General features: G+C 43.7%; 2 protein-coding genes and 1 long non-coding RNA gene across 6 annotated transcripts; 2 read left to right on the top strand and 1 right to left on the bottom strand.

The window, feature by feature from the left end:
- Positions 1-15,703: 15,703 nt before the first annotated feature.
- On the top strand, positions 15,704-58,524 carry LOC139555114 (juxtaposed with another zinc finger protein 1-like). The gene is made up of 5 exons (XM_071368604.1): positions 15,704-15,955; positions 48,659-48,731; positions 52,380-52,576; positions 55,819-55,988; positions 56,402-58,524. The coding sequence occupies exons 1-5, from the start codon at positions 15,841-15,843 to the stop codon at positions 56,576-56,578; spliced, it is 732 nt and encodes a 243-aa protein (XP_071224705.1). The 5' UTR covers positions 15,704-15,840; the 3' UTR covers positions 56,579-58,524.
- A 1,914-nt stretch (positions 58,525-60,438) lies between these two features.
- LOC139555113 (tax1-binding protein 1 homolog A-like) lies at positions 60,439-100,590 on the bottom strand. Of its 4 annotated transcripts, none has more exons than XM_071368600.1 (17): positions 100,432-100,590; positions 99,460-99,679; positions 91,597-91,699; positions 89,781-89,971; positions 89,493-89,651; positions 86,099-86,247; positions 84,675-84,765; positions 82,449-82,634; positions 75,466-75,717; positions 75,126-75,302; positions 74,402-74,474; positions 73,839-74,311; positions 70,862-70,948; positions 67,841-68,027; positions 67,333-67,535; positions 62,119-62,204; positions 60,439-61,873 (listed from the first exon to the last, which is right to left on the bottom strand). In XM_071368600.1, the coding sequence occupies exons 2-17, from the start codon at positions 99,649-99,651 to the stop codon at positions 61,663-61,665; spliced, it is 2,820 nt and encodes a 939-aa protein (XP_071224701.1). In that variant the 5' UTR covers positions 99,652-99,679; positions 100,432-100,590; the 3' UTR covers positions 60,439-61,662. The 4 variants fall into 4 exon arrangements, with proteins under 4 accessions (XP_071224701.1, XP_071224702.1, XP_071224703.1 ...); XM_071368601.1 differs by having other exon boundaries at positions 60,439-61,870; XM_071368602.1 differs by having other exon boundaries at positions 89,493-89,648.
- Positions 100,591-101,866: 1,276 nt separating this feature from the next.
- LOC139555112 (uncharacterized) lies at positions 101,867-102,931 on the top strand. The gene is made up of 2 exons (XR_011670948.1): positions 101,867-102,215; positions 102,393-102,931. It is a non-coding gene; the product is annotated as an uncharacterized lncRNA (long non-coding RNA).
- Positions 102,932-107,813: the final 4,882 nt, after the last annotated feature.

Genomic DNA, 107,813 nt, shown 5'->3' with positions numbered 1-107,813 from the left:
ATCAGGGGAGAAGGGGGAGGAAGATGGGAGGGGAGGTCTATCTGTCACTAGCCTTTGCGCAGAGCCGTACAGGACGTCCCAGCGGGATCTACCTCTATACAGAATGTGTTGATTTGCTGTAGGCTATGTGAATGAGTAAGATATTGTATTTCGAGTTACTTTCGTGGTTCCATAATGGCTTTTTATGTCAATAAACACATCAAACAGACAGGAAGTCAAGTCCACATTGATTCCGGAGCCCAGTGGTAAAGTAGAGGACCCCATGTCTCTAAAACAAAATAAACAAAATAGAGAGAGTTTCAGACCAGGTTTCGAGCCACTCAGGGCAGCCGGGACAGTTACACCAGGACTCCATTAGGTGTAATGACAGCGACCTCAGATTGCCTATATACAGTGTATTGAGATAAAAGTATTGAGACAATGACAAAAGTTTTGTTGTTTTGGCTCTGTACACCAGCAGACTGTCAGCTTTAATGTGTGGGTTTTGTACATAATCCCCCCATTACAGGGGACCAAAAGTATTGGGACAAATTCACTTACATTACCAGTCAAAAGTTTGGACACACCTACAGTACTCATTCCAGGGTTTTCTTAATTTTTACTATTTTCTACATTGTAGAATAATAGTGAAGACATCAAAACTATGAAATAACACATATGGAATCAATGAGTAGGTGTGTCCAACCTTTTGACTGGTACAGTATATGTGTATTAAAGTAGTAAAAAATTAAGTAGTTGGTCCCATATTCGTAGCATGCAATGACTACATCAAGCTTGTGACTCTACACATTTGGAAATCATGTGTTTGATGTGTTTGATATCATTCCATATATTCAGTTCCAGCCATTATTATGAGCCCGTCCTCCCCAATGAAGGTGCCACCAGCAGCTCGTGACTGGCACCAACTGCAACATGCCCTTACCGACAATAAAAAAACATAACGATTTCACCAATCAAAGACTCTTGTCTGGAAATTAGCCGTGGTGGATAAATTACCCAATTGTCATACTTGAGTAAAAGTAAAGATATCTTAATAGAAAATGACTCAAGTAAAAGTGAAAGTCACCCAGTAAAATATTACTTCAGTAAAAGTCTAAAAGTATTTCGATTTAAATATACTTCAGTATCAATAGTAAATGTAATTGCCAAAATATACTCAAGTATCAAAGTAAATAATTTCAAATTCCTTATATTAAGCAAACCAGACCGCAAGATTTTCTTGTTTTTTAAATTTACGGATAGCCAGGGGCACACTCCAACACTCAGACATAATTTACAAACTAAGCATGTGTGTTTAGTGAGTCCGCCAGATCAGAGTCATTAGGGATGTTCGCTTGATAAGTGAATGAATTGGACCATTTTCCTGTCCTGCTCAGCATTCGAAATGTAAAGAGTACTTTTGGGTGTCAGGGAAAATGTATGTAGTAAAAAGTACATTATTTTCTTTAGGAATGTAGTGGAGTAAAAGTAAAAGTAGTCAAACATGTAAAATGTAAAGTACAGATACCCCCAGAAAACGACTTAAGTAGTACTTTAAAGTATTTTTACTTAAGTACTTTACACCACTGGAAATTAGCTATTTATTTATTTTTGTTGAACCCTAACTTTGAATTGGATTAATTTGCCATATTTGGTCAGGCCTTCCTGCTTGTCCTGCAGCGGCTGTAGAGACAGAGAGTGACTTGGGCCTGTATTCATAATGTGTCTCGTATGAGTGCTGATCTAGGATCAGTTCACCCCAGTCCATGCAATAGTATTCACTGTGATTGAAAAGGCATAACCTATCCCAGAACAGCACTCCTACTCTAGGAGGCTTTATTACTATGGGCCCAGGTTGTGTTGTTGATGTGGCTGAAGTGTGAAACCAAACTGAACCCTCTGACTCTGTGACTCACCTCAAAGCAAAATCAAATATGCTAATTGTCCTAGTGGTGACTGTGGCAACCATGAAAACAGGAAGTAGGGATGACGACACAGGGCTGCATACTGGAGCTGCTATTCCTCATATGGAACTTTGTGGGCCGGTCAAGAAGACACTCTGTGTGTGTTTGTGTGTGTGGGGGGATGACTCAGAGTGAGATAGACCAAGACAAAGAATGAGAGCTGGAGAGAGAAAGAAAGGGAAAGACAGAAACAGAGTCAAGAGACACCAAGAGGAAATAAAAAGTTATCTTGCTGTAATAACTGTATTCAGGCAGACAGTGAGACTCCTGCGGATCAGACACTGGTTACATCACAAATGGCACCCTATTCCCTTTATAGTGCACTACTTTTGACCAGGGTTGTAAGGCTCTGGTCAAAAGTAGTGCAGGGTTCCATTTGGGACACTGCCACTTTCATTAGAACCACTGCCATAACTCAGACATTACTATCAGTCGTTACTATCTGCCATCTTCAGCCAGCCTGGGCTTTTAACAGACACAAGGGTGTCTTTTTATTGCCCCTAGACGCCTGCTGTGGGCCCTGCATCACCCTGCCTGTAGATGTGTGAGAGAGACGGGACAAACAGAGACAGGTCACTGAACCCAATTCACCTGGGTCAGAGCTCAGGCCTCACGTACAGAACAGATGAACTGAGTGTGTATTTGTGTGTGTGTCTTCCCACATTAAAAAATACTATAGTATACCATGGTATAAATAAAGCATTTACATTAGTGTTTTTGCGGACTATACTGTAGTATTTATTTATTTATTTAACCTTTATTTAACTAGGCAAGTCAGTTAAGAACAAATTCTTATTTACAATGACGGCCTACCAAAAGGCAAAAGGCCTCCTGCGGGGACGGGCGCCTGGGATAAAAAATAAATAAAAACACAATATAAAAATAGGACAAACCACACATCACAACAAGAGAGACAACACAACACTACATAAAGAGAGACCTAAGACAACAACATACCAAGGCAGGAACGCATAACAGCACAGCATGGTAGCAACACAACATAACAACAACATGGTAGCAACACAACATGGTAGCAGCACAAAACATGGTACAAACATTATTGGGCACAGACAATAGCACAAAGGGCAAGAAGATAGCGACAACAATACATCACACAAAGCAGCCACAACTGTCAGTAAGAGTATCCATGATTGAGTCTTTGAATTAAGAGATTTGAGATAAAACTGTCCAGTTTGAGTATTTGTTGCAGCTCGTTCCAGTCGCTAGCTGCAGCGAACTGAAAAGAGGGGTGACCCACGGATGTGTGTGCTTTGGGGACCTTTAACAGAACGTGACTGGCAGAATGGGTGTTGTATGTGGAGGATGAGGGCTGCAGTAGATATCTCAGATAGGGGGGTGAGGCCTAAGAGGGTTTTATAAATAAGCATCAACCAGTGGGTCTTCCAACGGGTATACAGAGATGACCAGTTTACAGAGGAGTATAGAGTGCAGTGATGTTTCCAAATCTGATGGCCTAATGGTGAAGAACATCTAGCCGCTCGAGAGCACCCTTACCTGCCTATCTATAAATGATGTCTCCGTAGTCTAGCATGGGTAGGATGGTCATCTGAATCAGGGTTAGTTTGGCAGCTGGGGTGAAAGAGGAGCGATTACGATAGAGGAAACAAAGTCTAGATTTAACTTTAGCCTGCAGCTTTGATATGTGCTGAGAGAAGGACAGTGTACCGTCTAGCCATACTCCCAAGTACTTGTATGAGGTGACTACCTCAAGCTCTAAACCCTCAGAAGTAGTAATAGCACCTGTGGGAAGAGGGGCATTCTTTTTACCAAACCACATGACCTTTGTTTTGGAGGTGTTCAGAACAAGGTTAAGGGTAGAGAAAGCTTGTTGGACACTGAGAAAGCTTTGTTGTAGAGCATTTAACACAAAATAAATTGATGAGAGAGCTTCCTTCTGCCTGAGCTATGTTGTTGATGTAAATTGAGAAGTGCGTGGGGCCTAGGATCGAGCCTTGGGGTACTCCCTTGGGGACAGGCTGAGGCTGAGACAGCAGATTTTCTGACTTTATACACTGCACTCTTTGAGAAAGGTAGTTAGCAAACCAGGCCAAAGACCCCTCAGACACACCAATACTCCTTAGCCGGCCCACAAGAATGGAATGGTCAACCGTATCAAAAGCTTTGGCCAAGTCAATAAAAATAGCAGCACAACATTGCTTAGAATCAAGGGCAATGGTGAAATCATTGAGGACCTTTAAGGTTGCAGTGACACATCCATAACCTGAGCGGAAACCAGATTGCATACACGGGAGAATACTATAGACATCAAGAAAGCCAGTCAGTTGATTATTGATACATTTTTCCAACACTTTTGATAAACAGGGCAAAATAGAAATAGGCCTATAACAGTTAGGATCAGCTTGATCTCCCGCTTTAAATGAAGGACGAACCATGGCTGCCTTCCAAGCGATGGGAACCTCCCCAAAAAGGAGAGACAGAAAGGAGAGAAAGGTTGGAGATAAGCTTGGCGATGATAGGGGCTGCAACCTTAAAGAAGAAAGGGTCTAAACCATCTGACCCAGATGTTTTTTTGGGGGTCAAGTTTAAGGAGCTCCGTTAGCACCTCGGACTCAGTGACTGCCTGCAGGGAGAAACTTTGTTGCGGGGCAGGGGAAAAGAGGGAGACGCATCGGGGATAGTCGCATTAGAAGGGGTGGGAGATGAGGAAATGTTGGACGGGCAAGGAGGCATGGCTGAGTCAAATAGGAATCCTGACTTAATGAAGTGGTGATTAAAGAGCTCAGCCATGTGCTTCTTGTCAGTAACAACCACATCATCAACATTAAGGGACATGGGCAGCTGTGAGGAGGAGGGTTTATTCTCCAGGTCTTTAACCGTTTTCCAGAACTTCTTGGGGTTAGACCCACAGAGAGAGAACTGCTCCTTAAAGTTACTAACTTTGGCCTTCCGGATAGCCTGAGTGCACTTATTTCTCATTTGCCTGAACAAGAGCTAGTCAGCCTGAGTATGCGTGTGCAGAGCCTTTTGCCAAATGCAATTCTTGAGGTGGAGTAACTCTGCAAGGTCACGGTTGAACCAGGAGCTGAACCTGTTTAATTGTCATTTTCTTTATGGGGGCGTGTTTGTTAACAATACCACTGAAAATATAAAAAAAGAAGGTCCAAGCGTCTTCGACAGAGGGGATCAAGCTGATTCTATACCATTTTACAGAGGCCAGTTCACGAAGGAATGATTGCTCATTAAATTTTTTTAGCAAGCATCTATGACAAATCAGGACAAGTCATTTCACTGTGCAGCCATTGCGAACACAGGCTGTAAAACAGTGATCACTAAGGTCATTACAGAAAACACCAGACTGATACCTATCAGGATTATTTGTGAGGATAACATCGAGAAGAGTAGCCTGTGGGTGTTTGGAGTCATACCTTATGGGATTGGTAATAATCTGAGAAAGATTTAGGGAGTCCCATTGCTTTAGGACTTGGTCAGGTGGTTTAACCATTTCCAAGTTTAGGTGACCTAGCAGGACAAATTCAAACTTAGTGTAAGGGGCCAGGAGAGTGCTTAGGGCAGGTAGGGTACAGGCTGGTGCTGATGGAGGACGATAACACCCAGCAAAAGTCAACAAAGAGCTATTTAAAAGTATAATGCTTAAAAGCAGCAAATCAAATTGTTTGGGGACAGACTTGGTGGAGACAACCGAGCACTGATGGTGATCCTTGGTGAAGATTGCCACTCCCCCACCTTTGGAAGATCTGTCTTGCCGAAAAAGGTTATAACCAGAAAGGTTAACATCAGTATTCAAAACACTCTTCCTTAACCACGTCTCAGTAATGACCAACACATCTGTATTGGAGCTGTGAACCCACACTTTCAATTGATCCATTTTAGGTAATAAGCTTCTAGTGTTTATGTGCAGAAAACGCAGGCTTTTATGAGAGCAGAAATCAGTGAAGCAGATATCAGAGCACAAGTCAGAATTGGGGCTAGCAACAGTAGATGGGCCAGGGTGTACATGCACATTTCCAGATATCATCAACAGTAATACAATCAAGGCACGGCAGAGGACAGGGAGAGCTCTGCAGTGCTGATTTATGACATCTGAATGTGCATCAGGTGGCAACAAGATCATATTGTACAGCAATCTTGTCAGGTAACATGAATACAAGCCGGCGAGAGGTGGTTAGAACAGGATGGGAGGCTAAAAGTCTGTGTAACCAATATAGAGTCAGAGTCCCGAGTGTGGGAACAAACATAGTCAACAAAGTATGCAGGAGTCATGAGGCAAATAGCAAAATAGCAAAATGCACAAGAAAAACATAAAATATATAACAACTTGGGGCTAGCCATTGTAAGTTCAGAGTCACTCGCCCCAACAGTGCCTGTGTGTTGGAGGAGAGCGAAAGCTCGGGAGAGAGGGTGAGTGTGTTGGAGGTACCTGTACCAGACAGGGGGAGACAGGCCAGGGCAGACGGTGAACAGAGAGGGGGGAGTGTGGTGGGCCTACCTGTACCAGACAGGGGGAGACAGGCCAGGGCAGACAGTGAACAGAGAGGGGGGAGTGTGGTGGAGGTACCTGTACCAGACAGGGGGAGACAGGCCAGGGCAGACAGTGAACAGAGAGGGGGGAGTGTGGTGGAGGTACCTGTACCAGACAGGGGGAGACAGGCCAGGGCAGACAGTGAACAGATCGCCAGGTGGAATCCAAGCAGCAGTGCAGCAGGCAACGGGAGTAGGTGTCACACCCACTTGGGAGAAGCTTTTATTTCTGGAGGCAGATTTCTTGTAGAAAATGCCAGTGAATGCCAGTGAACAGCAGGAGGGGGCTTCAGAGGACACTTCAAAGTCTCCTTCCACTTGTTGGGCCCAAAGGCCTCAACACCTTTTACTTCACACCTTAGTGCTAATTGAAGTTGTATCTGGTCTGTCCTAGCAAGCCTGGCAGCCTTAACTCAGCATTCAGTCCCCATAAAGTAAATTATATCATTGTAATATACTTTATTTTTTATTACATTTTTTCTTGTCTTTCAAAATAGCATCAGACCAAACACTAGTCACTCAGTTCCAGGTTGGATGGTGTCCTCAGGTCTCTGCTGCTTGTTTTCTACAGCACTCTACGTATAGCTTAGAAACAGGAAACCATGGAAGCAGTAATCTCTCCGGTAAATCTTGGTTCAAAATGAGGTTTTAAGTTTGGAGTTTTGATCTGGAGCGAAGGCCATGCTGTGGAAGGTAGCATCCTGCATTAGTACCTGCCGAAAAATCCAAGTTTATCTAACTCCAAATCTATCCTTTTGTAAAAAAGTTGTTGAAAAATTTGAGAGCTCACAAGTACTGTGTCTCTCTCTCTCTGAGGGGGGCGTGACCTAATTACTGTAGTGTTGCGGACATGACTGTAGTATACTGTAGTATTTACAGTTTACTATAGTATAAATCAGTGGAGGCCGCTATGGGGAGGACGGCTCATAATAATGGCTGGAACGGAGCAAATGGAATGGCATCAAACACATGGAAACCATATGTTTGATGGATTTGATACCTTTCCACTTATTCCACTTCAGCCATTACCACGAGCCTGTCCTCCCCAATTAAGGCGCCACCAACCTCCTGTGGTATAAATACTGTATTCAAAAAACGAGTATATACTATAGTAATTACAATAGTGTTTTTGCGGACTGTAGTGTTTTTGCGGACAATACTGTAGAATTTTCTGAAGTATACTGCACAATTCTATAGTAAGTATTATACATTATCGAGGGATACTACAGTGTGTAGTCTACACTGAGTTTACTAAATATTAGGAACTAATATTGAGTTTCACACCCCCTTTGCCCTCAGAACAGCCTCAATTCGTCGGGACATGGACAAGGTGTCGAAAGCGTTCCACATGGATGCTGACCCATGTTGACTCCAATGCTCAGTTGACAGCCTCATTTATCTGCTTCTATAGTAGGCCTACTGTTTGTCTTCTTGCATTTATTCCACATTGATTGAAGTGTAATTAACAAGTGACATCATTAAGGGATCACAGCTTTCACCTGGATTCACCTGGTCAGTCTGTCATGGGAAAAGCAGGTGTTCCTAATGTTTTGTAAACTCAGTGCAGTGTTCTACAGTGTACTACAGTTTACTACAGAATTATATAGTAAATACTGTAGTATTCTATATTAAACTGTAGTATATTATCATATGGGTTTGCTCCTCTAATGCCTTATCTGACTCCCTCTGTCTGGTCTTTGCCCTCATTAAACAGGCCTTGAAATCTATCTGAGATAATCCAGATAATCCAACCTACCCGGTAATAATCTATCTAACTGTACCATAATCTGGGCCACTAGCCTAGTAGCTCAGACACTCTGCTGATGTCATCGGCCATAAACTGAAACTGCCGTGTCTCGCTCTCTCTTTCCCTCTCTTTCGCTCTCTCTCTCTCTCTCTCTCTCTCTCTCTCTCTCTCTCTCTCTCTCTCTCTCTCTCTCTCTCTCTCTCTCTCTCTCTCTCTCTCTCTCTCTCTCTCTCTCTCTCTCTCTCTCTCTCTCTTTCCCTCTCTCTCTCTATCTCTTTTCTCTCTTTCTTGGTCTCTTGCTCTCTCTCTTCTGATCTCTTTCTCCCTCTCTCTCTCTTGGTCTCTCTCACTCAGTCCCTCTTTCTCTCTTTGTGTGTCTCCCTCTTTCTCTCTACAAATGCTAGCATTTCACTTGTACGCAACAGTGTTAAGGTTGGTGAGTCACTGACACAACTCTGATGTGCGCCATGTGTTGACTGTGTGTAATGTATCTGTGTCTGTGTCCCCTGGAGCCTACAGGGAGGAGTTGGGGTGAAAAGCTTCAAGTTCCTTGGCGTACACATCACTGACAATCTGAAATGGTCCACACAGACAGTATAGTGAAGAAGGCGTAACAGCGCCTCTTCAACCTCAGGAGGCTGAAGAAATTTGGCTTGGCCTGAGACCCTCACAAACTTTTACAGATGCACCATTGAGAGCATTCTGTTGGACTGTATCACCGCCTGGTACGGCAACTGCACTGTCCGTAACTGCAGGGTTCTCCAGAGGATGGTGCAGACGCATCACCAGGGGCACACTGCCTACCATCCAGCACATCTACAGCACCAGGTGTCACAGGAAGGACAAGAAGACGACCTCAGCCACCTGAGCCACAGCCTGTTCACCCCGCTATCATCCGGAAGGCGAGGTCAGTACAGGTGCATCGAAGCTGGGGCCGAGAGACTGAAAAACAGCTTCTATCTTAAGGCCATCAGAATGTTAAATAGCCATCACCATCACCTCCACCCAGTACCCTGCCCTGAACTTAGTCACTGTCACAAGCCGGCTACCACCCGATTACTAAACCCTGTACCTTAGAGACTGCTGCCCTATGGACATAGACATGGAACACTGGTCACTTTAATAATGTTTACATACAATTTTACCCAATTCATATGTATATACTGTGTTCTAGTCAAGTCCGTCTTATTCAACTATTGCTGTGCATTTACTATTCTATCCATGTATTCTTCAGCTATACTATATATTCTGTCCACATACTGTCCATAATATATATAGATGTATATATACAGTTGAAGTCGGAAGTTTACATACACCTTAGCCAAATAGATTTAAACTCAGTTTTTCACAATTCATGACATTTGATCCGAGTAACAATTCCCTGTTTTACGTCAGTTAGGATCACCACTTCATTTAAAAATGTCAAATGTCAGAATAATAGTAGAGAGAATGATTTATTTAAGCTTTTATTTCTTTCATCACATTCCCAGTGGGTCAGAAGTTTACATACACTCAATTAGTATTTGGTAGCATTGCCTTTAAATTGTTTAACTTGGGTCAAACGTTTCGGGTATCCTTCCAATAGCTTCCCACAATAAGTTGGGTGAATTTTGGCCCATTCCTCCTGACAGAGCTGATGTAACTGAGTCAGGTTTATAGGCCTCCTTGCTCGCACACACTTTTTCAGTTCTGCCCACAAATTTTCTATAGGATTGAGGTCAGGGCTTTGTGATGGCCACTCCAATACCTTCGCTTTGTTGTCCTTAAGCCATTTTGCCACAACTTTGGAAGTATGCTTGGGATCATTGTCCATTTGGAAGACCCATTTGCGACCAAGCGTTAACTTCCTGACTGATGTCTTGAGATGTTGCCACATAATATAGCCACATCATTTTCCTGCCTCATGATGACATCCATTTTGTAAAGTTCACTAGTCCCTCCTGCAGCAAAGCACCCCCACAACATGATGCTGAAACCCCCGTGCCTCACGGTTGGGATGGTTTTCTTCGGCTTGCAAGCCTCACCCTTTTCCTCCAAACATAACAATGGTCATTATGGCCAAACAGTTAAATATTTGTTTCATCAGACCAGAGGACATTTCTCCAAAAAGTTCGATCTTTGTTCCCTTGTGCAGTTGCAAACCGTAGTCTGGCTTTTTTATGGTGGTTTTGGAACAGTGGCTTCTTCCTTGCTGAGCGACCTTTCAGGTTATGTCGATATAGGACTTGTTTAACTGTGGATATAGATATTTTTGTACCTGTTTCCTCCAGCATCTTCACAAGGTCCTTTGCTATTGTTCTGGGATTGATTTGCACTTTTCGCACCAAAGTACGTTCATCTCTAGGAGACAGAACGCATCTCCTTCCTGAGCGGTATGACGGCTGCTTGGTCCCATGGTGTTTATACTTGCGTACTATTGCTTGTACAGATGAACGTGGTACCTTCAGGCATTTGGAAATTGCTCCCAAGGATGAACTAGACTTGTGGATGTCTACATTTTTTTCTGAGGTCTTGGCTGATTTCTTTTGATTTTCCCATGATGTCAAGCAAAGAGGCACTGAGTTTGAAGGTAGGCCTTGCAATACATCCACAGGTACACCTCCAATTGACTCAAAAGATGTCAATTAGCCTATCAGAAGCTTCTAAAGCCATGACATAATTTTCTGGAATTTTCCACACTGTTTAAAGGCACAGTCAACTTAGTGTATGTAAACTTCTGACACACTGAACTCGTGATACAGTTAATTATAAATGAAATAATCTGTCTGTAAACAATTGTTGGAAAAATTACTTGTGTCATGCACAAAGTAACCGACTTGCCAAAACTATAGTTTGTCAACAAGAACTTTGTGGAGTGGTTGAAAAACGAGTTTTAAATGACTCCAACCTAAGTGTATGTAAACTTCCGACTTCAACTGTATATATATATATATATACACACACATACACACACACACATACAGTACCAGTCAAATGTTTGGACACACCTACATACTCATTCCAGGGTTTTTCTTTGTTTTTACTTTTTTCTACATTGTAGAATAATAGTGAATAGATCAAAACTATGAAATAACACATATGGACTCATGCAGTAACCAAAAAAGTGTTAAATAAATCTAAATATATTTTAGATTTTAGATTCTTCAGAGTAGCCACCCTTTGCCTTGGTGACAGCTTTGCACACTCTTGGCATTCTCTCGACCAGTTTCACCTGGAATGTTTTTCCAACAGTCTTGAAGGAGTTCCCACATATGCTGAGCACTGGTTGGCTACTTTTCCTTCACTCTGCGGTCCAACTCATCCCAAACCATCTCATTTGGGTCAAGGTCAGGTGATTGTGGAGGCCAGGTCATCTGATGCAGCACTCCATCATTCTCCTTCTTGGTCAAATAGCCCTTACACAACCTGGAGGTGTGCTGGGTCATTGTCCGGTTGAAAAACAAATGATAGTCCCACTAAGCGCAAATTTGATGGAATTGCATATCGCTGCAGAATGCTGTTGTAGCCATGCTGGTTAAGTGTGCCTGGAATTCTAAATAGATCACAGACAGTGACACCAGCAAAGCACCCCCACACCATCACACCCCCTCCTCCATGCTTCATGGTGGGAACCACACATGCGGAGATCATCCGTTCACCTACTCTGTGTCTCACAAAGACACGGCAGTTGGAACCAAAAATCTCACATTTGGACTCATCAGAACAAAGGACAGATTTCCACCGGTCTAATGTCCATTGCTCGTGTTTCTTGGCCCAGTCAAGTCTCTTCTTATTATTGGTGTCCTTTAATAATGGTTTCTGTGCAGCAATTCGACCATGAAGGCCTGATTCACGCTGTCTCCTTTATAATCTGTACAATCTGTAGACATTATGAGAATAGAAAGGTTCAGAACTTTTGTGAAACATCACAGCACAGTTAACAATATATGGCAAATATAAATTCAATATGGATGGTGTTAAGAGATAGATGGAAGGGGTTGAATGGAGCTGAAGGGTGGGACTAATAACAACAAGATAACAAATGTAAAACATACTGTGTCCGTAAGACGTATATAGGCTCAGAACTTTTGTGAAAGAAATAGAGGGGAGAGGTTGAGGTTAGAGGAAGGACAGGAGTAAAAACAAACAAAATATAACTATTGTAAAATAGACTGTGCCCGTAAAATGTATGTAGTATGTATAAACTGGAATTATAATCCTAAGTGTTGTTGTTCACTAGTTTACTCCAATTAGGGGAGGGGTGATAGGGTTAGAAATTAATAAAGGAACATTTATTTTAAAAAGATATGTAAATGTATGTACGTATATGTATTTGTATGTATGTATGTATGTATGTATGTATGTATGTATGTATGTATGTATGTATGTGTGTGCGTATATATATATATATATATTTGCAAAAATTTATTAATATATTTATACTCCAGACTATATTTCTTAATTCATTATTTCACTACATACTTAGATTTGTATGTATTTGTCACACCAGCCTTCACTTTGGCTCCCCCTCCTGTCCAGCTCAGGCGTTCGGTGTCCCTGGCCTTCTAGCTGCTGCCGAACCTGCTGCTGGCAAACGCCCTTCACTTATTAACCCCGGACGTCATCATTACACACACCTGGTTCCAATCCCCAATCTATCACTGTATATCTACTCCCTCTGTCATTTGTCTTTGTTGGTCATTAAAAATGTTGTTTGTTTTCCTGAGAGGAATCTCTCCTACTATTTCCTGAGTACTTTATTATTTTGCACTTTGGGTTTCGTCCCGCTTTTATATATGGTGCTTTAATAAATTCAGTAGTTCTGAACCTGCGAGTGCCTCCTCCTCTCTACACTTGTGAAGGTATTGTTAGATATTACTGCACTGTTGGAGCTAGAAACACAAGCATTTCACTACACCTGCAATAACATACAGTGATGTCATAGTCTGTGAGTGCCTGGGTGTTTTGTTATGTTTGTGTGTGCTGTAGTGTGTTTGTGTGTGTGCTTGTGTGTGTTTTTGAGTGTGTGTGTGTCCAACTGAGTCATCAGGCGGGATCAGCCAATCGTGATGAAGAAAATTAACTACTTCAAAATGGAGATAGCTTCAATGGCGCTACCCATGCTGTCACAGATGCCATAATGGTACAAATACAATGATGAGGCCTCTGTCAATCTCTATGGCGCCATGAGAAAGAGAAGAATCCAGGAACCAATTGAAAGAGGCAGGTTTTGGGGTGGGTTTTCCCTGGGCGGTTCTTGCCTGGTCAGGTAAGAACCGACCAGGACGCAGGTCGTAGTCAGACCATATTGCAATAAAAAACACTCACAAAATTTGAGTTTGCTATTCACAAGAAGCATTGCCTGATGTGAACCATGCCTCGAACAAAAGAGATCTCAGAAGACAAGAATTGTTGACTTGCATAAAGCTGGAAAGGGTTACAAAGGTATCTCTAAAAGCCTTGATGCTCATCAGTCTACGGTAAGACAAATTGTCTATAAATGGAGAAAGTTCAGTACTGTTGCTACTCTGGAGTGGCCGTCCTGCAAAGATGACTGCAAGAGCACAGCACAGAATGCTCAATGAGGTTAAGAAGAATCCTAGAGTGTCAGCTAAAGACTTACAAAAATCTCTGGAACATGCTAACATCTCTGTTGACGAGTCTACGATACGTAAAACACTAAACGAGAATGGTGTTCATGGGAGGACACCACAGAAGAAGCCACTGCTCTCCAAAACACACTGCTGCACATCTGAAGTTTGCAAAAGTGCACCTGGATGTTCCACAGCGCTACTGGCAAAATATTCTGTGGACAGATTAAACTAAAGTTGAATTGTTTGGAAGGAACACACAACACTATGTGTGGAGAAAAAATAGCACAGCACACCAACATCAAAACCTCATCCAAACTGTAAAGTATGGTGGAGGGAGCACCATGGTTTGGGGCTGCTTTGCTGCCTCAGGGCCTGGACAGAATGCTATCGTCGACGGAAAAATGAATTCCTAAGTTTATCAAGACATTTTGCAGGAGAATGTTAGGCTATCTGTCCGCCAATTGAAGCTCAACAGAAGTTGGGTGATGCAACAGGACAACGACTCTGCCTTGGCAAACAAGGACTGGGTTAGTTGACTCAGTCACAGTAGGCCTACCCATGCACAGTATCAGAGTAGGCTGGCTATTATGGATATTCTTTGATTTATTAAAGGGAAAATATACAAAAAAATTCTATTTGCAATTTTTTCCATTAGTCCACTGTTGATACAGTCCCAAAATGTTTTGCATTTCAGCAGTCAAGTTTTCAAGATATTGTGGCCCGCATTTTGCATCATCATGATGATGTGGCTAGTGTTGCTTTGCTTCTTGAAAGTCCAATAAAAAGACAGCTTTTCGGGATATCTCATGGTCTGACAAACACCGCTCTGTCACCTTTCACCGCGGAAGTGCGACATAGGCGGATGCGGTGGATTGAGACGCATCCAATGCAAAAAAGAAAATATTTCTAGCTTAAATTTACATATTTTCTTTATAAAAACCCCCAACTTTTACCCTTTTTCTCCCCAATTGGTAGTTACAGTCTTGTCCCATCGCTGCAACTCCTCCCCTACGTATATGGGAGAGACAAAGGTTGAAAGCCAGCAGCATGCCACCCTGCAACCAACTGCTGGCTTGCTTCTGAAGCTAAGCAGGGTTGGTTCTGGTCAGTTCCTGGATGGGAGACCAGATTCTGCTGGAAGTGGTTTTGGAGGGCCAGTAGGAGGCACCCTTTCCTCTGGTTTAAAAAAATACATAAAAAATGTCCTGTGTAGGGTGCTGTCTTTCAGATGGGATGTTAAACATGTGTCCTGACTCTCTGTGGTCACTAAAAGATCCCATGGCACTTATTGCTGGGGTGTTAAGCATGGTGTCCTGGCAAAATTCCCAATCTGGCTCTCATACCATCATGGTCACCTACTCATCCCCAGTTTACAATTGGCTCATTCATCCCTTGACCCTGTGACTATTCCCCAGGTTGTTGCTGTAAATGAGAATATGTTCTCAGTCATCTTACCTGGTAAAATAAGGGTTCAATAAAAATGTGTCCTCTGAAACATGACCCTGCCAAGCTGCACTGTGCACTTAACCTGGAAGCTAGCTGCACCAATGTGTCAGGGGAAACACAGTCCAGCTGGTGACTGAAGTCAGCTTGCAGGTGCCTGGCTTGCCACAAGGAGTTGCTAGAGTGCAATGGGACAAGGAAATCCCTGCCAGCCAAACTCTCCCCTAACCTGGATGATGCTAGGCCAATTGTGTGCTGTCTCCTGGGTCATGGCTGGCCATGACTGCCTGGGTCTGTAGTGATGCAGTGCCTTAGATTGCTGGACCACTCTGAAAGCCCTAAATTGACAGTTTTTATGGGGATTTTTATGCTAATTAGATTTCCGCGGGGGCGCGGACATCGACCTTTTGAAGAAAACACATTGTAGGCGGGGTTTATGACTTTGTGGCTGTGGTAACTACTGACAACCCCCAGCTGCGTCCGCCGCTGCTGTGACTGTCCTGCCTGGCTGCCCGGTGTCTGCTACGCTGCTCCCCGCTCTGCCCTGCTCCTTCCCTGGATCCAAAGCCCGCCTCGGCTACCGAACTCCCAGTGAATGCACTAGTCAGCAACCATGACAGGCATCGCCGCCGCGTCTTTCTTCTCCAACTCCTGCAGGTTCGGGGGTTGTGGGCTCCAGTTCGAGTCTCTGGCCGAGCTCATCGTCCATATCGAGGACAATCACATCGGTGAGTTGGGGAAGGAGAGAGGTAGCATAGTTAGCTAGCTAGCCCAAATGCTAGGCTAGAAGAACACGGTTCCATTGCATTCCGCTATGCCTGCCTGCTTGCTACCCTTTTGCTGCAAATGCAGAATAAAAAATGAGAAAACAAACTTCCCCTCGGATTTAGTGGATGGGTTTAGTTTTGCATTATTATTATGCAGCAAGGGCGTAAGTTGATCTATTTTCTATTAAACTAATAACGTTGTCATAGGTGGCTAGGCTAGCATAGTCTAGCCAGGCAGAGGTTTTGCATTGGTCGCTGTGTTTACGTTTAGGCCCGTGTTACAATGCAGCGGAGCACCTTTCGCTGATTGAGATTTATCTCTCGCCATTTATCTCTCGCCACAACAAGTACTCAGCTGTTCTCACCCAGAAAATGCGTTAAGATAATACTTAATTGTAAATTATAATTGATTTGACTCGACTCAGTTACAACTAGAATAATAAATGCCGCTAGTTTAGTAGTAGACTTGTACCTATCAGGTAGCCTATGTTTTGTTTGTAAGTCAGAGTTGATCATATTATTTTGTTGTTGTCAGCTGAAATGTTTTGAATTTTGTGCCAGCAAAGTTGTTTCCCCTTTTTCTAGATAGATTGTTTCCAGTCTGCAGTCTCAGGTGCTTGATTTGCAAAAATGTAACGATACAATGTTTCAACTTGTTGCAGATTACCACAAAATAGGCGCTCGTATCATTTGCTTGGCTTTAGGCGATATGCTACAGTTCAAATTTGCAGCAATCATGAATCACATTTAGACTGCACTCATTTTATATAAAAATATAAATGGTTATTAAACATATGCCTATGTATCAGTATCGTACAACGCAATATTTTCACCATAAGCTATTGCGCATAGTTATCATAACTACGAGGCCTTAAATGGTTTTTGGTAGCATATTAAACCTCTGTCTGAGTCACTTATCACAAAACAGCTGCGGCAATGAGTCAAATATTAGGTTATCTCGTAAGAATAGGCCAAATCGGATGATCAATGCTATCTATGCATGAAAGATGCCAGGTCAGACAATAACATGGTGATTTACTCCAAAACACCACAGGGTTCTCAGAAGAGGAAGTCCACAAATGTGTCCTTTGGTCTGGTTGTCTCAGGAGCACGGAGGCCCCTAAATCAGACATCTTATCTAATCTTGCCTTTAGATAAAAAAAACGAGTCCTTTCATCATGTGAGGTAATAACATTTAGGGCTATGTATTTTGCAACATTAATGCCAATGTTATGCCCATCGCTTATGTCCATGTGTTTCATACCAGCATGGACACATGGAGGGGGCGGGCAAGGGATGCTCCACTGAGCTGGTCTCCATGGAGACAGGCTGTCACAGAGGGGGATGGGAGCATGCTATTGGCCGAGGGACAGCACACCTGCTGCCTCTCATACAAAGAAGGCTCCGCCCCAGCCAGCTGTGACCGTGATGTTGTTTAATTACAGGACAGGGGTGCAGTGGGGGTTTTGGTGGAGATGTGGCAGAAGACCTATCATCACCATACATCATATACACACTCACATCAGCTGATGAGAGAAAGGGTCAGCTATCTATCTCAGAGAGTAGGTTAGCTCAGAGCCTAGCAATATTATTATCTCTGGTAGGCTGGGCTTAGAGCAGTGAGCACGCATCCACATACTGTATACAGACACACACACATACTTGACTATTGTTGTGGGGACCTAAAATAGATTTCCATGCGAAATCCAATATTCACTAACCCTTAACTGAACCCAAACTCCTAACCCCTAAACCTAATTCTAAACCTTATTGTAACTCCTAAGCCTTTAGGCTTGTTTTACTATCCTTGTGGGGACATTTGGGGACTTCCGGTACCCACGAGGATAGTAGATCAACACACACACACACACACACACACACACACACGTTTGGTATTACTATACGTGTGGGAACCTAAAATGTATTTCTATTAAAAATACATTTGACCTAAACCTAACCCTAATTCTGACCTTAAACCTAACCCCTGAGCTTAAAATAGCCATTGTCCTTGTGGGGACCTGGGAAATGTCCCCACAGGGGAGAATTTTCCTTGTTTTACTCTCCTTATGGGGATTCCTAGTACCCACAAGGATAGAAATACAACCCCCTCCCCCCTCCCCACACACACTCACCATCTGGCTCCTAAGGCAGCTGAGCAGAACAGGGGTCACCGGTCTGATCAGTGGGGTCAATGAGTCGACCCTACAGCTGCATCGCTACAATGACTGACACCATTAATAACACATAATCAGATCAATACTCTCGTTAGATCTGTCCAGCCAGCAAGGAGTGTGTGTTTGTGTTTTGTTGTTTGTCTTTGGTTCCTCTTGTGCTCTACCAGTGCAGTATATTCACCATTCAATTGTTAACAAATCAATCATTACAATACAGAAGATGAGTATTCTCTGTGCAGGTGAACAGACTCATTTCATTAGTGATATGCTGGGTTGTCCACCAGGACTCAGACATGTTCAGCTGCAGAGAGTGTGTAGTCCATATTTAGAGATACAGCGCTGCCATCTAGTGTCAGAGAATCTAATAGTATGCTGTTCATCATCTGCTGGAACTCCAGTACCATTGATAGGGTTTATTTGGTGGCATCATGCTAGGTTTTGTTGCAGAATTTTGAAAGGGAACTCTGTCATCAATATTAACGGGACCTCCTGTAAAGAAACCTTGATATCAAAGAGCCTTCCCACCACAGACGAGAAATGTACTGAACAAAAATATAAATGCAGCATGCAACAATTTCAACGATTTTACAGAGTTCCAGTTTATATACGGAAATTAGTCAATTTAAATTAATTCATTAGGCCAAAATCTATGGATTTCACATGACTGGGCAGGGGCGCAGCCATAGGCCCACCCACTAGGGAGCCAGGCCCAGCCAATCGGAATGAGTTTTCCCCCCGCAAAAGGGCTTTTATTACAGACAGAAATACTCTTCAGTTTCATCAGCTGTCCAGGTGGCTAGTCTCAGACGATCCTGCAGGTGAAGAAGCCTGGTCCTGGGCTGGCGTGGTTACACGTGATCTGCGGTAGTGAGGCCAGTTGGACGTACTGCCAAATTCTCTAAAACGACATTGGAGGCGGCATATGGTAGAGAAATGAACATTTAATTATCTGGCAACAGCTCTGTTGGACATTCCTGCAGTCAGCATGCCAATTGCACACTCCCTCAAAACTTGAGACATCTGTGGCATTGTGTTGTGTGTCAAAACTGCACATTTTATCATGGCCTTTTATTGTCCCCAGCACAAGGTGCACCTGTGTAATGATCATGCTGTTTAATCATCTTCTTGATATGCCACATCTGTCTGGTGGATGGATTATTTTGGCAAAGGAGAAATGCTGACTAACAGGGATGTAAACAAATGTGTGCCAAAATATTGAGAGAAGTCAACATTTCTGGGATCTTTTATTTTGTCTCATGAAACATGGGACCAACACTTTACATGTTGCGTTTTATATTTTTGTTCAGTGTCTATATAGGACAAATGATCATCTACAGACATTCAGTGGCCCTTCAGGACTGTGCACGTTTGTGTTTCTAAGGTACTGGGTTGTCCTGTATGTAGGTTACATGTATGATCATGTCTTTAAGTTAGGTGTGTGTGTGTGTGTGTGTGTGTGTGTGTGTGTGTGTGTGTGTGTGTGTGTGTGTGTGTGTGTGTGTGTGTGTGTGTGTGTGTGTGTGTGTGTGTGTGTGTGTGTGTGTGTGTGTGTGTGTGTGTGTGTGTGGTCAGAGAAGAGCAATGTAGTGATGTCAGCCTTGGCTAACTATGTGCCAGACTGCCAGTGTTCTGTTGTCTTTACCTGAACAAGTACATACATGCCTCGCACCTGAAACCACCCCTTCCCCTGTCCTACCTAGAGAGAGGGGATGAAAGAGGAGTGAAGGAGAGGGAAACAGAGAGGGAGAGGCAGAGATGCCACACACAGTGCTTCCTAAATTGGTAAATGTTGCTAGTACATCTTGTCTCTGTTACTCATGTATCCTGTTGGCTGTCAAATGTAACCTAGATCTAAGGTTGTTGTGTATGTGAGTCTGCTAATATAATGTAATCATAGTACAGGCACTGTATATCTGTCTGTGACCAGAAGGGGCCAGTGTAGCACTGTTTCTTTTCACTGTTGTGTTAAGCGCTTACTATTGCTTACTGACTACTGTACTGTTGCTGTTCCAACTTTGGAGTGTGTCTCTATAGTTGAAAAAGGCATCATTTCCTGTGTTATTAGTTTGTCTTAACTCCATTTTTGGAGTAGGCATATGTGTTTTTTTCTTGTGTGATTACGTTATGTGTGTAGGATGTGAAAGCAGTGATTTAATCCAGGACCTGGATGGAGGTGGGAAGGAAGGGTGGAAGGTAGGGTACACTGTATAAGTATTTGAACAGGGTCCATGTTTGTTGTTGATGCCTGGTGTGCTGGTGGCTATTTCCTCTCTCCCCCTCTGAACTCAATGCTGAGGTGTGACATGGAAGGTGTGTGTGTGTGCTCCAAATGACCTGTCTGGGCGTAACGAGGCAATTAGTGTGTCCCAGAATGGAAAATACACCACCGCAACACACGCACACCCTCAGAAGTCACAGGGCCTGAAAGCCCCAACATGCACTGGGAAGTCTAATTACAGAGGGGTGTACCCTCCCTCTCTTTCCCCACTCTCCTCCTTTTTCTCTCTTCCCTCTCTCTCCATCCGGTGCCTGCTGCTTCAGAAACACATTAAAACACACTCTGGCTTAATTAGCAGTCTGGAAAACAAGACCCGCATTCTTGGCCTGCTGTGACACACACATACACACAGTTTTGTATTGCTCTCCTTGTGGGGACCAAATAATTGATTCCCATACAAAATACTATTTTCCCTAAATTTAACCTTAACCCTTAACCTAAGCCTAACCTTAACCCCAAACTCCTAACCCTAAAACTTTACCTAAACCTAACCTTAACTCCTAACCTTAATTCTAACCCGAAGCCTAAACCTAAGCCTAAAATAGCATTTTTCCTCATGGGGACTGGCAAAATGTCCCAACTTGTCCGAATGTTCCTTTTTTTACTATCCTTGTGAGGACTTCTGGTACCCACAAGTATAGTTAAACAAAAAAATGCACACACAGGTGGGGCCTTATCTTTGACCGGTAGGAGGTAGTAGTAGACTGTTGGTCAGAAAAGCAATGTTGTGTTGAAGTTCGTAGAGTGCTGTTTGATGGGTAGCTGATTTAATGACAGGAACACTAATTTGGACTATATTTATGCCCCCAATTTACACTCTTATACGCAGGAACACACCCATGCCACACACTGTCTTTTGGAGAGAAATGGACCAGTGTGACACAAGCTCCGTTTGATTGAGTTTTTTTGTCATTTAGCATACCCTCTTATCCAGAGCAACTTACAGTAGTGAGTGCATACATTTTTCATACTTGTCCCCCTTGGGAATCGAACCCACAACCTTGGCGACGCAAGCACCATGCTCTACCAACTGAGCCACACGGGACCACTTCTGTGGGTGGGTGGGTGTGTGTGTGTGTGTAAAGGTAAAAGTGGCGGTATCAGGAGTGTACTTGCTTCCTGTCCTGCTAGGTGAACGGAAGCCATAAAGTTGGGGAACATTTATTGCTCTCCCCGTCTCTGCACCTGGTTTACTTAATTCCCCCATCCCCAATGTGCTAGAGTATGTGGTTAGCTTTGGGGAGCTTGACATTAGGGCTGGGCGATATGGCCTAAAAACCATGTCTTTATTTTATTTTTTACTTATGGGCGATTGACCATATATATCTAAATGTTTTCTCTAAGCGTTGTTGTACAATTTAAAGGTCAAATACACTGCATTTCAAACAGGTAGCAATAATCGAACGAATTCAGGGCTTGTGACGTTATACCTAGGCTAAATACAAGCCTTCCACAACCATAAGACCCACTAATATGATTTTATCAAAATAGTTTAACCTATTTTTGCTGTTGCAATATTCACAGATCTGGCTTTCAAGTCTGTCTATAAAGCAGTAGTGGTGCGTGGGTAAAATCACTGAAGATAAGACACTAAAAAAGCCATATTACAACCTATGTTGTGATAATTATGTTTGCTCTATAACCCGTTAGTTCATGCAAATTAATTACTTAAAAATCATACAATGTGAATTTCTAGATTTTTGTTTTAGATTCCGTCTCTCACAGTTGAAGTGTACCTATGATAAAAGTTAAAGACCTCTACATGCTTTGTAAGTAGGAAAACCTGCAAAATCGGCAGTGTATCAAATACTTGTTCTCCCCACTGTATTTGTTTAATCACAAAACCGGAGAGCAAACTCTGTCTGGCGAAAACCCACAAAGCAAATATTGAATACAAACAGTTATCACCTGCAGCATGGTCAAGCAAGTTAATGTTTTCGACAGTTTACTAAACTACTGATTTAGAACCACGGAGTTACCGGAAGTCCGCACAAAGACAACAGACACATTGTCTCTGCTATTCCAGCACCATTTCAACATCAACATTTAAACATCATCAAATCAACAAGGCTATATATGGTTCGTTTAATACACTGAAAACAAACTTACAGATACCAAAAACAATTTAGTCCAATCAATGTTGCTAAATGGACGACGCCGGAGAAGATGGCTGACGTTTTACATGTTCCTAACCGATTGTGTTTTTATGTTTTTTATTTTATTTTTTATGTTCGTTTTAACTTATTTTTTAAACTTATTTTGTACATAATGTTGCTGCTAACGTCTCTCATGACCGAAAATAACTTCTGGACATCAGAACTAGAGGTTGACCGATTTATGATTTTTCAACGCCGATTATTGGAGGACCAAAAAAGCCAATACCGATTAATCGGCCGATTTTTATTTATTTATTTGTAATAATGACAATTACAGCAATACTGAATGAACACTTATTTTAACTTAATATAATACATCAATAAAATCAATTTAGCCTCAAATAAATAATGAAACATGTTCAATTTGGTTTAAATAATGCAAAAACAAAGTGTTGGAGAAGAAAGTAAAAGTGCAATATGTGCCATGTAAGAAAGCTAACGTTTAAGTTCCTTGCTCAGAACATGAGAACATATGAAAGCTGGTGGTTCCTTTTAACATGAATCTTCAATATTCCCAGGTAAGAAGTTTTAGGTTGTAGTTATTATAGGAATTATAGGACTATTTCTCTCTATATGATTTGTATTTCATATACCTTTGACTATTGGATGTTCTTATAGGCACTTTAGTATTGCCAGTGTAACAGTATAGCTTCCATCCCTCTCCTCGCCGCTACCTGGGCTCGAACCAGGAACACATCGACAACAGCCACCCTCGAAGCATCGTTACCCATGCAGAGCAAGGGGAACAACTACTCCAAGTCTCAGAGCGAGTGACGTTTGAAACGCTATTAGCGCGCACCACGCTAACTAGCTAGCCATTTCATATCGGTTACACCAGCCTAATCTCGGGAGTTGATAGGCTTGAAGTCATAAACAGCGCAATGCTTGAAGCATTGCGAAGAGCTGCTGGCAAAACGCACGAAAGTGCTGTTTGAATGAATGCTTACGAGCGTGCTGGTGTCTACCATCGCTCAGTCAGACTGCTCTATCAAATCATAGACTTAATTATAACATAACACACAGAAATACGAGCCTTAGGTCATTAATATGGTCGAATCCGGAAACTATCATCTCGAAAACAAAACGTTTATTCTTTCAGTGAAATACGGAACCGTTCCGTATTTTATCTAAAGGGTGGCATCCATAAGTCTAAATATTCCTGTTACATTGCACAACCTTCAATGTTATGTCATAATTACGTAAAATTCTGGCAAATTAGTTCGCAATGAGCCAGGCGGCCCAAACTGTTGCATATACCCTGACTCTGCGTGCAATGAACGCAAGAGAAATGACACAATTTCACCTGGTTAATATTGCCTGCTAACCTGGATTTCTTTTAGCTAAATATGCAGGTTTAAAAATATATACTTCTGTCTATTGATTTTAAGAAAGGCATTGATGTTTATGGTTAGGTACACGTTGGAGCAACGACAGTCCTTTTTCGCGAATGCGCACTGCATCGATTATATGCAACGCAGGACACGTTAGATAAACTAGTAATATCATCAACCATGACTAGTGATTATGATTGATTGATTGTTTTTTATGAGATAAGTTTAATGCTAACTAGCAACTTACCTTGGCTTCTTACTGCATTCGCGTAACATGCGGGCTCCTCATGAGGCAGGTGGTTAGAGCGTTGGACTAGTTAACCGTAAGGTTGCAAGATTGAATCCCTGAACTGACAAGGTAAAAATCTGTCGTTCTGCCCCTGAACAAGGCAGTTAACCCACCGTTCCTAGGCCGTCATTGAAAATAAGAATGTGTTCTTAACCTGTTGAGGATAGAGGGCGCTATTTTCACTTTGGGGAAAAATCGTGCCCAATTTAAACGGCCTCGTACTCTATTCTTGCTCGTACAATATGCATATTATTATTACTATTGGATAGAAAACACTCTCAAGTTTCTAAAACCGTTTGAATTATATCTGTGAGTAAAACAGAACTCATTTTGCAGCAAACTTCCTGTCAGAAAGTGAAAAATCTGAACTCGAGGCTCTGTTCCAGGGCCTCCCTATCAATTTGCTTGAAATGTATGACTATACATGCACTTCATACGCCTTCCACTAGATGTCAATAGGCAGTGAGAGAAGAAATGGAGTGTATAGCTATATCTATGGTCAAAAGAGAGGTCTTGGAATGACAGGACCCCAATTTCCTTTGTTCAGGAAGACGCGGGAAGGACATCAGCTTTGGCTTCTGAAAAGCTTTCCTTATAGACGGCTAATATCTCCGGCTTTGATTTTATTTGATAAATGTGATAATATCATCGTAAAGTATGTTTTTTCAATATAGTTTTATCAGATTATTGAAATTTCTTCGGGAGTTTTGGCGTGTTCCGTTCTCTGCGTTTGGTGACGATGGACAGCTTCGCGCCACTTGGCAAGTTTTGGTTGCTAATTCGAGAGGGAAAAAGGACATTCTAAAACCAAACAACGATTGTTCTGGACAAAGGACCCCTTGTGCAAGATTCTGATGGAAGTTCAACAAAATTAGGACCCATTTATGATGTTATTTCATATTTCTGTCGAAAATGTTTACTATTAGTTAACGCCCAGATTTTGGGCGCTCTCTCGCTATAACGTAAGCTGTATGTCGTACTAAAGTTATTTTTAGAATTCTAACACGGCGATTGCATTAAGAACTAGTGTATCTATCATTTGCTGTACAACAAGTATTTTTTAGTAATGTTTATGATTAGTTATTTGGTCAGAATAGGTGAGTGTCAGAAATATATCCGGAGATTCTGGAAAATAGTTGCTACATTTTCACAATGTATAACCACGGATTTCAGCTCTAAATATGCACATTTTCGAACAAACCATATATGTATTGTGTAATATGATGTTATAGGACTGTCATCTGATGAAGTTTATGAAGGTTAGTGAAATAATTAATATCTTTTGCTGGTTTTGTCGCTATCGCTACTGTTGCCTTGAATCAATGCTGTTGTGTGGTTGGCTATTGTAGTATGCTAATATAATGCTATATTGTGTTTTCGCTGTAAAACACTTAAAAAATCTGAAATATTGGCTGGATTCACAAGATGTTTGTCTTTCATTTGCTGTACACCATGTATTTTTCATAAATGTTTTATGATGAGTATTTAGGTATTTCACGTTGGTCTCTATAATTACTCTGGCTGCTTCGGTGCTATTTCTGATGGTAGCTGTGATGGTAGCTGCAATGTAAAACTATGATTTATACCTCAAATATGCACATTTTTCGAACAAAACATAGATTTATTGTATAACATGTTATAAGACTGTCATCTGATGAAGTTGTTTCTTGGTTAGTTTGGTTGGTTCTTGGTTAGTTTGGTTGGTTTTGTGCAAGCTACCTGTGCTGTGAAAGAAATGTCTGTGCTTTTTTGTATTTGGTGGTGAGCTAACATAAATATACGTGGTGTTTTCGCTGTAAAACATTTTTAAAATCGGACATGTTGACTGGATTCACAAGATGTTTATCTTTCATTTGCTGTATTGGACTTGTTAATGTGTGAAAGTTAAATATTTCTCAAAAATATTTTTTGAATTTCGCGCTCTGCCTTTTCAGTGGAATGTGGGAGCCGGGGCTAGACAGGTTTAACTGACTTGCCTAGTGAAATAAAGGTGTAAAAAAATACCGATTTCCGATTGTTATGAAAACTTGAAATCGGCCCTAATTAATCGGCCATTTCGATTAATCGGTCGACCTCTAATTAGAACAGCGATTACTCACCACGAACTGGCAGAAGCTTTTTTTTCCTTTAACGAGCACGACGTGAAGGACATACTGCTTTCCCGGGAACAGGCCCAAATCCCTGTCATTGGCGTGAAGAAACGATGGAGAAAAAAAAGACGGAGGTCAGGCTGCCTAATGAGAATTCGCAGGTGATCGAATAAACAGCCCCTGCCTTCCTTTCTTCTAGCTAACGTGCAATCATTGGAAAATAAAATTGACGACCTACGAGGAATATTAAACTACCAACGGGACATTAAAAACTGTAATATCTTATGCTTCACGAAGTCGTGGCTGAACGACGACATTGTCAACATACAGCTGGCTGGTTATACGCTGTAACGGCAGGATAGAACAGCGGCGTCTGAGAAGACAAGGGGTGGCAGACCATGCATATATGTAATCAACAGCTGGTGCACGATATCTAAGGAAGTCTTGAGGTTTTGCTTGCCTGAGGTAGAGTATCTCATGATAAGCTGTAGACCACACTATCTACCTAGAGAGTTTTCATCTGTATTTTTCGTAGCTGTCTACATACCACCACAGACTGATGCTGGCACTAAGACCGCACTCAATGAGCTGTATACCGCCATAAGCAAACAGGAAAACACTCATCCAGAGGCGGTGCTCCTAGTGGCCGGGGACTTTAATGCAGGGAAACTTAAATCTGTTTTACCAAATTTCTATCAGCATGTTAAATGTGCAACCAGAGGGGGAAAAAAACTCAAGCCCACCTTTACTCCACACACAGAGAAGCGTACAAAGCTCTCCCTCACCCTCCATTTGGCAAATTTGACCATAATTCTATCCTCCTTACAAGCAAAAATTTAAGCAGGAAGCACCAGTAACTCGGTCAATAAAATATAAAAATATTTAAGTTTTCTAGCACAGACTGAAATATGTTCCGGGATTCTTCCAATGGTATTGAGGAGTTCACCACATATATCATTGGCTTCATCAATAAGTGCATCGATGATGTCATCCCCACAGTGACCGTACCTACATACCCCACCAGAAGCCATGGATTACAGGCAACATCCGTACTGAGCTAAAGGCTAGAGCTGCCGCTTTCAAGGAGCGGAACTCTAACCCGGAAGCTTACAAGAAATCCCGCTATGCCTTCCGATGAACCATCTAACAGGCAAAGTGTCAATACAGGACTAAGATCGAATCGTACTACACCGGCTCCGACGCTCGTCGGATATGGCAGGGCTTGCAAACCATTACAGACTACAAAGGGAAGTACAGCCGAGAGCTCCCCAGTGACACAAGCCAACCAGACGAGCTAAACTACTTCTATGCTCGCTTCGAGGCAAATAACACTGAAACATGCATGAGAGCACCAGCTGTTCCGGACGACTGTGTGATCACGCTCTCCGCAGCTGATGTGAGTAAGACCTTTAAACAGGTCAACATTCACAAGGCTGCAGGGCCAGATGGATTACCAGGATGTGTACTGCGAGCATGTGCTGACCAACCGGCAAGTGTCTTCACTGACATTTTCAACCTCTCCCTGTCCGAGTCTGTAATACCAACATGTTTTAAGCAGACCACCATAGTCCCTGTTCGGAAGAACACTAAGGTAACCTTCGTAAATGACTACCGTTCCGAAGCACTCACGTCTGTAGCCATGCTTTGAAAGGCTGGTCATGGCTCACATCAACACCATTATCCCCAAAACCCTAGACACATTCCAATTTGCATACCGCCCTAACAGATCCACAGATGATGCAATCTATATTGCACTCCACACTACCCTTTCCCACCTGGACAAAAGAAACACCTATGTAAGAATGCTATTCATTGACTACAGCTCAGTGTTCAACACCATAGTGCCCTCAAAGCTCATCACTAAGCTAAGGACCCTGGGACTACACACCTCCCTCTGCAACTGAATCCTGGACTTCCTGACGGGCCGCCCCAGGTGGTAATGGTAGGTAACAACACATCCGCCACACTGATCCTCAACACAGGGGCCCCTCAGGGGTGCGTGCTCAGTCCCCTCCTGTAATTACCGACAATGACGAGACAGCCTATCGGGAGGAGGTCAGAGACCTGGCCGTGTGGTGCCAGGACAACAACCTCTCCCTCAACTTAACCAAGACTAAGGAGAGGATTGTGGACTACAGGAAAAGGAGGACCGAGCACACCCCCATTCTCATCGACGTGGCTGTAGTGGAGCAAGTTGAGAACTTCAAGTTCCTTGGTGTCCACATCACCAACAAACTAACATGGTCCAAGCACACCAAGACCATCGTGAAGAGGGCACGACTAAACCTATTTCCCCTCAGGAGACTGAAAAGATTTGTCATGGGTCCCCAGATCCTCAAAATGTTCCACAGCTGCACCATTGAGAGCATCCTGACTGTTTGCATCACTGCCTGGTATGGCAACTGCTCGGCCTCTGACCGCAAGACACTACAGAGGGTAGTGCATATGGCCCAGAACATCACTGGTGCCAAGCTTCCTGCCATCTAGGACCTCTACCAGGCGGTGTGAGAGGAAGGCCCTAAAAATTGTCAAAGACTCCAGCCGCCCCAGTCATAGACTGTTCTCTCTGCTACCGCACGGCAGGCGGTACCGGGGCGCCAAGTCTAGGTCCAAGAGGCTTCTAAACCGCTTCTACCCTCAAGCCATAAGACTCCTGAACGTCTAATCAAATGGCTACTCAGACTATTTGCGTTGCCACCCTCCCCTCTTTTACGCCGCTGCTACTCTGTTATCTATGCATAGTCACTTTAATAAGTCTACCTACATTACCTCAACTTATATTTCCCTCACTAACTTTAAGCATCAGCTTCCGAGCAGCTAACCTATCGCTGCAGCTGTACATTGCCCATCTGTAAATAGCCCATCCAATCTACCTACCTCATCCCCATACTGTTTTTATTTACTTTTCTGCTCTTTTGCACACCAGTATTTCTACTTGCACATCATCATCTGCACATCTATCACTCCAGTGTTAATTTGCTAAATTGTAATGACTTGCTACTATGGCCTATTTATTGCCTTACCACCTCACGCCATTTGCACACACTGTATATAGACTTTCTTTTTTTCTATTGTGTTATTGACTGTATGCTTGTTTATTCCATGTGTAACTCTGTTGTTTGTGTCGCACTGCTTTGCTTTATCTTGGCCAGGCCGCAGTTGTAAATGAGAACTTGTTCTCAACTAGCCTACCTGGTTAAATAAAGGTGAAATAAAAAAATTACCTCGACTAACCAGTGCCTCTGCACATTGACTCTGTACCGGTACCCCCTGTATATAGTCTCACCCTACTTGTAGACTAGTTGAACGCCAATGCCATCCTTTTCTATTTCATGTTAGCAAAACGGTCTATGACTCTGTCATGTGGTACACTTTTACTTTTTGTTGTCATAGGCTACCTAAGTCAATCAAATGTATTTATCAATCAAATGTATTTATAAAGCCCTTCTTACATCAGCTGATGTCACAAAGTCCTGTACAGAAACCCAGCCTAAACCCCCAAACAGCAAGCAATGCAGGTGTAGAAACACGATGGCTAGGAAAAACTCTCTAAAAAGGCAGGAACCTAGGAAGAAACCAAGAGAGGAACCAGGCTCTGAGGGGCGGCCAGTCCTCTTCTGGCTGTGCCGGGTGGAGATTATAACAGTATATGGCTAAGATGTTCAAACGTTCATAGATGACCAGCAGGGTCAAATAATAATAATCACAGTGGTTGTAGAGGGTGCAACAGGTCAGCACCTCAGGAGTAAATGTCAGTTGGCTTTTCATAGCCGATCATTCAGAGTATCTCTACTGCACCTGCTGTCTCTAGAGAGTTGAAAACAGCAGGTCTGGGACAAGGTAGCACATCCGGTGAACAGGTCAGGGTTCCATAGCCGCAGGTAGAACAGTTGAAACTGGAGCAGCAGCACCACCAGGTGGGGGGGGAGAGTGTGAGAGGGAGAGAGAGAGAGCTTAAATTCACACAGGACACAGGATAAAACAGGAGAAATACTCCAGATATAACAGACTGACCCTAGCCCCACGACACAAACTATTGCAGCATAAATACTGTGGCCCCGTCCGACGATACCCCCGGACAGGACCAAACAGGCAGGATATAACCCCACCCACTTTGCCAAAGCACAGCCCCCACACCAATAGAGGGATGTCTTCAACCACCAATTTACTATCCTGAGACAAGGCCGAGTATAGCCCACGAAGATCTCCCCCACGGCACGAACCAGAGGTGGGGCCGCCAATCCAGACAGGAAGACCACGTTAGTGACTCAACCTACTCAAGTGACGCACCCCTCCATGGGAAGGCATGGAAGAGCACCAGTAAGCCAGTGACTCAGCCCCCTGTAGTAGGGTTAGAGGCAGAGAATCCCAGTGGAGAGAGGGAAACCGGCCAGGCAGAGACAGCAAGGGCGGTTCGTTGCTCCAGTGTTTTTCCGTTCACCTTCACACTCCTGGGCCAGACTACACTGAATCATAGGACTTACTGAAAAGATGAGTCTTCAATAAAGACTTAAAAGTAGAGTAGGTATGTACGGCAGGACCAAATCGGAAAGATAGGTAGGAGCAAGCCCATGTAATGCTTTGTAGGTTAGCAGTAAAACCTTGAAATCAGCCCTAGCCTTAACAGGAAGCCAGTGTAGAGGGGCTTGCACTGGAGTAATATGATCAAATTTTTTGGTTCTAGTCAAGATTCTAGCAGCCTTGTTTAGCACTAACTGAAGTTTATTTAGTCCTTTATCCGGGTCGATGGAAAGTAGAGCATTGCAGTAGTCTAACCTAGAAGTGACAAAAGCATGGATTAATTTTTCTGCATCATTTTTGGACAGAAAGTTTCTGATTTTTGCAATCTTAAATAGATGGAAAAAAGCTGTCCTTGAAACAGTCTTGATATGTTCGTCAAAAGAGCGATCAGGGTCCAGAGTAACGCCGAGGCCCTTCAGTTTTATTTGAGATGACTGTACAAACATCAAGATTAATTGTCAGATTCAACAGCAGATCTCTTTTTTTCCTGTGACTTAGAACTAGCATCTCTGTTTTGTCCAAGTTTAAAAGTAGAACATTTTCCACCATCCACTTCCTTATGTCTGAAACACAGGCTTCCAGCGAGGGTAATTTTGGGGCTTCACCATGTTTCATCGAAATGTACAGCTGTGTGTCGTCCGCATAGCAGTGAAAGTTAACATGATGTTTCACAAAAATACAAAATATATAGTGAAAACAATAGTGGTCCTAAAACGGAACCTTGAGGAACACCGAGATTTACAGTTTATTTGTCAGAGGACAAACCATCTACAGAGACAAACTAATATCTCCGACAGATAAGATCTAAACTAGGCCAAAACTTGTCCATGTAGTCCAATTTGGGTTTCCAATCTCTCCAAAAGAATGTGGTGATCGATGGTATTAAAAGCAGCACTAAGGAGAGTAAAGATGCTTGCCGGGGGGGAGGGGTCGGTTGGATACTGCTCGGGCGTAGGTGCTACATATGCTGATCGTGATGGTTTGGTGCGCTTTCTTACCTTTTTATTGAATTCCGTGTTATGCAGGCCACCTTAGGAACTACAAACGAGAGGAAGGCGGGGCTTTCATTTACTTCCTGGAATGTCAAAGGTTTAAACGAACCAATTAAGAGAGGCAAGGTCCTAGCCCACTTGAAAGCACTCTCATCTGATATTATATTTTTGCAAGAAACCCATCTGAAAAACAATTCTCATAGCAGACTTAAAATGTAGATGGGTGGGGAAAGTGTATCACTCTAACTTCTCTGCCAAAACGAGGCACAGCGATTCTGGTACGGAACGGAATTCCCTTTCTACATAGCACCACTATTGCGGATAAAGAGGGCCGTTATGTGATCGTAATAGGAGAGATCCACTCTACTTCTGTAACTCTACTAAATATCTATGGGCCAAACATTGATAACCCCTCTTTTTTCAAAAGTCCTTGCCCTGATTCCAGATATCTCCCATACTAACCTGGTCATTGGAGGGGACCTTAACTGTGTGCTAGACCAATATTTGGATAGATCCTCTACCCGGTGTACCCCTACCTCCTATTCAAGCGAATTCTTGAATACCTACATAAAAAATTCTAACTTATTTGATATATGGAGGATCTCTAACCCTACGGGTAGGGAATACTCCTTTTACTCTCATGTTCACAATGTTTATACCCGAATTGACTACTTTTTGGTTGATGCGAAATTACTCCCCTATACCTGTAATGTGAGGTATCATGATATTATAATCTCTGACCACAGTCCACTCACCTTCTCCCTGAGATTGGGTGACATCGTACCAAACGAGAGGGTCTGGAGGTTGAATCCTCAGCTCCTCACAGAACCAACATTCTGTGAACATCAAACTTCTTAAGTGTAGGGGGCAGTATTTTCGTTTTTGGCTAAAAAACGTACCCATTTGAAACTGCCTATTTCTCAGCCCCCAAAACTAGAATATGCATATAATTGTCAGATTAGGATAGAAAACACTCGAAAGTTTCCAAAACTGTCCAAATTTTGTCTGTGAGTTTAACAGAACTGATATTGCAGGCTAAAACCTGAGGAAAATCCAATCAGGAAGTGCCTCTGTTTTTGAAACCTCTCTGTTCTTCTGCATCCCTATCACCCATTTAAAGGGATATCAACCATATTCCTTTTTCTATGGCTTCCCTAAGGTGTCAACAGCCTTTAGACATAGTTTCAGGCTTTTATTTTGAAAAATGAGCGAGAACCATCACATTGCGTAAGTGGATAGGTGGGGGCTCTCAGAGTGAGTTGTGCGCAACAGAGAAAGGCGGCCATTGTTACTCCCGGTCCTATTGAAAAACCAACACTCCCGGTTGATATATTATCGAATAGATATTTGAAAAACAACCTGAGGATTGATTATAAAAAACGTTTGACATGTTTCTGTGGACATTATGGATATTATCTGGAATTTTTGTCTGCGTTGTCGTGAACGCGTTTTCCTGTGGATTTCTGAGCATAACGCACATAACGAACGGAGGTATTTGGATATAAAAATATCTTTATGGAACAAAAGGAACATTTGTTGTCTAACTGGGAGTCTCGTGAGTGAAAACATCCGAAGATCATCAAAGGTAAACGATTAATTTGATTGCTTTTCTGATTTTCGTGACCAAGTTACCTGATGCTAACTGTACTTAATGTTTTGTCGAGCGATCGATAAACTTACACAAACGCTTGTATTGCTTTCGCTGTAAAGCATAATTTCAAAATCTGAGACGACAGGTGGATTAACAAAAGGCTGAGCTGTGTTTTGCAATATTGCACTTGTGATTTCATGAATATGAATATTTTCTAGTAATATTATTTGACTGTGGCGCTATGCTATTCAGCGTTGCTGATGACAATTATCCCGGATTCGGGATGGGTGGTTCAGAAAGGTTAAAGACAAAATTACATTTTTCTTTGATACCAACGACAACACAGAGACTTCCCGAGCATTATTGTGGGAAACACTGAAGGCTTATTTGAGAGGCTGTATCATCTCCTTTCAGGCTGCCAGGAGTAGGCAAAACAGAGACAAAATTGTAGATTTGGAGGGACAAATTCACTTACTGGATAGGGAGAATGCTAGCCATAAAATGTTAATATAATTAGATTCTCTCAGCTAAAATTGCTAAATCTGTTCTCTATGCCAAGCAAAAATATTTTGAGTTTGGTGATAAACCACACAAATTACTCGCCAGACAACTTAGAAAAAATGTGAGTGACCGAATGATTCACAAAGTTAAATCTGCATCTGGGGAATTACTCTCTTCCCCCAAAGACATCAATGACAGATTCCGTCAGTTTTACGAGACTCTATATACATCTAAAGCGGATCTTAATCCCTTAATTATGCAAAACCTTTTGGAGGACTGTAATCTCCCTGCCCTGAACCAGGAAGATTCCAACTTCCTGAATATGGAAATATCTCTTGGAGAAATTCGAGAAACAATCAAATCTCTAAAGAGTGGCAAGATCCCGGGCCCAGATGGATACCCTGGTGAACTCTATAAAACATTCAGCAACATGCGCTCTCCCTACCTGCACAAAATGTTGTTTCAGGCCAATGAGGATGGAGCTCTCCCACCTACTTTGGATGAGGCGTTCATTACAGTTATACATAAGAAGGGTAAAGATCCGGAAGAGGTAGTCATATAGACCATTATCTCTTATTAATACAGACCAAAAGATTTTAGCAAAAACTCTGGCTAACAGGCTTAGCACTTTAATGGGCAAATTGGTCCATTCAGAACAGACCGGCTTTATCCCTAACAGAAACTCATTCTTCAATCTCAGGCGCCTCTTCAACATTATGTATGCTCAGAGGTTACCCAACGTGGACCTTGCCGTTATATCTCTTGACGCCGAAAAGGCCTTTGACCAAGTTGAGTGGTCCTATCTATTCAAGGTCCTACAGAAATGTAATATTGAAGATGGGTTCATAAATTGGATCCAGCTTTTATATAGGAACCGCTGTGCGAGAATACTCACTAACCAATCATTGTCGCCCCAATTTAACCTTTTATAGAGGGACAAGGCAGGGTTGTGCGCTGTCGCCTATGCTCTTTGCTCTAATTATTGAACCTCTCGCTCAGGTGATCAGATCTCATGCAGCAATACACGGCTATAATACTAAAGATACTCTAAATAAGATTTCCCTATACGCAGATTACATTTTCCTCTATGTAACAGAACCCCAAGCCAGTTTTCCAGCTATTCCTGATGTGATTAATTTGTTTGGTACCTTCTCGGGATACAGAATAAATTGGAACAAGAGCGAATTAATGCCCATATGGTTGCAAAACACCTCTTGAGAAAATGAGAAAGAGAGAAAATGATTCGATGCCGACATATCCTTCTAGCTGATTTACACGCTGAAGCTATGTTGCGCTTGGTGACCTTTGACTGTTTCATCCTAACATCGTTGTTGCCGACGTGGATAACAATATCCCTATACTCTCTACACTCGGCAGTTTTAGCCTTAGCCAGCACCAACTTCAGATTAGCCTTAACGTCAGTAGCCCTGCCCCCTGGTAAACAGTGTATGATCGCTGGATGATTCGTTTTAAGTCTAATGACTAGGGTTTTCAATTTGTCAGAGCTAATAGTGGGAGGCTTCGGCGTCTCAGACCCCATAACGGGAGGAGGAGAGACCAGAGAAGGTTTGGCCTCTGACTCCGACCCGTTGCTTAATGGGGAGAACCCGTTGAAAGTTTCTGTCGGCTGAATGAATGACCGGATGAGCATTCCTACAGCATTTCCTTCCAGAATCCATGAGAAAGTTGTCCGGCTGCGGGGACTGTGTGAGTGGGATTTATACTACAATCTGTACTTATTGATGGTACAGACGCTGTTTCGTCCTTTCCTACACTTAAATTACCCTTGCCTAACGATTGCGTCTGAAGCTGGGCTTGCAGCACGGCTATCCTCTCCATAAGGCGATCGTTCTCCTGTGTATTATGAGTACAGCGACTGCAATTAGAAGGCATAATGTTAATGTTACTACTTAGCTTCGGCTGGTGGAGGTCCTGATGATCCACGTCCAGATGAAGCGTCTGGGGTGAAAAAGTTGTATGAAAAAAGTCAAGCGAGGGGAAAAAATGTAAATATAAAACGGTAATTAAAAAGTAAAAACCATAAGGTTAGCAACAAACCGCACAGCAGCACGTAAACAAGTCTACAAGTTGTGACCGGAAATGACGCCAAACAAATGACGCCAAACAATAAGTAAGATGCTTGCTAGCCTAAATTCCTCGCATGGACAACAATGAACCACTAAGTTAGCTAGCTGGTTAACGCGAGCCTACATCTAGGCCACATATTGAACTTCAATCGTCTCAGGCCAGTGGCACAACATATTCATTTATGGTTAGATTAGGAAAGTGCAGATTTAGCATGCTAGCTACTGCTGGACATCAACACAAGCAGACCAGAAATTGACACGTTTTCCATATTTTTGGGGGGGATTGCTCTGTAGCCAAATCCAAACTGGCTGCACCATGGCAACCCACAATTTGCTAATTTGCTAATTCCTTGATCATTGATTTTTATCAAGGGAGGCCAAATGCGTGTTGGCATCAATCAAATGCTACATCAGCAACATGTTATACTCATTTGTTCCAGACAGCATCCTATACATGGGCTACATACTGAGACAGAAGGGCGCTGTTTCCCTCAGATTATTTCTCCGGTGAGATTCAGCCAGTTGCGAATTGACGGAAAATTATGAAAACACAGAGAGAATTTTTATTGTATAATTTTTTATTGGTCAAATATTTGGAGAAGCCTGGCATCCATGAATACATGCCACTCTGAAAATTCCCTTTTTAGTTACAAATTTAACAAGAACCATGCATAATACACATTCGATAATAATGACTAACTTCTTGTAGCAGGCACAGGTCTTATCAACAATCTCTCAAGCCCACGTGCTAGTGATTAGCCAGCTAATCTTTATATTTCAGTTTAGCCAACAATCTATTTACTAGCTAACAAGGTTGAACAATTGAATTGTTATGAACACACCCTTCTGTCTGTCTCCAACTGTTTGAACAGCATGTCCACTTTGTTCAGATGTTGAAATCAAGTGGCCTACCTTATTTGTCAGAATGAGAAATAGAACTAGTTGCCAATTCCGTGTATATAATTATTTTATGCTTATTGCACATTTTTTAAACGGTCTTTGGCTATAATGCTTCTACCGGTACTTGGTACCCCAATGTCGCAACAACCTGAGGATTCATTTTACAGAATCAATGTTCATTGATACTCTCGTTTTAGTAGCGTCTGCTCTGCGCACAATGTGAGTAGTTGAGACATAAAAAGGGTATCGTTAGAAAATGTATCTTCTCTATTACAGTAAAATAATGTTTTACTGTGATTTGGTGTCCATTTGACCGATTCTGTTGGACCAAACCTCAAATACAGATGGTGAGTTTAAACAACTTTTCAGAGAGGAAGATGTGATCTCTCAATTTTGTTGGCATGAGATGCAGGGGGAGGGGCTTGGTGTATGTGTAAACCATAGCGGAGGAGGCGAAGCAACCTCTTTCTAAAATATATTTTGGACCTAATCTTGTCGCCTGCCTTCCCGCCTTTGGGAGAACAACTCCCATTGTTAGGGCGGAGACTTGCATCTCATCATTATATACAGATCTCTGGTGTAAATGGGAATGTGCACAGAGGAGCAAAGGACCAAAAATACACCACGAGAACAAGCAGACATAAACACTCATAAAAACAGAAAAATAACTAAACCTTGATTCTGGCGATACGGGAATTTGGAATATCATGCAAAAACATACATTTAAATTAATCAAATTAATTAGATCTATCGCCCAGCTCTACTTGACATTCTGTTGTATGCTAGCTAGGTCGAAACACTGCATTCTGTTAATTAATAAAGCCCTTTAAAACTCCTGCATTACCTAACATTGTTGTTACTAACATTTAGAAGTACGAGATACCAAACCCGGTCACAAGGATGGCGAATTTTTTAAATTCCGTCTCCCACTAAAATATTTAGGGAAAAAATGCTTTTTGTTCCATAAGTGAGGTACGAAGAACTATCTTTAGAATACCTTACAGGCAATTCAGAATGTAGATTGAGGACCTCTACTGAGGAATGTGGTTGTTTTGCATGATTGTGTTGCGTAGGGTTAGCACAGTATTTGTATTTTATTGGTGTATTTCCTATGGTCCTACGCTGCCGTAATTGTGAAATCCAGGGCTCCCTTGTAAAAGAGACCTTGGTCTCAATTAGGGATGCACGATATATCGGTGAACATATCGGAATCGGCTGATATTAGCTAAAAATACCAACATCAGTATCGGCCCGATGTCTAGTTTAACGCCGATGTTAAAAATCGATGTCAAAGCTGACGTGCATACCAATATAACGTAGGTACATGATGTAATGACTCCACGTAAAATTTTGTGGTTCACTTGCCACACAGCATTTCTAATCTAGCCCACAATGTCTGCTGTGTGGATCGATCAGTCAACAAGTGGAACAGTCATTTGAAAGAGTAAGAAAATTGCAGCGAGACAACTCAATGGCGAAATCCATTAAAGCCAAGACAACGGAATTCATTGCCCTTGACAATCAACCGTTCTCAGTCGTGGGTGATGTTGGCACCGGTACACACTACCAAGTGCGCTATTTTTCAGATGTTGCCCTACCAGAGTTACACAGTAATAGCGTCACTGCTATTAGCTTCACGACATACATACTATGGAACGCCGTTTGGGTCTTTGCGTGTCAAAAAGGATACAGTAGCACTGTCAAAGCTGTACAAAAAAGTCTGCAAACGCCGGCCACGAACGATGTGTTTACAATACCGCATTGGTAATAAAGCATAATTTGTTCGACCACAACTTCTGGGGTAGCTAGCTTTAGCTTGGTACCTAGCTAGCACCAATACAACCAGCCTGAAAACAATGACCAGTAGAAACTGCAGTAATTTTCATAATTCTTAGCAATGATTTAGGAATCTTTGTGAGTAAGTATTAGCTAGGTTGCCACTTGTTCGCCTATTGAAATTGAACTTCAGTTCATGAAAATAAATAGCTAGTCAGCTATTTTACCCTGTTGCCCAAAGCTCACGTTATAAGCAGCCATCTGGCTAGTGAGGCTCGACCGGACCGGGTTATGTGTTGTGAAGCTAGCCATAATAAGGATTAGGCACAATAGTGGAATTTGCGGTTTGCCTTCAAAATAAAAGTATGTAATTGACAGTGATGCAAATTAATACAAATAGTAGAATTATGCCATACCTTTATTTTGAAGGCTAACCGCAAATTCCACTATTGTGCCTAATCCTTATTGTGGCTAGCTTCACATAGATGGGTCCCACCCCCATTAATCAAATAAGAACTGTCTTATAAATTAGGGTTATTTTAGATGATGACGCCAAGCTATATAGTTAGCTAGCTAAACGGTGTAGCCAAACGGTGTAGCTAGCTAACTATATAGGTACTGAAACAGATTTGTCGTTTTGCTATGTTTTTGGGGAAGAACATTGTTTGCATCCATGAGATAGCTAGCTTTTTTTTAATGACCAGCGCTGTAGGTGCACGAGAACTTTACCAGCATCATAGCATACGTATCGATGAATCGTTGTGACATATGAAATACGATTGATAGTGTAATCAATGTGTAATAACTACGTTTTTTTATTTTTATAAATGCGTAAAATTATTATGTGACGTGCAGTCATATAAAGATCCTGATTGGTCAACAAGCTTATTTGACACATGAAATAGTGTTATTTGACGTGTATCTGTTTTGACACGCAAAGACCCAAACGGTGTTCCATAGAAATCCTGGTTGAGAATGAAACGACTGAAGAAATGAACAACGAAACAGCACAGCAAGTACCTGAAAGAAAAAAGTTTTGATTAAGTTTTACTAGTAATGGGGACAAAATAATAATATTTTGTTGGCATTTACGTGTGTTTGTGTCTCTTTTATTTAACTAGGCAAGTCAGTTTGCCTAGTTAAATAACATCGGGCTGATGCCGATGTTGGCATTTTTAGCTAATATCAGCCGATTCCGATATGTTCACCGATATATCGTGCATCCTTAGAGGCTGCTTTGAAGAATCTCAGTATATTTTGATTTGTTTATATTTTCATTTGTTAAACATTTTCTTGCTTATTACTACATGATTCCATATGTGTTATTTCATAGTTTTGATGTATTCACTATTATTCTGCAATGTAGAAAATAGTCAAAATGAAGAAAAACCCTGAAATGAGTACATAACCCTGTATGTGTGTCAACTTTTGACTGGTACTATACGTCTTTTATTCTAGCAATATAAGGAATGGCCTCCTACGGTGATAAGTACATATCGTCAGTCTCGGTGTGTTTTTATGCTTTACTGTCGCTCTCTTCACCCACCTATGACCTCTGCTCCTCTCGCTCCCTCTCTCTCTCTGTATCTCTGTATCTCTGTATCTCTGTATCTCTCTCTCTGTATCTCTGTATCTCTCTCTCTGTATCTCTGTATCTCTCTCTCTGTATCTCTGTATCTCTATCTCTGTATCTCTGTATCTCTGTATCTCTCTCTCTGTATCTCTGTATCTCTGTATCTCTCTCTCTGTATCTCTGTATCTCTCTCTGTATCTCTGTATCTCTCTCTCTGTATCTCTCTCTCTGTATCTCTCTCTCTGTATATCTCGCTCTCTGTATCTCTATCTCTCTCTCTGTATCTCTTTCTCTCTCTGTATCTCTCTCTCTGTATCTCTGTATCTCTGTATCTCTCTCTCTGTATCTCTGTATCTCTATCTCTGTATCTCTCTCTCTGTATCTCTCTCTCTGTATATCTCGCTCTCTGTATCTCTATCTCTCTCTCTGTATCTCTTTCTCTCTCTGTATCTCTCTCTCTGTTTCTCTCTCTCCCTCTCTCTCCCTCTCTCTCGCTCTCTCTCGCTCTCTCTCTCTCTCTCTCTGTATCTCTCTGTATCTCTCTCTCTCTGTATCTCTCTCTCTGTATATCTCTATCTCGCTCTCTGTATCTCTCTCTCTCTCTCTCTCTCTCTGTATCTCTCTCTCTCTCTCTCTGTATCTCTCTCTCTCGCTCTCATAGAGTGTATGTAGACTAAGTTAAGTGTTCTGGTTTCTGGATCTCAGCAGCAGGTAGAATGATTAAAGCACGGCAGTAAAAACCTGCTTAAGACCACCTCAGTGGACCACCTCAGACGTGTGTGTGAGAGATTCAGAAAGGGAGAGGGAGCGAGAGAGACTGCTTTTTGTGTGTGTGTTTGTTTGTCAGGTTGTACGGGTGTTTGTTGGTCTCCTTGGTGTGCTCCTGCACTGTGGGAAGTCTTCATTCTTTCTTAATTATGAGGTGTGAATGTCTGAAGCCAAAGTACTTCCAAGACCACACACACACACACACACACACACACACACACACACACACACACACACACACACACACACAGAGGGAGACTGTTAAAAATGGCACAGAGAAAATCTAGCTCTGGTCATCTGTGAACCATTATACACACAACCATAATTACATACATAGACACACATTGTCTCCTCTCACACATGTATTGAGGCTCACATCAAGGCTGAACTGATACTCAGAAGCACAATATATTCTAAAAGTTAAACATATGTAATAGTATGTACACTTAAGCACAGTGTGGTTGACTCATGATAAGTGCACATCAGATTAAATACGTGTAAACTCTGTCAAGTACACTGCACTGCATAGTTGTGGAGCAAAAATATCAATTATAAACTTGACACAAGTACGCAGGATCACCATTTTGCTTAGCTAATTGTGTTCTTGTGTTGCGTAGGTACGTAAGGTAGGCTTTATGAATTAGGCTGTACACATTCACAACAATCCATTGCATTGCATATGTATTCGGCTATTGACTGTATTTACACTCAGTGTAGTGGGCGTTCACCCTGTTGACCACATGGTGGTAGTGTGGACTTGTGGCTTAGCACACATTCATCACATTGTACACACTCTCTCTGTCACACACATGCACACACTCACACACTCTCATGCTCACACGCTCAGTTTTTTAAGTTTGGGCTGGTGGCCCGAGGCAGTGGAAGCTCCCTCCTGCAGTGTGTGCGTGTGTTTCTGTGAAATTTCTAGTATATCCATCATAACCTCCAACTCCTTCCATCCCCTGTACATAACATGCTGACCAGACCGGACACGACGCGTGCGCGAGCGTCGCAAAATACATTTAGAAATCCATGTTATTCAATTATTGCACCCACACTGCTCGTGCGCACCAACGAGCGTCTGCGACGCCAAGGGCTAAAATAGAAGTCATTCCTATTTCTGACGCAGATCGCGCTGAAAGTCCTGCCTCTCCCATCTCCTCATTGGTTTATAGAAGCAGGTACCCACGTGCCATCTTCTCATTGGTTATACCCACGTGGGTGATTGAAAGACGAACTTTGTTGCCGGTAGTCGTGGTAATACAGTGAAAGTTTAGATGCGATCACCATATAAGTTCAAAGATGAAAAAGCCTGGAAGGAGGAGAGACGACAAGAAACGATTCGGTTGGCCATTTATGTGTGGATTAATTGTCGGAGTAGAGGTCCTTGTGCATTTCAGGTAAAATAACAACTCAATGTTTATATCCAAGGACAAATTAGCTAGCAACAGCAAGCTAGCTAAATAGGACAAATTAACGTTAGCTAGCAAGTGCAAGCTAACTAGCTAAATTGCCATACATGTTTAATGCTTTTCGACCTGTCCCCAAATTAATGTCATTGGTTCAGAGTTTGTTTTGATATTTTAACCTGCGTGTCATGATCGCGTTTGGTGTGGGGGGACAAAATACATTTATGCACGATAGCGCAGCCGGTTTGGGTTGCGTGTAACCCTCTCTGTACCATGGTACTATGTACAGTGTTCTTGGTTACATAACCCTCTCTGTACCATGGTACTATGTACAGTGTTCTTGGTGACATAACCCTCTCTGTACCATGGTACTATGTACAGTGTTCTTGGTGACATAACCCTCTCTGTACCATGGTACTATGTACAGTGTTCTTGGTGACATAACCCTCTCTGTACCATGGTACTATGTACAGTGTTCTTGGTGACATAACCCTCTCTGTACCATGGTACTATGTACAGTGTTCTTGGTGACATAACCCTCTCTGTGCCATGGTACTATGTACAGTGTTCTTGGTGACATAACCCTCTCTGTACCATGGTACTATGTACAGTGTTCCTGGTTACATAACCCTCTCTGTACCATGGTACTATGTACAGTGTTCTTGGTGACATAACCCTCTCTACCATGGTACTATGTACAGTGTTCCTGGTTACATAACCCTCTCTGTACCATGGTACTATGTACAGTGTTCTTGGTGACATAACCCTCTCTGTACCATGGTACTATGTACAGTGTTCTTGGTGACATAACCCCCTCTCTACCATGGTACTATGTACAGTGTTCTTGGTGACATAACCCTCTCTGTACCATGGTACTATGTACAGTGTTCTTGGTTACATAACCCTCTCTGTACTATGTACAGTGTTCTTGGTGACATAACCCTCTCTGTACCATGGTACTATGTACAGTGTTCTTGGTGACATAACCCTCTCTGTACCATGGTACTATGTACAGTGTTCCTGGTTACATAACCCTCTCTGTACCATGGTACTATGTACAGTGTTCTTGGTGACATAACCCTCTCTGTACCATGGTACTATGTACAGTGTTCCTGGTTACATAACCCTCTCTGTACCATGGTACTATGTACAGTGTTCCTGGTTACATAACCCTCTCTGTACCATGGTACTATGTACAGTGTTCTTGGTGACATAACCCCCTCTCTACCATGGTACTATGTACAGTGTTCTTGGTGACATAACCCTCTCTGTACCATGGTACTATGTACAGTGTTCTTGGTGACATAACCCTCTCTGTACCATGGTACTATGTACAGTGTTCTTGGTGACATAACCCTCTCTGTACCATGGTACTATGTACAGTGTTCCTGGTGACATAACCCTCTCTGTACCATGGTACTATGTACAGTGTTCTTGGTGACATAGCCCTCTCTCTACCATGGTACTATGTACAGTGTTCTTGGTGACATAACCCCCTCTCTACCATGGTACTATGTACAGTGTTCTTGGTGACATAACCCTCTCTCTACCATGGTACTATGTACAGTGTTCTTGGTGACATAACCCTCTCTGTACCATGGTACTATGTACAGTGTTCTTGGTGACATAACCCTCTCTGTACCATGGTACTATGTACAGTGTTCTTGGTGACATAACCCCCTCTCTACCATGGTACTATGTACAGTGTTCTTGGTGACATAACCCCCTCTCTACCATGGTACTATGTACAGTGTTCTTGGTGACATAACCCCCTCTCTACCATGGTACTATGTACAGTGTTCTTGGTGACATAACCCCCTCTCTACCATGGTACTATGTACAGTGTTCTTGGTGACATAACCCCCTCTCTACCATGGTACTATGTACAGTGTTCTTGGTGACATAACCCTCTCTGTACCATGGTACTATGTACAGTGTTCCTGGTTACATAACCCTCTCTGTACCATGGTACTATGTACAGTGTTCTTGGTGACATAACCCCCTCTCTACCATGGTACTATGTACAGTGTTCCTGGTGACATAACCCTCTCTGTACCATGGTACTATGTACAGTGTTCTTGGTGACATAACCCCCTCTCTACCATGGTACTATGTACAGTGTTCTTGGTGACATAACCCCCTCTCTACCATGGTACTATGTACAGTGTTCTTGGTGACATAACCCTCTCTCTACCATGGTACTATGTACAGTGTTCTTGGTGACATAACCCTCTCTGTACCATGGTACTATGTACAGTGTTCTTGGTGACATAACCCTCTCTGTACCATGGTACTATGTACAGTGTTCTTGGTGACATAACCCTCTCTGTACCATGGTACTATGTACAGTGTTCTTGGTGACATAACCCTCTCTGTACCATGGTACTATGTACAGTGTTCTTGGTGACATAACCCTCTCTCTACCATGGTACTATGTACAGTGTTCTTGGTGACATAACCCTCTCTGTACCATGGTACTATGTACAGTGTTCTTGGTGACATAACCCTCTCTGTACCATGGTACTATGTACAGTGTTCCTGGTTACATAACCCTCTCTGTACCATGGTACTATGTACAGTGTTCTTGGTGACATAACCCTCTCTGTACCATGGTACTATGTACAGTGTTCCTGGTTACATAACCCTCTTTGTACCATGGTACTATGTACAGTGTTCCTGGTTACATAACCCTCTCTGTACCATGGTACTATGTACAGTGTTCTTGATGACATAACCCCCTCTCTACCATGGTACTATGTACAGTGTTCTTGGTGACATAACCCTCTCTGTACCATGGTACTATGTACAGTGTTCTTGGTGACATAACCCTCTCTGTACCATGGTACTATGTACAGTGTTCTTGGTGACATAACCCTCTCTGTACCATGGTACTATGTACAGTGTTCTTGGTGACATAACCCTCTCTGTACCATGGTACTATGTACAGTGTTCTTGGTGACATAACCCTCTCTGTACCATGGTACTATGTACAGTGTTCTTGGTGACATAGCCCTCTCTCTACCATGGTACTATGTACAGTGTTCTTGGTGACATAACCCCCTCTCTACCATGGTACTATGTACAGTGTTCTTGGTGACATAACCCTCTCTCTACCATGGTACTATGTACAGTGTTCTTGGTGACATAACCCTCTCTGTACCATGGTACTATGTACAGTGTTCTTGGTGACATAACCCTCTCTGTACCATGGTACTATGTACAGCGTTCTTGGTGACATAACCCCCTCTCTACCATGGTACTATGTACAGTGTTCTTGGTGACATAACCCCCTCTCTACCATGGTACTATGTACAGTGTTCTTGGTGACATAACCCCCTCTCTACCATGGTACTATGTACAGTGTTCTTGGTGACATAACCCCCTCTCTACCATGGTACTATGTACAGTGTTCTTGGTGACATAACCCCCTCTCTACCATGGTACTATGTACAGTGTTCTTGGTGACATAACCCTCTCTGTACCATGGTACTATGTTCAGTGTTCCTGGTTACATAACCCTCTCTGTACCATGGTACTATGTACAGTGTTCTTGGTGACATAACCCCCTCTCTACCATGGTACTATGTACAGTGTTCCTGGTGACATAACCCTCTCTGTACCATGGTACTATGTACAGTGTTCTTGGTGACATAACCCCCTCTCTACCATGGTACTATGTACAGTGTTCCTGGTGACATAACCCTCTCTGTACCATGGTACTATGTACAGTGTTCTTGGTGACATAACCCTCTCTGTACCATGGTACTATGTACAGTGTTCTTGGTGACATAACCCTCTCTGTACCATGGTACTATGTACAGTGTTCTTGGTGACATAACCCTCTCTGTACCATGGTACTATGTACAGTGTTCTTGGTGACATAACCCTCTCTGTACCATGGTACTATGTACAGTGTTCTTGGTGACATAACCCTCTCTCTACCATGGTACTATGTACAGTGTTCTTGGTGACATAACCCTCTCTGTACCATGGTACTATGTACAGTGTTCTTGGTGACATAACCCTCTCTGTACCATGGTACTATGTACAGTGTTCTTGGTGACATAACCCTCTCTGTACCATGGTACTATGTACAGTGTTCTTGGTGACATAGCCCTCTCTCTACCATGGTACTATGTACAGTGTTCTTGGTGACATAACCCCCTCTCTACCATGGTACTATGTACAGTGTTCTTGGTGACATAACCCTCTCTCTACCATGGTACTATGTACAGTGTTCTTGGTGACATAACCCTCTCTGTACCATGGTACTATGTACAGTGTTCTTGGTGACATAACCCTCTCTGTACCATGGTACTATGTACAGTGTTCTTGGTGACATAACCCCCTCTCTACCATGGTACTATGTACAGTGTTCTTGGTGACATAACCCCCTCTCTACCATGGTACTATGTACAGTGTTCTTGGTGACATAACCCTCTCTGTACCATGGTACTATGTACAGTGTTCTTGGTTACATAACCCTCTCTGTACCATGGTACTATGTACAGTGTTCTTGGTGACATAACCCTCTCTGTACCATGGTACTATGTACAGTGTTCTTGGTGACATAACCCTCTCTGTACCATGGTACTATGTAATCAACCCCCTGCTACAATTGACAGGTCAAGGAATATCTTTACTAATACAGCCTATTTATTATCCATATATATCCAACCGCCATCCACACACACAAACACACACAGATAGAGGGAGACAGACATACACCCATTTCACGACAGACATACACCCATTTCACCTTACTGCATACTGATTTCCTCCATAAATCATACTTACCCGAAACCTCCATATACAAGCACTTTCAGTAAAACTGGTGTACTGGACTGGATGTTTGCTACCAGGTTGTCTCCCCTTGTGCTTCTCATGTACCATGCTGATAAATTCTGTCTTGAAGTCTTTCAGTATGTATGTCCTAATTTAAGTTGAATCAATCTATTTTACACTAACTACCCCTTTTCTATCTCTCGCCCCTCTCTCTCCATCGCCCCTCTCTCTCCCGTCTCTCTCGCCTCTCTCTCTCTCGCTCGCCTCTCTCTTCCCCTCTCTCTCGCTCGCCCCTCTCTTCCCCTCTCTCTCGCTCGCCCCTCTCTCTCCCTCGCTCGCCCCTCTCTCTCTCCCTCTCTCTCGCACCTCTCTCTCCCTCGCCCGTCTCTCTCTTCCCCTCTCTCTCGCTCGCCCCTCTCTCCCTCGCTCGCCCCTCTCTCTCTCCCTCGCGCCTCTCTCTCCCTCGCCCCTCTCTCTCACTCGCCCCTCTCTCTCTTTCTCTCGCCACTCTCTCTCACCTCTCTCTCTCTTTTGCCTCTCTCTCTCGCCCCTCTCTCTCTTTTGCCTCTCTCTCTCTCTCGCCCTTCTCTCTCTTTTGCCTCTCTCTCTCGCCCCTCTCTCTCTCTCTCGCCCCTCTCGCTCTCGCTCTCTCTCTCTCTCACCCTCTCTCTCGCCTCTCTCTCTCTCCTCTCTCGCTCGCCCCTCTTTCCCTCGCCCCTCTCTCCCTCGCACCCCTCTCTCTCTTTCCCTGTTCCCTCTCTCTCGCTCGCCCCTCTCTCTCTCTCTTTCCCCATTCCCTCTTTCTCGCACGCCTCTCTCTCTCGCGCGCATCTCTCTCTCGCGTGCCACTCTCTCTCGCCCCTCTCTCTCTCGTCCCTCTCTCTCACCCCTCTCTCTCGCTCGCTCGCACCTCTCTCTCTTTCTCTCGCCACTCTCTCTCGCCTCTCTCTCTTTTGCCTCTCTCTCTCTCTACCGTCTCTCTCGCCTCTCTCTCTCGCTCCCCCCTCTCTCTCTCGCTCGCCTCTTTCCCTCTCTCTCCCTCGCCTCTCTCGCGCCACTCTCTCTCCCTCGCCCCTCTCTCTCCCTCGCCCCTCTCTCGCTCACCCCTCTCTCTCTCACTCGCCACTCTCTCTCGCCACACTCTCTCGCCTCTCTCTCTTTTACCCCTCTCTCTCGCCCCTCTCTCTCTCTTGCTCTCTCTCACCCTCTCTCTCGACTCTCTCTCTCGCTCGCCCCTCTCTTTCCCCACCCCTCGCTCGCCCCTCTCTCTCCCTCGCCCCCCTCTCTCTCTTTCCCCGTTCCCTCTTTCTCGCCCCTCTCTCTCGCTCGCCCCTCTCTCTCGCACGCCCTCTCCCTCTCTCCCGCTCACCCTCTCCCTCTCTCTCCCGCTCACCCTCTCTCTCCCGCTCACCCTCTCCCTCTCTCTCTCTGTCTCTGTCTCAGACACAGATCCTCGTGTTCTGGAGAAACAGGAGCAACAACAGCCCACCTACCTGGCCCTGAGCTACATCAACAGGTAACATACATACCACAGGACGCAGCAACTACTCTTCATGGGGTCCAGCAAGATTAACACAGTTATATCCAATTTAAAATATTACAGTTGAAGTCGGAAGTTTATATACACCTTAGCCAAATACATTTAAACTCAGTTTTTCACAATTTCTGGCATTTAATCCTAGTAAAAATTCCCTGTCTTAGTTCAGTTAGGATCACCACTTTATTTTAAGAATGTGAAATGTCAGAATAATAGTAGAGAGAATTATTTCTTTCATCACATTCCCAGTGGGTCAGAAGTTTACATACACTCAATTAGTAGTTGGTAGCGTTGCCTTTAAATTGTTCAACTTGGGTCAAACGTTTCGGGTAGCCTTCCACAAGCTTCCCACAATAAGTTGGGTGAATTTTGGCCCATTCCTCCTGACAGAGCTGGTGTAACTGAGTCAGGTTTGTAGACCTCCTTGCTCGCACACACTTTTTCAGTTCTGCCCACAAATGTTCTATAGGGTTTAGGTCAGGGCTTTGTGATGGCCACTCCAATACCTTGACTTTGTTGTCCTTAAGCCATTTTGCCACAACTTTGGAAGTAAGCTTGGGGTCATTGTCCATTTGGAAGACCCATTTGCAACCAAGCTTTAACTTCCTGACTGATGTCTTGAGATGTTGCTTCAATATATCCACATAATTTTCCTGCCTCATGATGCCATCTATTTTGTGAAGTGCACCAGTCCCTCCGGCAGCAAAGCACCCCCACAACATGATGCTACCACCCCCGTGCTTCACGGTTGGGATGGTGTTCTTCGGCTTGCGAGCATTCCCCTTTATCCTCCAAACATAACATTGGTCATTATGGCCAAACAGTTCTATTTTTGTTTCATCAGACCAGAGGACATTTCTCCAAAAAGTACGATCTTTGTCCCCATGTGCAGTTGCAAACCGTAGTCTGGCTTTTTTATGGTGGTTTTGGAGCAGTGGCTTCTTCCTTACTGAGCGTCCTTCCAGGTTATGTAGATATAGGACTCGTTTTACTGTGGATATAGATACTTTTGTACCTGTTTCCTCCAGCATCTTCACAAGGTCCTTTGCTGTTGTTCTGGGATTGATTTGCGCTTTTCGCACCAAAGTATGTTAATCTCTAGGAGACAGAACGCGCCTAATTCCTGAGCGGTATGATGGCTGCGTGGTCCCCTGGTGTTTATACTTGCATACTATTGTTTGTACAGATGAACGTGGTACCTTCAGGAGTTTGGAAGTTATTCCCAAGGATGAACCAGACTTGTGGAGGTCTACAAAACATTTTTTCTGAGGTCTTGGCTGATTTCTTTTGATTTTCCCATGATGTCAAGCAAAGAGGCACTGAGTTTGAAGATAGGCCTTGAAATACATCCACAGGTACACCTCCAATTGACTCAAATTATGTCAATTAGCCTATCAGAAGCTTTTAAAGCCATGACATCATTTTCTGGAATTTTCCAAGCTGTTTAACTTCTTACGGCTGAAATCCTGTTAACGGGATCGATTTGACAACAGCCAGTGAAAGTGCAGGGCGCCAAATTCAAACAACAGAAATCTCATAATTAAAATTCCTCAAACATACAAGTATTATACACAATTTTAAAGTTAAACTTGTTGTTAATCCCACCACAGTGTCCGATTTCAAAAAGGCTTTACGACGAAAGCATACCATGCGATTATGTTAGGTCAGCGCCAAGTCACAGAAAAACACAGCCATCTTTCCAGCCAAAGAGAGGAGTCACAAAAAGCAGAAATAGAGATAAAATGAATCACTAACCTTTGATGATCTTAATCAGATGACACTCATAGGACTTCATGTTACACAATACATGTATGTTTTGTTCGATAAAGTTCATATTTATATCCAAAAATCTCAGTTTACCTTGGCGTGTAATGTTTTGCTTCCAAAACATCCAGTGATTTTGCAGAGAGCCACATCAATTTACTGAAATACTCATCATAAATGTTGATGAAAATACAAGTGTTATGCATGGAATTAAAGATATACTTCTCCTTAATGCAAACGCTCTGTCAGATTTTTAAAAAGCTTTACGGAAAAAGCCCACCATGCAATAATCTGAGTACAGCGCTCAGACACAAAAATAAGCCATACAGATACCCGCCATGTTGTGGAGTCAACAGAAGTCCGAAATAGCATTACAAATATTCACTTACCTTTGATGCTCTTCATCGGAATGCACTCCCAGGAATCCCAGTTCCACAATAAATATTTGTTTTGTTCGATAAAGTCCAAATACCTCCTTTTTGTTTGCGCGTTTAGTTCACAAATCCAAATTCACGAGGCGCTGGCACTTAGTCCAGACGAAAAGTCAAAAAGTTCCATTACAGTTCGTAGAAACATGTCAAACGATGTATAGAATCAATCTTAAGGATGGTTTTATCATAAATCTTCAATAATATTCCAACCGGACAATTCCTTTGTCTTTAGAAATGAAAAGGAACGCAGCTCACTCTCACGGCCGCGCACATGACTTAGCTCATGGCATTCTGCCAGACCTCTTAGTCAAACAGCTCTTATTCGCTCCCCCTTCACAGTAGAAGCCTGAAACAAGGTTCTAAAGACTGTTGACATCTATCGGACCAAATTTTACACTGTATATTGGATAGGCAAAGACTTGAAAACCTACAAACCTCAGATTTCCCACTTCCTGGTTGGATTTTTTCTCAGGTTTTTGCCTGCCATATGAGTTCTGTTATACTCACAGACATCATTCAAACAGTTTTAGAAACTTCAGAGTGTTTTCTATCCAAATATACTAATAATATGCATCTCTTAGCTTCTGGGCCTGAGTAGCAGGCAGTTTACTCTGGGCACCTTATTCATCCAAGCTACTTAATACTGCCCCCCAGCCATAAGAAGTTAAAGGCACAGTCAACTTAGTTTATGTAAACTTCTGACCCACTGGAATTGTGATACAGTGAATTATAAGTTAAATAATCTGTCTGTAAACAATTGTGGAAAAATTACTTGTCATGCACAAAGTAGATGTCCTAACCGACTTGCCAAAACTATAGTTTGTTAACAAGAAATTTGTGGAGTGGTTGAAAAACGAGTTTTAATGACTCCAACCTAAGTGTATGTAAACTTCCAACTAGTGAAGCTCAAAATAGTGAAGACATCACAACTATGAAATAACACATGTGGAATCAGTTAAGAACAAATTCTTAATTGAACTCCGGTCTCCACGTGCCTGCAATATGGAAGACTATCAAATGCTTCTCAAATATGCCCTCTGGTGGTCAAACTAGCTATAACTTGCATTAACAGAAAAAATGGCTGACAAATAGATAACGTGCCACAGAATGCTGCAGCAGCCCACAAGGGATGCCACAGTATGACGCAAATTTTAAAGGAGGAATAACTGTACATATGTTAACTTGGGCAATTTTTAGCACTTTTCTGGGGTGCTTGATTGTTTTCATTGCTTTACTGGGAAGCTTAGCAGAAGTAGACATGCTCATGTTATTTATGTTCGTGCAGGGTGAGCTGCACATAGTAGACTTCCTACTAGGGCGAGGGAGGGAGGGAGGGAGAGGAGGGAGTGAGAAGAGGGGGATATACTACTTTATTATCATTAAGTAATCTTTATTTGTAGGTGTGTGTGTGTAACATGTAATGTGTTTCCAGATTCATGACGGATGCGGCGCGTCGGGAGCAGGAGACCTTGAAGAAGCGGGCCACGCCCAAACTTTCCCTGTCAATCACAGGGGGTGTGTCTCGAAACAGCGTGGCCACGCCTCCACGCCACAGTAACGGCAACCTGACTCCTCCCGTGACTCCACCCATCACACCCTCCTCCTCCTTCCGTAGCAGCACACCCACAGGTAAGAGAAAGTGGACACTTATGATTAGGGCCTGGACGATACCAGTATTGCGATAATCGCTAGTATCGTGGCATGGAAACAAAACACGAATTGAATGTAACTTTTTTATTTTAACAGCCTTAACCTCTAACGAGCCTCTACCCCGGGTCCGGGATCACCCCCCACACCCCCACACACTGATTAGCATAGCTAGCATAGCTTCACAAGTAGATAGTAGCATCTAAATATCATTAAATCACAAGTCCAAGACACCAGATGAAAGATACAGATCTTGTGAATAAAGCCACCATTTCAGATTTTTAAAATGTTTTACAGGGAAGACAAAATATGTAAATCTATTAGCTAAACACGTTAGCAAAATACACCCCTTTTCTAACTCCATCAGTTTCTTACTACTTCAGGTGCTATCACCAATTCGGCTAAACTAAGATATTGATAGCCACTAACCAAGAAAAAACCTCTTCAGATGACAGTCTGATAACATATTTATGGTATAGGATAGGTTTTGTTAGAAAAAAGTGCATATTTCAGGTAGAAATCACAGTTTACAATTGCACCGACCATCACAAGACGACTAGAATTACTATAGAGAGCAACGTGTATGACCAATTTACTCTTAATAAAACATTTCATAAGAATAGACAAAGCATAGCAATGGAAAGACCCAGATCTTGTGATTCCAGACAATATTTCAGATTTTCTAAGCGTTTTACAGCGAAAACACAATAAATCGATAAGTTAGCATACCACATGTGAAAACGTTACCAGAGCATCGATTCCAGCCAAAGAGCGCTATAACGTAATCACCGCCAAAATATATTAATTTTTTCACTAACCTTCTCAGAATTCTTCCGATGACACTCCTGTAACATCATTTTACAACATACATATACAGTTTGTTCGAAAATGTGCATATTTAGCCATACAAAACCGTGGTTATACAATGAAAATAGTAGCAACTCAAGCATCAAAATGAGGGACGTCAGCTTTCAGAGTGATCTAGTTTAATCGAAAGCTAATCATATACTTGACTAAAAAATACAGGGTTGACAGGAATCGAAAGACAAATTAGTTCTTAATGCAACCGCTGACTTACATTTTTAAAATTATCCTTACTTTTCAATACAGGGTTCGCCAAGTGACGCGATAACAAACAAAATGGCGAAATATGCGTTTAAAATATTTCGACAGAACAACGATTTATCATATTAAATATTGCTTACTTTGAGCTGTTCTTCCATCAGATTCTTGGGCAATGTATCCTTTCTATGTTGTAATCTTCTTTTGGTCGATAGATGTCCTCTGTCCTTCGAAATATCCACTAACGATCGAACGGGACCCCGAAACGTGTCCAAAGTTTCAGAGTGCACAACAAAGAAATTCCTCAAAATCGCACTAAACGGATATAAATTGCTATAAAACGGTTCAAATTAACTACATTATGATGTTTTTAACAACTATAACGACTAAAAACATGACCGGAGAAATATCACTCTCTAAACAACGATTTGGAAGGAGGCAGGTCTGATGTCCATCTTGCGCACGACGCATGCAGGAAGAGAGCGGTACTTCTACGTTTTCTTGTTTTATAGTGGCTGTGATTGTGCAATAGACTCCATTCAAAACGTGATGACGTACAGACACCCAGAGGAAGACGTAGGCAGTGTCGGTTTCTTCATAGCATTCACTGTCGCCTTAAAAACAGACTCCAGATCAGGGGTAAAAATTTCTGAAATCTGACCCCTGTCATGAAAAGTGCTGTAGATATTGTTCTGTACCACTCAGAGACAAAATTCCTACGGCTATAGAAACTAGAAAGTGTTTTCTATCCAATAATAACAATAATATGCATATTGTACGATCAAGAATTTAGCACGAGGCAGTTTAATTTGGAGACCCAAATATGCTAATGCGGAACAGCACCCCCTATAGTTCCAAAAATGTTGGAAACAAACATTATGTTATCATCCAGAGTCACATGTATTTATTTTCCAAGTAATAGCACACAATATTTGACATACAGACAGTTTTTAAAGGACCAAAGAATTGGGTCTAATTCGGGTTTTCATTTTTGCCATGGAAAAAATATTGTGACACTGGTATCGTCTCGGCCCTACTGAAGATGTATGGCCCCTTGTGGTTCTGTGTGACGCACTGGGTAAAACATGGTGATCGCAACTCCAGGATTGTGAGTTTGCTTATCGCTGGATTCACCCATCAGGAAATGTATGCACCCACTACTGTAAGTCTCTTTGGATAAAAGTGTCTTCTAAATGGCTTTGCCTCTAGTGTTCTAGACTGAGGGTCAATGGAACATTCCTATTGGGAGTGTTCTAGACTGAGGGTCAATGGAACATTCCTATTGGGAGTGTTCTAGACTGAGGGTCAATGGAACATTCCTATTGGGAGTGTTCTAGACTGAGGGTCAATGGAACATTCCTATTGGGAGTGTTCTAGACTGAGGATCAATGGAACATTCCTTTTGGGAGTGTTCTAGACTGAGAGTCAATGGAACATTCCTATTGGGAGTGTTCTAGACTACAGGCCAGTGCAACATGTGTGTTCAGTAGAGGGAGAGAGTGTTCCTGCAGTGTGCAGTGAACCCAGTCAACACTGGTAATTACACGCCAGCTATCGCACTGTGTGTGTGTGTGTGTGTGTGTGTGTGTGTGTGTGTGTGTGTGTGTGTGTGTGTGTGTGTGTGTGTGTGTGTGTGTGTGTGTGTGTGTGTGTGTGTGTGTGTGTGTTTCAGAGCCCAAAAGCAGATGTTCAATTCCTGCCCAAATGTTTCCAATCGCAGCATTAGGTCTGCGCTTACACAACCACGCACGCACGCACCCACACACACCCTTGTTGACATCCTTTTAACATGTGCCAGGGTGCCATCCACTTCCTCCTGCTGAGTTGAAGTGTTTCCTGTGTAATGGTGGGGGTACAGTGTGGGGTGGGGTTGTAATAGTCAGTGTGAGAGTGGAAAAAGTTGTGCACTTTTTCCAGGCAAAGCAACAAGGATACCTCCCACTTAATGATCTCTTTCAGGGAGCCAACCCCCTCCCCCTGGGTTCCCCTGACTCACACACACATACACCAAACCCTCCTCTGTCCTAGTTCCATCAAATTCCCCTCTCCCTCTCTGCTCCATGCCCCTCTCCTTGAGACAATAGACAGATGTAACTGTCTGTGTTTCCCCTATAGTTATGTTCTCTCCGTCTTCTTACTCTCTGTGTGTGTTCCCCCTCCAGGCAGTGAGTATGATGATGAGGAGGTGGACTATGAGGAGTCAGACAGTGATGAGTCCTGGACCACAGAGAGTGCCATCAGCTCGGAGTCTATCCTCAGCTCCATGTGTATGAATGGAGGGGAGGAGAAACCCTTCGCCTGCCCTGTGCCTGGCTGCAAGAAGAGATACAAGGTGCAGTACACACTCAGCCCCAGCTCACTTCACTGTATTTGGTACCTAGTTATATTCTTCTGCTATACTCTAGTCCTCTATATATCAGTTCAGTATAGCCTGTGATCTGAGTATTGGAGGTTTTCACTTCAATACAGGATCTTCCTCTAGCAATGTCAACGTTTGCAATGTTGTTCCTGGATGTTGCTTTTTGGGATCCTCACTGAGAAAATGGAAAGGGAAATTGTTATTTTTATTCCTTTTTTATTTATTTTATTTATTAGATGGGATAGTAAGACTGACAGGAGAGATGGGAGGAGAGGGTGTGTTAGAACAGCAGTCATCTGGATTTAAACCCATACTTACACAGGTATTCTGGAGGCAGCGTCTTAGAGGCCAGGGTCCTCCTGATAATGTCTCTCCCCCTCATTCAGAATGTGAACGGTATTAAATACCATGCCAAGAACGGCCACCGGACACAGATCCGTGTGCGGAAGCCCTTCAAGTGCCGCTGTGGGAAGAGCTACAAGACGTCCCAGGGCCTGAGACACCACACCATCAACTTCCACCCGCCCGTCTCCGCCGACATCATCCGCAAGATGCAGGGCTAGAGACGATCGTCGTGACAACCCCTGGTCACCCCCCACCATGTATACCCCCCCAAACATTACCCTATTCCTCACCAGCACTACCCACCCAACCCAACCACCCCAAACCTTTTCAATCGTCAATATCCACCTCCCCTCTCCCAACCACCCAAAACATACCCCTATTCCTTCAGGCCCAACATAGGGGTGACAACCCAAACCCCTATCCCTTCTGGCCCAACATAGGGGTGACAACCCAAACCCCTATCCCTTCTGGCCCAACATAGGGGTGACAACCCAAACCATACCCCTATCCCTTCTGGCCCAACATAGGGGTGACAACCCAAACCCCTATCCCTTCTGGCCCAACATAGGGGTGACAACCCAAACCCCTATCCCTTCTGGCCCAATCTTAGGGGTGACAACCCAAACCCCTATCCCTTCTGGCCCAACATAGGGGTGACAACCCAAACCATACCCCTATCCCTTCTGGCCCAATCTTAGGGGTGACAACCCAAACCCCTATCCCTTCTGGCCCAACATAGGGGTGACAACCCAAACCCCTATCCCTTCTGGCCCAATCTTAGGGGTGACAACCCAAACCCCTATCCCTTCTGGTCCAACATAGGGGTGACAACCCAAACCCCTATCCCTTCTGGTCCAACATACGGGTGACAACCCAAACCCCTATCCCTTCTGGCCCAATCTTAGGGGTGACAACCCAAACCCCTATCCTTTCTGGCCCAACATAGGGGTGACAACCCAAACCCCTATCCCTTCTGGCCCAAAATAGGGGTGACAACCCAAACCCCTATCCCTTCTGGCCCAATCTTAGGGGTGACAACCCAAACCCCTATCCCTTCTGGTCCAACATAGGGGTGACAACCCAAACCCCTATCCCTTCTGGCCCAATCTTAGTGGTGACAACCCAAACCCCTATCCCTTCTGGTCCAACATAGGGGTGACAACCCATACCCCTATCCCTTCTGGTCCAACATAGGGGTGACAACCCAAACCCCTATCCCTTCTGGCCCAATCTTAGGGGTGACAACCCAAACCCCTATCCCTTCTGGCCCAATCTTAGGGGTGACAACCCAAACCCCTATCCCTTCTGGCCCAATCTTAGGGGTGACAACCCAAACCCCTATCCCTTCTGGTCCAACATAGGGGTGACAACCCAAACCCCTATCCCTTCTGGTCCAACATAGGGGTGACAACCCAAACCCCTATCCCTTCTGGCCCAATCTTAGGGGTGACAACCCAAACCCCTATCCCTTCTGGCCTAGTCTTAGGGGTGACAACCCAAACCCCTATCCCTTCTGGTCCAACATAGGGGTGACAACCCAAACCCCTATCCCTTCTGGCCCAATCTTAGGGGTGACAACCCAAACCCCTATCCCTTCTGGCCCAATCTTAGGGGTGACAACCCAAACCCCTATCCCTTCTGGCCTAGTCTTAGGGGTGACAACCCAAACCCCTATCCCTTCTGGTCCAACATAGGGGTGACAACCCAAACCCCTATCCCTTCTGGTCCAACATAGGGGTGACAACCCAAACCCCTATCCCTTCTGGTCCAACATAGGGGTGACAACCCAAACCCCTATCCCTTCCTGCCACACACTAAAGGATCTAGTGCATGCTTTAAGTTGTTTAGACTTTGTCTTGTATTATGTTGTATGGTTTTGACATGCTATCTCTTATTTTATGAATGATATGTATCTTTATAGGCTTAGTTTTGTTGTTGTACATTTGCACATTCTTATGCTATCACAACAATTGTCCTTACTTTTTGTATTGACATAAGGTGCTAACTGTAAAAAAAGAAAGAAGAGGGGAGTAAGGTGAGAGAGGGATGAGGGCAAGAGGAGGAAGGAGTGGATGGATGGATGGAGTTGTGTTTAACAGTCTATATATAGATATATAAACAATAGATGTGTGTGTATATACAAATATATAAGTATTCATAACCATATACAAAATAGTTGCTTTATTTTATACTTTATTTTTCAATATATTTTCCAGATATTTTCTTTTGATATTTTATCGATAAGTATGTGTTTCATTGCTCAACCCCCTGAGACAACCTGTTCTGTGGTGTCATAGTTCAAAGTTGAAACAGCTAGGTGACCTCAGGTCTAGATATTCCCAGCAGCAAAAAACAAACTGACTATGACTTGAATCCTAACTTGAGATCTGTGTCCAAAATCTATTTCAGTTTCTCCTATTGCTATTTAATGCACGATTTGCGCTAAAGTTACATGCAGATTTCATGTTATCATTTGGCCCATATAGAGAAACAGGGAAAGTATTGAATCCCTTCATTCCCACTGTTCTAGAAGAGTTATAGGACTGATCCCGGAATGGATTGTCCATCCTGTATTCTAGAAGGTTATTCCAGACTAGTGTGAGCAGACCAGTTGAGGCATCATACTGTATTCTAGAAGGTTATTCTAGACTGTAGTGTGAGCAGACTAGTTGAAGCATCATGCTCTATTCCATTTGCCAAGTATTGTTTCTGGTTTCTTTTCCATGATCATTGCCAACAGCTCTCTACTGCCAAACATTGACATTACCATGTGCCTGAGGGGGGAGAGAGACTGTCATAAGGTTTCATCTTAGAGGCGTGCAAAAGTGTCAAGGGAATACTGTCTCATTGCGCCTCAAGTGACTGTGTGTGCATGCTTTTGTCTTAAAGGGCGCGTGTGTGTGTGTGTGTGTGTGTCGAGAGATTACACCTACAACCTTTGATTGCCTTGTGTTGTAGACCACAGCATTCCAGTAGTCAGTGTGAGTTGCTTCTTAGGAGAGTCTTTCTGCAGTATCTGAGCTTCTAGTGTTATTCTTCTTTCTCTGTTAGTCCTCTATAGTGTTACAATTTATGGCTGAGGCTCAAATGTCACAGAACCATGTGTTACAGTGCCAGGTCACTGGGCGAGTCCCAAATTGCACCCTATTCCTATGGGCCCTAGTCAAAATTAGTGCACTATATAGGCAATAGAGTGCCATTTGGGTCGTAGATAGTGTCATACCAAGGCCTTGCCCATTGCCCCTGTAGAGCAGGAGAGTGGTGGACATGTTGTGATATCATGCTTTCAGAGTACAGCAGAGTGGTGGAATGTCAGTGGTGCCATTTTGTCAAAACATTTCTAACCTGTCATTCAGTTCTGTGATGGTCCCCCACCACACACACAACCCCACTTTACATGGGTGTGGCGTTAAGGTCAGGGCCCGTATTCACAAAGCATTTGAGTTGGAGTGCTGATCAAATTTTCCTTTTAAAATGGTAGGAGGGGGGACCTGATCCTAGACCAGTACTCCTACTCTGAGATGCGTTGAACACAGGCCCAGGATACAAGACAGAAAGAAAATGGCAGTGAAAGAGGAAGGTAGCATCGTTGGGGTGGTGTACAGAACTCGTTCCGGACTCTGTGCCGGGGTTTCCGTACTTGGAAGCCTTGGCTCCGTAGCAGCTTTCTGGCAAGGGATCAGAGACTGAGTTAGGAGACCCCTCCACACGGAGACGCAGGTCGCCATGGTTACAGTTTAAATACACTTTAACAGGGCGACTAACAGTATTAGAGTGGGGATGGGAGGATTACATTAGTCGTGTGTGTGAGGGGGACTATTTCGATATACTGTGTACAGTGAATGTATTGTAATGTGTGTCTTAAGTGCTTTTAAATTATATTTTCATATGTTTCCTATTTGTGCAGAGGTTATGAGTAGGGAGACCTGTGTACAACTGTCTTTATATACAAGAAGCTGCTTCATAAATGTAAAACGACATTACATAAAAAGAAAAACATTAAAAAACTCTGGAGCCCAGAACTGTCTGTGGTTGATTGGTGTGTGTTGTGACCCCCAAAGACAAAATGACAATTGTATCCATTTGACAGGCGTACTTTATTCATAAAGATATTTTTAATGCACACATACAAACCTACACACTCACAAAGCTGCAACTTTGAAGCCAAAAGTACAGCACTGTGGTCACGTTGAAAGAACAGTCAAATCTCAGACAGACAGATGTCAAGAACTAAAGGAGACTCAATGTGGAGACGCACGCACAGCCAACAGAAACTGACTTGGACCCCGACAAAGGATGAGTCTCAGGTCATAGACTTAACACAGTGAAAGAGACCATAGCCAGGTGTACAGTAGTTTTCTAGAGCAGTCATATTTCCAGTTACCTTCCCTCCAACTGAAGGAGAATGTTAGCCTATCCAGAGACCAGGAAGTAAAACAATTGGTACATCATTCTGTCATTACTAAAACATGAGGGAATACATTGAGGTCTCCATAATAGTCCTACTTCTCATATATATACATACATTCAGAATAATTAAGCCTTTTTAGTGCAGTCAAATTTAAACAGTAGTGCTATTTCCTGTTATATAAAAAAAAAAAAAAATGTCTAACGTCTTTTGCTGACAAGAGTCTGACTGTCATGCTGTACATTAGTTTCCCCTAACCACAGATCTAGGATCAGATTACCCAACCTTAACCATTAGGTAAAACCCAAAACTGACCTTAGATCAATGTTTAGAGGCAACGTCAACCTACTCCCCCTCCCATCCCTGGATGTCACCTGTTTCTAGGTGTGGCTACGGAGTGATGGATCCTACGGATACTAAACACATGCAGTGATGACACTACAACCCCAAAGCAGAAAGATGACATCATCAACATGGGACGAAACCAAAGTGATCCGAACTTCTCACGCCAAGTATTTTTTTTAATTATTTCCCTAAACCGGAACTGACAAACTCCCCCTTACATACTCCTTGATGTTTTTGAAAGGTAGCATTTATTTCTTTATTATTTAACCTTTACTTAATTGAAAGGTAGCATGTGAGGCCAGGATTGAAGTTAATTCCATTTAAATTCAGAACATTTAAAAGAGCAATTTCCCCCAGATTATTTTTCAAATGTTGATATGATGATTTGTAATCTCCCCTCCTAGTCAGAGTTGAAATGAAATCATTCCCAACCCCAATTTGAGCACACGTTCCTAGAATTATTTGAATTTAATTAAACCGATTATTATAATTTAATCCAATCCAACCTTCCCTTTTACACACACACACACACACACCCCAACCTCCCCGCTACTCCATATTGTCGAAGTTTAGCTCATGGCCATCAAAGTGTGTGAGCACGTGCTTCTGGAAGAGCTGCTGATGGCAGTCGAGGGGGAACTGCTCAGAGCACACGGGACACACCTTCCAGTGGCTCTCCACGTGCTGCTCAAAGCTACGCTGCTCAAAGTGGGGCGGGAAGATCACCTCGCACAACGGACAGCGCTTGTGGACCTCACTACTGAGTGGAGGGGGGGGGGGCATAGAAAATAGTCAGATGAGGAGGAGAGAGGGGGACAGAAAGATGGAGAAAGGGGGAGAAGAGAGGGAACAGCGAGGTGGCGAGAGAGAGGGAGCAGAGAGAGAAGAAAGGGAGCAGAGGGGGAGAGAGAGGGAGCAGAGAGAGTAGGGTTAGGTTTTGTGTGTGTTGGTAAAGCTGGGATAGCATTTTGTGTATTGTCTGTGTGCAGTGTGTGTGTGTGTTACCTGGGGTCAAAACAGAAGCTGCTCCTGTTATCGTTGCGTCTGCTGCTGGACTGATGATTGCAGGCAGGCTGCTCCCCATCACCAACCTATAATATATACACACAAAACATTACTGCATGCAACACACACACTCTCTCTCTCTCTCTCAAACCATGGCTGTCTAAACACTGATGACTCTCTCCAAAGGTTAATAGAGTGTTAATAGAGCTAGAGAGGAGAGGGTCATGATACCAGTGTATCAGTGAAGAGCAGTGTGTGTGTGTCTGCGATGCCCTCCTAATACACCATTGGGAGGAAGTAAGATGAAGTTGCCCATAGTAACTGATCTAAGGTCAATTTAGCATTTCCCTCCCTAAAGCTTGAGGACAAGATTTGGGGAGGATAAACTGATCCTAAATCTGCGTCCAAGGGCAACTTCTACCAATTAGCCTCATCCAGCCCCCGCGGACGTCAATCTAACACTAACGAGCTCAGAGTGGGAGACGTTAGACTTTTATTTAAAAGAACTCTACTCTATCTCTGGCCACCCTGGGGTCCTCCTGTTTTATACCCTTTACAGACAGACTGTACGGAATGTTGCCAGTAAAATAAAGATCTGGCAATTTTTTGGATCCCAATTCATCCAGTCCCATTTATAGCACATTCCTGCCGGGACAAGCCTTTTATATCTCCTGTACACATGCCTGCAAGTTTAGGAGTAGACGTGGGCCAATGTCACTTTAATAAATCCATTGAATAGACACCATCACAAAGAATGCTTGAGATGTTTCTACAACTTGATTGGAGTCCACCTGTGGTAAATTCAATTGATTGGACATGATTTGGAAAGACACACACCTGTCTATATAAGGTCCCAAAGTTGACAGTGCATGTCAGAGCAAAAACCAAGCCATGAGGTCGAAGGAATTGTCCGTAGAGCTCCGAGACAGGATTGTGTCGAGGCACAGATCTGGGGAAGGGTACCAAAAAATGTCTGCAGCATTGAAGGTCCCTAAGAACACTGTGGCCTCCATTATTCTTAAATGGAAGAAGTTTAGAACCACCAAGCCTCTTCCTAGAGCTGGCTGCCCGGCGAAATTGAGCAATCGGGGGAGAAGGGCCTTGGTCAGGGAGCTAACCAAAAACGTGATGGTCACTCTGACAGAGATCCAAGGTTCCTCTGTGGAGATGGGAGAACCTTCCAGAAGGACAAGCATCTCTGCAGCACTCCACCAATCAGGCCTTTATGGTAGAGTGCCCAGACAGAAGCCACTCCTCAGTGCAAGGCATGTGACAGACCGCTCGGAGTTTGCCAAAAGGCACCTAAAGGACTCTCAGACCATGAGAAACAAGATTCTCTGGTCTGATGAAACCAAGATTGAATTGTTTGGCCTGAATGCCAAGCGTCACATCTGGAGGAAACCTGGCACGATCCCTACGGTGAAGCATGGTGGTGGCAGCCTCATGCTGTGGGGATGTTTTTCTGCCGCAGGGACTGGGAGACGAGTCAGGATCGAGACAAAGATGAAAGGAACAAAGTACAGAGCGATCCTTGATGAAAACCTGCTCCAGAGCACTCAGGACCTCAAACTGGGGTGAAGGTTCACCTTCCAACAGGACAACAACCCTAAGTACACTGCCAACACAACACAGGTGTGGCTTTGGGACGAGTCTCTGAATGTCCTTGAGTGGCCCAGCCGGAGCCCGAACTTGTACCTGATCGAATATCTCTGGAGAGACCTGAAAATAGCTGTGCCCATCCAACCTGACAGAGCTTCGGAGTTTCTACAGAGAAGAATGGGAGAAACTCCCCAAATACAGGTGTGCCAAGCTTGTAGCGTCATACCCAAGAAGACTCGAGGCTGTAATTGTTGCCAAAGGTGCTTAAAGTCCAAATTACTGATTAAAGGGTCTGAATACTTATGTAAACGCGATATTTCATAATTTTTTTGTAATATTTTTGCAGAAATTTCAACAAAATGTTTTTCTCATTATGGGGTATTGTGTGTAAAACAATTTAATCAATTTTAGAATAAGCCTGTAACGTAACAAAATATGTAAAAAGTCAAGGGGTCTGAATACTTTCCAAATGCTCTGTAGCCCCACTCTTCCCCTATGCACTCATGGCGAATTGCGGAGCAGTAACGAGCTTAACCATGACGCTGTTAAAAACTCTAGGTTTAAAATGGTACATTTGAACACACAGTATTTAGGAGTTGAGAAATAAAGTAGGAAGAGAACTGGGATTGTCCTCTTTTTAACAAAGGCCATTAAAACTGCTGTTTTACATGATTGCAAGAATTGTTGTGCATTTGCTTGTCAGAGTGCAAGTTTCCCTCCCTTTGGCACTCAACTGGAATGCACCTCAAGAGGAATATTTCTCACATAGAACACACATCAAGCCGACTCGGTAAATAGATAAACTATTCTACTATGGGGTTGTCAAATGTTTCTATTCATGCTGAGTATGTATGCTGATGAAAAGTAAATGTGGACTGTTCTAGCATCTTCAAAGTACGCCTCGACAAAAATAAAATTAGGGTTTCATATTCTTTGGTGTGGCAGAAATTATTTTACCGTGGCACAGCGCCACAGTTAAATGACTGCAGCGGAAACACTACTATACGAGATCGAGCAAAATGATTGGCCTACACTTGATTTAGGCTACATTATTGCACGGTAAATGTTTCTGATCAGTGACAGATGAGAAAACGAATAGAAGAGCTATACCACCTCTACTTATTTGCCCAGCCAGAAACCAATTAAAAGGGAAGTTCACCCATTTTCACATGTGGCCTTATTTTCGCTTTCTGCGCTTGTAGTTGATCACCCAAACCGTTTTTTAAAATATTTTGTTTCGGTTTTTTGTGTCGAGACATTATCCAGAATGAGATTGTGATGTAATATGAGTTTGTTAGGAGTGTTTTGGAGCATTTCATGCTTTAGACACATGTTCATAGTGCATTGTAGTCAATAGCAAGTGATGTCTCAGCAGAGTGTGACAACCAATTTTCTCTGTAACACAACCAAATATATATATATATATTTTTTTAATCCTGTTTGGGGGATCAACTACAAGCACAGAAAGAGTGAAAATAAGGCCACATGTAAAAATGGGTGAGCTTTCCCTTTTAATTGGTTTCTATACAGATATTCAGTAAAGCAAAGTCACATTGATAAGTCAAGTCACAGATCGGGAGTAAGCCTAGTCTACTAATGCCACGTTCAAAACAACTGTGAAAAATGCGACGCCAGTGATCTTCAGGTCGGAAAGTCAGAGCTCTAGAAAGAGGCACTAGTTGCCGAGTTGGATGACCGTTCAAATAGATTTTTCCCCAGTCGGAGCTCGTTTTTTCCCGAGTTCCCAGTTGTTTTAAACGCACTGAAGTCAGAGATTTCAGAGTTCCCAGTTGTTTTGAACTCACTGAAGTCAGAGATTTCAGAGTTCCCAGTTGTTTTGAACTCACTGAAGTCAGAGATTTCAGAGTTCCCAGTTGTTTTGAACGCACTGAAGTCAGAGATTTCAGAGTTCCCAGTTGTTTTGAACTCACTGAAGTCAGAGATTTCAGAGTTCCCAGTTGTTTTGAACTCACTGAAGTCAGAGATTTCAGAGTTTCCAGATGTTTTGAACTCACTGAAGTCAGAGATTTCAGAGTTCCCAGTTGTTTTGAACGCACTGAAGTCAGAGATTTCAGAGTTCCCAGTTGTTTTGAACGCAGCATAAGCGACATGCGAGTGAAGAGCAAAATAATCCACTTGTTAAACTAAATAACATGCTGTCAAAACGTTCTGGTCAGTGTTTAATAATGAGCCAACTAGGCAAGATGATCATGAGCAGCACTCACCTCAACTTAGCTAACATTACCAGAGCATAATTGTAGCCTAACCAATATCCAAACGGAGATTCAGTGAAAAGAAAACACATTTTCTGTGGTTGAGACAGTGTTTCCCAAACTCGGTCCTGGGGACCACGTTTAGTTTTTTGACCTAGCACTACACAGCTGATTTAAATAATGAATTCGTCATCAAGATTTGATCATGTGAATCAGCTGTGTAGTGCTAGGGCAAGGGAGGCCCCAGGACCGAGTTTGGGAAACCCTGGCTTAAGAAAACAGTACATGTGGTGGGTGAAGTCACATGCATTGCAAAGTTTAGAACTGCCAGGAGGATAGTCGCTGCCTATCAACCATCAAGAACTTCAGAGCGTAGTGCGTACCAATGCCGCCTCAGCATTACGGCTACATTTCATACAAAGCCGTAGGCAGAACTTTACCGCAGTCATCACTGGGTCGGTTCGCGGAAATAAAAGTTTAGGCTTTGATACCAGCAACACTTTTCAGATATAAAGAAAAGGCAGAAAAAAGTTGCTGCGATGTTAAAGTCGGCAAAAAAAGCGTATTGGTTTGAATGGTGTATATATGGGAACGAAGGAGAAACAGCAGGGCGGGAGAGAGGAAGAGATGGAGGGTGTAAGAGAAAAAGAGAGATAAGAAGAAGATAAAGAATATAATGAAATGGTTAGAGGGTAAAAACAGGGGACATGGAAAGGAAAGAAATATGGTAAAGAGGAGAGGGATAGAGAGAAGAAGCAGAAATAGAAAGTGGGATACAAGAGAACAAGCTAAAGTAAATGCACTGACTTTACAAAACATTAAGAACACCTGTTCTTTCCATGACAGACTGACCAAGTGTATCCAGGTGAAAGCTATGAACTCAGCTGTTAAATTCACTTCCAATCAGTGTAGATGAAGGGGAGGAGACAGGTTAAAGAAGGATTGTTAAGGATTGTGAGCCATTCGGAGGGTGAATGGGCAAAAAATGTAAGTGCCTTTGAACGAGGTATGGTAGTAGGTGCCAGGCACACCGGTTTGTGTCAAGAACGGCAACGCTGCTGGGTTTTTCACGCTCAACAGTTTCCCATGTGTATCAAGAATGATCCACCACCAAAAGGACATCCAGCCAACTGTGGGAAGCATTGGAGTCAACATGGCATGGGCTTTCGACACCTTGTAGAGTCCATGCCCTGATGAATTGAGGCTGTTCTGAGGGCAAAAGGAGGGGATGCAATTCAATATTAGGAAGGTGTTCCTAATGTTTGGTATACTCAGTGTACGTGGAAAAAGGATTGGCGATGGAGGACAGAAATGGACATACAAAAACAGCAATAAAAGAGGACTAGGTTACAGAACTTAGCAGAGTGTGTGTGTGCGTGTCCGTGTCCGTGTATGAACTCACGTTGCGTGGCTCCTCGGGGGGGTGCTCCAGTCCATCGGGGGGGCTCATGCTTCGCGAGGAGGGCTGGATGCAGACCACCTCTCTCTCCCAGCCTGCACCAGAGGTTGGGGGGGTCGGGGGGGTGGCCGGAGGGGCGCATGCACCAGGAGCCTCGGGAGGGGGGCGGGGCATCTGCTCAGGGGACAGGGCACCGTCTGCCCCGTCTGGAGAAAACACAACAACCACACAGAAAACAAGAGGTGTCACCACTGAAAACGAGCAGGATCGATGTCTCTTTAGGTGGGAGATGTGGCTGGGGTTCAACAGACCTATGGGAGGGGAGAATGTAACAGGTTGACAGTGAGAGAAGATACAGCGACAAGAGAAGGGGAGATCCAGAGAGACAGTAAGATAAAAAAAATGTAGAAACCCTTAGACAAACACAGATATTGTAGATAGTAGATAGCTAGAGTGATGTTGAGATGACAGCCAAAGAGACAGATAGATAGATGGGGGCAGAGGGTTTCACCTCGAGTGTTGTCGGTGGAGTAAGGGTTCCCGTACTGCAGCTCTGCAGGTCTCTGGGGTACCAGGGGGGGTGGGGAGGGGTCCTGGGGGTAGGGCAGGGGGTAGCGTAGCAACACAGGCTGTTTGACCTCTGACCCCTGACCCTCAGCCTCCTGCTCCCTCTGTCGGTCCTGACACTGATGCAGCTCCTGGCACGGGGACAAGGAGATGGCCACTGAGAACTTCAATCATTTGAAACAAATATCAGCACCGAATAAAACCAGGAAATCCTTTTCATTCATATAGCTGGATAAACAAAACCAATGCAATGGGGCGTGGTTTCATCTTGACATTACTCTACTTTTAAAGTCAGAAAATATTTGACAAACTTACATTTATGAATGAAATGTCCCTTTAGGCTGGGCCACAATCTTAGATATACAGAAAATGCATGTCTGTATGTATAACTATAGCTATGTATTTAAGTGATAATGCCAGAGAAGCCGTGGTTTGGAGGATATATTGGCATGGGTGTTGTCTTGGGCCAGCAAACTGTGCCAATATATCCTCCAAACCAAGGCTTTGAGGGCATTATCACTTTTATACAATGGCTACCATCATATTAAAATAATGATTGACATATTTTCATTAAAAACTTTATTTCGATTCATTTATTCATACCATTTCATCCTTCCACGGGGATATAGTCCTGAGGTTGCTACGCAAGCCATCTGGTAGTTGGTTCGATTGGCATCGTTGCCATTCCAAACAAAAAATGGTTGCTATGCAGGCTTTTCCTCCTTGGTAGATAGCCAACTACACAGCGAACTACACAGCGAACTACACAGCGAACTACACAGCCAACTACACAGCCAACTACACAGCCAACTACACAGCCAACTACACAGCCAACTACACAGCCAACTACACAGCCAACTACACAGCGAACACAATCACTTCAAACTGAAGCTGGAAAGACAGCAAACTAGCTGCATTTGTTTGACCTGTTTTTCTATTGACATTTCTTTGCATATATCCATAAAAATGCTGCGAATTCATGATTTCGACTGGCAGAGGAAAGCCATCTGTCTCGTCCCGACACGTTCATTCTCGATGGGACAGTGGATATCGCATTTCAATGTTGTAATAATGTTGCAAATGTCGGAGAGACAGACAGCAAGGTTTCTACAAATCTCAGCTGCTGTAAACCAAGTGCTGGCCAAAAGCAACGGAGATAACGTCTAGCTGCTTTTTACAGTGGAGATCAGGTTGATGAATTGCCTGGCCGGGACGTGCAGTGACTTTCCAGATGGAACAGTCAACAGGCATTTCACCATCATAGCCAGTGGTAGTCTGAAATGCACAATGGCTGGAACGTGGTTTTAACCAATCAGCATCCAGGATTAGACTCACCCATTGTATAAATATCCATGGCCCTGGACTAAGTACCACGGGACGTCACATCTATGCCCTGTCTGAAATACCCTTTCCTATACCTAGACGCTCTCCTAGATCTGAAATACCCTTTCATATACCTAGACATCTCTCCTAGATCTGAAATACCCTTTCCTATACCTAGACACCTCTCCTAGATCTGAAATACCCTTTCCTATACCTAGACACCTCTCCTAGATCTGAAATACCCTTTCCTATACCTAGACACCTCTCCTAGATCTGAAATACCCTTTCCTATACCTAGACACCTCTCCTAGATCTGAAATACCCTTTCCTATACCTAGACACCTCTCCTAGATCTGAAATACCCTTTCATATACCTAGACATCTCTCCTAGATCTGAAATACCCTTTCCTATACCTAGACACCCCCTAGATCTGAAATACCCTTTCATATACATAGACACCTCTCCTAGATCTGAAATACCCTTTCCTATACCTAGACACCTCTCCTAGATCTGAAATACCCTTTCCTATACCTAGACACCTCTCCTAGATCTGAAATACCCTTTCATATACCTAGACATCTCTCCTAGATCTGAAATACCCTTTCCTATACCTAGACACCTCCTAGATCTGAAATACCCTTTCCTATACCTAGACACCTCTCCTAGATCTGAAATACCCTTTCCTATACCTAGACACCTCTCCTAGATCTGAAATACCCTTTCCTATACCTAGACACCTCTCCTAGATCTGAAATACCCTTTCCTATACCTAGACATCTCTCCTAGATCTGAAATACCCTTTCCTATACCTAGACACCTCTCCTAGATCTGAAATACCCTTTCCTATACCTAGACACCTCTCCTAGATCTGAAATACCCTTTCCTATACCTAGACACCTCTCCTAGATCTGAAATACCCTTTCCTATACCTAGACACCTCTCCTAGATCTGAAATACCCTTTCCTATACCTAGACACCTCTCCTAGATCTGAAATACCCTTTCCTATACCTAGACACCTCTCCTATATCTGAAATGATCCATTGGAGCTTATGTACGATTAGGAGCAACTTCAGGGTTTTCTATCATAGAACACCAAACAGTTCTACCTGCAGTTCTATCTGAAGTCAACTGCTAGAATAATCTAGTCTTACTGTGAGAGGTGTCAAACTCCAGCCCACATAGCTCTCGAATGCTTGCTAAAGGTGCTCCCACCCTCTCTTTCCTTTCTTTCTCCTTCCCACCTTTTTCTTCCTCCCTCTCTTGATGACTTCATTAGTGCAGGGCTATCCGGTTTAACATTTAAACGAGGGTGACCGCGGGGTGAAACAGACACGAAGGCTGGCATTTCCACCATTTAATGGTTAGTGTATTAAGGCAGTACAGTACAGGGATGGGCGTATCATTAGTTGAATCTAGAAATTGGGGCAGAGGGAGGAAGCTATGTTGGGGTATCCAGTGCTTTGGTAGGCTTATAACAGCTAAACACTTGCAGGCTTCAGCAGTAGCTCTATGAAAGCATTTTATACCATCTCAAACATATGACAGCTCATAGGTCCAGTGTCCTGATGTTTTAACAGCTGTGTAAACTGTGTATTTCCTGAGGTCTTATGCTATGACAGCTGTATGAATGTTCATAGTACCTCCTTGAGTTGGTCCTTCTCTCTGAGGGCCTGAGCCAGACTCTCCTTCAGCTCTGTCACCTCTATGGCCCTCTCTGCCATCTGGATCTACACAGAGGAAACGTTGGAAAAACATTAGACCATCAGACAAACATTGTACCCATTGGCCACAAGGGACAGAGAACTTACAGATTTATCCTTTAAGAACCCATTGTAAGTCATCATGTATATACCATCCCAGACATAACCTAGTCTAGTGCACTGGGGTAAATATAAATCAAGCAAAGTTTACATGGCTGTGTGTCAAACAACTACAAAGGCAGCTACTCTGCCTGACTCTGTCCGACTCCCCCTCTCTCCAACTCTCCCCCTGACTCTCTTCCCACTCTCTCTCTGACTCTCCCCCTCCCTCCCCCCTCTTCAGCTCCTCCCGACTCTCCCTCCCCCGACTCTCCTTCCCGCCCCCTCTCCGACTCTCCTTCACTCCCTCCCTCCGACTCCCTCCCTCCCTCCCTCCGACTCCCTCTCCCTCCGTACCGCCGACTCCCTCTCCCTCCCGCCGACTCTCCCTCCCTCCCGCCGACTCTCCCTCCCTCCCGCCGACTCCCTCTCCCTCCCGCCGACTCTCCCTCCCTCCCGCCGACTCTCCCTCCCTCCCGCCGACTCTCCCTCGCTCCGTACCGCCGACTCTCCCTCCCTCCGTACCGCCGACTCCCTCTCCCTCCGTACCGCCGACTCCCTCTCCCTCCGTACCGCCGACTCCCTCTCCCTCCGTACCGCCGACTCCCTCTCCCTCCGTACCGCCGACTCCCTCTCCCTCCCTCCCGCCGACTCTCCCTCCCTCCCGCCGACTCTCCCTCCCTCCCGCCGACTCCCTCTCCCTCCCGCCGACTCTCCCTCCCTCCCGCCGACTCTCCCTCGCTCCGTACCGCCGACTCTCCCTCCCTCCGTACCGCCGACTCCCTCTCCCTCCGTACCGCCGACTCCCTCTCCCTCCGTACCGCCGACTCCCTCTCCCTCCGTACCGCCGACTCCCTCTCCCTCCGTACCGCCGACTCCCTCTCCCTCCCTCCCGCCGACTCTCCCTCCCTCCCGCCGACTCTCCCTCCCTCCCGCCGACTCCCTCTCCCTCCCGCCGACTCTCCCTCCCTCCCGCCGACTCTCCCTCCCTCCCGCCGACTCTCCCTCCCTCCCGCCGACTCCCTCTCCCTCCCGCCGACTCCCTCTCCCTCCCTCCCGCCGACTCTCCCTCCCTCCCGCCGACTCTCCCTCCCTCCCTCCAACTCTCCCTCCCTCCCTCCAACTCTCCCTCCCTCCCTCCAACTCTCCCTCCCGCCGATTCTCCCCCCCTCGTCTGTCTTTTCCCCATTATCTCTTTCTACAGTATCTATCCCTTTCCCTCCTCCATTTCTCTTTCTCTCCATTGTTCTTGGTGAAGGGGGCTGCAATAGTGCAATTCTCTCCATTCCTCTCCTCCTCTTTTCTCTCATCTCCTCTTAACTCCTCAGATAAGCACACTCCCTCCCAGAGACAGAGACTACTATTTACTGCACAGATAAACACACTCCCTCCCAGAGAGAGGGACTATTATTTACTGCACAGATAAACACACTCCCTCCCAGAGAGAGAGACTATTATTTACTGCACAGATAAACACACTCCCTCCCAGAGAGAGGGACTACTATTTACTGCACAGATAAACACACTCCCTCCCAGAGAGAGGGACTACTATTTACTGCACAGATAAACACACTCCCTCCCAGAGAGAGAGACTATTATTTACTGCACAGATAAACACACTCCCTCCCAGAGAGAGAGACTACTATTTACTGCACAGATAAACACACTCCCTCCCAGAGAGAGAGACTACTATTTACTGCACAGATAAACACACTCCCTCCCAGAGAGAGGGACTATTATTTACTGCACAGATAAACACACTCCCTCCCAGAGAGAGACTACTATTTACTGCACAGATAAACACACTCCCTCCCAGAGAGAGAGACTATTATTTACTGCACAGATAAACACACTCCCTCCCAGAGAGAGACTACTATTTACTGCACAGATAAACACACTCCCTCCCAGAGAGAGAGACTATTATTTACTGCACAGATAAACACACTCCCTCCCAGAGAGAGACTACTATTTACTGCACAGATAAACACACTCCCTCCCAGAGAGAGAGACTATTATTTACTGCACAGATAAACACACTCCCTCCCAGAGAGAGAGACTATTATTTACTGCACAGATAAACACACTCCCTCCCAGAGAGAGGGACTATTATTTACTGCACAGATAAACACACTCCCTCCCAGAGAGAGACTACTATTTACTGCACAGATAAACACACTCCCTCCCAGAGAGAGAGACTATTATTTACTGCACAGATAAACACACTCCCTCCCAGAGACAGAGACTACTATTTACTGCACAGATAAACACACTCCCTCCCAGAGATAGAGACTACTATTTACTGCACAGATAAACACACTCCCTCCCAGAGAGAGAGACTATTATTTACTGCACAGATAAACACACTCCCTCCCAGAGATAGAGACTATTATTTACTGCACAGATAAACACACTCACTCCCAGAGATCAAGCACACACTCACTCCCAGAGATCAAGCACACACTCACTCCCAGAGATCAAGCACACACTCACTCCCAGAGATCAAGCACACACACAGAGCTAGAAAGGAAGGCATTTCACTGTACTTGTGCATTGAAACTGAAACACACACACCCTCACTGAGCGAGAAGTACACACTTAATCGTGAGAAACACACACATCCAGTTTAGAGGACCATGGTGATGAATGGTTAAAGAGTAACAACCAAGCTAACCTCACAGGGCTGACCTAGACACAACCTTATCAACCTGGCAGAGAGACTGGGTGTGTTTGTGTGCCAGAATGTGTGCATCCATGTGTGTGTGTACAAATGTTGTTAAATGTGAGCATGATCGTGTGTATGTGTGTGTGGATGACTCACCCGGAATCGCTCCTCCTCATTGGCCAGTCTCTGTTTGAGCGTTTCGTTGATAGCACACTGCTCCGCCCACTTCTCCTCCATCCTCGCCAGCTCCTCCTCCACCGAACGAGTCTGTTCTTTCTCTACCTCCTCCACACTCCTCCTCTCATCCTCCTCCACACTCCTCCTCTCATCCACCTCTTCAGCACTCCTCCTCTCATTCTCCACCTCCACCCAACTCTCCATCTTCATGCTCATGAACTCACCTCCTACACTCCTGTCCTTCTTCCTCTCCTCTTCTTTCCCTTCCTCTCCTCCACTCACTTCCCTCTCTACCTCGTCCCCATTTCTCCCCTTCCACTTTTTCTCCCCTACTCTCATGGTTTCCATGCCTGAGAATGTATTGGTGTGTGTGTGTTCCCTGTCTTTGTAACTGCGGTTAGGGACAGCAGGCCTCTCAGTGTCTCCTCTCAGCACAGCTGCAGCCAGATTGCCTGCAAACACACAGAAGTTAGAGGACTTAGTATTAAAGAGAAACGTGTGTGTGTGTGTGTGTGTGTGTGTGTGTGTGTGTGTGTCAGTACCTGCTGTAGGTGACTCTGGACTGGGTGTCAGTGGCGCCTGTGTCGTCTCAGTAGCAGCGTTTCTCTTTGACTCCTACAGACATAAAGGGGAAATAAGTTGAGGAAGCCATTTCAGACCATTGAGATGTACCCCAATGATAAACTCCCAGTCATTAGATATAATGTTTCTGTTGCTGAATCAGGCTGGGGACATAAGAGACCACTTTGCTGCTTATGAAATGGCACCCTATTCCCTAACATTCACTACTTTTGACCAGAGCCCTAAGGGCCTTTATGAAATGTAGTGCACTATATAGGGAAGAGAGCCGTATGGGCCCTGGTCAAATGTAGCGCACTATATAGGGAACATATCTGTATGGGCCCTGGTCAAAAGTAGTGCACTATATAGGGAGCATATATGTATGGGCACTGGTCAAAAGTAGTGGACTATATAGGGAGCATATATGTATGGGCACTGGTCAAAAGTAGTGGACTATATAGGGAGCATATATGTATGGGCACTGGTCAAAAGTAGTGGACTATATAGGGAGCATATATGTATGGGCACTGGTCAAAAGTAGTGGACTATATAGGGAGCATATATGTATGGGCACTGGTCAAAAGTAGTGGACTATATAAGGAAGAGGGTGCCATTTTGGATGCAAACCGTCAGTGGCCTTGGGTGTGTGCCACTAGATGGCGCTATGGTGTGGTGTATTACAGTACTGCAGACAGACAGACTCACCCCCTGGGCCTCGCTGAGCTTGGCCACCTGCCTGCGGAGTCGCTGACACTCTCTGTACTTCTCCTTGTAGTGCTCAGCGGCCATGTGGAGACGCAGCTTCAGCTCCTCCACTTCTCTCTGTAGCTCAGCCTCCGCCTCAGACACCACACACCCCCCCTCACTGGAGGTCCCCACACCCTGAGAAAGAGGGAGGGGGAGTAGTTCAGCACAAATAAATCTTTCAATACTGGAATTCTGTTACTAAATTTGTCTACAGCACACAGCAGTTGTACATTCCTCTTACATTTATATTCTTAAAAACTAAGAAAGATCCATCTGTGGATATCTATGGTCTCCTTACCACTTCCTGTTGGGAGGTGGTCCTCATGCGGTCCAGCTGCGTCTCCATTCGCCGGCACTCGGCCTGGGCATCGGCCAGGCTGGCGCGGAGGGCGTCGACCTCCAGGCGGGCGCGGTACAGCTCGGTCATGGTGCGGTCGCGGGCGTTCGCTGAGTCACGGAGCTCCGACACCAACATGGCGGCCTGCTGGCGAGACGCCTGGAGCTGCTCCTCGGCCTGGCGAAGCTTCTCCCTCAGACGACCCATCTCAGCCTGGAGAGGGAGGGGTAGACAGGTTAATACACACATTTACACACAGGTGCTGCGAGGCCTGACACACAGTAACTGCTACCTCAGAAGGGCTATCTTAGCTTACATGTGAGTCTTTATTTTCTAAATAAAGGGGCCAATATGTGACATCAGGGTCAACATTTCTAAATGGTTTGATATACATTTAAATATGATTTTCTTCACGTGTAGTTACAGGAATAAGAGTCTAGGTAGGCACAATGAGACCGTAACTCTAGCAACAACAAAACATCTACATGTCATTCAAAAATGTCACATGAAACATGGACACTGCATGTCTGTTAGTGCTTTAGTCAACTTGTCTATCATGCTAAACAGCAAAAGATAAACAGCATTTCTATATTTTGTAATAGTTTATACGATCATTTAATACAATAATATAATACAATGGGTTCTGTCAACAAAATCATTGACAATAATAATAATAACCAATAATGAAATGTTTATAATCAGTAAAGTTTTCATGGTGTGTGTGTGAAAACTAGACATCACATTCTTGCTTCCTCTGTCCTTGTTCCCTCCACTCCTTGAAAGTGCATTAGAGCCCGAGGGGAGGAACCTTCCCTCCTCTCCCCCAATGTGCTTTGAGAGGGAGGTGAGGAATGGAGGAAACAAGGGGAGAATCTCAATTCCATTTCCTAAATTCCTGACATCCTGCTCAAAAACCCATTGATAAAAAGGTGATGGGAAACACAATCTAGTGAAGAAATGGGATAAAAATATATAAATATACAAATATATGGATGAGCAGTGACAGAGCAGCTAAGATGCCATTTTTATTTTATCTTATTTAACTAGGCAAGTCAGTTAAGAACAAATTCTTATTTACAATGACAGCCTAGGAACAGTGGGTTAAACTGCCTTGTTCAGGGGCAGAATGACAGATTTTTACATTGTCAGCTCGGGTATTCGATCTAGTAACCTTTCGGTTACTGGCCCAATGCTCTAACTACTAGGCTACCTGCCGCCCCAATAGATAGTGTAGGATACAGTATATACATATGAGATGAGTAATGTGAGATATGTAAACATTCTTAAAGTGGCATTATTAAAGTGACTAGTGTTCCATTTATTAAAGTGGCCAATGATATCAAGTCTGTAGGTAGACAGCCTTCTCTCTGTGCTAGTGGTGGCTGTTTAACAATCTGATGGCATTGAGATGGAAGCTGTTTTTCAATCTCTCTGTCCCAGCTTTGATTCACCTGTACTGACCTCGCCTTCTGGATGGAAGCGAGGTGAACAGGCAGTGGGTTGGGTGATTATTGTCCTTGATTATCTTTTTTGCCTTCCTGTGACATCGGGTGTTGTAGGTGTCCTGGAGGGCAGGTAGTTTGCTCTCGGTGATGCGTTGTGCAGACTGCACCACCCTCTGCAGTTGCCCTACCAGGCGGTGATGCAGCCCGACAGGATGCTCTCAATTGTGCACCTGTAAAAGTTAGGGTTTTCGGTGACAAGCCACATTTTTTTCAGCCTCCTGAGACCATTTCAGTTTGTCTGTGATATGTACACAGAGGAACTTAAAACTTTCCACCTTCTCCACTGATGTCTCGTTGATGTGGGTAGGGGGGTGCACCCTTTACTGTTTCCTGAAGTCCATGATAATTTATTTTGTTTTGCTGACATTGAATGTCCAATTCTGTCCAATTCTCTCAGATCTCCACAAGTGTCTAGGGGTAGTATTGGTTTCTGGACCCCTGAACCCGTCTGGTGTGGGGTGGACCTACAGTACAACACTTGAGGCATTGGTTGGATGTTTCATTCCATTGCTATACACACAGACAGGTGTAAACTGGACACACCCACAGCACCCTACCAGGCTGATCAGACAGACCTGCGTAGCTGGAGACACCCACGGCACCCTATCAGGCTGATCAGACAGGCCTGCGTAGCTGGAGACACCCACGGCACCCTATCAGGCTGATCAGACAGGCCTGGGTAGCTAGAGACCTGCTGGAAACACTGAAATGATATATTTACACCTGTGCTTCATTCCAGCTAGTTAGATGTGCAACCACTGACTAACTATAGCTAGGGCATATCTCTAGTCTAGCAATTGATACTGTTATTTAGGCTGGATATCACCATTTAATAAGATTACCAATGATTAGCTAGGACATATCAGTCAGCTAACCATTTACAGTAACAGCAGTTCATTAATAAGTAAATACACACTAATTATTATGCAGAAATTGAGAAATGTTACCTTATCTTGGCACTGTGGCCCGGTATGGGCAGCTATTAATTCATGGAAGTGTGACCTCCTACTTTGAAAGGACAGGAAGTGTTGGCTGAGCACTTGACCAGGCATTCCACATTTAACCCCACCCACATTTGAACTTCGCAATATCAAGTCATTTTTTAAAATTTATATTCAAAAAACGAATATACAGGCCGTTTTCACGTTCCCGATTGTTGTTTTCCCCAGAGTTAAAACGGAGCAATCAAAACGTACACGAACCGTAATCTTACCTCAGGAATCTTGATTTAATGTTGTCCACGAAGTAGGCTAATTATCTTAAGATAATTAGAGAAAATCTCTTTATCACTTGACTGTCATTCAGAAAGTCCTTTCCTCAATCAGCTGTTGCTTTGCAATAATTTCCCCACGTAACTAAACAGCTAGACATCAAGCATGTATCAAACTATTAAGCATAATTATTGAAGAACCCTGTTAATGACCGTATCTATTTTGTTTTATTAATCATATGAAAGTTACTCTTTCTGTTTGAAGCATTGGATTTTGGAATCACATACATTATTTTGGATATGTGTGCATATACAGTGGGGAGAACAAGTATTTGATACACTGCCGATTTTGCAGGTTTTCCTACTTACAAAGCATGTAGAGGTCTGTAATTTTTATCATAGGTACACTTCAACTGTGAGAGACGGAATCTAAAACAAAAATCCTGAAAATCACATTGTATGATTTTTAAGTAATTAATTTGCATTTTATTGCATGACATAAGTATTTGATACATCAGAAAAGCAGAACTTAATATTTGGTACAGAAACCTTAGTTTGCAATTACAGAGATCATACGTTTCCTGTAGTTCTTGACCAGGTTTGCACACACTGCAGCAGGGATTTTGGCCCACTCCTCCATACAGACCTTCTCCAGATCCTTCAGGTTTCGGGGCTGTCGCTGGGCAATACGGACTTTCGGCTCCCTCCAAAGATTTTCTATTGGGTTCAGGTCTGGAGACTGGCTAGGCCACTCCAGGACCTTGAGATGCTTCTTACGGAGCCACTCCTTAGTTGCCATGGCTGTGTGTTTCGGGTCGTTGTCATGCTGGAAGACCCAGCCACGACCCATCTTCAATGCTCTTACTGAGGGAAGGAGGTTGTTGGCCAAGATCTCACGATACATGGCCCCATCCATCCTCCCCTCAATACGGTGCAGTCGTCCTGTCCCCTTTGCAGAAAAGCATCCCCAAAGAATGATGTTTCCACCTCCATGCTTCACGGTTGGGATGGTGTTCTTGGGGTTGTACTCATCCTTCTTCTTCCTCCAAACACGGCGAGTGGAGTTTAGACCAAAAAGCTCTATTTTTGTCTCATCAGACCACATGACCTTCTCCCATTCCTCCTCTGGATCATCCAGATGGTCATTGGCAAACTTCAGACGGGCCTGGACATGCGCTGGCTTGAGCAGGGGGACCTTGTGTGCGCTGCAGGATTTTAATCCATGACGGCGTAGTGTGTTACTAATGGTTTTCTTTGAGACTGTGGTCCCAGCTCTCTTCAGGTCATTGACCAGGTCCTGCCATGTAGTTCTGGGCTGATCCCTCACCTTCCTCATGATCATTGATGCCCCACGAGGTGAGATCTTGCATGGAGCCCCAGACCGAGGGTGATTGACCGTCATCTTGAACTTCTTCCATTTTCTAATAATTGCGCCAACAGTTGTTGCCTTCTCACCAAGCTCCTTGCCTATTGTCCTGTAGCCCATCCCAGGCTTGTGCAGGTCTACAATTTTATCCCTGATGTCCTTACACAGCTCTCTGGTCTTGGCCATTGTGGAGAGGTTGGAGTCTGTTTGATTGAGTGTGTGGACAGGTGTCTTTTATACAGGTAACGAGTTCAAACAGTTGCAGTTAATACAGGTAATGAGTGTAGAACAGGAGGGCTTCTTAAAGAAAAACTAACAGGTCTGTGAGAGCCGGAATTCTTACTGGTTGGTAGGTGATCAAATACTTATGTCATGCAATAAAATGCTAATTAATTACTTAAAAATCATACAATGTGATATTCAGGATTTTTGTTTTAGATTCCGTCTCTCACAGTTGAAGTGTACCTATGATAAAAATTACAGACCTCTACATGCTTTGTAAGTAGGAAAACCTGCAAAATCGGCAGTGTATCAAATACTTGTTCTCCCCACTGTATACTGTGTACCGGGGTATCTGGAAATAGCCACTGGATTTTTTTTCAAAACTGTTGAAACGACTTCTTTGAAGTTTTTCAACACATTTTAATATGTGCAGCCATAGTTCCCCAGAACAGTTGAGTCAGACATGTGTTTGTTTGTAAATAGCACAACGAGAGAAAGCGGGAGCAGGTGAGTCCAGCTGTGTATTGACAGGGCTCACACTTCACATTGAAAAGGCAACAGTGTTTTTTTGCTTCAATAGATTGATCAGGGACGTGCAACTATAATTAACCTTCACAGAAAAATACTTTAGTGCAACACAACACATTCAGCAGAAAATAGATTCATTTTCATCAGATGCAACGCTATTTGGCAGGCAGCCACACAAGAAAATGATCTCACAATTTTTAGCAAAAATTATGAATGGCCATCATTTTTCTAATGTTTATCATAGAAAAAATTTATCCATCTACATTTCCTAATGTTTAGCTTAAAGTTAATCTAGCATAGTACTTGAGAAAAGTAGCTACACATAGAAAAGTACTGGGGAAAAGTAGCTACACATAGAAAAGTACTGGAGAAAAGTAACTACACATAGAAAAGTACTGGGGAAAAGTAGCTACACATAGAAAGGTACTGGAGAAAAGTAGCTACACATAGAAAAGTACTGGGGAAAAGTAACTACACATAGAAAAGTACTGGGGAAAAGTAGCTACACATAGAAAAGTACTGGAGAAAAGTAGCTACACATAGAAAAGTACTGGGGAAAAGTAGCTACACATAGAAAAGTACTGGAGAAAAGTAACTACACATAGAAAAGTACTGGAGAAAAGTAGCTACACATAGAAAAGTACTGGAGAAACGTAACTACACATAGAAAAGTACTGGGGAAAAGTAACTACACATAGAAAAGTACTGGGGAAAAGTAGCTACACATAGAAAAGTACTGGGGAAAAGTAGCTACACATAGAAAAGTACTGGGGAAAAGTAGCTACACATAGAAAAGTACTGGGGAAAAGTAGCTACACATAGAAAAGTACTGGGGAAAAGTAGCTACACATAGAAAGGTACTGGGGAAAAGTAGCTACACATAGAAAGGTACTGGGGAAAAGTAGCTACACATAGAAAGGTACTGGGGAAAAGTAGCTACACATAGAAAAGTACTGGGGAAAAGTAGCTACACATAGAAAGGTACTGGGGAAAAGTAGCTACACATAGAAAAGTACTGGGGAAAAGTAGCTACACATAGAAAAGTACTGGGGAAAAGTAGCTACACATAGAAACGTACTGGAGAAAAGTAACTACACATAGAAAAGTACTGGGGAAAAGTAACTACACATAGAAAAGTACTGGGGAAAAGTAACTACACATAGAAAAGTACTGGGGAAAAGTAACTACACATCAGTCATAAAGCTCTAACTGACAGAATGCCCATTGGTGAATTCTCATCCGAGTGGAGAAGTGCAACAGAAGCACAAAATTACTCTGATGCCAAGCAGAAATTACAATAAGAAGCATTTTACATCTGCATTTACAAAACGCGGCAAGATGTTTGTTATGCATTTTCAAAAAACAATCCTGTGAGAAAAATGCAGAATTCTGCGTTAACGCAACCCTTAAGTTTGATTTACTAGTGGCTGAATGAATAAGGTGACGGGGCATCATATTGTGTGAGCTTGCTGCCATGTTTGAGAAGTCAAAGCCATTTGTACAGCTGCCACTATCTTGATTTTCTGGCTTTTTTCCCTACTTCCCGTTCTCAGCTCGTCTTCTCCTCCAAGCAGAGCAGGCAGGTCCGTTGCCCTAGCAACTCCACTCTACTCAGACACAGTGTGCAGCCTACACATGCTGCTCCAGAGCAAGTACTGTTCTTCCTTCAGACAAGCATTCTGGTAACAGACACCCAATGGGCTTTTTTGCCTTTCAAGGCACCCTCTTGTGTACTAAGCCAGTAATACTGTGTATATCCTGCTTTGAGAGAAGTACTGCATGACAATATAAACACCTGGATACTGCCAGACCCTAATGTGCCCATGAAAACTGTTTTCACACCATAACATAGGAAGATAGAAAATGTTACGAGGTTACAGTACACTTCCGAGATCTCCCCCAACCCACCAAAAAAGGTTTCGATACTACTCATGAATTATATTGAATGTATCTATGTTCCCCCTTTATATCTAAATGTATTAATGACTTTGTAACAGCTCCAAACAGATGTCCATTACAACAAATGCTCACTGCTACCCTAATTTATAGAAAGACCCATATGAACACACACACACACACACACACACACACACACACACACCTCCCTCCTCACCTTGTCGACAGCGTGTGTGTGCAGCTCTTTCTCCAGGCGATCTTTCTGAGTGACGCAGGCTCGGAGCCTGTCCAGTTCTTCCTGGAACTGAGCGATGGTCACCTCTCTGTTGAGCTCCACAGCCTTCAGCATCTGCAGCTCTGCACTCAGCTTAGTGTTCTCTAGCTCCGTGCTACGCAGGTGGACCTACACACACACACATGCAGAGAGACCATTATAGACACACAGACAAAGAAAGACAATTATGAACACACACACACAGACATACAGTTGAAGTCGGATGTTTACATACACTTAGGTTGGAGTCATTAAAACTCGTTTTTCAACAACTCCACAAATTTCTTGTTAACAAACTATAGTTTTGGCAAGTCGATTAGGACATCTACTTTGTGCATGACACAAGTAATTTTTCCAAAAATTGTTTACAGACAGATTATTTCACTTATAATTCACTGTATCACAAGTGTGTCAGAAGTTTACATACACTTAGTTGACTGTGCCTTTAAACAGCTTGGAAAACCCCCCAAAATTATGTCATGACTTTAGAAGCTTCTGATAGACTAATTAACATAATTTGAGTCAATTGGAGGTGTACCTGTGGATGTATTTCAAGGCCTACCTTCAAACTCAGTGCCTCTTTGCTTGACATCATGGGAAAATCAAAAGAAATCAGCCAAGACCTCAGAAAAAAATTGTAGACCTCCACAAGTCTGGTTCATCCTTGGGAGCAATTTCCAAATGCCTGAAGGTACCACGTTCATCTGTACAAACAATAGTACGCAAGTATAAACACCATGGGACCACGCAGCCGTCATACCGCTCAGGAAGGAGACGCGTTCTGCTCCTAGAGATGAACGCACTTTGGTACGAAAAGTACAAATCAATCACAGAACAACAGCAAAAGACCTTGTGAAGATGCTGGAGGAAACAGGGCCAAAAGTATCTATATCCACATTAAAACGAGTCCGATATCAACATAACCTGAAAGGCCGCTCAGCAAGGAAGAAGCCACTGCTCCAAGACTACGGTTTGCAACTGCACATGGGGACAAAAATCGTACTTTTTGGAGAAATGTCCTCTGGTCTGATGAAGCAAAAATATAACTGTTTGGCCATAATGACCATCGTTAAGTTTGGAGGAAAAAGGAGGAGGCTTGCAAGCCAAAGAACACCATCTCAACCGTGTCACGCCCTGACCATAGAGAGCCTTTTTACTCTCTATTTTGGTTAGGTCGGGGTGTGACTAGGGGGGGGGGGGGGGGTGTTCTTATCTAGGTGTTTTATTTCTATGTTGGCCTGGTATGGTTCCCAATCAGAGGCAGCTGTTTATCGTTGTCTCTGATTGGGGATCATATTTAGGCAGCCATTTCCCCACTGTGAGCACTGCATGAGCTTCACGTGTCGTGTATTCTTTATTGTTTTTTGTGCGGTTCACATAATAAATAAATATGTCGAACCGATATCACGTTGCGCTTTGGTCTGAGTATGCTTACATCGACGATCGTGACAAGTATCATGTTGTGGGGATGCTTTGCTGCAGGAGATGCTGGTGCACTTCACAAAATAGACGGCATCATGAGGAGGAAAATTATGTGGATATATTGAAGCAACATCTCAAGACATCAGTCAGGAAGTTAAAGCTTTGTCGCAAATGGGTCTTCCAAATGGACAATGACCCCAAGCATACTTCCAAAGTTGTGGCAAAATGGCTTAAGGACAACGAAGTCAAGGTATTGGAGTGGCCATCACAAAGCCCTGACCTCAATCCTATAGAACATTTGTGGGCAGAACTGAAAAAGTGTGTGCGAGCAAGGAGGCCTACAAACCTGACTCAGTTACACCAGCTCTGTCAGGAGGAATGGGCCAAAATTCCCCCAACTTATTGTGGGAAGCGTGTGAAAGGCTACCCAAGACGTTTGACCCAAGTTAAACAATTTAAAAGGCAATGCTACCAAATACTCATTGAGTGTATGTAAACTTCTGACCCACTGGGAATGTGATGAAAGAAATTAAAAGCTTAAATAAATAATTCTCTCTACTATCATTCTGACATTTCACATTCTTAAAATAAAGTGGTGATCCTAACTGACCTAAGACAGGGAAGTTTTACTAGGATTTAATGTCAGGAATTGTGAAAAACTGAGTTTAAATGTATTTGGCAAAGGTGTATGTAAACTTCCGACTTCAACTGTACATACATATGCACACACAGAGTGTATCATTTCACCTTGTAAAGGTCCCTCTCGTCCTTCTCATTCTTCAGTTGGGTCTCCAGAGTGTCTCTATCTGCTGTCAGCTTCTTTAACCTGTCTCTCAGACTGGACAACAACAACAACTGCATTAATAACAATAATGTTCTCTCTAGTTTTCTGTACAGTATGTCATGAGTATAGTACTCTATCTATGGTGTTTCTCATCAACAGTCCAGTTAGTTTCCTTCTAGTCCTTTCTGTGTGACTCCCAGTAGTTTAGCTGTGTGTGTGTGTGTGTGGGGGGGGGGGGGGGGGGGGCAGGGTTTCCACTAGGCGGTAATAGCCAGCTCTTGGCCTATAAAAAATGAAAAGAGCTGATAATTAAAATTGGTGCCAGGCCGGGAGAAGAAAAAAATATTTAAATGGTGGAAATACTAGTCGATGGAAATACATTTGACTGGCCATGCTTATCGGTCTATAGGGTCATTTGCATAATTGTGTGTAATTAAATTGCAGCGTACGTAGGCTACTGTATAGTCTTTATGCATCTTATTTATCACACCCCTACAGCACACAGATACAGAGCCTTGGAGCTGAAAAATCTGCAGCAGCAGCATCTCAAACTGCAACAGATGGCAGGCTTCATCAGTGTGTCACACACCACTTTGCAATGAGCTAGAGGCACTACGCGTTTTGAAAACACATAGTTAATTGTTTGAAAGCTGAACGTTTTAACATGTATTATGAGGCATGTCTTACCTTGCTTCAAAGCAGCCTATTAGATCTACACCCCTCCCATGTGCGCTGCCCTTTTGACAACAGTGTTCCCGCTAATTGCATTATGGAAAGAACATGTGCATGTAGCCTACTGCCTTGTGCACATCGCTGAGCTTTATAGTGTGAAGAAATAATAGTTCATCAACATTTGAAGATAAACACTCTGATCTGTTGCCCTCATTGCTTTTTAAGTATTTAAAAATACATTTTTTATGTAGCTTAGGCTTACTGGTTGTATGAATTTGGGCTCTATCTTCCCACAGCTGTCCCAGTCTGTTTGGAATAGGCTATTTCTCAACAAGCTGACCAATAGAATAGGTCAACTTTTCTACTATGGGGGATAGTAGTTTGGCGTAGGCTAGTGATTTGGCTGTTTGTTACTCGTCTTGTTGATGAGGAAAAGTAAATGTGGACAGTTATTCTAGCATCTTCAAAATGCACATCAGAATTCAGTATGAAGAACTACACATTGTTGCATGTTCAACATGTTCTGTTAATATGAATTACCATAATCCAAATGTGATTTCTGTCATTCTGAGCAGTGTGGGTGGACACCCTAATCAGGTTACACACCCAATGGATATGGGTCCGGCAGATTTCTCAAATGTCCGGTAAATTAAAATGTTGCCGGCCAAACGTCCTGTCCACATTTTCCTAACGGAAACCCTGGTGTCCTCCTCACCAGTCCAGTTCGGTCTCTTTCTGCAGTCCCCTCTGTGTGACTCCCTGTAGGTCTTCCTCCAGCTGTCTGACCCGGTCTGTGGCCTCCTGCAGCCTCCTCCTCACCTCCTCCCTCTCCTCTGACAGGCCCTGGGAGGAGCGTAGCAGCTCCTGCAACCACACCACAGGCAACTTCAGCTGTCAATCACACTGTTAACCAATCACAGGCCCTGTCGGTCAGTCCGGTTAGACCAGAGGTGTCAAACTCAATTCCTGGAAGGCTGAGTGTTTTCTGTTTTTTGTCTTTTCCTCTCAATTTGTGTTCAACTAAGACCCAGCCAATGATATGAGGGGAGTTCCTATCTAATCAATGACCTTTATTGATCAATCAAGTAAAATGGAGGGAAATGCTGCAAATGCTTGGCTTTGTATTGAGTGTGACCCTCTCAATCAAAATGCTGTGTGATAACGAATGACGAATGGCAATGTTCTGAAACAAGAGACAACCATGAGAACCAGTTGGGAGTCCTATCTATCCTGTATCTTGTACCTGGTCCTGCCAGTGATCTCCCCTGTTGGAACACGTTGAGAAGTAGAGGACATTAAATCACCCACAACACACTGCACCTGACAGACCAGCACGCCTACATAAACACCCCTCCATCGCTCAACACGCACACACACGCACTTGTGCATCAGACAGACACAGCACATCCATCAAACATACAGGTGCAGTATATACATTTCTATTTGTTTTAGGAATCACGTGCACAGTGTCACACCCAGATGTCATGTGTAGTTCAGGTACAGCCCGCTGGCTCCCTGGAGGACTGTATGATTTCAACTGCAGCCGGGAGGCACTTTAGCAGCGCATAAAGACCTTATAAAACATGTTGTCGTAAAATTAGCAGCCGCAAAATATGTACTTACGTTTTCATGGTCCAGCTAAAGGATATTTTCATCAGTGCTGCACTAAAGGGCCATGGTGAATATACTCAAATGTTCTTGTGTACTGCACAACTGAACACGAGTACACACACACACACACACACACACACACACACACACACACACACACACACACACACACACACACACACACACACACACACACACACACACACACACACACACACACACACACACACACACCTTATTTCATAAGAGAAACCCTTGTTGAATGAAGAATCTGACATTAATAATCTGCGTACATTTTATTTACAGCGATTTAGTACTTCATAAAATGACCAAGTAGGAAATCTCTCAAAGCTGTCTACCACACACACACATTCCTTTTACTATCCTTGTGGGGACCAAACAATTGATTCCCATTCAAAATCCTATTTCCCCTAACCCTAATTCAAACCCTATACCTAACCCCTAAGCCTAAAATCTACTTGTTCCTTGTGTGGGATCAGCAAAATGCCCCCACCTGTCCAGATGTTCCTTGTTCTACTATTCTTGTGAGGACCTCCGGTCCCCATAAGGGTACTAAAACACACACACACACACACACACACACTAGGAAAAAGCACCAGGGGGCAGTAAGAGACTGGTTCCATATCATCAACCTTCTCCCCTTAGTTTCCTCCACTCTCCTTCCCTCCTCTCTCCTTTCATCCTCCCTGCTTTCATGCTCCCTGCTTCCCTCCTCTCTCCTTTCATCCTCCCCCTCTTTCCTCTAGTTTCAGTGGGTTAAATCTTACTTTGCAGGTTAAATCACATGGAAATGTTTATTCACTGAACAACAGCAAATGGTACTTCAAATAAATTACAAAATTGAAGTCACTCTCAGCAGTTGTACTAAGATGAAAGATGAGAGTCAGAAAGAGAGAGAAACAGAGAGAAAAAGAGAGAGAGAGAGCAGTGCCCCTAGTACATTGGCGTGACTCAGTCATGTTACTCCCTAAACTGGGCAGGCCCTTTCTTCACCCAGGCGGTTTTGCAGACAACCGTCTCTCATTCCACACGCATTTTAAAAGAAGTTACAAGTGGGTGGCATTGTGAGTGTGTGTGTCATGGGGATTGAGTGTGTGTCTGTATGGGTGAATTAGAATGTGTGTGTGGGGGGAGGAGTAGTCTGTGTGTATGTGTGTGGCCTTGACGTCATATTTGTTCACTCTGTGGTTGAGATGGCATTGCCCTGATGCCAGATGCCTGGGAGACCGTGTCCAGTTAGCGTCCTGGCCCAGTGAGTCAGCTCGTTAAAGAGGGACAGAGAGACAGGCACACACACACACGAAACAAAACAAAAAAATATGACACACTGTGCAAATACAGTGCACACACACTGCTTTGTGTGTTCAACCATGGACACAGATCATTCATAAACGTTGATGTTTTGAACCTGTGATCACTGAATAGGAACTGGCACTCAGGTTTCTCTCTTCTACTGCCTCGCTCTGTACAGTCTCCTGTGCTACGTATTTCTCTCTCCCCTCTCCCCCTCCCTCACCTGGTGGTGTGTGCATTGCAGGCTGCAGGTCTCTCCCCCTCCCTCACCTGGTTGTGTGTGCATTGTGGGCTGCAGGTCTCTCCCCCTCCCTCACCTGGTTGTGTGGTTGTGTGTGCATTGCGGGCTGCAGGTCTCTCCCCCTTCCTCACCTGGTTGTGTGTGCATTGCAGGCTGCAGGTCTCTCCCCCTCCCTCACCTGGTTGTGTGGTTGTGTGTGCCTTGCGGGCTGCAGGTCTCTCCCCCTTCCTCACCTGGTTGTGTGTGCATTGCGGGCTGCAGGTCTCTCCCCCTTCCTCACCTGGTTGTGTGTGCGTTGCAGGCTGCAGGTCTCTCTCCCTCCCTCCCTCACCTGGTTGTGTGTGCGTTGCAGGCTGCAGGTCTCTCTCCCTCCCTCCCTAACCTGGTTGTGTGTGCGTTGCAGGCTGCAGGTCTCTCTCCCTCCCTCCCTCACCTGGTTGTGTGTGTGTTGCAGGCTGCAGGTCTCTCTCTCTCTCTCCCTCACCTGGTTGTGTGTGCGTTGCAGGCTGCAGGTCTCTCTCCCTCCCTCCCTCACCTGGTTGTGTGTGTGTTGCAGGCTGCAGGTCTCTCTCCCTCCCTCCCTCACCTGGTTGTGTGTGCGTTGCAGGCTGCAGGTCTCTCTCCCTCCCTCCCTCACCTGGTTGTGTGTGCGTTGCAGGCTGCAGGTCTCTCTCCCTCCCTCCCTCACCTGGTTGTGTGTGTGTTGCAGGCTGCAGGTCTCTCTCCCTCCCTCACCTGGTTGTGTGTGCGTTGCAGGCTGCAGGTCTCTCTCCCTCCCTCCCTCCCTCACCTGGTTGTGTGTGTGTTGCAGGCTGCAGGTCTCTCTCCCTCCCTCCCTCACCTGGTTGTGTGTGCGTTGCAGGCTGCATGTCTCTCTCCCTCCCTCACCTGGTTGTGTGTGCGTTGCAGGCTGCAGGTCTCTCTCCCTCCCTCCCTCCCTCACCTGGTTGTGTGTGCGTAGCAGGCTGCAGGTCTCCCTCTCCTGCTCTCTCTCTCTGTGCAGCCTCCTGTGCTCCTCCTGCAGCTGCTGCTTGTCCTCCTGCAGGTGGTGCATGGTCTTCAACAGCTCCCTGTGCTCCTGCTGCGCCTCCTCTACACGCTGCTTCTCACCAGAGGATAGAAGAGGAGACTGTGTACCGGTAACATTTAGACAGCTATACTGTATCTCTGTGTGTGTGTGTGTGTGTGTGTGTGTGTGTGTGTGTGTGTGTGTGTGTGTGTGTGTGTGTACCTCCAGCACACTGCTCTTGGTGGTCACCACCAGAATGTCTGAGTTGCTGTCATCCTCGGTAACGGTGAGACAGTCCTCGGTGGGCGTGTCCGGGCGAAACAGGAAAGGTGTGCTGGCGCCTCTGATGTCACCCGTGTGTGTGACGTAACAGAACTGATAAAACTCCCCGTCACTCTTGGGAACATAGTACCCTGCAATGGGAGAGACCGAGTGGGAAAAAGTTAGGAAGGGTGTGGCATTTTGAGACAGTATCGTCAGGTGAATTGGTTGCGCTTGTTTCGTCTAGAGTATTCATAAAGAGTATCAGAGTAGGACTAGGGATGGACATTTGAAATGATTTAACTATTAGAATAATATCATGACTTTTTTTCTGGATATCCAGATAGTTAAAATACATGTTTTAAAGATTTTTTTAATATATTTTTTTATTCTACTTCAATGGAGACTTGCTCACTGGACTCTGGAGGAAGCTGGTGAACTACACTCTACTTGCTTCAGCAGAATGTGGGGGAGGGGCAGGAAAGGAGGAGCAGGGGCCGGTGTGTGTGACCAGGTGCGCAACTTTGGTTTTAGAAGTGGGTGGGACATTTTTGATAAATTTTTTTGACCAGTCGGATAAACACTCCAAAGCCTATCCGACCGCTCGGAGGCGTCCGCGTGGTCCTAAAGCACACTGTTGCCTCATTTTGTATCACATTCCCAATAATAAAACTGGGGGGGGGGAATGTTGACTACATCAAATTGTTGTAAAGAAGCTAGCTAGCTACAGTAGACAGTGAAGTTAGCCTGCTAGCTAGCTAAAGTAGCAATGCTAACTGAGTCTATTTTGCTGCGCTCCTCATCCTTGTCTACAACAACTCCATTGATATGAAACAACAGCCTACCTGTTGGTTGATCATGGTATCCTGCTCCTTCTCTTTTATCCAACCGAATTCCATCATTTTAATTCCATTTTGCATTGACTAAAATCTTTATCTTCCCATGAAGCCTCTGACTGTAACGCCTTGACCGACAACAACACGCTACAGGTGTGAAACGGGTGTGTAGGGTAATGGTGCATCCTTTTTTAATGGGGCACACTCGTAAAAACTGTCATTAAACTGTTGTTTTATTAAACTGTTAAATCTAATGGTCCATCCTTACAGGCTATATAGCAACATCACATATATAATTTCATTTAATTTCAGACAAAATCTTTTCATTGTTAAAATAGGCTACTCTCTCAAGTAATCGAATACTAACGTCCGTTCAGATATTGGAATAACCGTGCCCATCCCTTAGAAGAAGTCCTGATCTAGGATCTGGTCCCCACATGCCCATATCATCATTATACATTATGATCTCAAAAGGCAAAAATGAACCATAGATCAGCACTGAGAGGCACTGTGAAACCTGTCTAAATCTAATGTATATAAAATCCCTTATCTTCCATCTTCTACTCATAGTAAACACATCATTCAATAAGAGTAGAAGTCCAGTAACTCAACTGCACTGTATTTGAGGTAAAGATCACTGTCCGTGATATAAACACATGCAGAAGTCACAGAGTTCCACTGACACCACAGAGACCATGTCAGCCCCTGTAAAACCAGATCATCGGCCCTCCAAGGTGTGTGTGTGTGTAATATCCCTAAAGAGAGCGAAAGAGAGGTGTTCAAGTCTCTGACCAAGGTTGCGGTTGTATTCCATCAATAAAATAAGGTAGCTGGTTTAATATAGGGACTGTTAAATCATGAGGTTACCTTAGTATACCACAGTGCTTCCCATGCTCGGTGTGTGTGTGTACGTTCCTAAGTAAGTGTGTGTGTGTGTGTACCTTGGAACACCACAGCCCTGTGTACGGTGCTTCCAGGTTGGTAGTCTTGCGGCATGGGAGACCACAGGAACGTGTAGTAATCCCTCGCTGTGTTCCAACCCACCTACAGACCCAACGCAGGAGGACAGGCTACAGCTAAAACATACACACTGCCATATTGTTCTCACACCAACACAGGACACACAGCAAGACTAGGATCTCACAAATACCTGTTACGTACCTTGTTAATCATAATACAAGAGTGGTATTTCCCAAAGCAAGACCAACAAGTCGAACAGCCCAGCAGCCGAAAAGTGAAACGTACACTACCGGTCAAAGGTTTTAGAACACCTACTCATTCAAGGGTTTTTCTTTATTTTGACTATTTTCTACATTGTAGAATAATAGTGAAAGACATCAAAACTATGAAATAACACATATGGAATCATGTAGTAACCAAAAAAGTGTTCAACAAATCAAAATATATTTTATATTTGAGTCTTCAAATTGCCACCCTTTGCCTCCATGAATGCACATTCTTGGCATTCTCTCAACCAGCTTCACCTGGAATGATTTTCCAACAGTCTTGAAGGAGTTCCCACATATGCTGAGCACTTGTTGGCTGCTTTTCCTTCACTCTGCGGTCCGACTCATCCCAAACCATATCAATTTGGTTGAGGTCGGAGGATTGTGGAGGCCAGGTCATCTGATGCAGCATTCCATCACTCTCCTTCTTGGTACAATAGCCCTCACACCGCCTGGAGGTGTGTTGGGTCATTGTTCTGTTGAAAAACAAATGCTAGTCCCACTAAGCGCAAACCAGATGGGATGGCGTATCGCTGCAGAATTCTGTGGTAGCCATGCTGGTTAAATGTGCCTTGAATTCTAAATAAATCACAGACAGTGTGACCAGCAAAGCAACCCCACACCATAACACCTCATCCTCCATGCTTCACGGTGGGAACCACACATGTTGAGATCATCCGCTCACCTACTCTGCGTTTCACAAAGACACAGCGGTTGGAACAAAAAAATCTCAAATTTTGACTCCAGACCAAAGGACAAATTTCCACCCGTCTAATGTCCATTGCTCGTGTTTCTTGGCCCAAGCAAGTCTAATCTTATTGGTGTCCTTTAGTAGTGGTTTCTTTGCAGCAATTTGACCGTGAAGGCCTGATTCACAGTCTCCTCTGAACAGTTGATGTTGAGATGTGTCTGTTACTTGAACACTATGAAGCATTTATTTGGGCTGCCATTTCTGAGGCTGGTAACTAATGAACTTATCCTCTGCAGCAGAGGTAATTCTGGGTCTTCCTTTCCTGTGGCGGTCCTCATGAGAGCCAGTTTCAGCATAGCGCTTGATGGTTTTTGCGACTGCACTTGAAGAAACTTTAAAAGTTCTTGAAATGTTCCGGATTGACTGACCTTCATGTCTTAAAGTGATGATGGACTGTCGTTTTTCTTTACTTATTTTAGCTGTTCTTGCATTAATATGGACTTGGTATTTTACCAAATAGGGCTATCTTCTGTACACCCCTACCTTGTCACAACACAACTGATTGGCTCAAACGCATTAAGAAGGAAAGAAATTCCACAAGTTAACTTTTAAGGCACACCTGTTAATTGAAATGCATTCCAGGTTACTACCTCATGAAGCTGGTTGAGAAAGTGCCAAGATTGTGCAAAGCTGTCATCAAGGCAAAGTGTGGCTATTTGTTTCACCCTTTTTTGGTTATTACATGATTCCATGTGTGTTATTTCATAGTTTTGATGTCTTCACTATTATTCTAATATGTAGAAAATAGACAAAATATAGAAAAACCCTTGAATGAATAGGTGTTCTAAAACTTTTCACCGGTATTGTATTTCACAGCCGAGTTGTGATAGAAAGCCAAAGTTGAAGATGAGTTTGTTTCACATCATGCACACCAGTCCTTTTCTCATTCTCATGTAACAGTAGGCTAAACCAAAATAATGTACCACATACAATTACAGGGATGGAAACATTTATTTGAAACCACAAACCCTCCCTCACTCCTTGCCAGTTCTTTCCTCTCTCCGTGGAGAGGCTGGGAGGAGGTGTGTGTGTGTGTGTAAGGTCTGACAGAGGGGAGCAGCAGAGCCTAGTTTAAAGAGAAGAAGACGCAGAAGAGAAAGAGGTTCTAATTTTACACATACTTCTAAATGGCGGGAGAGAGATGTAATCATATGAATGTCGGCCCCTGTCACTTGAGGAGCGCATTTTGATGTTCCTCGACCACGAGACACTTGCATTCAGTCTGCATGGTCAATGCAGCACATGCAACAATGTTGATGACAACGATGCTGTTTTCACTTTTCTTCTTAATATAAATCCACTAGTGTTCTATAAATTACACTATTAGTTTGTGTTTCTTACATCAGCAAACAGCAATTCGTTTTTCTTAGCAAGTTGGGCCTAAATCTAAGGCTAATTGCTAGCTAGCTAATAAATGAACTGAGTCAGAACAAACATAACAAGCTATACAGCCTGATAATACCAGTGGTGGCGTAGACCTACAGCTGAATGTTTTTTGTGCAACAGTATCTTCTAAATCAAAGAGGAATACACAAAGCAAGAATGTTAGCTATAAAGTTGCTAAGAGAAAACATTAAATGTAGCCAAAGATTATAGGGTCCCCTAGGAAACACTTGTCAACACTTTGGTTCCTACCCTGTCACAATAACTCCTCCCTGGCATTTTAATTTGTTGTCATGTCAAACACAGTATTCAAAAGTGCCCACTATTATATTCTAACTATAGAATTAGAACAATAGTTATATTTCCATGATTCCAACAGTTCACCCAAGTGTTTTGCTCTAAATCACAAGTCAAACCGCAACTGCAACATTTGGTAAAAAAATAAGGCCTAGATGCCCATATCGTGGACCCTACATGGCAGTGTGGAAATTCTCTCAAATGAGTACAGGAAGTACAGAAATGTATGAAAATGCTGAATTTTTGGGGGGTTGAATTGAACAGTATAAAACAATCAGAATGGAGAAAGACCCATTGAAATACATTAGAATGTATGTGTTGCTACCCTAGGATCACACTACTCATAAAGCACATTTAGAACTTTTATTATTCAAAAACAAAAAACACCGACAAATACCGTCAACAACAAATAAAGTACTGTGATATTATATTTTGGCCATAGTCGCCCAGCCCTACCTTGATGACAACATCCACTATTAATGAAATAACAATGTTCGCAGTGATGATGATTGTTAGTTTGATGACAATGTTCTGTGCGAGGGTGATAATGTTTTTAGTAGGTTGACAGTAATTGGTGTGATATTATAAAGTAGAGTAATGCATGTAGGGCCTACTCGGAATGCAGGTGAAACTCCATGTGATAATAATAAATATCTAACTCTTTTCAGGTGAGAACATTATTTATACCCAAGTGTCTGTGTGTGTGTGTGTGTGTGTGTGTGTGTGTGTGTGTGTGTGTGTGTGTGTGTGTGTGTGTGTGTGTGTGTGTGTGTGTGTGTGTGTTAGTCTCAGTCAGGGTTTCCCAAACTCGGTCCTCGGGACCAGAAAATACCCCCCAGCAACACCTATCTGTTCTCCCTGCCTCCTCCCACCTCCCTCTGCACATTGAATAACCACACCACAGCTACTGGAAACATCTCTGTAGAAGGAAATAGGCCAGGATTTCCCAAACTCGGAACTCGCAACCCCCTCTGGGTGCACGTTTTGGTTTTTCCCCTAGCACTACACAGCTGATTCAAATAACCAACTAGTCATCAAGCTTTAGTGTTAGGGGGAAAAACTAAACGTGCACCCTTTGGGGTCCAGAGGATCGAGTTTGCGAAACGCTGGTCTATGGGGAGGTTTAAACACATAAATTATTTGCTAATTGTATAGTGGAGGGTTGCAGGTGACTGGAGTTTGGTTTGGAGTGTTCAGACTCAGGAGTGATGTTATAAAATAATCACAGACGAAGCTGCCATCCATCACGAATTAGAGGGGTATGCACGCGGTCCGATGACATGTTAATTACACTCTTACTGCACGGGTTTCTCCCAGCTACATGCCACAACTCCACTACCTCCTGAATCAGGGGCTTTTCCAGAGGTGTGTGTTTTAAATCTTAAGAGTTGATACAAGTAAATTTAAGCATATAATTGCATTAGAAAAAAATATGTCTTAAAACTTAAATCTCATTCCAATCTTACTTTGTTTGATATATGGATAAGTGTGATAAGTGTAGGAATATTATCATGGTATCATCAAGGCCTTGTGATGCCAATCCCAGGTTTTAGAAGACAGTATCAATGACAGTATACAGCCAGTAGGGGGAGCCTGTACCTAACCTACATACTTTGTGTCAGAGAACCTCAGGGTATGTCTGTGTGTGTGTCAAGGGTAATGTGAGTAAGTGCCCAAGCAGCTGTGCTAGATGTATGTGTCTGGAGATCTCTCAGTAGTGCAATCACACACACACAGACAGCGAGAGCTGGGGAGGAGGGGGGGAGGGGTAGTGTCATGGCACAAGAGAAAAGCATTAGAAGATAAAAGTGTGAGAAGGGTGAAAAGGGAGGGAGGAGGGTTGGCTTGAAAAACTGACATTTTTTTTATCATTTCTCCTGTGGCTGAGTTTCACTCTTTCATGCCACGCTTTTCATGGGAAAAGCCTACCACCTCTAGCTGCGGAAATACACAGCTCTTTATCACACTCCCAACGCTTCACCATGAAACAGTTTTCATTAGTGCAGATTAACCATCTACATTTTCCAATCTACATTTTCCAAATAAACCCACCATCTTTATTCCTTTTTAATTGAGCTGGGTGGATTTGAAGTAACTTCTTAAAGGATGATAAATGTTTGCTTTGTGTCTTTACGAGACATTAAGCTTCCTCGTTCACATTTCCTGTTAATTCAGTGTGAAATTTGACGGCCCGATGAAAGAGGAGAAATAGAGAGAGGGGGAGGGAGGGGGAAACAAGAGAAGGAGAGGTGGAAGAGAGAGAAAGTGAGAGATGGAAAGAGAGAGAAAGAAATAAGGATGTATGTGTGTGTATGTGGGGGGGGGGGTGCAATGAGAAAAAAAGATCTGGTTAGACCAGAGAGACAGACCAGAAAATACCCCCCAGCAACACCTATCTGTTCTCCCTGCCTCCTCCCACCTCCCTCTGCACATTGAATAACCACACCACAGCTACTGGAAACATCTCTGTAGAAGGAAATAGGCCAGGATTTCCCAAACTCGGAACTCGCGACCCCAAGGGGTGCACGTTTTGGTTTTTCCCCTAGCACTACACAGCTGATTTAAATAACCAACTAGTCATCAAGCTTTGATAATTTGAATCAGCTGTGTAGTGTAAGGGCAAAAACCAAACACTGAAATAGAGAAGAGAATCAGGTTGATGAAAGAGAGTAAAACAAAAACGACCTATCTTCTAGTTGGAGACACGACGAGGCCTGACGGCCAATCTTCTAGTTGGAGACACGACGAGGCCTTACGGCCAATCTTCTAGTTGGAGACACGACGAGGCCTAACGGCCAATCTTCTAGTTGGAGACACGACGAGGCCTTACGGCCAATCTTCTAGTTGGCCAATCTTCTAGTTGGAGACACGACGAGGCCTAACGGCCAATCTTCTAGTTGGCCAATCTTCTAGTTGGAGACACGACGAGGCCTAACGGCCAATCTTCTAGTTGGCCAATCTTCTAGTTGGAGACACGACGAGGCCTAACGGCCAATCTTCTAGTTGGAGACACGACGAGGCCTTACGGCCAATCTTCTAGTTGGCCAATCTTCTAGTTGGAGACACGACGAGGCCTAACGGCCAATCTTCTAGTTGGCCAATCTTCTAGTTGGAGGCCTAACGGCCAATCTTCTAGTTGGCCAATCTTCTAGTTGGAGACACGACGAGGCCTAACGGCCAATCTTCTAGTTGGAGACACGACGAGGCCTAACGGCCAATCTTCTAGTTGGAGACACGACGAGGCCTAACGGCCAATCTTCTAGTTGGAGACACGACGAGGCCTTACGGCCAATCTTCTAGTTGGCCAATCTTCTAGTTGGAGACACGACGAGGCCTGACGGCCAATCTTCTAGTTGGAGACACGACGAGGCCTTACGGCCAATCTTCTAGTTGGAGACAAGAATCTTCTAGGTGAAGACACGACGAGGCCTAACGGCCTATCTTCTAGTTGGAGACACGACGAGGCCTAACGGCCAATCTTCTAGTTGGAGACACGACGAGGCCTAACGGCCAATCTTCTAGTTGGAGACACGACGAGGTCTAACGGCCAATCTTCTAGTTGGAGACACGACGAGGCCTGACGGCCAATCTTCTAGTTGGAGACAAGAATCTTCTAGTTGGAGACACGACGAGGCCTGACGGCCAATCTTCTAGTTGGAGACAAGAATCTTCTAGTTGGAGACACGACGAGGCCTAACGGCCAATCTTCTAGTTGGAGACACGACGAGGCCTAACGGCCAATCTTCTAGTTGGAGACACGACGAGGCCTAACGGCCAATCTTCTAGTTGGAGACACGACGAGGCCTGACGGCCAATCTTCTAGTTGGAGACACGACGAGGCCTGACGGCCAATCTTCTAGTTGGAGACACGACGAGGCCTAACGGCCAATCTTCTAGTTGGCCAATCTTCTAGTTGGAGACACGACGAGGCCTAACGGCCAATCTTCTAGTTGGAGACACGACGAGGCCTAACGGCCAATCTTCTAGTTGGAGACACGACGAGGCCTTACGGCCAATCTTCTAGTTGGCCAATCTTCTAGTTGGAGACACGACGAGGCCTAACGGCCAATCTTCTAGTTGGAGACACGACGAGGCCTAACGGCCAATCTTCTAGTTGGAGACACGACGAGGCCTGACGGCCAATCTTCTAGTTGGAGACACGACGAGGCCTGACGGCCAATCTTCTAGTTGGAGACACGACGAGGCCTTACGGCCAATCTTCTAGTTGGAGACAAAAATCTTCTAGGTGAAGACACGACGAGGCCTAACGGCCTATCTTCTAGTTGGAGACACGACGAGGCCTAACGGCCAATCTTCTAGTTGGAGACACGACGAGGCCTAATGGCCAATCTTCTAGTTGGAGACACGACGAGGTCTAACGGCCAATCTTTTAGTTGGAGACACGACGAGGCCTGACGGCCAATCTTCTAGTTGGAGACAAGAATCTTCTAGTTGGAGACACGACGAGGCCTGACGGCCAATCTTCTAGTTGGAGACAAGAATCTTCTAGTTGGAGACACGACGAGGCCTAACGGCCAATCTTCTAGTTGGAGACACGACGAGGCCTAACGGCCAATCTTCTAGTTGGAGACACGACGAGGCCTAACGGCCAATCTTCTAGTTGGAGACACGACGAGGCCTGACGGCCAATCTTCTAGTTGGAGACACGACGAGGCCTAACGGCCTATCTTCTAGTTGAAGACACGACGAGGCCTAACGGCCAATCTTCTAGTTGGAGACACGACGAGGCCTAACGGCCAATCTTCTAGTTGGAGACACGACGAGGCCTAACGGCCAATCTTCTAGTTGGAGACACGACGAGGTCTAACGGCCAATCTTCTAGTTGAAGACACGACGAGGCCTAACGGCCTATCTTCTAGTTGGAGGGTCATGAGGCTACATTTAGGCCCTGTGACGACTGCATAGGATGACTGCATAGCGTCTGATGAGTCAATGCACCATACAGTGTGATAAGTACTGATGCAGGGCTAAGCGAGATCTAGTGTCGCTCACCCAGTCTTTGGGTGGGGTGTTGCTTAAAGATGCCCACCGGTCGTTGGGGGTGGGTTGTAAGTAGGGTAGGGTGTACCTTAAATATGCCCACCAGTAGTCTTTGGAGTGATGTAGGATGTGTGTGTTTGTGTTACCTTAAATATTCCCACCCAGTCTTTGGGGTTGGGGGTGATGTAGGAGGTGAGGGTGTAGCAACACTCCAGTGCCTCCTGGGGCAGGAAGCTCTTCCCAACGTTCTGGAAGATGACATGGGCAAAGTTTGATGTTTCCATGACGCCGATGACACTGCTGGGCAAAGAGCCCACCACCTGGAACGATGACATCATATCCTGTTTGTCACTTCATTTGTCCGAACTGCAGGGAAAATTAGTAATAGAGAGAATTTGGGAAAAGAATATAGGGAAGGGATATGAAAACATTTCTGGTTGGGCATGCATATTTTCTCTCCCTCCCTCCCCCTCTCTCTCACACACACATATATACACACACATCAAATTGACATTTTACCCATGTACAATCAAATGTAAATACATGCTAGTGAACTGAAATGTAACATGGAAGAATTCCAAGCCTGCCTAAACATGTTAAAATAACGACATGATGGCAAACAGACTGCATGAGATCATGTCAACTAAAAACCACAATATAGGCTTCCAAAAGCTGAAGCGAGTGATCGCCCAAACAAGGACGGCCAAATTTAACACAGCCAGCACAGGTGTCATTTACCACAGGCGAACGGGGAGTTGCTAACTATAGCTAGGTAGCGAGCTAATATTCCCTTGACATTTTCCAAGAGCCTGCATCTGACACAAACACACGTAAGATGATTAGCTAGATAGCTATACTGTTCGCATATATAACGTTGCCCTAACGTAACTATCATGTTCATTGACAACTGGATCGATTAAGATATCTACGCATTAACCTTCTCAAGGGCCTTGTAGCTAACTAACGTCACGTTGGCTAACGGATCTGACAACAAACTAGCTTATCTTGTTAGCTAGCTAGCAATAATCTCAGTGTTAGCTATACGTCTTGCTAGCAGGCCAAATCCCCTAGCAATATGACAATCACAGCTATTTTTTCCGCTTGAATCGATTCATTACCTGTCTTACGAATCCAAACTGCGACAAGGTGTGTTTTGAAAGCCAAATGTGTCAGTCCAAACGCGGTTGTGGAAATAGCTTCAACCCCCGTTGTCAAAGCATTGAAGATGCTGATGCTTTTCCTGAAATGTGAAAACTGATGGTGTCACTTCCGGGATGGGATGGTGGCGGTGCTGAGGAGAGAGATTCCATTTCCACCACGCGCAAATTCCAATGATGTGATGCCGAAAAACAATCTATTTGCAAGTATAAACCAATAAAGCAATTAATGAATATACAGTAGCTATCTCTGGCAAATGTCAGGTTATTTGCCCAGTTGCTGCATCTTGCACTGGGAATAATGGGAATTGTGGAAATTGATGGAAATTGATCAAAAATGTATCACTAGCCACTTTAAACAATGCCACTTAATATAATGTATATGTATATACTGTACTCTATATCATCTACTGCATCTTGCCATCTTTATGTAATACATGTATCACTAGCCACTTTAAACTATGCACTTTTATGTTTACATACCCTACATTACTCATCTCATATGTATATACTGTACTCAATACCATCTACTGCATCTTGCCTATGCCGTTCTGTACCATCACTCATTCATATATCTTTATGTACATATTCTTTATCCCTTTACACTTGTGTGTATAAGGTAGTAGTTGTGGAATTGTTAGGTTAGATTACTCGTTGGTTATTACTGCATTGTCGGAACTAGAAGCACAAGCATTTCGCTACACTCGCATTAACATCTGCTAACCATGTGTATGTGGCAAATAAAATTTGATTTGATTTGAATAGAGCGAAACGTATGCAACACAGAGTGATGATGGAGTGAGTCGCTGGGGGTTCTAGAGGGCGGCGGGTAGCCTAGTGGTTAGCGCGAACCCCTGAGTTGACAAATCTGTCATTCTGCCCCTGAACAAGTCAGTTAACCCACTACCTAGGCCGTCATTGTAAATAAGAATTTGTTTTTAACTGACTGACTTGGTTGGGAACCACTGTAACGTAAAGCACATTTGATAGCCTAAATAGAATTACTCTACTGTACATCAGTTAGGGTAATTGAAAATATTACTGCCGGAACTATTACATTTGCACAGCATGTTTAGAAAGTTTTGTTGCAAACTATGGTTGATTGAACGTAATCAAGGTTCCTCTTATCTGAAAATATTTTTGTTTAAACATGTTAATGACCACAAACGATTCGCGTTTTAGTCGTTTAATTCACTAATATTGTACCAAATGAGGAGGCTGCACTCGAAATATTGCTGTTAGCGTTTGAGACCAGTTCATTACTGTATCTTACAAACAATGTCCTGTTCAGGGGCATTAAGACACAGGATATCCCGCCTTTGCAAGATTTTCCATTGGCTGTTGCGCTCAGCTAAGACTCGCGAGTGGTCCGAATAGCGCTCAATCAAAACCAGCTCCCCTTTACTTCCTGGCTGTCAGCCGTCATCATTGTAACCCGTTTTATCTAGAAGGGATACAACTTTTGTAAAAATTGACTTTTCGTAGCAGGTTCGAGAATTTACACAGAAGCTTAGGATAATTAACGTAGCAGGTTAGGATAAGTAGGTTAAGGTTAAGAAAATGGTTAGTGTCCATCAGGGTTAGCTAAAATGCAAAAACGTTTGACGTCAATTTGATAAAGCTGTAATCTTAATAGACGTGACCCTGTAAACGCCCAGGTCAAGCGGAAATAAGCATGGCTGCCTTGTTCAGCGAGTGTCGGAATCTATTGCAAAGGTGCAATACTCTTGTCGACCTGGATCTCGGTAACGTGTTTACATGTTTTTCTATTTTCCACCATCTTTTTCCCGGTGTGCATGTACATAATAGATCAAAATGGCTATTTTTCTGCAAATCTTCTGAACAGTTGGTTACCCACTGTGTTTTTCATTTTATCTTTATTTAACTAGGCAAGTCAGTTAAGAACAAATTCTTGTTTACAGTGACGGCCTACACCAGACGATGCTGGGCCAATTGTGCACCGCCCTTGGAACTCCTAATCACAGCCAATTGTGATACAGCCTGGGTTTAAACCAGGGTGTCTGTAGTGATGCCTCTAGCACTGAGATGCAGTGCCTTAGACCGCTGCGCAACTCCGGAGCCCATACAATTTCCTCCCAAGTTGTTGTTAACGAAATATGAACATTTTAACTATGAACTGATTGCTTGTAACAATGGACATGGCTATACGCTCATCTCTCACATCCCTATCAGTCAATTCTTTAAAATCATGTTTCCTTTACTCTTCATGTGACCAACTGGATGGAACACAATGTTATTCGTGGCTGTAGTAACTACCAGCATGTCTGCACAAGCCTGATAATTTTAATTTATGACACAGCTCCCCTAGGACAGGGAACTCAGTCGGAGTCTCAATTTACTGTTGACAGTTATAATAGTAGAATACAACAAGGTGCAATATCGAAATTTGGTTGTGTGTGTGTGTAGTTTCTCTTGTTCAAATAAAATTTTATTGGTCACATGCATGTGGTTAGCAGATGTTATTACGGGTGTAGCGAAACGCTTGTGCTTCTAGCTCCGAAAGTGCAGTAATATCTAACAAGTAATGTATAACAAATTACACAACATGTACCCAATACACACAAATCTAAGTAGGAATGAATTAAGACTATATACAAATGGACGAGCGACATCAGAGCGGAACAGCTAAGATATAGTATAGAAAACAGTATATACATATGAGATGAGTAATGCCAGATATGTAAACATTAAGTGACTAAGATACAGTAGAATAGTATAGAATACAGTATATTCATATGAGATGAGTAATGCAAGATATGTAAACATTATTAAAGTGACTAGTGTTCCATTTCTTAAAGTGGCCAGTGAACAGTCTGATGGCCTTGAGATAGAAGCTGTTTTTCACTCTCTTGATCCCAGCTTTGATGCACAGTTGGTGTTATGTCAAAGCCCAAGAATGTACTTTAATTAAGGAGTGTCCTATCGTTACTCCTTAAGGTCCAAGGACCTTATGTTGTTTTCAGAGGTAGGCAGGAATCTAAACGTTAATCGATTCTCAATTGCAAACTGTTCTAGAAACATAAACCCTTTTACTTTCATAGCACATCAAAATAATTGAACTAATGCAAAATCTACCCCGACTGTACACTTTTAACCGGCTTCATCACAGTTGCAGCCGACAGTATTTTTCAGTTACAACATGTTTCTGACGGCCTTTTTCCTTTACACACAGGTGTTCGGAGCATGCTAGATAGCTAATTAGCACAGGTGGTCGCCTGTCTTCCATAAACACACTGTAACATGGACATATAACCATGTGGGAACACTAACCCTATTTAGTGTCTATGAATGGGGTAGTTATGTCAATCACTGACAGTCACTCAATTAGCCCATGTGAGCTTTTTAGATTGGTAAATTAATCGAGCCAGCTATAAACTTGTAGTAATCGTTGTTGAATTACCGACTAGAGGGCCCCCATTGATTTTGTAAGTCAGGGCAAAATTTAGCTTAGGGCCCCCAAAAGGCTAGGGTCGGCTCTGACTCCATGTGTGGGTGTGGATGTGGGTATGCAGACCTGTGAGCCATTGCGGCCCCTCATGTTGAGTTCAGATTTGTTTTGGCTCCCATCCCCATCCCTGTAGCAGGGGATTCTTCATGTTCTGAATTGTTCAGTGGGGTCTTTCTCTAACATACACTATATTTACAAAAGTATGTGGACACCCCTTCAAATTAGTGGATTCAGCTATTTCAGCTACACCCGTTGCTGACCGGTGTATAAAATCGAGCACACAGCCATGCAATCGCCATAGACAAACATTGGCAGTAGAATGGCCGTACTGAAGAGCTCAGTGACTTTCAACGTGGCACCGTCATAGGATGCCACCTTTCCAACAAGTGAGTTTGTCAAATATCTGCCCTGCTAGAGCTGCCCTGGTCAACTGTAACTGCTATTTCCGTGAAGTGGAAACGTCTAGGAGCAACAACGGTTCAGCCGCAAAGTGGTAGGCCACACAAGCTCACAGAATGGGACTGCCGAGTACTGAAGCACGTAGTGTGTAAAAATCGTCTGTCCTCGGTTGCAACACTCACAACTGAGTTCCAAACTGCCTCTGGAAGCAACGCCAGCACAATAATTTCGAGTGTTTCATGAAATGGGTTTCCATGGCCAAGCAGCCTAAGATCACCATGCACAATGCCAAGTGTCGGCTGGAGTGGTGTAAAGCTCGCCGCCATTGGACTCCGAAGCAGTGGAAACGCGTTATCTGGAGTTATGAATCACGCTTCACCATCTGGCAGTCCGACGGACGAGTCTGGGTTTGGCAGATGCCAGGAGGACGCTACCTGCCCCAATGCATAGTGCCAACTGTAAAGTTTGGTGGAGGAGGAATAATGGTCTGGGTCTGTTTTTCATGGTTAGGGCTAGGCCCCTTAGTTCCAGTGAAGGGAAATCTTAACGCTACAGCATACAATGACAGCATACAACTTTGTGGCAACAGTTAGAGGGAAGACCCTTTCCTGTGTCAGCATGACAATGCCCCCGTGCACAAAGCGATTCAGAAATGGTTTGTCAAGATCGGTGTGGAAGAACTTGACTGGCCTGCACAGAGCTCTGACCTCAACCCCATCGAACGCCTATGCTATGAACTGGAATTCCGAATGCGCGCCAGGCGTAATCGCCCAACATCAGTGCCTGACCTCACTAATGCTCTTGTGGCTGAATGGAAGCAAGTCCCTGCAGCAATGTTCCAACATCTGGTGGAAAGTCTTCCCAGAAGAGTGGAGGCTGTTATAGCAGCAAAGGTGGGACCAACTCCATATTAATGCACATGCTTTTGGAATGAGAAGTTCCAATGATCAGGTGTCCACATACTTTTGGTTGTGTAGTGTATCATTAACATAACCAAAAAGTAGAATTTCTTAAACTAATAACCTACTACCTCATAAACACCAAGCTTTGTTGACAGAGCTGTGATGCTTTCTCACAGCAACTTATGAGGCTTTGACATGTTGTGGCGTGTCTGCAAAGTTGTTTCCGCGGGGCACGAGTTGAATTAAATGTAAAAGGCTTAAAAATAAAAAGCTTGCGGTATGCTGGTGCTCTGTTGACATTTCACGGAAATACACTTGTTTTTGTGAGAAATCTTTGAATAATAGGAATTTTACATTAATATGAAAGTGTATAATATGAAAATACTAGCCTACATGCCATTTCTCAAAATCAATATCTATCTTACCTCTGTTGTTTTATGTCCTCTGGATTGGAGAAGAGAGATGAATAGGTCAAGGGTGAGCGTGCCAGTTAGCCTTAATTCTCTCACAGCATCAGTCTAGCTGACGCAATGCTATTTTCCTGATATTTTACCACTTTTTTCTCTCTCTGGCATCCATTGATTTAACCGTCCTAATTTTTGCCATCCTACAAGGGTAAAAACTCCAATAATTTTTTAACTAATTATGATAGACATGTTTTCTTAGAGGAGTATCAACGCAATTACCATATTATTTTTACCCATTGGATAAAATATGCATTTTTGATTGGACACCCTCATCCCCCTCTTCCTACACTATCATACCTGTGTCAATTAATTTGACATAACTATCTACATCACTTCACATAGTCACTTTACACTAATTATGGTGAACTCCAAATGCCCCTCCATCTTAGACAGAGGCCTTTCTTCCTTAGCTACTCAGTTTTTGAAGAAATCTACAGTGTCTATCAACATTAGGCCTGAAAATCCAGTAGTCCTACCCCACGGTCACTAGTTTTGTCTACTTCTCTTAATCATCAGATATTGCGACACAATTGCTAAGCTCTGAATGTGACATTTCTTCACCCTATGAAGAAAGCAGCATGTCAGGAAAAAAATGCATAGAAACATCATGTAATGTGGAAACACAGCCTGTTATTCTCCAGACCGGGTGAACATATCCAGCCTTGTCCATGCATTGGGTGTGTCCACTAAGGGAGTGTGGGTGCGCTAATATAGCTTCCTGTTAATCAACAAGCTGTGTTACCATGTAGGCTAACTGAGGGAAGCTCTGTGTGGTTTTACATAATAGCTGCATGTCCAAACATCACCTGTATGTTCAGCAGACCGAGTACGGTGTTTCTTGCAACCGGCTCAGACTAATCTGAGCTCATATACACTGAGTGTACAAAACATTAAGGACACCTGCTCTTTATATGACATAGACTGACCAGGTGAATTCAGGTGAAAGCTATGATCCCTTATTGATTTCAGTTGTTAAATCCACTTCAATCAGTGTAGATGAGAGAGGGCAGGTTAAGGAATTATTTTTAAACCTTGAGACAATTGAGACATGGATTGTGAATGTGTGCCATTCAGAAGGTGAGTGGGTAAGACAAAATATTTAAGTACCTTTGAACGGGGTATGGTAGTAGTTTTTGTCAAGAACTGCAACGCTGCTGGGTTTTTCATGCTCAACAGTTTCCCGTGTGTATCAAGAATGGTCCATCACCCAAAGGACATCCAGCCAACTTGACACAACTGTGGGAAGCATTGGAGTCAACATGGGCCAGCATCAATGTTCCCTCTAAGCGCAGCTCCCCAAGGACTGCTGCCCAGAAGAAATATCAGCCTGTGCAGAGAAGCACGATATTGAACTTCACTCAACTTTCCCCTTTAGTTAACATTATCAACATTTCCCACTACTGTGGGAATTGCCAATATTAGCCACTTTTAATGCAACATACCGAAACAAAATGAACTATGCAAGACTTATTAGTATGCAAAACTATCTATGCAAGATATTTTCTTGTAGGCAGAACGCATCAGAGCTGCAGTATCCCTATATGCAAATAAACAATTGTCATATATGGATCTGTGCCATTCACTTTAAACTGGACTGTCTTTACAGCATGAGTAGTCGCAAGTAGGTGCGTTTGTTTTGAGATCAAAGCGAGAGCTGCATGTAGCCACGTGTACACATTTGTTCATGTTATTTGTTAGTATTTGAATTATTAGCCCAGTTATAGCTAATTTCTAGTCAACGAAGGGGGAGTGGTTGCGTCCTACTAGAGCACAAAATGTGTGCATTTCAAGCCATCTTTGAAAAGCATGTCAGGTAAGAGCATGTTTTTTATATCTTATTAAAGGGGCAGTGTTGTATTTTTGAGACAGGCTTGAATAAGCTAAGTAACCAATAGGCAGAGGGTATAATAATTTGTCTGATTCTCTGTAATAATGGTATGGGAATAATAATTAACTTATTTTGTAAAGTGGTTTCTAGCATCAAACAACACATTTTCAGTCACCTTGTCTGAAGGACAAGTGGATGAACACGTTAATGTCAAGCCCTGCATATTTTTCCATGAAGTCTCACGGAATGTAAGCCTACATTGAACACCACACATTGGC

This window comes from Salvelinus alpinus, chromosome 26 (genome assembly GCF_045679555.1).
Source record: "Salvelinus alpinus chromosome 26, SLU_Salpinus.1, whole genome shotgun sequence".
NCBI classification, from domain to species: Eukaryota; Metazoa; Chordata; class Actinopteri; order Salmoniformes; family Salmonidae; genus Salvelinus; species Salvelinus alpinus.
This window is presented reverse-complemented; position numbering and strand designations above follow the sequence as displayed.

Excerpts from the sequence above, each read along its gene's own strand:
- LOC139555113 (XM_071368600.1), bottom strand. The coding sequence starts at position 99,651 with ATGATGTCATCGTTCCAGGTGGTGGGCTCTTTGCCCAGCAGTGTCATC. Across the intron at positions 75,303-75,465 it reads CCACCTCCCAACAGGAAGTG|GGTGTGGGGACCTCCAGTGA; the intron begins GTAAGGAGACCA and ends CCTCTTTCTCAG. Across the intron at positions 61,874-62,118 it reads AGCTTCTGTTTTGACCCCAG|TAGTGAGGTCCACAAGCGCT; the intron begins GTAACACACACA and ends CCCTCCACTCAG.
- LOC139555114 (XM_071368604.1), top strand. The coding sequence starts at position 15,841 with ATGACAGGCATCGCCGCCGCGTCTTTCTTCTCCAACTCCTGCAGGTTC. Across the intron at positions 15,956-48,658 it reads TATCGAGGACAATCACATCG|ACACAGATCCTCGTGTTCTG; the intron begins GTGAGTTGGGGA and ends TCTCTGTCTCAG. Across the intron at positions 48,732-52,379 it reads GCCCTGAGCTACATCAACAG|ATTCATGACGGATGCGGCGC; the intron begins GTAACATACATA and ends ATGTGTTTCCAG.